The sequence below is a fragment of the Labrus mixtus genome, chromosome 22 (assembly GCF_963584025.1).
Source record: "Labrus mixtus chromosome 22, fLabMix1.1, whole genome shotgun sequence".
NCBI lineage: Eukaryota > Metazoa > Chordata > Actinopteri > Labriformes > Labridae > Labrus > Labrus mixtus.
Window position 1 is genome coordinate 18221699 of NC_083633.1, and position 141229 is coordinate 18362927.

General features: G+C 41.8%; 10 protein-coding genes across 15 annotated transcripts in view; 4 read left to right on the forward strand and 6 right to left on the reverse strand.

The window, feature by feature from the left end:
* Positions 1-9532: 9532 nt before the first annotated feature.
* On the reverse strand, positions 9533-35321 carry nrip2 (nuclear receptor interacting protein 2). The gene is made up of 6 exons (XM_061029548.1): positions 34717-35321; positions 17838-18152; positions 13705-13787; positions 12961-13067; positions 10990-11042; positions 9533-10107 (listed from the first exon to the last, which is right to left on the reverse strand). The coding sequence occupies exons 1-6, from the start codon at positions 34870-34872 to the stop codon at positions 9991-9993; spliced, it is 831 nt and encodes a 276-aa protein (XP_060885531.1). The 5' UTR covers positions 34873-35321; the 3' UTR covers positions 9533-9990.
* A 1890-nt stretch (positions 35322-37211) lies between these two features.
* Positions 37212-44065, reverse strand: klhl42 (kelch-like family, member 42). The gene is made up of 3 exons (XM_061029927.1): positions 42999-44065; positions 41250-41443; positions 37212-39332 (listed from the first exon to the last, which is right to left on the reverse strand). The coding sequence occupies exons 1-3, from the start codon at positions 43760-43762 to the stop codon at positions 38884-38886; spliced, it is 1407 nt and encodes a 468-aa protein (XP_060885910.1). The 5' UTR covers positions 43763-44065; the 3' UTR covers positions 37212-38883.
* A 3796-nt stretch (positions 44066-47861) lies between these two features.
* Positions 47862-60776, forward strand: elapor2b (endosome-lysosome associated apoptosis and autophagy regulator family member 2b). Of its 2 annotated transcripts, XM_061029932.1 has the most exons (22): positions 47862-48093; positions 51135-51255; positions 51413-51602; positions 52189-52336; positions 53212-53301; positions 53403-53508; positions 54081-54230; positions 54354-54442; positions 55111-55291; positions 55743-55871; positions 56282-56372; positions 56499-56601; positions 56744-56881; positions 56950-57222; positions 57355-57528; positions 58419-58608; positions 58684-58780; positions 58860-58961; positions 59226-59352; positions 59486-59664; positions 60158-60326; positions 60657-60776. In XM_061029932.1, the coding sequence occupies exons 1-22, from the start codon at positions 47980-47982 to the stop codon at positions 60726-60728; spliced, it is 3033 nt and encodes a 1010-aa protein (XP_060885915.1). In that variant the 5' UTR covers positions 47862-47979; the 3' UTR covers positions 60729-60776. The 2 variants fall into 2 exon arrangements, with proteins under 2 accessions (XP_060885915.1, XP_060885914.1); XM_061029931.1 differs by lacking the exon at positions 60657-60776 and having other exon boundaries at positions 60158-60625.
* A 1965-nt stretch (positions 60777-62741) lies between these two features.
* Positions 62742-67814, forward strand: LOC132956245 (tetraspanin-9). Its single transcript, XM_061029565.1, has 9 exons — positions 62742-62987; positions 64535-64581; positions 65341-65420; positions 65528-65719; positions 66054-66128; positions 66235-66336; positions 66537-66668; positions 67221-67304; positions 67409-67814. Exons 3-9 carry the CDS (start codon positions 65358-65360, stop codon positions 67478-67480), a joined length of 720 nt encoding a protein of 239 aa, XP_060885548.1. The 5' UTR covers positions 62742-62987; positions 64535-64581; positions 65341-65357; the 3' UTR covers positions 67481-67814.
* Positions 67539-72137, reverse strand: amdhd1 (amidohydrolase domain containing 1). The gene is made up of 9 exons (XM_061029563.1): positions 71939-72137; positions 70697-70803; positions 70531-70595; positions 70169-70446; positions 69857-70082; positions 69634-69758; positions 69336-69429; positions 69087-69247; positions 67539-68612 (listed from the first exon to the last, which is right to left on the reverse strand). Exons 1-9 carry the CDS (start codon positions 72103-72105, stop codon positions 68507-68509), a joined length of 1329 nt encoding a protein of 442 aa, XP_060885546.1. The 5' UTR covers positions 72106-72137; the 3' UTR covers positions 67539-68506.
* A 114-nt stretch (positions 72138-72251) lies between these two features.
* On the reverse strand, positions 72252-75488 carry snrpf (small nuclear ribonucleoprotein polypeptide F). The gene is made up of 4 exons (XM_061029566.1): positions 75332-75488; positions 73794-73919; positions 73050-73114; positions 72252-72552 (listed from the first exon to the last, which is right to left on the reverse strand). The coding sequence occupies exons 1-4, from the start codon at positions 75332-75334 to the stop codon at positions 72486-72488; spliced, it is 261 nt and encodes an 86-aa protein (XP_060885549.1). The 5' UTR covers positions 75335-75488; the 3' UTR covers positions 72252-72485.
* A 3889-nt stretch (positions 75489-79377) lies between these two features.
* On the forward strand, positions 79378-104899 carry ntn4 (netrin 4). The gene is made up of 10 exons (XM_061029206.1): positions 79378-79875; positions 81792-82342; positions 89046-89324; positions 94141-94267; positions 94485-94670; positions 101806-102019; positions 102109-102203; positions 102689-102757; positions 102983-103156; positions 103832-104899. The coding sequence occupies exons 1-10, from the start codon at positions 79830-79832 to the stop codon at positions 103969-103971; spliced, it is 1881 nt and encodes a 626-aa protein (XP_060885189.1). The 5' UTR covers positions 79378-79829; the 3' UTR covers positions 103972-104899.
* Positions 104900-115276: 10377 nt separating this feature from the next.
* On the forward strand, positions 115277-126081 carry usp44 (ubiquitin specific peptidase 44). The gene is made up of 6 exons (XM_061030327.1): positions 115277-115351; positions 117886-119617; positions 121681-121879; positions 123092-123200; positions 123650-123903; positions 124412-126081. The coding sequence occupies exons 2-6, from the start codon at positions 118052-118054 to the stop codon at positions 124534-124536; spliced, it is 2253 nt and encodes a 750-aa protein (XP_060886310.1). The 5' UTR covers positions 115277-115351; positions 117886-118051; the 3' UTR covers positions 124537-126081.
* Positions 126082-126976: 895 nt separating this feature from the next.
* On the reverse strand, positions 126977-132816 carry metap2a (methionyl aminopeptidase 2a). The gene is made up of 11 exons (XM_061030328.1): positions 132627-132816; positions 131368-131463; positions 131214-131276; positions 130931-131033; positions 129954-130115; positions 129377-129558; positions 128406-128500; positions 128219-128315; positions 127631-127734; positions 127426-127541; positions 126977-127334 (listed from the first exon to the last, which is right to left on the reverse strand). The coding sequence occupies exons 1-11, from the start codon at positions 132784-132786 to the stop codon at positions 127082-127084; spliced, it is 1431 nt and encodes a 476-aa protein (XP_060886311.1). The 5' UTR covers positions 132787-132816; the 3' UTR covers positions 126977-127081.
* A 1919-nt stretch (positions 132817-134735) lies between these two features.
* vezt (vezatin, adherens junctions transmembrane protein) overlaps positions 134736-141229 on the reverse strand; it is a 15015-nt gene continuing 8521 nt past the window's right edge. For 3 of the 5 annotated variants that reach the window (XM_061030160.1, XM_061030161.1, XM_061030163.1), the window contains exons 6-12: positions 140333-140491; positions 139931-140078; positions 138447-138826; positions 138078-138271; positions 137441-137547; positions 137098-137305; positions 134736-136780 (exon numbers count right to left, since the gene is read on the reverse strand). In XM_061030160.1, the coding sequence (XP_060886143.1) occupies positions 136215-136780; positions 137098-137305; positions 137441-137547; positions 138078-138271; positions 138447-138826; positions 139931-140078; positions 140333-140491 (1762 nt within the window). In that variant the 3' untranslated portion in view covers positions 134736-136214. The remainder of the gene's footprint in view (positions 136781-137097; positions 137306-137440; positions 137548-138077; positions 138272-138446; positions 138827-139930; positions 140079-140332; positions 140492-141229) is intronic. The other 2 variants (XM_061030162.1, XM_061030165.1) reach the window with 1 other exon arrangement.

Below are 141229 nucleotides of genomic sequence, written 5' to 3' on the forward strand. Positions count from 1 at the left end.
AAACACACAACACAACACATATATACATACAAACACACAACACAACACATATATACATACAAACACACAACATATATATACATACAAACACACAACACATATATACATACACACAACACATATATACATACACACAACACATATATATACATACAAACACACAACACATATATACATACACACAACACATATATACATACAAACACACAACACAACACATATATACATACAAACACACAACACATATATACATACACACAACATATATATACATACAAACACACAACACAACACATATATACATACAAACACACAACACATATATACATACAAATACACAACACATATATACAAACACACAACACATATATACAAACACACAACACAACACATATATACATACAAACAAACACACAACACATATATACATACAAACAAACACACAACACATATATACATACAAACACACAACACAACACATACATACATACAAACACACAACACATATATATACATACATATCCCACCCATACAGAAAACATGAGCCCACAATACATAGCCAGGATAAAAAAGTGGTATGGATGGTCCATGTTCATTATTAGCTGTTACTCATAGATAACAGTACAAAATACTAGCTCTGCCAGTGCATAGTATGATAGATACTTTTTTTTAAAAAGCAGTCAAGTGTGCAAATATACAGGAGCAACATACAGTTTGATATATGCAGCTCAGGCTAAAGTTTAAAAGTTTAAATGTCTTCTGTCCTTACTTAAAGGAGAGTCGTTATAAAGTGCAATTGCAGTAGGTAAAAAAGTATTTTTAAATCTGTCCTTTTTGCAGCTTAGCTGCCGTAGCCTCCCACTAAAAACACTCTTTTGTTCACACATGAGATTATGTAAGCCATTATTGTCCATAATGTTCAACAGTTTCTGTATCATCCTTCTCCCCATCACCACCTCCAGGGGCTCCACAGCGAGTCCCCAGCACAGAGCCAGCCCTCCTAATCAGCTTGTTAAGCTTTTTAGAGTCACAAGCCCTGATGCTGCTGCTCCCCAACAGACGGCTGCAAAGAAAATGACACTTGCCACAACAGTCTGATAAAACATGGATAACATTTTGCTGCACACATTAAAAGACCTAAGCTTCCTCAAGAAGTAGAGTCTGCTCTGACCCTTCTTGTCGACGGCCTCTGTGTGGTGCTTCCAGTCCAGTTTATTGTTCATGTGCACCCCCAAGTATTTATAGCACTCCACCACCTGCACCTCATCCCCAAGGATAGAGATGGTGCTTAGCTCAGGCCCTCCTAACGTCCACCACCATTTCATTGGTCTTTGTTACATTGTTACAGTGAAAGTGTGTACACATCTTGATGTCAAACCATCCAACACTTTTAATATATGATTTTTTTTCATTCATAGGGACGCATCAACCAGCTGACCTTGCCGTCCCTGAAAACCTTTCTGCTTTCAAGCTCCTGTCAAAGATCAACGCCTAACATTTAAGGTATGGCTTTGTTTATGAAAGCAAACAAAAAAAAGGTTAAGATTCAACATATAGGATGTCTATAAAAGACCACCGCCATGAGACATTTAACTGAGGGATGAACCCATCATAAGGACCCCGTCTATAGAACGTGACAGCAAGAAAACTCCCTTTAGGCTGCCCTCAATTATGAGTGTATGCAGCAGCCTTTCTTCATAGCAGATATTATATAAGCTTTGTAAAATGTAACATACACATGTAAGCATCAGCCTGGTAGTTTGTAGCTGTGCCTCATCTAACATGGCAAAATGACACAAGTATTAAACTAATTTGATTTCTGTATGCTTAAGACGTGAATGCAAGACGCACATTTTTCAAAACCTTTAATAAAGTGAAGGGATTATAATGACTTAATCCCACTTTAAAGGGGCTTTTTTTTTCAAAATGTCTTCAATGCTTAATCTGCTAAAATAAATGTAGCTGTTCCAACATTAAGAAAATCTCCTCTGTGAATGTCACTCACCCTTTTCTGAGACCTCCCACTACATCCATGACCTCCAGCATGAGGTCACAGGAGGCTGCAGTCAGGAGGTCACTTTTTGTAAATAAATACGACTGGTGGTGGCGCTGAGACAATCTGTTGTCAAGGTGTTTGTGTGCGACTATTGACAACAAATCAGTGCACGAGAGGTCCTTCTCCCTACAGCTTATACTTTACTCTAAAGTCAACCAATAAATCATTACATCAGTGTGTAATTAACATTCAGATGTAGGTTTGTTGCTATATACCGTCTGTCTTCACACCTTATCTACAGGTTTCTGCAAGACTCCCACAATCCTTTTCACATGACTAGAGAAAGGTAAAGATAGAGTAACAGTTGGCTGAAGTTGTCTTTGTTCACATTTAACAACCAGATCTATTCATGTCTGTCCCTGACGTTAAAACTCAACTTTTGATTATTTTTTTAACAATCAAAAGAACTTCTAAAACCATTCTCTTCTACCTGAAACTGCTGAATATGATTTCAGAGAAAAGCATCTTAGCTATTATGTTTGATTGCACAATCTAACCAGGCTAGTGATTCATCTGTGATCCATTTACTCGTCTCGAACACCGTGAATACACTTCTGATGAATCACAAATGGCAGGGAAGGCTTGAATGTGTGCGAGGATATTTATGTGTGAGGGCTTTGAAACGGCCTGAATCAGGAGTTTTTTGCGGCCTTTGCGGGAGGAGGTGGGAGACATGACGGGAACATTTGATTCAATGCGGCAAATTCTGCTGCAGCTTTGTCAAAACTCATTATGTTCAGCTTGCTTATGCTGGTGCCTTATATCCATACTCTACTTCATTTATACAAAAGTTATAGCACAACACAAAGACTTATCAATGTTGTTTGTCCGAGTCGCTCAAAATCAAAACATGCAACTTTTTCAAAAGCTGGGTGGTCCTTAAGAGTGGAACTTAAGAATGTGGAAAAAAAAAAACCAAAATCCTGATAATACGTCTGTTTTCTGTGAAATAACTTCTTGTAGTGTTTTTATATTTGCTATGATATTTTTGCAAAGGATCTTACAGATTTATAACTGCAACACAATACATCTTTATACTGTATTGTGTAGGCATAACTCATTTTTTCACACAATTCTCAACAGTTTCTACGAGCGTCCCCCTCCTCAGTTTTCGGCTCAGAGCCCATGCAATGCTTGGTCCTGGTGGCACAGTGGGTGGTTGGTGTAGAAATGTCTCTCTGATCCTGACTGACAGACAGCTGCAGCCTCGGCCTCCGACGGGGGAGAGGAGCCTTCACAAGAGCTCCATCACGTTCCATCATCAGCTTGCTGAAGGAACTGACACCGTTGATTAACAGCGGCCAATTTTCTCCCGCGTCGGGCTTAATACTGCGCCGTTTCATCAGGCTGTCGTGCTTGGTATGGGGGACAGATGCAGGAGGAACACCACAACGGGAAGTTTAAATAGCCGGTTGTTTATCTCAGCTGACGCAGAGATGATTTTAATCCAACTGGCTGCTTGATTATACCGAGTTGTGTGAAAGTGTGTGGTTATATGAAGTCCATTGGATGCAAACCCTGCACCAGCATGCTTTGCTGCTGAATGCTAACATGCTCAGTTGAGCATACCAGCATGTGTGCATGTTTTTGTACTTTTTGAACCCATCGCTTATTATCATTTCCAGTCGTAATTATGACTCTGGCGCTGATGTGAATGCTTGCTACAATTGAGGAAATTGTGCAGCGATTATGCAAACTCTTGACATGCCATGAACATTGCTTCCATCTTTTTTCTGCACCGTTCCCTTCAGACTTGAATAACATTTCTCTATTTGCATATTAATTTCCATGAGATTCTTCACAGGCGAGGGTTTTCAATTTTCTTCACAGTCTTGTTTTCAAAACCCTCTCTGAGGATCTCCCACTCACTCGGTCTGTGTTACATAACAGCTGCCTCACCATAGAGGGTTTGATCAATATTCCCCTCACAGCATCCCCACAGCACTCTCTGGGGTTAAAGCTTGTGGGTCATTCCCACTGAGTCGATCAAGCCTGCTGGGCTGCATTGTGTGTGTGTGTGTCTGTGTGTGTGTTTGTTTGTGTCCGTCTAAACCCTAATGGAAGGAGGAGATGCTATTGTTAGAGATGAAGGACAAAAAGACAAACAGCCATTTCTGATGACAGGCAGAGTTAATAAAAAAAGGTTTAGAAGGAGGCGAGAGCTAAGCTTATATCAAAGGGTTTGAGACAAAATCAAAGTCTTCTGCCCACACAGGCCTTCTGCAGCCTTGCCTTCTGCAGCCTTTAATCAAGTGAAGGAAGCGGAAATCAAGAAGTAAGCTGCATATTAAATGTTTTTTTATGCAGCTGTAAAATCCCACTTGGTTCCAAAATGAGTTTGTCAGTCTGTTGTTTGTTGGCTTTGATGGGTTTTCTTTAGCCGTTTTCACATATGCACCTATTTCAGGAGTTCACAGCTCTACAATGCTATGATGGGAATATCTGCCTTTATATTATTGCTATATGCGTAGTTCAACATAATCACAATGGCAACAGAAAACATAATGCAGCAGTTTAATCACGTGCCAGAGACTGCAGCGGCTGCGTGCATACAGTCTATGTATGACTTCTCCTTTTAATGCCCTTATTGGCCCCCACAACTCAACCGTGTAGACCGAAGGGCAGCGAGAGCCAGGACATAACCGGACCTCCCTTCACTGATGTTTCGCCTCACTACACCTCGGGAAGGCTGGACCGTTTGGCTCTCAGCGCCCACCGCACTTCCTTAATTTGATAGAATCCTTGATGTTCTCTTTCAGATCAGAGACAACAACCCTTTTTTCTCTCAAGCAAAAGTAGAAGTTTTTATGAAACGGCTCAGGTCCTCCAGGATAAAGCACCAAGAGTTCTTGTTTAGGTTTAGAAAAAGATCTTGGTTTAGGCTAAAATAATATGTGGACGCAAACTTTTTGTCACTCACAGGACTCAAACAGCAGTAAAAAAAAACTACTTTTTTATTTTCCTGCTATGTCATCCTTTGCCAATAACATCTCTGTTTACACCTCCATAGGTTTTGTGTTGAGTGCCACTTTGTTGCCGCCTTTTTGTAGGATTTTTGACGTGAAGAAAAATATCGGGTAGCACCAAGTGTAGTCCTTGAAAATGCACAACCTGACACAAACGGACGGCTAAAGATTACATGACTGCGAGTAACTCACGACAGGAGCCACTTTTGGAAGCCGAGGCACGACTGCAATAACTACAGCACAATGTTTAGGTGGCTATGTTGCAATGACATCTCCACACTCTACTCCTACACCCGACCTTCATCACCAATAATTACCCATAAATACAATTTCATGGGTTGTTAAGCACACGGGCAGGTTACTGTATAAGTCTTTGGTGCCTGTGTTGCCTCAGATGATTCATTCCTCATGAGAGCTGAAAGCCTGAAGAGATCACCCCGTGTGCTTTTACTCCTCTTGGTGGAGATTTATATTAGTCATTGCTGCAGATCAGAGAGCCCCCTTTGCTGCAATCCCCCAGATCTGCCCTCTAAATAAGAATAGACATGCCGCTTTATGCAACACCTCCACAGACAGAAAGAAGCCGCCTGATCTGTACTCTAAAGGTCAAAAAGTCAAGATTGAACCTTTTTCTTTTCCCTATCATGACGGTTAAAGTCTCAAGTGATCACTCTGTGGTTTTTAGACTAAACATCGTCCCTGCATCGTCTAAAGACAGCAGAATAGAAAGACACGCTTGACTCAAAGTACTTTCCAAGCAGAGGTGTTACCTGCCGCATAATAACAGGATGTGGTGTGCAAAGTGACTCAAAACGAGGCAGGGGCTGCGCAACAAGAGGGTTCTCCTTGAACAATGTTTGCTGTAAATGTGGTGCTCCTGTTATGCTGTCTTCCTGTAGTCGCTTACTGACGCAGGCAGCTGTCACATTAGCTATAGCAGTAAAAAAAAAAAAAAAAAAACATGGACTGACAGCTCCGACATGATTCATGTAGTGTGTTGTTTTTGTGATGAGACAGCTCTAATGTAGATGTGTCCCCGAAACAACACAACAACAACAACAAAAAATGGAGGGCTTCTTCTGTTGTGACTAACATTGTTAAAGATTCATTGAGGCATTCACTGCTAATGCTACTTTCAAAATCATGTCAATCAATAAGTTATCTAATACAAACAAAAACAGATAATACTTTTTTTCTGTATGGCAAAATTTTAGTTGAACCTGCCATCAAGAACTAAATGTCTAAAAAAAAACTAAAAAAAACACGACGTAAGACGTACTTTGACATTCTTGACTTGGACTGTTTCATCCAAAAAGCACGATGGGAACCTTGTTTGGTCGGAGGGGGTCGACTGTTCAAGCACCCCGGTGCTGTGGGAACATCTGCTGTCTCTCTTCAGACACGACTGGGTTCTTTATTTAGCAGGATGTACCAGTGAAGGGCACAGACAGGAGTGTTCTGGGAGTACAAAACCATGAGAATCCATGCAAGGTCCAAGAACATCCTTAACTGGCTTCTCCGTCTGCCTTCTAGTGAAACCTCCCACAACCAGTCTGGTGATTCACATTATTCAGACAGACGGAGATTAGAGGATTTAAGCCTCTAACCTTTCACACAATGTTGCTCTTCCTTTCCAAATAGGCCTATAACTCCTCCGTGTTGTCACTTATTATTAAGAGAAATGAATGCAAACAGATATAGCCAGAATACATATTTTATTAGGCAGAGAAAATACTGTTCAGAAGAAGAGAAACACCAAAAATAAATTTCTGTCATACATCGACTCCTCTCATACGGCTTAGGAAGGTCACAAGTACACCGAAGAGAAACAAACATTGCCAAAACTTAGCGTGGATTAACTCTCAAAGAGGTAAGACGTATACTGTAGCACGGTCAGAAAGCATGTCGCGGCTCAGGTGTCGTTAAAGCAGAGCATAATGGCCCTTTCTGGTGAGCACATCTTCTTGATTCCCCACGCTTTGAAAACACCATGACGAGAAAAAGGCAGAATGGGGAGTTCATATCGTTCAAATCAACAAACTTGATGCGTCAAAAAGTTAATAACATCAGCCTAAAAAGGTGGTAGATGCACCCAAGAAGACGAGCCCTCTGAATTAAAAAGATGATGATTTGAAGAGAGTGGGGGGTAGCCTCAGCCGATTGATGAAAATCTCCTGAAAGACGCAGAGAGGGAAGGCAGCTGGGGTTGGCTTTTGGCAGCTTGTTCTTCCCAGGGCTTGGTGGTGGACCAGTGTGTTGGGGAAGATATTCCACTTCTTTTTTTTTTTCTCATGTGAAATAAGAGCGAAAAACAAGGCAGACAATCCCGCCTCGACTCCTTACAAGCACATATGACAGCCCCATCAGACTCTCAACGTGACGCAATCAGACTAGTACACAAACATGCAGACTCACACAAAGGCAAAACTTTACAAAGTCATGCAGATGGAATGTTCTGATATTTCTGTAGTCTTGACTGAAATATGTTTCGCTGGCTGGCCTGAAGTCTATTTTTAATCAGAGTGGATAAATAGGGAACTACTCAAATGCGCAGTCTAGGCTGTCGTGACGGACTTTAATAGCACTCCTGGAAAACTTCAACAAATCAGTCTTCTGATGGGGGGGAAGAAAGAGCAAAGGGGCTTTACAAAGCTAAACATAAGAACATCAGTTTCTTAGGTATTTTCCTTAAATTTCTTTTTAAAAAATTCTTCAAAACCCGTTCTTGTTTATTACAGAGGTAGCCTGGCCTTGACTTCATTATACTAGACTTCAAAAAACTTCCTAAAAATGTATTTTCAACCCACTGAAAAAGCACTCTGACACTTTCAGATGAGCCATTGTTAAAGGAATAGTTTTGAGATATCAGCTTATCCGCATTCTTTACCAGAGTCGAGAGAGAGGATCAGTTACACTAATCATTGTCTGATAGGCCTTAAAGGATGGTCCTACCTCCCCAGCTGTCTAAAGCTCAATAATTAACACTTAATCACTTATTTGTTTACTCCAGCAGTTGCTAAAGGTTGTATGACTGTAGGGTAGTGCAGTTACTTTGCAAATATAACTGAGAATCTATAAGAATTTATCCACATTTTGAGTCAGTTTTGCACCTGGATATTGTGGAGGTGAATGTGAAAAGTAGCTAAAAAGCCAACCAAGTAAAAACAAAGAGTAAAAAAATGTAAGCGGTCAATGATTTAACCTTTCAGCGAGAAGTGAAAGGCCAAGAGTAAAACTCCTTCGCTAAAAGTAGGGCGCTTACAGCTACAATTGCTAACTAAAGCTAACAAGCATATGGCTAAAATATTGAGCTAAAAGAATTGGATAAATCTTTGAAAAAGTTAGCTGAAAGTAAGAAGCCAACCGTTGGATTGTTAAGACAGAAGTTATGGAAACATTTTGGAAATGTTCGCTAAAAGTAGTGCTCCAATAGCAGTTGATATTGTTAGCTAAAGATATTGGATGAAATAGTTAGCTAAAGGTTAGCAAAGAGACCAACAGTTAAAATGTTGTTTTTTGAGTGTTTGGCAAACAGTTGAAATATTTAGCTAAAAATAGGGGATACATTGGTTGTATATTTAGCTAACTGCTTGTACTTTGGGGTTAAATTAATGAGCCAACAGTTGAAGTATTGAAATAGAAGTTAGGAGCCCACAGTGCAAAGTGCTAGCTAAATTTATTGACCCAACCGTTGGCCATGTTAGCCTACCGTTGATACTGTTCGCTAAAAGTAGTTAATGGGCTACTGAAATAGTTATCCAAAGGTTTGAGCCAAAATAGTTGAAATTGTTAGCTAAAAGAAATGAGCAAAGTGTGAAATAGTAGCTAACTATTTTAACGGTTTGCTCACTTTTGAGCTAAAATGTTGTGTCAGCAGATGCTCGGGGCAAACTGTAGAAATGGTTAGCTATCTAGAAATAATTAGCTAACAGTTGATTTTCTGTTAGATGACATGATGAACACACTTTAAAATGACTTCAAATCAGCAAAACAGGGTTAAAAGGTTAAAGAAATACATGACTAGCAGACGTAGCCAAAACAATTATGAGCCTACCGTTGATACTGTTCGCTAAAAATAGTTAATAGGCTACTGAAATAGTTATCCAAAGGTTTGAGCCAGCGGTTGTCTTCTTCAAATTTTGGCCAAATAGTTGAAATTGTTAGCTAAAAGAAATTAGCAAAGTATGAAATAGTAGCTAACTATTTTAACGGTTTGCTCACTTTCGAGCTAAAATGTTGCGTCAGCAGATGCTCGGGGCAGAATGTAGAAATGGTTAGCTATCTAGCAATAATTAGCTAACAGTTGATTTTCTGTTAGATAACATGATGGAGAAACTTTAAAACGACTTCAAATCAGCAAAACAGGGTTAAAAGGTTAAAGAAATGTATGACTAGCAGACGTAGCTAAATGTTACAGATGAATTACTGAAAATATAGTAAAAATGGAAATGGATGATTGGGCTTCTCTTGGTGGGAAACTAACCAGTGTATTCCCCAAAATATCAAACTATTCCTTTAACAACATTTAAATTTATTGAATTAAGAAAAACATTTACTTGATGTTTACAGCCTAATCACAAAAAAATATCCACAAAAGTTGACTTTCAAATCATCGTTTTCCCCTTTAACAGACCGTCAGAGTAACAAAGCAGCTGAGAAACTGGATCGACTACACAGTATAATCATCAAGAATGATTATACTCACAGAGATCTGATTGGCTCATAACTGGCGTTCATCCGCTCCGCGAACAAGACTAATTTAATATAAGAGATAATCATAGTGAATGTCTTATTTCTACAAACACAATGATGTAAACTCAAGAACAACCGCGGCGAACGCTCCGCCATGTTCTGGCAGTGTGTGAGACACTGTGATCGGACAGTCCAGACACAGGCGGCATTGCGCCTCGTTTGCTGCAACCGGTCGAGATTTGAGGAAAATTCTTGGTTGCCGCTGTCGCGTCGTGCTCACAGGTTCTTGTTGGTGTCGTGTTGGCACTGGCTGTCGGTCGAAGGGTTGAGGAAGGGCACCTCCTCGCCGCAGCCCTGCAGCTTCAGGACCCGACTGCTCAGGTCCAGGCAGCACTATTAGAAGACAGGAGTGGTGAAATATCATTTTAAACTAAATCAATGGCTCCAGACGAAGCAAAGCTGAGTGGGCTGGGGGAGGCAGCAAAGGAACAAGGTCGGACTCAATCCTGCAGCCGCTGCAACAACAAGGACTTTAGCCTCAGTACATAGGGCGCGCGACATAACCACTAGGCCATCTTGCACCCCAGGCTGTGGGATTAATAAATTAGCAAACAATACAAAATATTCTGCAATGTGTAATATTTCTTGGTCCTACTGTTTTCAAATCTAAAAATAGATCAATTCAACCTAATCTAGTTACCACCGTTATTCATGATGACTTAATTATCCTAAGTTAAAGACATGAGTGAGCTTGCATTACAAAGTCCTTCAGGGCTAATTCACACAATGATGTTCCCCTCATATCCTCAAGTCTTGATTTAATTAGATTATAAAGAAGATATGAACCGGATCATTCTGATACCGACATCAGCGAGAGCGCTGCCTGAAGATTCACAGATAGTCTCTTCAGGGGGTTTAAATTGCATTTTTTTGAAAGTGGAATTTGAAATTCCACCGCAGGATGTTCTCACTTTGCTCCTCGTGGTTTTTTATCCACACAGTGGGCGTCTAACAAATAACTGTGCCGCTAAAATAATCTACCCAGCTTTTCCCCTTAGATAACACCGCGCGCTCTACTTCTGATTTTTGAGATTGCGTTCTTGTTGTGCCGCCATCTCCTCTCCTGAAATGTTTACTTTTTCCCGCTCTCATTCGTGCGTCTCTTTCTTCTCCTTTTGCTTATTCAGTTTGGCAATTTGAGGCAAAGCACACACATGAAAGTAAACCCTACGATAAGGGCGCAGCAAATATTAGCAAAGCAAATGAGGTCCTTACTTTGAGTTCCAACAGAGTCTGAAGACCCAGGCACAGCTCGAACGTCTCATCCTCTGAAAGGAAAGAGAGAAAAATAACGATAAAGGAGAGAGCAGAGGAAAGTGGAGGAATAAGAACTCATCATATTAACATTCATACATTAGCCTGGATCCAGGTGAAATCATCAAGACGGCAGCATTATTCATTCATGTATTCATAATGAGCATGTGTATGAGTGAAGATGGGTGTGATCATGTAGCAGCAAAGTGAGAACTGAATGAACAAAGTGAGCAAGAGTCAGCTGCTGGGTTAAAGGATTTAAAAACAATCATTATTAAATGGTGCAGAGGAACAACGAGGAGTGACAAGAAGCGTAGGATTTTGTTTTTGTTGCAGTTCTGTTCTTGTTATCTTTCTAAGGAGCATGTTGTCCTCCTCATTCAAAGGAAGAGTGAAGATACTGTGGTAGCTGTGACATCTGGACAGAATATGTGTATCATTTTGTGCTTTGCTGCCCCTCAGATAAGACTCTGCTTTAAAGGCTTTATATGCGATGGGAGATGAAGAGTCCAATGAGCTTTTATACATATTATAATATTGTTACAACCGCATTAAAGGCTTTATATGTGATTTTTTGATCCAGCAGATGTCGCCCTTGAGCACCAGCATGAAACCAAAACAACTCGCGCTGCATTGTTGTGTTAGCATGCTAATGCTAGCGATCTTTATCATGCTCGTATCTTCACACTGCATGGAAATTTACCTGAAATGAGCGTGATCTAGAAACACAGTTAAGCAGTGAGTACAGTATGTTATTCTTCTTTTCTCTAGTCCCTCAATTAAACAACTTTTATACGCGAGGGGAGGAGTCAGCCGGCCGTCCTGGCGATGTAAACAAAGTGAAGATAGGACTCTGAAAACTCTGAAAACATCACAGACAGTGGGACTCGGGTGTTACACCCATTGTAGACAGTCATGACTCACAGAGTTATTTTCAGAGGATATACTTCCTTTATAAAATCACATATTAACCCTTTAAAGGAAGAGTTTGACATCTTTGGAAATACATTGTTTCACTTTCATGTCAAGAGCGTGGCTCATGACGAGTTTGATCCTCTTTTATCTACAACGTCTGACTATGAAGCCACAGCTAGCAGCCAGTTGGCTAAGTTTAGCATAATGACTAGTTAGTGGTGGAGGGTGGAGGGAGGAGGGACAGCTTTTACTTGTCAGCTTCAGTTTCTGTTCTTTGGCTTTGGACCTGTGTGTGTGTGGTGACTGTTAAACACAACAAAATATCAGATAATTGTGTCAAAGCAGTCCCCAAAAAATCACGAGCAATCAGGCAAAACTCCAAACTAAATAGTTCCTCTCGTACTTATTCTTCTTTTTTTTTGCAGTTTGGTTTGAGTCTGCAGTGCTCTCTCTTTATCTGCTCTGCTGTGATGACAGTTACTTTCCTTTGTAATTATCTTCCCACTTGCCCTTGTTGTGCAGAGACAGATTTTTCCCCTCCAAAGAAATACTCGACATTCTTAACACAGCCGACGTAAAGGCGTTGGAGTGCATACGTCGTCGTGTTAAACTGGCAGTAGAAAGTTGAAAACATTAGACATTTATCTGCCGGAACATATCGCTAATTACTGCTTAAAACATCTTCTTGTCGACCTTGCTGTCCTTTTATTTCATGCTCATTTCTGCCTGGCTGCTTAAAGAGGACGAGGACGGCTGTTCTGCCTGAATGTAAAGTACAGAGAAGCTCATAATCAACTCAACATCCCTCTTATATCATATGTTATTAACAGAATCTCTTCAGAATGGGGAATATCACCACCACCATTATTGACCACTAGGGCTGTCAAAAAATAACTAAATAATCATGATAAATTGAGGACTGAAATTAAAGCATTCGTTTTTTCTAAATAGCGATTCATCTCATGCTATTTTGTCCCTTGAGTGTCTCCGATTTCCGTTACGTTTTTTGTTTCTTACCTTTGACATAAGCTGAACACTGGACTGTCTGTCGGCCCAGCTGCAGCTGCAGACCCGTCACTGAGGCCTTCACACCACATGGCGAGCTGTCCTGGCTGGGCACCAATCTAATAACACACAGACACACAAATAATACCTTACAATGGAGACGTTTTAAATGTAATATCGTTGCAATCTCCCAGGAATAAATGTCCTTGTCAAATATATCCGCGCAATATACTGCATCAACTTTTTTATTGTTATGTCCATGAAAAGTTTATGCAGCAGGGATTTTATGAGGTAGCATTTTGAAGACAAACAGTGCATCAATTTATCATCTTTTATTGCTCACCTGTTTTCCTTTTGAGTTTATTTGAAGTTCAGATGGGAACAAAAATGTCACGTCCGCTCAACACTCTTAAGCCGGTGCACAGAATCTGATCTTTAGCGCGGCTTTATCCGGCATTTTAATGTCTTTTTTCTTAAATGAGCAGGTGAATATCAGGTCTCCAAGGATGTGGGGGAAAAAAAACTGTCTGAAGAGCTTAAACACTTCCATTATTACGTCTCTCCTCAAAGGTTGTGTTGTAGACAACCTTTTAAATGTTAATTCTTACCTATCTATTTCTAGCCTGTTATTTTTAGACTTCTTTCTTCTTTCAGTTTTTTGCTTTGATTCATTTGATTGTAAAAACACTATAAACTGGGTATAAAAAGGCAGGTCATTCATGTGTTGTTTGTGGATTATAGCACAGTGGTTCTTACCCCAGCCTCTGGCAGCAGGAGGTGGAGATGTGGTTATGTTGGCTGCCGGTGTTGATGAACGCCTTGACTTCAGTCTCGCAGCACTGTGGGGAGGACAGAGGGGGGGGATATTTTGAAGTCTCAGTGTGATTTTCCACTTCGCTCTGGCACCCACACACATCAGGAAACATCCAGTCATAACAGAACATTAACACAACTCTGGGGAGCCGTTGAAAACCGCTAATCTCTCTTTTCTTTTCAACAAATGCTTTTAAGCGCACACATGCTTGAGAAACTTGCCAAACTGGAAAAAAATAAGCCAGAGTTGACTGCTAATCAACTTAGCGCAGACAAAACAAATCACCCATTTGTGGCGTATTTCCAGGCCAGCTTTTGTTTTTAGAGTCAAATGTGATTTTTCTGTGTATTGATTCTGTGTTGGACTCTTAAATCACCACGTTTCTGTTACACGCTCCCGCCCCCCCGCTCCAACAGCCCAACAGTTAATAATCAAGCCAAAGAATAATCCAACAGGAACGCGCTGTGTACCATCAAACATCAGATGTCCAGGTTTTTGATTATTAGCCAATCAGTACCGCTAAAATCGCTGACCCTATTTCCTGACAAGATGCTTAGTCTTCAGTTTGTTGTGAGCGCTTTGATTTTTTCTGACTTGATCGCTCCACGGTATGATATATTAACTGAGCGAGTCATTCATTATATGTGTTTTACTCATTAGCCAACTGAACCACTCCACTCTGAAAGTCAAGTCACAGTATCGCTGACTCATCATTAAAGTCTTTATATGTGATGTTTCACACTTAAATATAGAAATCAAGTATATCCTCTGAAAATAACTCTGTGAGTCATGACTGTCTACAATGGGTGTAACACCCGAGTCCCACTGTCTGTGATGTTTTCAGAGTTTTCAGAGTCCTATCTTCACTTTGTTTACATCGCCCGGACGGCCGGCTGACTCCTCCCCTCGTGTATAAAAGTTGTTTAATTGAGGGACTTCAGAAAAGAAGAATAACATACTGTACTCACTGCTTAACTGTGTTTCTAGATCACGCTCATTTCAGGTAAATTTACATGCAGTGTGAAGATACGAGCATAATAAAGATCGCTAGCATTAGCATGCTAACACAACAATGCAGCGCGAGTTGTTTTGGTTTCACGCTGGTGCTCAAGGGCGACATCTGCTGGATCAAAAAAATCACATATAAAGCCTTTAATGTGGTTGTAACAATATTATAATATGTATAAAAGCTCATTGGACTCTTCATCTCCCATCAGCTCTACAAAACCTTTTCAGTTCAATTCAGCAGAAAAAAAGGAAAATGATTTGAAGTCATTTTCTTTGTTGTGAGTTTTTACAGTAAGCAGTTCTAGCAGGCAGCGTGTCCTAATTCCTTCTGACGTTTCTCCTCTTCTGCATCACACAGTAGTGCTCCGTTGCCTGTAGGGCAGAACGTGTCACAAAGACATGATTCATGGGGAGCAGAGGAAAGTGTATCTCGCTGCAGCTAGTGTAATGGTTTGTTGGGAAATGGGCCTTTTTTCTATTCAACATCCTCTTACTTGACAGAAAGTCTTACTCGTCATGCAACCTGTGCACAACTAAGAACATTTTTTGTTCGGGGGGGGGAAATAAATTGATAATAAATAAATAACTGAAGAGTGTGTAAGTGTTTTGAGAACATATGGTTGCTCTACATGCATGTGAGATAAGCGCCACCCCCGCACTGTTGAATGTGAATCAGGCCATGTATGAATTATTTGTTTTTCCACCATCGAATGCAAAAATATCCCTCTTGTTATTCTTTTATGATTGTGCTTGCTTACATATTAATGAAAGAAGGTAACAGGCCTCGCAGACTGGAGCAGGCCAAAGCGCTGGACCTTGGCATGCAATGAATACTAAAATAATAAGAAAGCCGACACGACCTGAGGGCTGTTTGGAAAATGCAAAGTCATTTTGAATCTTTAAAAAAATGTAATCCCATTGACATTTTTGAAGGAGACTATTTATTTTCATTCAAGTGCAAATTCTTTACAAATCAAAAATTGTGAGGGGAACTGGAGGGTCGCTGGTTCTAGTATGGTCGGGTCACTGGCACTCCAAACATGCCTTTGAGCAAGGCTCTGAAACCCTCGACTGCTCGGGCACTCTTCGGTTTGCAGCCTCACTCTGATTCCTCTCCATGAATGTGTGTGTACTAGCATGATGGATAAAATGGCGGTGTTTCTGTTCACAGTGACTTTCAAGAAAACCTGTGTCACATACTTATTTAATGTCTGAAAAGACACACTGGGTGGAGAGAAAATCAAAAAACAAATCATGTCTACGTTTTTATTCTTCGGTGAAGAATGTTTGGGAAATTTCCGACTTAGATTTTTAAAAATCTGTTTGTTTTTTTGTTGTCTCTCCTCTACCAATCTTGGTTCTCTGTGTCTGTATTTTCCTACTCGTCCACATCATCCAGTCGTAAATCAATACCTCCTCCATCTGACCCCCGAGGATATCTCACCCTTTGGAAATAAAACGCGTCCAGTTTCCATGAGCCTTGTTTTGATCCCTCACACTCTGAACAGAGCGAGCCGAGCCCTCTTTTGTCCTCACAGGCGACGCCGGCTTATCAGCGAGCCCACAAAACCTGCTCTTTTGTCTCAGTCCCAGCTCTGCAAAAAAAAAAAAATCCACTCTCTCCTTTCCCCCCCTGAAGTTTAAAAATAGAACGAGCCGAATGAGTAACTGAGGAACACTTTTGAATTTAATAAGTTGATGATAAAACCGAGCGGCGCACAATGAGTAATAGGGGAAAACGCTGAATCGACCAGAAAAGTACTGTTTTTAAAAAACACTCACATACGCAGAAGCAGCACAACATACTTCTAACAGCACAGAGAACAGCAGTGCTTTCATCACTGTATTGATTTCCTTCAAAGCATAATTAATGGCTCTGTCCTTGGTGTCATAAGCTGTCTTTAATCAGGATCCACAAGGTCAAAGAGACTGTCTCTTTAGCCCCTCGATTACAGGCTCAGCATTTATTATACTGTTTGTATTCATATTCAAGAAAATCCTGATCAAAAGAATTCAAGATAATAATTATAACTTTAACAACTCAGGATGTAGAGCAGGGGTGGGCAACTGGCGGCCTGGGGGTCACATGCGGCCCCCATCAACCCTCAACGTGGCCCTCAGGTCAATTTTTACACATCAATTAATTGGAAAAATGAAGAAAACATGACAAAATCTGCCATGAAATCATGAAAACCAGAAATATGTCCATAATAATATTTGATCACTGGTATATGTTGAGTTAAATTTGAGACATAATCGACTGTAATTGTTTTTGTATCCTACAATTTGGCGGTGAGAATTAAATGAATGTGGCCCCTCGCTGTGACCAAAGTTGCCCAATCCCTGATGTAGAGCACACATTACATTTCTCTTCTTTGGTTAAGGGCCTTCCTAACTTCAATAGCCTCACATTTGTCTGCATCCTGAGTTGTATTTCTTTCTTAAATCCTTTGAATGAGCCACAATATTTCAAGAAAAAGTCCTTCCTGCTCCCTTTTTGTATCGCCAAGCAGGTGTCGAGATTTTAGTCGTTTTAGGAGAGTCCCTGGAGATTGTTTTTTTATGTCTTGTAAATCTTGGCAAAGAAGACCCTCCGGCTCTCCGTCTTATTCTTGTCCTATGTGTACAGTCGTCCTCAAGGGGATTTAAGAGCCAACCTGTGAAACAACTGAACCAAACTGAACCCCACATGAGAGGATTGTCATTTGGTTCCTGCACATAAGCTGCTGCAGATGTTTGAATACCACTTATTCATTGCCTTCCATTTTCTCCATGCCGAGCCCATGTGCGCTTGTTATCTCTCTAACCTACTTTTTATATCACTGTTACACCAAGACCTGTTGACCAGGGTCACTGTGACTCAGATTTCTGTTGTCCTCACAGACAGCTGCTGAGATCTGCAGAGCTTTTAATGAGTTTAAGAGAGAGAAAATGAAGAGCAGGCTTTAAGTGATGAGTCATCAGAGAGGAATAGTGCAGTCTTTGTCTCTTTTCTTAATTCCAGTTTTTGTGCAGGGCTAGAGTGTGTCATATTGAATATGAAAGAGGCGAGACATTGTGAGGGTACCTTGCATTGAACGAGCAGAGCTGCGAGGAGGGTCGAGCTCTCCGTGCCCTCGCTCCTTTCAGCCGTCTGCCTGGCTCCGGCCTCGCTGCTGTCGTCCTCCTCGTCCGACCGCAGGCTCCTCTCGCTCTCCTCCAGAGACTCCCTCTCCTCCGTGGAGTCGTCCGCTGTGCTCTCGCTCCTCTCCTCGGCGTCCGCGGCTCCGTCCTTGTTGTCGGCCAGCGGGGAGCGGACTCTGCCGCTGAGGTCTTTGGCCTCCCCGCGAAGCCGCGTGATGTTTCCCTCCATCAGGCGGCGCTGGACGATGCTGTGAGGTTGCTAGAGGAAGAAGAAGAGAAGGAAGAGAAATGTAGGAATTAGTGGGAAGCTCATATTGTTCCAGTTTACACCAATAAGATCTGTACAATTAAGTATTTTTGTGTGTCTATTTTCAACAAAATGCTGAGATATTGATTGGGTAAATCAACTCTTTCCTGTTCTCCTTAACATCACAGTTCAGTAAACTGAATGTCTTTGGTTTTTGTTCTGTTTTTGAGCAACACACAACATTCACACACTTCCCTTTGGAGTCTGAGACACTGGAGTTATATATTTTACGGTATATATATTTATTTTTTTTATTAAGAAAGAGACCTGCAAATTCATCAATAATTCATATAATCATTAGTTGCAGCCATAAACATATACATTAAGTCTATACAGTGAGAAAAATCTTAAAACCACGGAGTCAAAAATTGTGAAAAATGAAAAACAGTTGAGCTGTGCGATGGTGCAAACTGTTGACGAGGGAGTCGTGTGTGTGTATATCAGTGGACAGGTGTCATCTTCTGGTGTTACCCCCCTCTCTGCAATGTGAAAAGATAAATATTTATACTTTTACTATCTCACAGAGTACGTCAGAGACAGCGTGTGACGCATGATACACTTTTAATCTAAGAGGAGAAAAAACATATGTAGGTCATTGTGTTAAAGAAACATGTCAGTGTAACTCAAGTGGCTGCAGATCATCGGCACATTCAGACAAAGTGATATTGTTCTCAAACACCATTAAGATTGTGTTTATTCGTGCATTTGCAGAAACGGATGTTAATACAATTAGTCTTAACTGCATTAAATAAAAGATGGATTCTACTTTAAATGAAATGTTGGCTTTATATTCTAAACTTTAGTAAAAGTCTGTCCCTCTAAGTACCTTCATATTTTTCTTGTAAGTGCTTGTTTCTAATGATTGAAGGTAAACTTGTTACGTCTTTTTATTCAGGTGTCAGACAAATTAGTCCTTTTTTTTTTTTTTTTTTGCAACTCAAACAAGCCATGAACAGAAGCGTAAATGAGCAGCTGCTGTCTGCATGAATTATTAAAAAGGAGATTGTGACACAAATGACTAATTTAAAAGCTTCACTTGATGGTTCTTACACACAATTTTCTCCCTCTCATACTGCATGCAGATGGCTCATTTTCAGTCCTTTTATGCAAACCAAGAACTGGCCTTGAAAACTAGAGTAGTCAGACTTTTATCAAACACACACACACACACACACACACACACACACACACACACACACACACACACACACACACACAAACTGGCTTTAGACCATGGCCTGCAATGACAATGTTATCCTTGATTAATAACAGTCAAGCGGCAACCTCCCGTGCTGAAAAATGAAGCTAATGTGGAAGCCTGCAGTACATCAAGTGTCCACTTGAGGCTGGCTGCAGAAGTCCCAGAAGTCACATACACACCCATTCAAAAATGGCCGTTTTAACAGCAGAAATAAACAGCCCGAGTCAAAGAACAAAATTGGTCTGACTAGCTCATTTCTTTATCAGCACACACTGTCAGGGGTAAAGGGGAAACAATGTAAGAAAAATGCAATTTCTGGAGCTGTTCTTAGAATAAATTTGAGAACTAGTGGCCTGTAGTTTCCACGTCTGGTCTACTTCAGCAGAAATTGTGTCAATGTAATCAAAAACTATTTTTTTTTTAGAGTCACCACAATCTATTTTTTGATCCAAAACTTATCACACTGAAGGAAGCTGAGGCCATTTAAACCATAGATTCTGCAGATTCAAGCAAGCACCAGCCGTAGCATTTCACATCGTCTTTCCCTTCCACCGAAATCTCCTCCTGTCCACCCACGCACACAAAACAACACACGTCCATTTAAACAGCTAGCTTTAGCTTCAGTGAAATAAATTACCTTTCCAAACATCCATGGAAGAAGGTCACATTATCATGTCAAGACAGCCAATTCGAGAGATAGGTCGGCGTGTGCGGGTCATCCCTGTCAGCAGACATTAAAGACTTTCTGGTGTCATTTTGAACAACCTTTTTTTTTTGTCACCTGCAGTCTGTCAGTAGACAAAAGCACCCTGCAGGGTCCACGTGTAAAGCACTTTACAAATACAACAAAATGTTCTTTATGGAGACAGACACATTATTCAAGTTATAATCAAACCAACAGCTGGTTTTCATTCTGTCAGAAACGTCTTCTGAATCGATATAATGCTCGTATGTTCTTCTCGATTAACGGCATGTTTCCACTATTTCAAAGCAACATGTGGTCAGTCGCTGGCTGTTCTTTCTGCTTCACAGAAAAAAGTAAATTATATTTTAAGCTGCCTGTTCCTCTATAATCACATTTCTGTTCAGGAGTGCAGAGTCTGGGTACAGCCTGTCAGACAGCTTCCTTTGAAAAGAGCGGGTCACCAAACACCAGCACAGACGCTGCATTAATAAAACACAAAGCATGAGCTCTGCTTTCAAGGTGGGTTTTGAAAACTACAACATCAAGAACTTTGCAGCATCCATCGTAATGAACTTTTAGCTCTGAACATAAACAAATCAAGCCTTTATGTTACCTTAAGAAAAATGAACTCCCAGCTTGTTCTTTTAATGGCAACGTCTTGGAATAGATCAAAAGGTAAAATGCAAACTAAAAAGGACAGATTAGACTAAATTTACCAATCTCCAGGCATGCTTAGGAGGAAAGACAGCCTTTATATTTGTTCCATTTGAGCTGCTTCCAATCCCAAATTAGCATCTGAAAAAGCTTTAAATAGCTACGAACATATCAAGGAACCTGGTCCTGAGCGTTTCATTTAGACAGGAAGTTGAAAGAGTATAGTCTGTGGATGCTGACGATTTTAAAGAAGCCGCTCTTCTCGGTATCATCTTTGTTACGGAAACATTGTTTAAGTAAGTCAAGGGGAAAATGTCACAAATGGCAATTCCTGAGGCTGATATTTTAGAGTGCCGATAATTCATGATGTGAAGCACCAAATGTGTGAGAAACAGTTTGAAGTTGGCGGAGACCAAAACAGAGCAAAAAGGAGAATTAATAGTGGACACAAACATGACATCAAATGGAGTGAAATTAATTTTTCTCCTCAAAGAGATAAGCAACTGCTGGCTTACTAGTTTGCAATTGTTAACTTAAAGCTGAATATATGTGAGGGTTGCGCTACAGCTACTATCAAAAGGTTAAAAAAAAGTTGAAGAATGTTTATAAAAGTGGATTCATTCTGTTGAATCATTTGCATTTCTTCAGCAAACAAAGTGTGTCTGCATAGAATACTTTATCAATTAGCTTGTTCAAAATAAACTCAACATGCTTCCAAGACAGGAGGAAGTGTTTGTCTACAAAGGATCACTATAGTTGATGTGATTGGTATCGTATTAAATCTCATTCACTGGTCCAAAGACAGCCGGCCTGCCTGGAATAATCGTCGTCTGCAGAGCCATTAAGACGCGGTTTTAGTATCTTGGTTGATTGCCAATCTCACAGAGGGACATCCCCATCTGCCTACCTGTTGTTTTTCCATGAGCATTATATTACTATTCCAAACAGCCCTTCATTTCTACACACGACTGCCTCCCTCTATCGCCATCTCTCTGCTCCCTCTCAAAATGCAATCAACTCTCCTGCAGTCACACTTTTATATAAAAACTGGTTTGTGTCCACTTCACTTTGTTCTATTTGAGCCAACAACCCCTTAAACGTCACTGCTGAAGCTTCTGTCGTTGTGCGTGGTGGAGAGCTCTTTCTGGTGTCGATTGATTTGGACCCATCAGATGTGCTGAATTCACGGGGGCCATGATGATGGAGATTCCTCGAGTCTTAGGGGGTAATAGTTTAGTGTGAAAGCTCTGTGAAATAGGCTGTATGTGTGACGTAGACGTACTCATACTTGGATGACAGAATGGGTCGATGGCCAATAGCTCCCAACACAATATAGGCTTGTTCTCCAAAAAGGACATATATGACTGTTGGAGAGTACTGTGCAGAGGTGTTCAATAGATCCATTCATGGTGTTATCAAGAACCACATGGTGGCAACAAAAGAAAACAAAAGAAATGTGAAAAAAAAGCACACAACATGGAGGATGAGAAATAGAAAATAACATACGAGTCAGTGACAACTTCAGGGCTACAACCTTAAAGGCTTTATATGCAATTTTTTAATCCAGCAGATGTTGCCCCCTTGAGCACCAGCATGAAACCAAAACAACTCGCGCTGCATTGTTGTGTTAGCATGCTAACGCTAGCGATCTTTATTGTGCTCGTATCTTCACACTGCATGTAAATTTACCTGAAATGAGCGTGATCTAGAAACACAGTTAAGCAGTGAGTACAGTATGTTATTCTTCTTTTCTCTAGTCCCTCAATTAAACAACTTTTATACACGAGGGGAGGAGTCAGCCGGCCGGCCGGGCGATGTAAACAAACTGAAGATAGGACTCTGAAAACTCTGAAAACATCACAGACAGTGGGACTCGGGTGTTACACCCATTGTAGACAGTCATGACTCACAGAGTTATTTTCAGAGGATATACTTGATTTATATTTAAGTGTGAAAAATCACATATAAAGCCTTTAACATGGCTGTAATGATGTCATCTCATGTCTGGACATGCGTGTGTATGTGACCTGTCAGTATGATTCAGAGGCTCTCTGTGTCAGACGTCCATCTGTCGATCTGCAGCTCAATCCAACACCTCGACAGGCCTTCCAGGAGACCTCTCTGACAGCCCGTCGCATCAGAAAGAAACCGATTCTCCGTAAAAAAAAAAAAAGAAGAAGTGTTTCTGTTCAAGATTCGTTTCTATTCTTAGAACCTCTCTGTCAGGATTTCTGCCCAAAACAAGCACCCTTACAGCCAGTAATCACCACCTGACACTGATTCTGCCCATTGGTTCCACTCTGAGCTCCAGCTGTGGCCCAGCAGCTGTTAGACTGACGATGGCCTCTCCTCTCCTCCTCTACTCTACTCATCATTACTCGCTCCTTTCCAGCTCTGTGCTCTTTTTCTCTTTTTCTCTGCCACCCTCCTCCTTTCTTTTCCAACACATCCAACATCTTCACATCACTCCTCTCCTCTTCTTTCTCCCCTCCAAACATCCTCTTCCCTCCACCTCTTAATGTCCACACTCTCTTCTCCTTTTTTCTATCTCTCCTCAAGTCTGAAAACATCCCTCCACTCTACTCCTTTTCTTATTCTTCCATCTCTCCCCTGGTCCTCCTTCAATCCCTCCTCTCCTCTCCTCTCCCCTCCTCTCCTCTACTCTCCTCTCCTCTCCTCTCCTCTCCTCTCCTCTCCTCTCCTCTCCCCTCCTCTCCTCTCCTCTCCTCTCCTCTCCTCTCCCCTCCTCTCCTCTCCTCTCCTCTACTCTCTCTTCCCCTCCCCTCCTCTCCCCTCCTCTCCTCTCCCCTCCTCTCCTCTCCCCTCCTCTCCTCTCCTCTCCTCTCCTCTCCTCTCCTCTCCCCTCCTCTCCCCTCCTCTCCTCTCCTCTCCTCTACTCTCTCTTCCCCTCCCCTCCTCTCCCCTCCTCTCCCCTCCTCTCCTCTCCTCTCCCCTCCTCTACTCTCCTCTCCTCTCCTCTCCCCTCCTCTCCTCTCCTCTCCTCTCCTCTCCTCTCCTCTCCCCTCCTCTCCTCTCCTCTCCTCTCCTCTACTCTCTCTTCCCCTCCCCTCCTCTCCCCTCCTCTCCTCTCCTCTCCTCTCCTCTCCTCTCCTCTCCTCTACTCTCCCCTCCTCTCCCCTCCTCTCCTCTCCTCTCTTCTCCCCTCCTCTCCTCTCCTCTCCTCTACTCTACTCTCCCCTCCTCTCCCCTCCTCTCCCCTCCCCTCCTCTCCTCTCCTCTCCTCTCCTCTCCTCTCCTCTACTCTCCCCTCCTCTCCTCTCCTCTCCTCTCCTCTCCCCTCCCCTCCTCTCCCCTCCCCTCCCCTCCCCTCCCCTCCTCTCCTCTCTCATCCCCCACCTCAATTTTCCACCCATCTCCTCGTCTTAACATCACCCTCCATCTCCTTTTTATAGTTATTGTCTCCTCGTTTTCCTCTCCTCTATACATCTCTTCACTCCCCCTCTTCATGTCTCCTTCTCTAGGTCTACGTCTCCTATCTTTCCTTGTTACATAACTCCTATTTTACCCCTCTTTACATTTATCTTTGCTTCGCATCACCCCTCTACTCTCCTCCTCTCCTCCTCTTCACTCCTCTTAATGTCGTCATCTCTCCTTTCCTCATTACATGTCTTGTCTTTTGCTCCTCCTCCTTCCATCTCTCCTCTCTGCTCTCCTTTTCTTTAGGACTACATCGCTTCTAAGATGTACTCTTTTAAATATCTTGTTTTTCTCTCCTCGTCTTTGCGTCTCTATTTCTCTTTCCATCCTCTCCTCCTCTAAACATCTAGCCACTCTGTTCATTTTCTCCCCTAGCCATCATTTATACACCAAAAATCCCTTCTCTCCTTTCCTCCCCTTTCCCCTCTTTCTCTCTCCACCTGTATTTATCTCTTCACATCTCTGTGACTAAGATCCTCATTTACATTCTCCACTCAAATGTCCAAACCCTTTTTTTTCTTAATGCCTCCCTTTTTGTCTCTCCTTCTCTCCTTCATCTCACTTTCCCTTCTCCTTTTTAGATCCCCCATCTTCTATTCTCATCTCCCCTCTCTAGTCCTCCTTACATTTCTCTCCTTCTTCCATCTATTATCCTTTCCTCTTTTAAGTCTCTCCCAAACCTCTCCTCTCCCGATTCCTCCTTTCCTCACCTTCTCTTCTTCTGCTCTTTTCACATCCTCTCCTCACACCCCCCTTCACCCCTCATCACAATCAATAGAAATCAACACCATATTACTTCCTTCCAACTCCAAACCCTGAGCTCTAACATTAAAGTAATCCTAATCCTCAGAGGAAATCTTCTCCTCTCTGCAGGAGACGTTTTCACTCCTCGACATCTGAGCTAATCAGAATCAACGACGAGGCCCACTTCATACCGGACCGAGTGTTTTTCTCTTTTGTTGTTCTCAGTATATCCTCCACTTAAAAGTGTCCTTCTCTCTCTCTTTGTGTTTCAATTGACCTCTCTTTCACCTGTTTCACTCACCGGCTAAATCACTCAGTTATGAATTCCTTTAATAAGATAATTAGTAATGATCTACTTTTGTGAGTAAAGAACATCTTGTACAAACAGTAATAGATATATGCATCTGCAAGCATGTAAATCAGCAAATGCATGCACATTAGCTGAGTGAAATTAGTCACAACATCTGACTTAAAGCCTCCTTTTTTTAAAAAACAGGGAAAAGAAGAAAGGATCATGCAAATTTGAATTCCTGTTCAGAGATTTTTTTTTTTATCTCTCCTCTTTTCTCCCGATACCGCAGGGTAGCAAACATTACATCTGAGCGTGTAATTTCAGCCATTTTTTTCTCACAGAGCCTCATCTCTGATGTTCGCCGTCTGCTTTTCCTCGAGCCTCGTTTGCTCCTCGGTCAGCTCCCGTCGAGCAAATTGGTTTAGCAGCATCCGAGTCTGCGTTCAGTTGTTGCTGCAACATGCCCCTGTTCTGCTCTGCAGCTCGAAGGGTGAATAGAGAAGCTCACACTCTCTATAATTTGTACACAATCTTATTTACATACCGCAGATGGTACTAGAGCGTAAAAACAGTTGAGTTGAAGAGGGGGCGCCAAGCGAGAGAGCTGACTTTAGGTGTTATGCATTTTCAAAAACACGTTACTAAGTTCTTTACAAAGGCATTAAAAGCTTTCTATGTGATGTTTCACTCTTAAATATAGAAATCAAGTATATCCTCTGAAAATAACTCTGTGAGTCATGACTGTCTACAATGGGTGTAACACCCGAGTCCCACTGTCTGTGATGTTTTCAGAGTCCTATCTTCACTTTGTTTACATCGCCCGGCCGGCCGGCTGACTCCTCCCCTCGCGTATAAAAGTTGTTTAATTGAGGGACTAGAGAAAAGAAGAATAACATACTGTACTCACTGCTTAACTGTGTTTCTAGATCACGCTCATTTCAGGTAAATTTACATGCAGTGTGAAGATACGAGCATAATAAAGATCACTAGCATTAGCATGCTAACACAACAATGCAGCGCGAGTTGTTTTGGTTTCATGCTGGTGCTCAAGGGCGACATCTGCTGGATCAAAAAATCACATATAAAGCCTTTAACAATTAATTTAGCACATCTTAGAAACTCAACTCTTTTTTGGGCCCTTTTTGCTTTTCGTGGATATGACGGCTGAAGAGAGACAGGAAACATCTGGAGCAGAGAGTATAGGGCGACGACATGCAGCAAAGGGCTGAGGTCAGATTCAAACCCACAACTGCTGCACAAAGGACTGCAACCTCTGTACATGGTAAATGCGACATAACTTCTAGGCTATCAGACAGCCCTAAAACCTCAGTTTCTAAAAACTCATATCATGCATGTTCCTCATACTACACCTGTGAGTATAGTCAGATACTGTAGAAAATAAGATCTGTCATAAATCGCACGCCGTCCTCGTGGATTTACCGTCAAGACGACAGCAGCAGCAGCATCCCATTCAGACTTTACATGCTGAACGAGGTACATCCTGCTGCTACACTTCATTCCACAGTGAATTGTTTTATTGTTGAAGCAGCGGAGGGGAAATTGGCATCGCTGCGATCTAATCTGTTTGTTCATTTTTCCCAGCAGGCAGAGTGATTTTTGGCTGATGAAAAATCATTGCACCTCATTGTAAGATGTGTTATTAGATATTTATTTTCTATTACGCTTCAAATGAAATAAATTAAATTGATGTACTACTGAAGAAAAACAGACAGTCGCCTCCCTTTAACAATTGTAATTTTTGCAACAGGTTAAATTAAACTGAAGTCTGTTTTGCAAATTTGGCACAATTAAACAAGTCGTGTGTGTGTGTTCCCTCTTTGCTCACATTGTCTGCTGCTGATGTGAGTCCTGTCCTGACCTCTGAACACAAACCAGTCCAAACCGGTCCTCTGCCAGTGTGACGGAAGGACAACTGCCAAACGTTTGACGCCAGCACTCGTCCTCCTCTTTTGTCTCATTTTCTTCTTCTCTGTATTTCTCCCTCTGCGAGACTGATTACAGGCTAATTGCCATGTGGACTAATTATCTGACTGCAACAGGCTCTGACTCGCTCTCTCATCCAAGCCGCGGTCACGTGACCTTTCTAATGCCCCCTTTCTCATTCTGACGGAGGTCCCCGGCGGTTCACTTCCTGTCGCGCCGAGCAGGAGGCCTCCAGCAGCTCCACATCTGCCGCCAGCACTTCCTGCCTTCACCTCCTCTCCTCTTTCACTTGATTACGTCACCTTCTGTCACTTCACTAAATCTTTTACATTTCAAAGCTTTTTTTTTTTTTTTTGAGTTACACTACAACAATATTCTAAAAGCACGTTTTGGTTGACATGAGTTAGTTCAATCGGAGGTTACTCGCTGTCAGCAGCTATTTTAATAATCAATAGGCGGTTCATTTGATGCTCGACTGAAGGTTGTCTGCCTGTCACGTTTTCCAGTGTGTTTCCTCATGCTCCAATCAAATTACATTTGCGCTAAATGAATCAGTCGATTAGTGTAATTGATTAGTCCATCAAGAAGTCATTTTCCCCTTCAAGGTCAATTATAGAGTAAATAATATTTGTTAAGATTGGGACATGTGACGAGAAAGCCGTTCTCTTCATTGTGTGTTTGTTTTTGAATCTGTCATTTCATTATTATTTTTGTCGGCTAAGAATTCTGCGCACAATACTTTGAAGAGCTTTTAAAGTCCAAAGTTTGATCCCCTGAGGACATTTCATCCACAGATTTAAAGATAAAGTAAAGACTGAAATGCTTGAAGGGTCGCTTTTTACAAGACTAGATTATTATGAAGTGTCTATGACCACAGTCTGTTGACAACGGTCGCTTAATGCTATTTTTTTACTGCCTGTTTTTTTCTATTTTGGATCGTTTAGTTCCCAAATCAGACACGCAGCAAAGACGATGTTGGTACAAGACACAAAACTACGAGCAATATCATAATGGCATTTAAACGGGTGAGCCAGTTAGCTTAGCTTAGCATTAAGACCTGATGCTGGGGGACACAGTTTGCCGAGCTATCTTTCACAGACCGCCTCAGCAAGAAAGCCATTCATTCATCTTGAGTAATCCATTCCCATAAAAATATGAAATATCGTCGCTATTTTAAGACACCGTACTTTACCAAATGCACGTTTTTCTCTTCTCAATTCCGATAATTTAGAGCCGCTTTTTGAAGTGTTTGTGTGACGCCTTATGACACACAACAAATTAGCAGCTACTACTTCCTTGTGCTTCCTGTCTCAGTACTGCTCGTTCTCTCCCCCCTCTGTTGTCAGGGCTTGTTTTCTTGTTTTCGTCGGGTATTTTTATCTCTACACGGCGCCGAGGGAGCAGCTGAGGGAGGGTCTGTTCCTGCCCATCCTCGGCTCCAGATGACACAGAGGGAGACAGATTCACACCAGCATCTCTGCAGCTCCCCTAATTGTCCAAGAGCTAATAACAAAGCTGCATCTGAAGCAGTTTGTGTCCCACAAGCCCGACAATAACACCGACTGACATTGTCACTGCTGCCCTTTACTTTGAAGTGCTAGACTGCCTTTTTGGAGAAATTCATAAACAGTTGCATTACTCTGTAGTCTATCTCAGGGTTTTCATTCATAAAACATTTGCATCAGGATTTATAGACTAAATTTCAATATACACTATCTCACTCTTTCTCGTTTCTTTGTTCCTTCCGTGCCACATTTCTGCACCGAGGAGCAGCGCTGTAGCTTGTGATCATCCTCAGAATTACCTGGAGATTGTGACGTCTCAATTTGACAGGCCTTCACACCAAAAGGCAACACACAACCACACAAGTCTCAGACTCCCTCGTCTGTTAGAGAGGGACTTCAGCAAACAGACAGCTGAGCTGCAGGGAGAGGAGGAAACGAGGCTCCAAAGCAGAGGACCAGGGTGTGTGCAGCAAAATAAGACAATGCATCCTGTTCTTGATTTTTACCTTCCATCAAACAAACAACTATTTTCGTCTCAATTTGACTTTTTGTTTTTTACTAATTTTATTACATTTATTGTGTTTTTTGAAAAACAGGGACACTGAAAGCTCCTCAGTATAAAAAAAGATAGCCTTTGTCGTTATGAAAAGGATTGTTCAACGTACTTGAAAGTGAAAATGCTTGTTTCAGATTTTAGTGCATACATCACATCGCTAGTTTTGTATTTGGTGTGTTTTTGCACTGGACCTTTGGAGACAGCATTAAGCTCGAGCTTTGTTGAGAGCAGCGCGCATGAATCATTGAATTTGTAAAAGTTTCATGACCTCATCGTTTAGTAGAAGACTTTTCTAAGCCAATGAAAATGTTATTCTGGGGTAAAATGATTCAACGTTCAATGTTTTGGATGAACTTTGTAAAGCTCTTAAAGAATAAATAAATTAACATGTGTTTGGAGCAACTCAGAAAAATTACGATATTGCCCTTTAAGACATATGATCGGTGTATTTTTTTCTCCAAATGGCAACGTCGCTGCTTTTCAGCGATCTTGCATTTTCTTGCATCGAGTGTGTGCACTATAGAAAACATCGAGGTTACATAGCAGTTACACAATAACTGAGTACATGCTGAGCTCAGGTGTTAATGCAACTGGCCTTTTTCCAACCCAATTCCCCAAACACACACACACACACACGTACATACACATATAGTCTGCTCAGTTTACGCTTTGTGCTTTTTTTTTCGCACATGTACAAAAAGCTCTCCATTGTGTTACGTAAAACATCCACACTAGACCGAGCGTCCTCCTTGACCTTACATGTCTCCAGCCGTCTCTTCCCTTCCTCTTCATCGCTCTTGCGTTCGCGCTGTAGATTTTGCCCTTTTCATGCTCACTGCTCCCCTTACCCAACAACACAACATGGCTGGAGTGATGCTGCTGCTGCTGCTGCTGCTGCTGCTGCGAGTGAGAGGACCTCGGGCTAAAGAGCAGCAAAACAAATTCACTCTTACATAACCGCCTCTGCTGCTGAATTACACACTGGACAGGACAGGACAGCAAGCACAAATTAAGAGGAAGGATGGCAGGGATGAAGATAACTAACCCTTACCCTCCTCTGATTTGGCTTGGTCACCCTTTAAAGCGTTTAAAAAAAGGAGGAAGAGATGATGTAGCACATAATTGTGCATAGACAGATTTACAATTAACTTAAAATTAAGAGATCATCGCCGCTGAAAAATTCATTAATTCATTAATTTATCGTTAATTATCAAAAAGAAGTTCATATACTTTCAGCTATGAGCTTTGGTAATGACATCCAGAAGACAAAGGGTAGAAAATATTTATATATTTTTTTTAATTCCACCACAAAGACATAAAAACAGACGATGTTTTGTAGCCTACTGACAAACAAACTGATCTGACAGTCTCATCCCGACAGCATCATCTTTTGTCTCTGAGGGTTTGGCACGCGAGCCTTCTCAGAAGTACACGCTTTCTTTTCATTTTCTGCATCCGTGTCTATTCCCAGCCTGAACCATGTCTCCGGCTGTCTGCAGAGGGGAGATTACTGGCACAACGGAGTCCGCCTCGCAATTTGCATTCCTCCCTCAAGTTCCCGAAGCTCTTCTGATGAAAATCACTTTGTTTCAAACGCTGAGCAAAATCATGTCGGTGCTCCCTGTGGCCACATCTGCACCGCAGATAGGATTTTAGATAACCGCTGAGATGAGCTTCATTCTGTCTTGCAGGATAAGATAATTGGTGGGTTATGATAAGAGGGCTTTCAGGACCCTGCAGGAGATGTCGACTCACAGTACGCTTTTTGAATTTAATGGAGTTTTAGGGATTTGTAGATAACTTTTTTATTCTCTCTTTAATAATATGTAGATGTGCAAAATGGGACTGATCAAAGAAACTCTGGCTGCCATTACGTTACAGAAATAAGAATCCACACTACAGGACAGTCACGCTAGGGGCTCTGTGAGCTAAATGCTAATATCAGCAAGCTAACTCACTCACAATTTCAAAGCTAGGAGGTTTAAGCTAGCAGGCACAGTTTATTATGTTAGGATCCACTGAAGCTCTAAAAGGGATGTATCCCTTGTATGCATCTCCAGTTCAACAGTTTCCTTAATAAATCAAATAAATTGTTTGAATAATGTTTAAATAGTTGCCAATTAAACTTCGATGAAATGACAATGACACGCTAGTTGCGTCAGACCAAAGGAAAGTTGGCCTGATGATGACGCTCTAAGAAAAGCTAAGGGTTAACAAACGTTACTTAGTTTCATCCTGTGAGGTTGTGAATGTCTTTCACAAGATGTTACACTCAGAACTATCACTCTTGTGAAATTCCCCTGTTAAAAAACGGTAAACAACTGGCAGTAAGGTTGCCAGGACGTTGCTGTAAAATTAACGGTATATTGCTGTTGCTGAAATTTACAGTTTTCTACCATTTTTGTAAATACAAAAATGTATTGTTAATGTTATTGTTTAAACAAAGAAAATACACTTTAAGAACATGAAGGTTCAATAGGCAAAAATTCTCGCACAAATATTTACATTAAGGCATTTAGCAAAGGCTATTTCCAATGTATATAAAGTGCATAAAAGAGTTTTGGTAGTTACATTTTAAACAGAGAAGTGAAAAATATTCTGTTATAGTTTCATAACTGAATAAACAACATGTCCACTGTCCTTTTAACCATGTGGTCTCAACTTCTTTTTCACGAAATGCATTGCAAAAATTACGGTAAATTACCGTTTTGTTTCCTTCAAGCAATAATACAGTAAAATATTATTATAAACCGTTATAATGCAATAATGTCCTGTATTTAAACATAACAGGATCATACTGTTGACATTTCCTTGTAAATTTACAGCAATTTCTTAGAGTGATGAGTATTCACTTGTTGGTGACACATTTTCAAAGGCCATTTACTGAACAGCTGTTAGGATATTTCAGTCTAGACAAATGTGAAGGACTGACTGTTGCTGAGTATTCTGAAGCTAGCATGGCTTTAAACGCATGTGAGATAACATCTACTTCAAAATGCCACACTTGGAGTTTTAAATGAAATGTTTCCCCAGGAGCTCAGAGCCGATAAGGAAGGAAAGAGAGAGACATTTTTCTACCAGCGGATCGTGAAATGATTTGAAAAATGTGACTGAGTCAAAGAAGACGAAGAAAGGAGAAGGAGGGAGGAATGTTTATCTAAAGCAGCAAATGTTTGGTATTAAAATCTGGCAGACGTGTAAATGCATCACAGTTGGAGATGTGCAGAGCGCACAGAGCAGCGATATTGCAGATTCCCAGTGCCAGAGCGTTTGTGTCGGGGTTCTTGAAGAGCTCTGGGGAATCTGGGAAGCCGCCATCAAAGCAGAAACTGTGTCAGCGGAGAGGTGGAGTAATAAATTAGAAAGATTATTACAGGGAGTTCCTCCTGAGCGAGAGGTCGCACGTAGCATGCAGGACTGGGTTTCGTTGTGTACGTCAGCCCTTGCATGTGTGAGTGTGTGTGTTCCCTGAATGTGTGACGACATGTCTGTGTGTTTGAGAAGCCCTGCATAGTGTACTGTAACATGCTTTGACTAAACCAGCCCTCCTATGGTATGCAGAGCGCAGGATTCTGAATCTTTCATGACCCTTTCTGTGATGCATTTACATTTCAAGGCTGCACTTTAGGGGCTTTCAGCACCACGAGGTATACTGTAGTTCTGCAGAGAATGATGGCTGTGCACATTTATCAGGAGTAAAATAGATCCTCATGCATGACTTTGTCAGTAAATTGACAACTGAGCTATTATGCAGCCATTTTCTTTAGCCTTTAAAACAATTAATCAATTAAATAATTATCGAACTGCCATCAACATTTAAAGTCTTTATATGTGATGTTTCACACTTAAATATAATATAAATCAAGTATATCCTCTGAAAATAACTCTGTGAGTCATGACTGTCTACAATGGGTGTAACACCCGAGTCCCACTGTCTGTGATGTTTTCAGAGTTTTCAGAGTCCTATCTTCAGTTTGTTTACATCGTCAGGACGGCCGGCTGACTCCTCCCCTCGTGTATAAAAGTTGTTTAATTGAGGGACTAGAGAAAAGAAGAATAACATACTGTACTCACTGCTTAACTGTGTTTCTAGATCACGCTCATTTCAGGTAAATTTACATGCAGTGTGAAGATACGAGCTTAATAAAGATTGCTAGCATTAGCATGCTAACACAACAATGCAGCGCGAGTTGTTTTGGTTTCATGCTGGTGCTCAAGGGCGACATCTGCTGGATCAAAAAATCACATATAAGTGTGTTTACTGTGAATACCTGTTGTTCTTTTTTGTCTTTAACTGTAAACTTAATATATTGTTTGTTTTGGTCTGTTAGTCGGACTAGTTTTGTAGCGTTGTCTTTGGACCACTTTTTGAAGGTCTCGGTCTTGTCTCAGAATCGAAAGCATGTTATTTTGTTCTTGTCTCGGTCTGAGACTGGGCGGACTCTGGATAAAGAGTCTTTAAATCAAGACTGTTATCAGACTTCTGTATTCCCCTCATTATCTCTGCAGCTGAAAACAATTAGCCACTACTAGCATAGCATTGTCCTCCCCCCCTCTACGCTCTGCCAATGAAAGGCGTCTGATCCAACCTTCACAACAGGGTCCTAAGTCTCTGACTAGACTCTTCTCCTCTGTCGCCCCCCGGTGGTGGAATGAGTCCCTCTGCACCTTTAAGAAAAAGCTAAAGACCCAGCTCTTTCATGAATACCTACTAACTTAATGATGATGGTCTCCATATTATTGATGATGATGATGATGATGACGATGGTTTTTGTTTGATAACGACGACTTATAAGATGGTTTCTATACTGATTAGAGCTCTCAAGAACTGCCCTCAATGTTGTGCTTTGCCTCTGGTCACTTCCTGTCAGCACCTGTGTGTCCAATCAGACTCAAAGCTGATCGTTTGCTCTTACTGACATTGTTCCCTTTTTTCTAGATCCTTGCTTGTGTTGTTCTTACTCTCTGATGTACGTCGCTTTGGATAAAAGCGTCTGCTAAGTGAAGTGTAGAATTGTAGTAGCATTGCCAAATTCTCTCTCTCTGTCTCTCTGGGCTGTCAACAGTTGAGTTGCATTGTGGGTAATGTCGTCTAAATGTTTAAACGAGGGGAAAAGAACATTAACACTATTATTAAATAGTTGACATTGTTGTACAGAACAACTGAATCTCAACGAGTGTGTTGCATTGTGGGTAATGTTTCAAAAAGCAAAATGTTTTTGAGACAATATTTAAAAAAAAAAATATCTGTGATTTTGCAGCAAATTTGAATCATTTTATATTTGAACTATTTATCACGGCTTCAACATTTTTGCAGAATTTTGTTGCCTATTTAGTTGTGTTCTCTTTAAGGCATGACTCGACACTTTGCACACCCCTTTGAGATGTTATTAGACACTTCCACCCTCAACGTTTCACATCCCTACCAAAACCAGCCTCTCCAATCAAGTGATTTATGCACCGATTATCTCGAGTACTTATTTGTGATTCCACTCACCAGGTCTTTGGACGTGCCCAGTCTCTTCAGCCCGTCCAGGGGCAGGAGGTCAGCCGAGTCCTTGTGTGAGAACTGGGTGGCCTGCTTCAGACGCCTCTGCTGGTGCAGGATGGCTTTATCCCGGATGGCTAGCTCACCTTTCTTCGCCTCGCTCATGGTGTCGGGTCCGTTAAGAAGTCCTTGTTTTCTGGTACCACAGAGACTGTAACCTCACAGCAGCAGCAGCAGCAAGAGACAGAGTAGAAGTCGTGTGCAAAGAGGATGAGAAAATCCCAAATGCAGCTTTTTTAAGAATTGCTCTTCAGATCCCTTAAAAGGCAACAGAAGATGTTACCTCTTCCTCTCCTGTTTCGCCCTCTCTGTAGATAAGCTTGTCCTTCCCTCTAGGCACACTCACTCTCTCTTTTTTCCCCCTGTTAGTTTGTAGTCCTTGGCATGTATTTGTCTCTTTGCTTTTGGGGCTATTCTCCTGTCCTGGATGCTCTTCTGATGTGAACATGCATCTTCCTCACAATGTCAAGATGTGCTCTGTCTCTCTCTCAGAGGCTGTGTGAGGATGTGAGGAAGGTGTGACAGAGAGTGAGTGTGTGTGTTTTTTTCCCCTCCCCTCAGTGCTGTCTGTCCTTGGTTCTCTCTCTCTCTCTCTCTCTCTCTCTCTCTCTCTCTCTCTCTCTCTCTCTCTCTCTGTTACACTCTATCTCTGCTGTCATGAGTCTATTCTCTCTCTCTCTCTCTCGTCTCTGAACCCTCCTCTTTTCCGTCACACACTCGACACAGACACATGCTCACCTCTGGCTTCAAACCACATTTTCTCACTTGACTCTTTATCAGAAAGAAAAATCTTTACTCTGCAATCATATTCACTCTAATTAACCGCCAAAATAACTACCTTCTCCCCATGAGATAATCAAGTCACTCCATCTCATCTGTAAAGCCTGACGCCGTTTGAAGTCCTCTGTGGAGGTGTGAGAGAGATCACACCGATCTGACCCCCGCACACTGGAGATCAATCTCCACCACTGATGGTCACAATTGATTTTTACTCTGGCTCCGCTGTGACCGCCCTGAATCAGAAAACACCATTTCTACCCATCCATCCATCCATTTGTCTGCCCTAACAAAAGCCAAAAATATCCCGTCCGTCAGCGTTCATGACCTTCCACATGGTGACACAAGCCTTCATCTTTCAGCCTACAGGTGTTTCTATAAAACAAGTCAAGTGTTGCTTCATTGTGTGTTAATCAGAAAAACTCGTTCATATCAAAAGGCAGCGCAAAAAAAAAGATTTTATTAGGAAATATGTGATTTTGTTTTAGGGTTAAGTCCTTGTGAAGGTGAAGTGAATAATAATGAAAAGAATGCTGAGATGGTTAATTTTCTAAAAGCACTGTGCTGCCACCTGCTGGTCGTTTTCTTTCTGTAATTACTTGCTGTCTTTTTTTTCCCCCATGGGATTTCAATTCCTCTCAAAAAAAAATCCTGAATTGGGGCTAAAATTTTCTACATTTGCAAGTTTTCAAATCAGAGACATTACTTTAAAGCAGACGTAGATGTGTGTGAGGAAAACGACGAGTGATGCAGCATCGTTGAAGGATTTTAATAGATGACATAACTTTAACTTCAAAAGTCCTAAATGTACTATAAGCATACATAAAGAGGACTGTAATAAAGCAGCATTAGAGCTTTCAGGTGAGTTCAAGGTTATATATATTTGACTTAATGTTTCTGTAAACATCTGTGGTGGAAGGTAGTTTACTTCAGTACTGGAATATTTTCACTATTTAAGTTGAATACTTTACTTACTCTGCAGTCCTACATTACAGAGCAACACTTTATATTTCTTCCTCCAGTTCATTTGTCTGAAAGCTTAAGATAAAATACATTTTTGAGGAGTTTATGAAATACGTATTATTTTTGGAATAAATTAATCTGCAACTACTTTGATAATCTCTCTGGAACGTTTGGAGAGAAGGCAGCCATCATTAATGTCATTACTGTAGTTAACACCTGAGCTTCACCTGCTGTGACAGGTCACACTGTCAGCGGTGCAAAGGGGGAAATCAGTAATGAGGATGTCTCTGTCACTTGTCCCGCCCCCCTACAGGGAGAGAGATGTCAATCACAGAGATCTGAAGTGAGATCACCTGTGTAGCTGCTTTTCAACTTATCTTCATGGATAGACTACGATAAAGGTAAGTTACAGATTTATTTGTCTTTTTTGCTTTTAATTAAGTGAAGCAAATCTTAAAACATATTCAAACCTTCTACATATACTTATTTAGATTTCATGAAAACAGCAGAAAAAACTTCCTTACTTGGAAAACTGGACTTTCCTTGGAATACATCAATCGATCTTTTCTCAAGGGTCCAAAAACCGGCAAGATGTTGTTGAAAGATTTTAAATATTTGCCCAAAAATTGAACACATTTAACACAGAGAAAATGAAGAAATAAGACACTAAAAAAATTGTAAATTAAAGGACAAACATCAGAACAGACCCCTGAACATCATCTTTATTATTATGACTAAATCCAAAACTGTCAAACAAATAAGTACCGTTGTACAGAGAGAATCTGAAATCCACCAAACCAAAGATTTTCACTGCTGCATTTCACCAAAAACAATAAAGAGTTCAGGGATAAAATCTGCTTTGAGGCTCGTTTCCCACACACTCCCAATATGTAATCAAGGAACTGAGAAGAACCTCAACAAACACAAAATCTGCTTCAGCAGAGAGAAGAAAATAAAACAGCAGTTTTGGTCAGTCGCTGGCAATGTAACAAAGTCTTGCATTTTGTGCTTTTTTTTTTTATAAAGTTAGGAGAGGTTGCAGAAGGCACATGTGCTGCGTTCATTTCATGGAGTTGCGCTTTAAGCTTTGCTTAGTGTTTCTCTGGGAGAAAAAAAATAAGACAAGTGCAAGAGTATAAAGAACACATGAAGCTCCCTCTGAGCCTCGTCATCCCAAACAGTCACTTTCATCAAATCTCAAAAAACTGGCAGTGTAAAACCAAAGCCGTAATCAGGAGTATCTGCTATGTACAGTACATAAGGACATAACGTTTCTGAGATATTTTAAGGTTTGTAGTGAATTTGATTCAACATGTACGCCAATGCCACATCTGGAGTGTAAACATGGAGAATATTGTAGCCCCAGAGGTTTTAAAGCATGCTGTTATGCAGCTTCAGTTTGTGGCCCTCAAGTGTTAAAGGTAAACATCTGTTTCTCTAAGAGGTCATAACCCAACAATGATCATTAAATAACACTTAGTGCTGCTCTGAAGATAAATACAGAATCCTAAAGACGTATTGGACCACCTGAAAGGAAACTATTACGTCTGCTACAGTGTAAAAAAAAAGAGAAGAATCTTCAGAAGCATGTTGGAAAACAAGTTTCAAATGATTTTTAAGAGGCGGTTTGTAGTATTCAACTTGAATGATAATAAAGACTCCTTCCATGCATGGAGGAGAACCTATGGTGGACACTAAACCCCGTGATAAACCTTCATGGTCTGCTCTGGGCTTCTGCAGAAACACGGCTGGAACCGGCTTCCCCTGTAGAAATAAAGATGTCATTCTAAGATGAGGAGAACACAACATTCCTGGTGTTCTTGTGACTTTACACTAATGAAAATAAACGTTATAATATAGCTATGATACATAATATCTCTCCCTACACACACTCGTCCTTTAATTGTGCATCAGACAAAGTCTTTTTTTTTCACCTAAGTTGTAAAGAGAGTCTTGGTTGTATCCTCAGACCAGCAGAAGGTTTTTGTTGGAATGACACGTTTCTGGATTTTTCAAACTTTCCAGGTTCATTTCGATCAGAGAAACAGATGGTGATCCCGTTACTCGAATGCAATTTTAAACACATGAGAGGCACAAACTGGGGCCGGGCTGCTCTGATGCTGTTGATGGACTACGGTGCTTCATCACTTTCATACTTGTTGTCATTGTAGCTTTTGTATTTGCATCCACAGCAGTATGTACAATGTAGTGCTTTTTTTTTTTTTTTTTTTATAGGCACAGAGGTCACGAGGCGTCCAACCTGGCAACCAGACAGTGTTCCCACTAATGCAACAGAAACCTACTCTGTGCAAGAACAACCGACTGGCCTGTGTTAAAGCTGCAGCACCCCCCCACCCCTCGATGTTCATGTCACCATCAGAGCAGGTTGGGGAGGTACAGCGAGCACAGCAGCATGTTCTGTCCCAGAGCCGGGAAGCGCCTGAAGGCCTCCCAGGCGTCCGAGAAGATGTTGTACTTGAGGAAGACGCGGTGCTCCAGGCTGGTGGGCAGGCTGACGTCCCGGCTCATGATGTAGATGCCGTCGTTGTGCAGCGTGCACGTCAGGTTCAGGCCCGACTTGGACGTGTTGTCCTTCAGATGGAGCCACTCCCCCGTGGCGACGTTGTACGACTGCACCGTCAGCACGTCCTCCGTTTGGCTGGGGCGCCGCTGCCGCTGGGCCAGCTCGTGGGTGTAGCCGCCCACCAGGAAGATGGTGTCCTCCACCGAGAGCATCTGCTGCTTGCGGATGTGCGCCGAACAGGAGCGGAAAACGGTCCACGTGTCCGAGATGGGGCAGTAGCGGAGGACGCTTGTGTTCCTGTCTGACGTACACAGAACAAAAATAGATTACATTTTGCAAAAAGGTCTTTACTCAAAATCAAAAAGGTGTTTCAACCAAAACTCAGCAGGGGACTCAACCTCCTGGAAAAAACATGGCTAAGAAAACAAAACGCCATCAAGTGAGGCAGCAGAACAGATCCTGTAGATGGCTTTGTATGAAAACAAAAGCGAGCTGCGTAAGTGCTTCTGGGACTTCAGCCAGAGTTGAATCAAGCCTGTGTGAAGGTGCATAATGTCAAGAGACCTGAAACACCCACCACTGGTGATTCAACCTAATGCATGCAGAGATGCATGTGGAAAAATGGGAGCAAAATAAAGACTATTTTAATTTGTGTTTTCTAAATTAATTGGTTAAAATGTCAAATTTTGTGTATGTGCTCAGCACCTGCAAAAAAAATCTCCAATGACAATCACTAAAGACAAAGAAAATCATTCAATGTGATGGAAGCCGCCAATGTTTGACATTTTGGGATATAAAAAAATACTTAGGAATTAACTTTCTCACTGTAAAGAGACTAATGAAGAGAGAGATTACTTCAAACCTGACTGCAGTCTTCCTCCTTACATAAAACAACCTCTGATAAATATGTATCCTGGGTGATGAAGCCCAGAGCAAAGTAACAAAAACAAAACCCATCGCTTACTACTGATAAAAACAAAATGAACCTTTTTTTTTTTGCTTTGGAAAAGTCAATGTTTTTGTTTCTTATCCCTCTAATCATCTTCCTCTCGGTCTTCTTGAAGGCTTTCAACCCCCCCCCCATCTCATAAACCGCTGAGTCAGAGGATAAAAAGAGATGAACGGGAGTTATTTTACACTCATCCCGTCCTCCATGTGACGCTCAGTTTTCAGGAGTAAAAAAGAAAAAAAGAAAAGGGGAATATGATAATAATAATGTGTGTATATGGTCGGCACATGTGTATGTAAGTATATACTGTATATGTGCACTTTGAGTATGTGTATTCATGTATGTGTGAGGATGGGTATATGTATGTATTTAGAGACATATATAAACAGGCAGGAATTTATAAAATACTGTATTCTATAACTAAAAATGTATACAGGTAAAACAATCGCTCTTTAAAATGTGGAACAATTACAACATATCATGTCACAAGGAGGTTTACACCAGACCAACCCTTTTAAATATCTGTGAATATTTTGCATGTGGTCCTGTTATCTATGGCACCAATAAGGGGCTTGTCAGTCCAACATGAAAATATTTTAGGACAACATGGATGCATGAATTGTATTCTTCATTTTTGTTGTTGTTTTTTATTTGATTTATTATTTTTATTAATCAATTATTCTTGATTGATATGTATGTATGTATAGGTTTGTGTGGATATATGTATGTAAGAAACTGGGAACATGCATGGGGGGGGGGTGAGGGGGGGTTCCCTTGTTTTTTTTTCCCATTGCCTGTTTCTGTTTTAATTTAAAAACCCTTCAATAAAAATAAAAAAGGAGTAAAAATAAGAATTAAAAATTAAGAAAACTAAAAAGAAAATAACTTCAGATCTTCAGTCATGTTTTTAACCCAAAGCTGCCTTACCACTGCATTTGGTTGGAATTCTCTTTCAGTTTTTATTCATTATAAAACAGAAATTAGATTCTACTGGGTGCCTCGGACTTCTTTATTTTTTGCTGTTGCATCAGAACAGGTTTCAATATTGTTTATTATTCACTAGTACAATATCAAAGTGTAAAATTCTGGTATCATGACTTAATAAAAAAAAAAATTCCACTAAAAATAGACAACTAAAATAGATAAATTAGGAGGTTTGGGATGTCTGACAAAACTTTTATTGGTGCAGTTTCTGTTGAAAGTGTCGCACGTTGTTCACTCTTTAGAAACACTCTTTTGGTATTTTGATGCTTTTGGAGTTCTACCGACCTCTTGCAGTGTATCCACCCATGACGTAGATCATCCCCTGGCACTCGCAGGCAGAGAACTCAGCCAAAGGGTCGGGCATGGAGGACACGCAGGTCCACCAGTCCTGCTCCGGGCTGTAACACTCCACTGTGCCCAGACACTGACCCCCTACAGCGTACAGCTTCCCGTTCACCGCCAGCAGCTTGAAGTTGGACCTGATGGATGCGGGACGCAGTGAGTGGAACAAGGGCTGGGCGATATATCGAGTTTTTAAGATATATCGACATATTTTATATCCAGATATAGGTTAGGACAATAATATTAATATATTTATATATAATATATATTATATATATATAATATTAATATATATATCTATATAATATATATAATATATTAATATTGATATAGTTCATGTTGCATTAAAATAACGTTAAACGTTTCTTCTGTAGAGCTGCTAGTTCACCTATTTCTCACTCTCACTCTCTCTCTCTCACTCTCTGTGTGTCTCTCTCTCTCTCTCCCTCTTCACGCTGCTCCTCTCTCTCTCTCCCTCTTCACGCTGCTCCTCTCTCTCTCTCTTCACGCTGCTCCTCTCTCTCTCTCCCTCTTCACGCTGCTCCTCTCTCTCTCTCTCTCTCTTCACGCTGCTCCTCTCTCTCTCTCTCTCTCCCTCTTCACGCTGCTCCTCTCTCTCTCTCTTCACGCTGCTCCTCTCTCTCTCTCTCTCTCTCCCTCTCCCTCTTCACGCTGCTCCTCTCTCTCTCTCTCTCTCTCTCTCTCTCCCTCTCCCTCTTCACGCTGCTCCTCTCTCTCTCTCTCTCTCTTGACGCTGCTCCTCTCTCTCTCTCTCTCTCCCTCTTCACGCTGCTCCTCTCTCTCTCCCTCTTCACGCTGCTCCTCTCTCTCTCTCTTCACGCTGCTCCTCTCTCTCTCTCTTCACGCTGCTCCTCTCTCTCTCTCTCCCTCTTCACGCTGCTCCTCTCTCTCTCTCTCTCTCTCTTCACGCTGCTCCTCTCTCTCTCTCTCTCTCTTCACGCTGCTCCTCTCTCTCTCTCTCTCTCTCTCTCTCTTCACGCTGCTCCTCTCTCTCTCTCTCTCTCTCTCTCCCTCTTCACGCTGCTCCTCTCTCTCTCTCTCTCCCTCTCCCTCTTCACGCTGCTCCTCTCTCTCTCTATCTCTCTCTCTCTCCCTCTTCACGCTGCTCCTCTCTCTCTCTATCTCTCTCACTCTCTTGCTGCTCCTCTCTATCTCTCTATATCTCTCTCTCTCTCTCTGTCTCTCTCTTCACGCTGCTCCTCTCTCTCTCTCTATCTCTCTCTCACTCTCTCTTGCTGCTCCTCTCTCTTTCTCTCTCTCTCTCTCTCTTCACGCTGCTTCTCTCTCTCTCTCTCTCTTCATGCTGCTCCTCTCTCTCTCTTTCTCTCTCTCTCTCTCTCTTGCTGCTCCTCTCTCTCTCTTTCTCTCTCTCTCTCCCTCTTCACGCTGCTCCTCTCTCTCTCTCTCTCTCTCTCTCTCTTCATGCTGCTCCTCTCTCTCTCTTTCTCTCTTTCTCTCTCTCAAACCCAAGAAACTAAATGGATAACAAAACACACTTTGTGTTTATTTTGATGAATTAACTTCACAAACAGGAAGTTTGTTTTCATGAACACGTTGAACTCAACGGACTGTTAATAAAAGACACATCGATAAATATCGAGATATGAGTTTTGGTCCACATCGCTCAGCCCTAAGTGGAACTTAAAAGATAAACTGGTTTGTTTTATGTACCTCTTCTGGTTGAGCGGGGCTACCTGGTTCCACTCGTTCCTGCAGGGGTTGTAGCAGTGCACCGCGGAGATCTCCTGACTCGTCATCCTGTACCCCCCCACTATGAACAGGTAGTTATCCAGCACAGCTGACCCGTACCCTCTGACGTTGATCATATCCGGGGGCAGGTTGTTCGCCAGCGGCTTCCACCTCTGCTCCACCTCCCCGTACCTCAACATGGACCAGGGTTCATCCTGATCCGGCACATCCAGAGACAGGCAGGTGAAGTCCCCGATGGCGACCAGGGTGGCGGTGCCTTTCATCCGCATGTCTCTGACCTGGTCTCTGACAGCCGGAGGGAGGCTGCAGAACTCGGGCCTCCTCAGCATGGGGTGGTAGTAGCAGCTCATGTACTTGAGGCAGGCGTGGCGCAGATCGTGGGTCCCGTACACTTCCGAGAGGCTGTACAGCTCCACGCAGTTGTCCAGCCGGATCTCCGAGGTGAGCAGCTTCAGGATGGAGGTGACCTGCAGGAAGGAGGCGGTCTCAATCAGATCCTCCAGAGTCTCATTCACGACCTGCACTTTAGAGGTGTTGATGAACTCCAGGACCAGCTCCAGACCGGGCACACTGAGTCCCTGCAGCTGCACAGAGTCCTCCGTGGACTCCCTCATCCCGGAGCTGTACAGAGCCCGGAAGTAGTCGCTCTTCTCTATCAGCTTCTTTTTATTCACCTCGAAGATTTTATCATCCATGACGATGGCGATAATCTGCTCAGATGACATGTTGAAGCTGTGTTTTGTTTTCTTTTGTGCAAGCTTGCGGGCTCGTCAGCCTCCCCGGAGAGGGAGCTCTGCTGTCGGTCTATATATGGTAATGCTCAGCCCATAGACCGCCATGGAGCAAGAAGATAAACTACCCAAAACAACCTTTTCCTCTGCTTGGCATCCCTCCACAGTCCGTTTAAAAAGTCCACGCAGTGCACGGAGCCGTTTGCTAAATAGTCTGGCTTTGTTTTCACATTGGCAGTAACATTTCCCATCGCATTTTATGAACGTATTTGTGATGCTGTGACCAAGCTGTCAAATTTTTTTTAACTGTTTTGATTCCGCACGTTACGTCACGTCCTGGTTCTTCTTCGTGTGTTATATTTTTGTACGGACGTTTGCTGCCACCTACCGGCCAGTTTAACACACTGCTAATTTAAAACAGCAACAGTACTCCCTCTCTCCCTCTTTCTCTCTCTCTCTCTTTCTCTCTCTCTCTCTCTCTTTCTCTCTCTCTCTCTCTCTCCCTCTTTCTCTCCCTCTCTCTCTCCCTCTTTCTCTCTCTCTCTTTCTCTCTCTCTGTCTTTCTCTCTCTCTCTTTCTCTCTCTCCCTCTCTGTCTCTCTTTCGCTCTCTCTCTCTTTCTCTAGCTCCCTCTCTCTCTCTCTCTCTTTCGCTCTCTCTCTCTCTTTCGCTCTCTCTCTCTCTCTCTGTCTCTCTTTCTCTCTCTCTCTCTCTCTCTCTCCCTCTCGCTCTCTCTCTCTCTCTCTCTCTTTCTCTCTCTCCCTCTCTCTCTCTTGCTCTCTCTCTTTTTCTGTGTGTCTCTCTCTCTCTTCACGCTGCTCCTCTCTCTCTCTCTCTCCCTCTTCATGCTGCTCCTCTCTCTCTCTCTCTCTCTCTCTCTCTTTCGCTCTCTCTCTCCCTCTCTCTCTGTCTCTCTTTCTCTCTCTCTCTTTCTCTCTCTCTCTCTCTCCCTCTTTCTCTATCTCTCTTTCTCTCTCTCTCCCTCTCTCCCTCTCTCTCTCTTTCTCTCTCTTTTTCTGTGTCTCTCTCTCTCTCTCCCTCTTCACGCTGCTCCTCTCCCTCTCTCTCTCTCTTTCTCTCTCTTTTTCTGTGTCTCTCTCTCTCTCCCTCGTCATGCTGCTCCTCTCTCTCTCTCTTTCTCTCTCTTTTTCTGTGTCTCTCTCTCTCTCCCTCGTCATGCTGCTCCTCTCTCTCTCTCTTTCTCGCTCTCTCTTTCTCTCTCTTTTTCTGTGTCTCTCTCTCTCTCCCTCTCTCTCTCTCTTTCTCTCTCTTTTTCTGTGTCTCTCTCTCTCTCGTCATGCTGCTCCTCTCTCTCTCTCTTTCTCTCTCTTTTTCTGTGTTTCTCTCTCTCTCTCCCTCTTCACGCTGCTCCTCTCCCTCTCTCCCTCTCTCTCTCTCTTTCTCTCTCTTTTTCTGTGTCTCTCTCTCTCTCTCCCTCGTCATGCTGCTCCTCTCTCTCTCTCTTTCTCTCTCTATCTCTCCCTCTCTCTCTTCACGCTGCTCCTCTCTCTCTCTCTCTCCCTCTTCACGCTGCTCCTCTCTCTCTCTCTCTCTCTCTCTCTCCCTCTTCACGCTGCTCCCCCCTCTCTCTCTCTCTCTCTCTCTTTCTCTCTTTCTCTCTCTCTCTCTCTCTCCCTCTTCACGCTGCTCCCCTCTCTCTCTCTCTCTCGCTCTCTCTCTCTCTCTCTCTCCAGCAAGAATCAGGAAGCTAGATTCTGCTTTAGGGGCCAGCTTGTTTTCTTTGTCTTGCGTATTAATTTCATGTAGAATGTTTCATGTAGGGAAGTTTCTGGACTCTTCTTAGCACATCAAATCTTAATCATTCAAAAGTCATACTTGTGCATATATACAATAGTAGAACTCATTTCATTTCATTTCAAACCTTTATTTAAGCCTCGAAAATCATTGAGGTTTCCCTCATTTACAAGGATGTTGAGATACAAAGACAGGTCAGCAGAACCTCGTCTAGAAATAGTCACACAACCAAAATAAGATAAATCAGTGTCGAATGGAAGATTGACACTTAAACATGAAAACAAGTGTAAGTAATAGTGTGTAATAAGTGTGCAATATTAACCTTTAAAACAAAAAACAGTGCAATTATATAATGTGAAAAATATGTGTGCAATAACCTCAGGTGCAATAAGAGATGTAGAAAGTTAGAGACATAGAACAGTGTTCCCCTTTGTTATTATATCTTTGCTTTAATACAGAGTATAACTTCTGTACAGTTTATTTTTAAATCACTTAGCTGTTACTACAACTTCTTTATTTTTTGTACTTTTCTACTCTTTTTTTCTTATAATTCTATTTTATATATAATTTTAACTTTTTTTGTAGAAGCTGACTCAGGGAGAAACGCACAAGAATTCTAATGTACCTGTACCGTCCTGTACCTGTGCAAATGGCAATAAACATCTATTCCATACTAAACAGAAATAAGAAAAAAAATATTGCATTTATAAAACTTAAAATTAAAACTCCTAAAGTTACACAAATCCTTTCCACTGGTCCCTTGTGAAATGCAACCATATCAAGGTTGATACTGAGTCATATGGAAAATGCATTAAGCTTAATTTCTTGCAAAATTCCTTTTTAAATTATCTAGAATAATTCTTACATAAATTTACCAATCTTCATTTTTTTTCATTTCCTCTTACATAAAAAAATGTTCTATACCATTTTTTCATGCTCAAGGACAGAAAAAAAATAATAATAATACGTTTTATTTATAAGCGCCTTTCAAGACACACAAGGACACTGTACAACAATCAACATTTAAAAAACAACGATGGATAAAAACAGCATACAATAAAAGAAATGAAATGTAGGACAGTGTAATTGCAGTTAAGATGTTAGAGTGAGTAGGTGATCTTGAACAGATATGTTTTGAGTAGATAGATAAATAAATACATTAGATTAGAGATACACATACAAAAAGAGAGTAAATAAATAAATAATCTCTCTGTCTGAAATGTAAATCATCTTGCATCCTAAACTTCACTCGACTTTAGCCTTCCTCTTTTAAAAACATCTGAGCTCTGAGAGAGTTGGCACACTCAGGCTAAATTAGTTTTTTTTAACTAATATATAGACTATAGTCAGTTGCTTTAAACACATTAAATGAACTATTTGAACATAGGTAAGACCTGGAGGTTTTATCATTCTCCACAGTTCACTCTCTGCTGCCAGGTGAAGAGGAGTAGGAGTTATAAAAAGCTCTGCAGGCCTGTTGTCCATCATCAGCTGTCAATCCAGATAACGTGTTATCACTCTGGTGGCGTCACTGTCTGAGTAAAAGCTCAGCACTGAGAGAAGTAAAGGAGCCAACAAGATTTATAGAATACTGAGAGAGCGGTGCTTTCAAAATAAAAGCATGTTGAAGACACAGTCATCTGTCTTGACTGTCTGCAGGCCTATTATTCATCCCTTTAATGACAGAGTTCTCCAAAAACAGCTAATGCAGGGAAAGTTTTCATTATTTTATCTAAATTATGTCTTTATTTACACTCGAAAATCATTGAGAGCATAGCCCTCATTTACAATTATGTCGAGCAGGATAAACAATGAAAAAATAACAAACATACATATACATATATATGTACACATACACACATAAGCATATGCATATACTGTATACATACACACATATATATATATACACATCATAGATAAACAAAATCAGTTAAAAACCAACAAACAGATAATAAAAAGTATTAAAAAACAAAATCAATTAAAACATGTGCAATCAGAAGTAAAGGAGTTAATAATTAAAGATCTAAAATGGCCAGTGCCATATATCACTTCTGCTATATATTAATTAAAGAAAATCATAAAATACTAATTTGAAAGATTTTATGTTGTACTTTTGAAATTACTTGACTTTGCTCATACTCCTTCATTTGTAACCTTAAACAGATGCACGCTTCATCAATGTGTACAAATACAATAAAATATTTATTCAGGAATAATAGCACTTAAAATGATTTGAGCTGTTCATTTAAATTTAGTTTCTTCTGAGGATGACAGGACTTTTATTTTGAAAGGAAGAACCGGAAGTATCGTTTGTGAATTGACGGTGGGGGGGGTTAATGAAAGACATGCAGGCAGGCAGGCAGGCGACATCAACGACAGGGGACATCAGCAGATAGACAGGTTCTTGTTGGAGGCTCCAGGCAGCGGACAGCCGGCTGTTTGTGATCCGAGCTGAGGATGCGGGCGCAGGCGTGGGTCTCCTGGTTCCCCCGCTGCCTTTTACTCTTCATCGCCGCTCACTCATCATCATCATCAGTGTCCGCAGTCAGAGAGCTGCGGCCGTGCGACGAGGTGAGCACTTTAAAAAAAAAAAAAACACCTCATTATTAGACAATTGTCCTTTAATATCATGATTGTATTTCAGGACACTGGTGTGCACAACATGAGGATGCCAACATCAGGATCCTCACTGTTATTTCTCTTAGATTGTTTTTGTTTATCGCCTCTTTGATCCAAGTGAAGAAAAATGGCCATGCGCGCAGAAAAAAAAAAAACATCCTCAAATGCTTCTCTATGTGAATAATGAAAATGTGTAAGAGTCGTTCTCCAGTGTTTATTATTGGTTTCAGTGCGAGAACACGCGCTCCTCTTGGTGCCACTGATCGGCTTAAAAATGACTATAAACACGCTCCATAACAAGATGACGCTGTCTGCTGGCCTCCATCCCTCCTCTGGGCAGCCACCTGCCGGCCAGACGGGGCCCACAGTGACCCGCTGAGGAGGAGGAGGAGAGAGTACCCCCGGGCTGTGAGGACAGGACAGCATCCTGAGTCCAGTCTCTGGATGAGCAGCCTAAAACCTAACACATTCATCAATTATCTAAAGTCAATTCAGCCACTTGACGGGCTCCTTGAGGGGAAAGTGTGAGGATATTAAGGGATGTGTCAGACCACGCTGTCGGTCCTCTAAATCAGTTGTTCTCGATAATACATCCTGGTCAGCGAGACACTAAAACACCTGCTCAATCTGAACACCTGTAACCCTCTGCATTCATTCAGAACATTTGGGAGTCATCCTGAGAAGTCTGCGTTACCAGTGATTGGACGGTCATGAGAGTTGTAAAGATCTTCTCGTTCAACCGCTTTATTTACAATCTCCTGATTCAGAGGACGGCTGAATCGTATCCCCTTGCCCCCCCCCCCCCCCCGTCTCCTCTCCTCTCTTCTCATCAGTCCATGACAACCAGCATGAGTCACCCTGGAGACCAGAGGGACGGATTGGCACCTGTCCTTTTTTTTTTTTTTTTTTATCACAGTCCCCTTTTCCTCGATGTACCGACACATCAGCGCGCCCGGCATCAGCCCTGTTATTTGTCTATTTACAGATACGAGTCAGCAGGTGAATCTCAGAGCAGGTTGCCATGCTTACATGTTAATGAAGAGGTCGGCTTGTTGGGGGGAGGGCAGCGTGCTTGGACTTTTATTGTTGCAGAGGTGGTTAGTAATTTGAGAGCGGAAAAGCGTATCTATGTACCGCACACAAACACACACACACACACCGCATCCCAAACCATCTCTCTCCACCCCTGATTGATTCCTCTGTACACACACAGCTCAGGTCGGTTTCTGTGATTGTTCCCGTTTAATTAGCTGCTTCTTAGATGTCAGTGCTCGGCTGCTCGCTCTGACAGTAAAGTCTGCCCAGATGAACAGCAGGTTCGGGGGAGGAGATGGAGATCTGCCAGAGCGAGGCTTTGGATTCCTCGGAAGATGCTTTCAAAGAAAACATGCAGTGACCTTTTTTTTTTTAATTAACTCAATTCTGCAAGACTTGCATAAAGTATAAAGTAAGTTTAGACTGAGATAGAAGAAGGAAAAACTGAGTGTAGAAGACATTAATTAACAATTTTAAATCTCCTGGCTGACTAATATTGCTAAAGTTATCTGGACACAGGCTTTCTCTACCTGTTTCTAATCTTTATGCTTTATGCTGCAGGGCTTAGCTTCATATCCAACAGTGGTGCCAATCTTTCCTTACAACCCAATTATGTAAGATTATTACACAACTACAGTAAATATAAATTGTAATTAGACACCAGTTTTCTTAAAAGAATCAAAATACGTATTCCTGATGTGTCAAAAAGCTGCAAAACTGAAATAATCCTGCACATTTTCTCATTATCACAGTTAAAAAAATAATTATTCAATGCTTTGTAATGTAATGAAAGGGCAAAAAGAAGTACAGGAAGTGCCTAAAACCAAGAGAGAGAGTAGAATATATTATTAATGCAAAAACAATCCAGGCACACATTAAAAGTCAGAGCCAGCAAATCAATCGTCTCTAATGTATTCATTTAACAAGGTTTTTTTTTTTTTAACTCGTACTTTCGCTGTATTTGTCATCACTCGCTCTCAACGATGACATCTGAATCTGAAAAAGCGTCTCATTATGTGTACCTTTGGACAAAATGTTCCTCTGAATGATGAGTGCATTTCAATGATGAGCATAACGTCGTCCTTGGAAAGAAGCGGTCGCACAGATGACCTGCTGCCGTGCTCTTAATGGACCATTAGTGTTCCAGCGGTTTGTTTGTCGAGCTGATCGGGGTCAGAGCCAATGTTCCCTTTTGTGTGCTCAGCTTTCGTTTCCATGTGAATCCAGCTTCATGCTGACAACCTGTCGTGTGTGTTTAATGCTGTTTCAGGGAGACTGAGGATGCAGTTACTATGTGTTTCTATTTGTTGTGATAATTAAGTGATAAACATAAAAACGTCCATTAAGATTTTATTTGTCCTGGAAAGGTATCAAGACTAAAAGTTTGACATCTTTTTAAAAAAAAATTCTATTTATTTCTATTTTATTTTATTATTATTATTATTATTATTTTTATTTTTATTATTATTATTTTTGTTAAGTTTTTTAAGTTTGACATCTTTTTTTATTTTTTATTTTTTTATTTATATTTTATTTTATTTTTTTATTATTATTTATTTTATTTTTTTAAGTTTTTTAAGTTTGACATCTTTTTTTATTTTTTATTTATTTATTTATATTTTATTTTATTATTATTATTTATTTTATTTTTTAAAGTTTTTTAAGTTTGACATCTTTTTTGAAATGTTTTTAATTTATTTATATTTTATTTCATATTATTATTGTTATTATTATTATTTTATTTTTTTAAGTTTTTAAGTTTTTTAAGTTTGACATCTATGTTAGCATCTTTGAGAGACGTAGGCTAATGCTAACACCAGGATGCTAACACCAGGATGCTAACACCAGGACAGTCCTTACATGTTGATATTTACATGCTTACATGTTTACGTCTAGTGTAGCATGTTAGCTCTGTGTTGATTCTGTGTGTGTGTGTGTGTGTGTGTGTGTTTCTGCAGACAGACTACTACTTCCAGTACACCGAGTGTGACAGCACAGGGTCGAGATGGAGAGTCGCCATCCCTCTGAGTCCAGGCTCCTGCTCAGACCTTCCTGCTCCGACCAGAGGAACAGACTGCTGTAAGAGCTGCCAGTGTGTGTGTGTGTGTGTCTGTGTGTGTGTGTGTCTGTGTGTGTGTGTGTGTGTGTGTGTGTGTGTGTGTGTGTGTGTGTGTGTACGATATGTGTTTGTCTTCACATGGCAGCATGTAGAACACTGTTCCTTTCTGTGTCACAGCTTTCTCCTGTCCAGCTGGGATGTATTTAGAGATGACCACGCAGCAGTGCACGCCGTGTGCGGCCGGCTCCTATTCGCTGGGAAGCAGCCTCCGTTTTGACCAATGGGACGCCATCCCTGCAGGCTTCACCAGCATGGCCAGCTTTTTAGATTCTGGCCCAAATGGAGAGGACATTCAGGCCTGTAACAGGTGACACACACACACACACACACACACACAGACACACACAGACACACAGACACACACAGACACACACACACACACACACACACACACACAGACACACACAGACACACAGACACACACAGACACACACACACACACACACACACACAGACACACACACACACACACACAGACACACACACACACACACACACACACACACACACACACACACACACACACAGACACACACAGACACACACAGACACACACACACACACACACACACACACAGACACACACACACACACACACACACACACACACACAGACACACACACAGACACACACACACACACACAGACACACACACACACACACACACACACACACACACACACACACACACACACACACACACAGACACACACACACACACACACACACACACACACACACACAGACACACACACACACACACACACACACACACACACACACACACAGACACACACAGACACACACACACACACACACACACACACAGAGACAGGCGCTGTTATTCTTCCCTTTTTCTTTTTGCTGATGTGTGTTTTTGTCTGTGCTGCAGCTCATCGTGGACGCCGCAGGGTGTGTATCTGGAATCAAACCGAGACGAGTGCACCGTCTCTTTAGTTTACGCCGTCCACCTGGAGAAACAAGGCTCTGTCTCCTTCACCTACCAGTATCCAGACAACAACATCTTCTTTGAGTTCTATGTAAGCACGTCTACCTGCTTCATACTATTCAGTATATTCTGATGAATACATCTTACTAAAATAAGATCTATAAACAGAAGCCGACCAGGATCTTTCTTAAAGGTCTCTTAAAGAAGATGACTCCAACTTTTATTTATTTATTCTACAATCCTACAATTCACTGAGCAGACGCTTTTATCCAAAGCGACGTACATCAGAGAGTAAGAACAACACAAGAGAGGATCTAGAAAAAAAAGGGAACAATGTCAGTAAGAGCAAACGATCAGCTTTGAGTCTGATTGGACACACAGGTGCTGACAGGAAGTGACCAGAGGCAAAGCACAACATTGAGGGCAGTTCTTGAGAGCTCTAATCAGTATAGAAACCATCTTATAAGTCGTCGTTATCAAACAAAAACCATCGTCATTACCATCATCATCATCAATAATATGGAGACCATCATCATTAAGTTAGTAGGTATTCATGAAAGAGCTGGGTCTTTAGCTTTTTCTTAAAGGTGCAGAGGGACTCTGCAGATCACATGGAGTTTGGAAGTTCATTCAGTATTTATTGAATTAGGAAAGTGCACATTAATCAACAGATCAGCAGATAGCATCCGTGTAAATATGCGGGAATTAGCACAAAAGCTATATTTCATCCATAGTCCTCAGGCAGGTAGTAACAAAAACCATCAGATAAATGTAAGATTACAGGAAAGCTGAAGGAAAGAATAAAACTAAAGCGTAAATATGACAAGTTGTGTCCTTAATCTCTCTCTCTATATGTTGATACAGTTTCACACTAATATGAAATTATTTAGTCGAGGTTTATGGTAGTTGAAATAAAAGCAGAAGTTGTTTGATAATCAGTTATTTTGTGACTAATTGTTCTCTTAGGTCCAAAACGAGCAGTGTCAGGAGATGGCTCAGACCGATGACCAGAAGTGGATTAAAGTCACCAACAATGGAGAATGGGAGACGCACACAGTGAGTGGAACTATCTGGATGATGTAGGACAGATTTATTGTTTGTTAGTGCTCGATCATGTGTCTCTCTCTTTGTTTTCTTTTTTCTTTTTCTTTTTTTAGGTGAATCTGAAGTCGGGGATGAACATCCTGTACTGGAGAACGACCGGCATCCTGGTGGGAGGGAAGATGTTCAAACCTGTGCTGCTCAAGAACATCCAGATAGAGGGTACAGCTTCAAACCAACACCCAACCATGAACTTAACAATCCTATTTTACATTTCCAAAAGATGTGTTTTTTTATGATTCATTCCAACCCTCCAAATTATTAAGTTTAAAGTCTTAATATAAATCAAGTATCTCCTCTGAAAATAACTCTGTGAGTCATGACTGTCTACAATGGGTGTAACACCCGAGTCCCACTGTCTGTGATGCTTTCAGAGTTTTCAGAGTCCTATCTTCACTTTGTTTACATCGCCTTGACAGCCGGCTGACTCCTCCCCTCACATATAAAAGTTGTTTAATTGAGGGACTAGAGAAAAGAAGAATAACATACTGTACTCACTGCTTAACTGTGTTTCTAGATCACGCTCATTTCAGGTAAATTTACATGCAGTGTGAAGATACGAGCATAATAAAGATCACTAGCATTAGCATGCTAACACAACAATGCAGCGCGAGTTGTTTTGGTTTCATGCTGGTGCTCAAGGGCGACATCTGCTGGATCAAAAAAATCACATATAAAGCCTTTAAAGAATCACCCTTTAATAGTTTGTGTTTCTGTTATTTATTGTTACACAGGTGTTGCCTACACATCCGAGTGTTTCCCGTGTCGGCCCGGCTGGTTCAGCTCAAGCCCCGGCTCCTCGTCCTGTCAGCCCTGTCCCAGCAACACCTTCTCCATAAAGGACGCGTCCTCCTGTACGCCCTGCCCCGAACACCACTACTCACGTATGTGTCCCGCAAACAACGACAACATTAAACCTCAAAAGTAGTGACCTCCATAGTCATATAATAAACGGGAATTGATTTCAAACGATCTCTCCTCTCTCTCTCTCCCTCTCTCTCTCTCAGAGGAGGGATGGGCGGAGTGTAAGACGAGGCCGCCGTGCTCAGAGGAGGATTACTTTCAGATCCACGCGGCCTGCGACAGCGAGGGGAAGGTCTGCAGCATCTACACTCCACTCATTCACACACACACACCCTCAACGTTTTTAAATCACGATTCTCTTTCTGAAGGGGTGTGAATGTAGCTCAGTGTAGGGACTTGGGTTGACGATCGGATCGTCGTAGGTTGGGAAAAACATCGATGCAGGCCAAAATTTGGATGTTGGTCTGGTAGCTGGAGTGGTTCCCACTCTGACATCTCCCCACTAATGCATGTCCACACGTCCTGTTTGTGTATTTCTGTGTGAGAAGAGAAGCACGTCTCTCAATGAGAGTGTAAAACCAGCCTGCTGCTCATCTCTACAGGACGATCCAGCTTACTTTGTTGAAAGTGTTTTTCTGCAGTCATTTCATTGATTATTAGACGTGCTGTCAGCTCTGTCAGGACATTTACATGAAACCAGAGAACTCGCACAATGTGATGAGAAGGAAAACGAAGAAGAGCTTTGTGTGCACTTTGCATGTCACCTGATCTGAAGTCAACCTTCTTGACGACCTCGGCCCGTTCTGATTTGTATTTCTATAAACCCCGAGTTAGACTGATGATTGCTTCATTGTGAATTGCACACCGCCCAGGATCACTACCTTTTTTTTTTTACTCTCTAATGTGAGCAACACAAAGCTCTTCTGTTGGATTACTTACATAAACACGTGTTGTTTCCAGACTCAGGTGTTGCATCGTTGGGTGGAGCCGAAAATCTGCGTGGAGAACGTCACGGGGGCGGTGGAGCTTCCTGCGACGGGACGGAGGGAGCCCTGCCCTCCCTGCAACCCCGGCTACTACAACAGTGACGACTCCACCTGTTTGCCCTGCCCACCGGGAAGCCACTCAGACGGCACCTACGGTAAACCTCCGCTCACACCTGAGTAGACTCTGTCGCTGTTTTGATATAAAAGGAGCTTTTTGAATCTGTTTTTAATTCAAGAAAAATCAACTCAACACCTTGATTTGTTTCTACTGATTCATACTCACACTGTGCAAATCATACAAATCTATTCTGTGACACACAAAGCCTTGACATCCTGTGACACTCCCTCCCCAGTATCTTCTCATTCATAGACAATAAAAGCTCTCCGATTGGTCAAATGAGCTGCCATGTTTGTCCTAAGGATCTGAAAGAGGAGAGGCAAGCAGGATAATCCACTCCTGAAAACATGGTTCCTTTTGCAAACACATTCTTTTATCAACATTATTGTGATCGTCTAAATGAAGCTTGTGTGTGTGTGTGTGTGTGTGTGTGTGTGTGTGTGTGTGTGTGTGTGTGTGTGTGTGTGTTTGAATGTTTTTCCACCCAGTGTGCACTCAGTGCCCTGCAGGTACGGAGCCAGTGTTGGGTTACGAGTACAAATGGTGGAACGTGCTGCCCTCCAACATGAAGACTTCATGTTTTAACGTGGGCAACGCCAACTGTGACGACATGAACGGTGAGAGCGATCAAACCAATAAGGGGAGGGGGAGGGGGAGGGGGGCTAGAAGGACATTTTGACAGCTCAAAAAATAATAGTGTATGGATTGAAGTCGGTGAAAAGTGTCAGATTTTATTGTCCCAAAGCAAAAAAAAACATCCCACTGTTACTGCATTAGAAACATCTGGACAGAACATCCACCCAGAGAAACACATTTCAACACATCCATGTAACACCGTGCAGACAGTATACACATTGCTTTCACACACACATTTTATATATCCATAAAAAATAGGCAATGTAACCGTGTTGATTTTAAATTCTCAGGTTTTTATTTACTTTGAAATCTTTTTCTGGAACTCTCTTGTCTGACACGAGAGCTCATTTTGGACAGTGCAGTAAAAACGATGATGTCTTTGGTCCATCAGGGTGGGAGGTGGCGGGGGACCACATTCGCAGCGGAGTGGGCAGTTCAGACAACGACTATCTCATCCTCAGCCTGCACGTGCCCGGCTTCAAGTAAGCGTGCAAGAAGAAGAAGGAGGAGGAGGAGGAGGAGGAGGAGGTTTGATTAAATGTGTTTCTCTGACAGCACAGTGAAAATGTTTATCATAAAAGTGTTGTGTTTGGTTTTTTTCCCGGCAGGGTCCCAGCCTCGCTCTCAGGGATGACAGGCAGCGAGTTCGGCCAGATAACCTTTGTGTTTGAGACGATCTGCTCGGCCGACTGTGAGCTCTACTTCATGACGGTGTGTTGGTTTTTGCATGTTTGGAGTAATTAGGTGACAAATATTTAAAAAAAGAGAAGAGTGACACTTGTGTTCCAGCTGTGGTCTTACATTTCTGTCTGGTAGTCAAACCTCGTCTGTTTCACTCTATCGCCCCCTGCAGGATGTGAACAGGAAGAGCACCACAGTGGTGGAGTCCTGGGAGGGCAGTAAGGGGAAACAGTCGTACTCCCACAGCATGACCAGGAACGCCTCTGTCACATACACGTGGGCCTTTCAGAGGACTAACCACGCTCTGGATGTAAGTAAACACGATGAATCTATTCTTTAAAAACACACATTAAGTCATTAACACTTGTCTGTTCATAGGTGCGTCGTTATGTGAGCGACATGGTGAAGCTGTACTCCATCACCGTCACAAACGTCCTGGACGGCGTGGCGTCATCGTGCCGGGCCTGCGCTCTGATTTCTCAGAACTCCCAGCAGGCCGGCTCCTCCTGCGTCCCCTGCCCTGCTGGTTTTTACATCCACAGGGAAACCAACCGGTGTCAGGAGTGTCCGCCAAACACGCACCTGGCAGGACGCCACACCTACGGCCAGGACGCGTGTGTCGCCTGTGGACCGGGAAGTATCAGCAACAAGGTGAGAGGACCTCCTCCATTTTTGTTTTCTCTCCTACAGATATAATTTTTCTTCAGCATTATAAAGTATTGTCCTTTGTACATCTTCTATGTTATTTATTCAGAGTTCATGTTTTATTTTTTCTTCTTTCAGGAACACTCTCGTTGCTATAGCGACTGCTCCTTCTCACACACCGAGAACAACCGGACGCTGACCTTTGACCTTAGCCCCCTGCGTGACGTGGCCTCTGTGATCATCGGGCCGAGTTTCACCTCTAAAGGGACCAAATACCTTCACCTCTTCAACATCAGCCTGTGTGGCCATGAGGTGAGTCACACATACTTTAAGATCTGTAGAAACAGTATACAAAACTATTCTCCAGTTCTATGTTTCTAAACCTTTGAATAGATATTTTTTTTTGTATGGCTCATTTTTCAAATATTTCAGGGAACATTACCAAAACTTTTAGAGATTTTTTTCTGAAAATTACTTGGAGCATTTCTGAAGAGTCCTTGGAAAAAATTATTTAGAATTCGCAGGAAAGTTTCAGAAAATTCCTGGAAAGATTCTGAATTAGTTTTTGTTTCTGAAAATTCCCACGATAATTCCTGGGAAAGTTTCTTAAAAATCCACATGGAAGGGGCGCTGGTGGCGCAGTGGTTAGTGCGCGCGCCCCATGTATGGAGGCCATCGTCTCAAGCAGGCGGCCCAGGTTCGCTTCCCACCTGTGGCCTTTTTCCCACATGTCATTCCCCTCTCTCTCTCCCTGATTTCCAACTCTATCCACTGTCCTATCTATCCATTAAAGGCACAAAAAGCCCAGAAATAAATCTTTAAAAAAAAGAAATAAATAAATCCACATGGAAATTTACAAAAAAAAACCATGAAAGATCCCTTAAATTTCGGGTAAAAATTCCAAAACCCAGATAAATTCCTGAAAATGCCAGGGAAAGATTCCTAGGAAAATCCCTGAAAAAGATCCTGAAATTTTTCCGGGGAAGGTTTTGTGAAATTCCAGAGGATGTTCCTGTGAAAGTTTGGAGGGAAAAAAACCTGTGAAAATGTTCAAAATGTTTTAGGAAATTTCTCTGTTAATTCATTTTAAATTCCAAATATTCTTGGGAAAATTCCCAGGAGAATTTCCAGAAAGTTCGGTAGTAAATGTGTTGGACTGAAGGTGTTGTGAAGTGACAGATCATGTGCATGTGTTGCTGCAGGGGAATCGAGCTGCTGTCTGCACAGATAACGTCACCGACGTGTCCAACAAGGACGATCAGAGCGACTCGGCTCGATTCGTCACCTCGGTTGACAGTTTCATCTGTCAATCAACAATCATCCCAGCGGATGGGCGGGGCTTCAGGATGGCCATTTCCTCCCAGTCCATCAGCCTTGCAGAAACGTTCATTGGTAAGATTCTTGTTAAACAGCAGCTCGCGTCTCTCTGACCATTAGTTAACGTTTTTTTTTTTTCCCCGTCTCCAGGAGCGACAGTGGACACTGTGCTGGACGGTGTGAACGCCAAACCAGATTTTTTCCCTGAAAGCTTAAAGGACGTTCCAGACATCAACTTCTTCTACAGGTACAACACGAAAGACAGAGTGTGTGTGAGTTTTGTCGTACTTAAACCTTGACCGTGACCGTTTTTCTTTTCTTTTAAGGTCAAAGCAGCCGACAGCCTCGTGTGATCAGGGTCGCAGCTCAGTCATCACTGTGCGCTGTAACCCCGAGAAGTCTGAACGAGGAGAAGTCTCTGTGCCCAGGTCGGCGATACAACCCTAGATTTTTAATTTTCACAGCCATGCACAACAAGAATGTTACTGATTATTAATTTGTTGGAATAGAGAGCGATAGAGAGTGTGAACATGTTACAACCAAGTTCATAAAAATAATGAAAATATACACCGGGTTTCAAAGATGTCGAGAGGAGGTCAAATATAATGTGCCAGTAATGTTTGAAATCAAAATCCAGAGGAAACTTTATAAGAAACATAATCTGTTAGATGATGTGTTTGTTTCTGTTGCAGCCCCTGTCCTGCAGGAACATGTGATGGATGCACATTTCACTTCCTGTGGGAGAGCGCCAGCGCCTGTCCACGCTGCTCTGAGGAAGACTACCACAAGATAGAGGGAGCGTGCAAGGGAGGCGCACAGGTAACACACACACACACACACACACTGAGACTCGCACACACACACAGATCAAACCTCTCAGAAAGTGAATCAATATGACCCATAAAATAATGACTGTGTGAATTCTCTGTCTTTCTTTCTTTCTTTCTTCTAGGAAACTCTGTATGTGTGGAATGAGCCCAGGCTGTGCACCAAAGGCGTCGCCTTACCCGCCAGAAGCTCGTCTCCGTGTGAGGCCGTCGCTCTGTGGCTGAAGGTCGGGGTCTGCGGCGGAGCCTTGGTGGCCGTGCTGCTCATCTCTCTCACCTGCTATTTCTGGAAGAAAAACAAGAGGTCAGAGACGCCCGCTTATCTGACACTGCAGACTATCTGAGGCAGGGCCAACGTGCTCATTAGGATCAGCTTGAGGTGTTATTAAAGGAAGAGACATCAGCTTTTTGTTTGTGTGTGGAAGCAGAGACTAAAGAAATACACCATGGGTATATTGTTCTTTACTAGAGATTGCTTGTTTGTTTTTGTGTTTTTTTGGTGTTCACCTCATTCAAACCAGAAAAAGTCCTCAGTCCTAAAACCGAAGTTAACCTCGATACGTTTCTAATTTTCTAAATCACTGAAGAAATAAAAAGAATTCCAAAACTTTAAGAAAACACAATTTTCTGCAACAGATTTGCTTTTTTGTTCTTCTTCTTTTTCTGCTGTTGCGATGAACTAACATTCAACAGGAGACGTCATAAATGTGGTCACAGCATGTCGGTTTAAAAAAAATTGGTATTTGCTGCACGTTGTCGTGTCATGATGTATCTGCGTCTGTGGTTTGTGTGTTCAGGCTGGAATACAAGTACTCTCGTCTGGTGATGTCTGCCAACAGAGAGTGCGAGCTGCCGGCCGCAGACAGCTGTGCTCTGGCTGAGGGGGAGGAGCCTGAAGACGACGTGGTTTACAGCCAGAAACCCTCGCTGCTGGGGAAACTGCGGGCCGTCGCTAACAAGATGTGTGTGACTGACAGCAATGTGATCCGAACTCAACAGCAGCGTTGATTCTAACAAAAAAGGCTAACATTAACGAACACTTTACATTCAGTATTAGGGAACGTAGAAGTTAATGACCTGTCCTCTCAGACGTAATGGCTGTCCATAGCGATCCTGACGAGCAGAACGTTTTTGATCAGACACACGTGTCAGGAGACGACTACAGTGAATGTCTGTGCCAAATGTTTTCAATAGTTGTTGAGATTTTAAGTCAGAAAACTAAATGATGGACCAGGAAACACTTCTTCAGTCGTGACACATCTGCCGATCAACAACTCTGATGTGTTTATGTTTCAGCACGAGGATGGTGACAGCAGCGAGACCGTGCAGCTGAACTCCTCTCGGTCCAGTCGATGGGCGCTCGGATGAACACATGCTAACAGAGAAAGAGAGACGATTAAATGAATGAGGAGAAGTCGGTGACAGTGTCACTGCCCCCCTCCTCCTCCTCCTCCTCCTCCTCCTCCTCCTCCTCATGTGTCCTGGGCCCCTTCATTGTGAGAGGGCCAACACCACCACAGAACTCACTTTTCACTGGAAAATGGGAAACTGGCAGAAACAGGACAAAAGCTTTTACTCCCTTTTGAAAACCCTGGAAACACGTAGCTGCTTTAACGCTATGGATGCTTCCTGGCAGCGACTGAAAGAGAAACAGGCCTTTAATGTTTTTTTTTTGTATGTTTTGTATTTTTATTTGGTATTTTCTGTTCAGAGTTGTGTATTTATATTAATGTTATAATGGGCGGCAGTAGCTCAGTCTGTAGGGACTTGGGTTGGGACCTCTTTGATGCAACCAAACGCTCAAATCTCAAAGTTATTAACCACAAGTTAACCCAAATATGGAAGTTGGTCTGGTAGCTGGAGAGGTGCCAGATCACCTCCTGAGCACTGCCGAGGTGCCCTTGAGCAAGGCACCCTCAGGAGCGCCTGCTATGGGCCGCTCCGTCACTCTGACATCTCTCCCTTAGTGCATGTCTATAGGATCCTGTTTCTGCATGTGTGTGTATACTTCATCCTATGTGTGTGTTGCATGACTACAGAGTGTAAAAACTGATCAATAAAGGTAAATCTTAATCTTAATAACGATGAGCCTTTATTAAAGTCCTATTTGACTTTGGGATTTGTGTTCGTCTGTGTTCAGAGTTAATATACGGAAAAAAAATAAAAGAAAGTGAGACAGGTAACAGTCCGTTTTCACATTTCACGATTAATCAACGTCATTTGAAAGACAATTATTTAGTTACCATTTTGATCGTCGTTATAGAAACGTTCATGCACAAATACAGAGACATTAAGGTAAAGATTAACACATTTTCCTTTATAATGAATTTAACTTGTGGTTAATAACTTTGAGATTTGAGCGTTTGGTTGCATCAAAGAGGTGATGCTAGTGAGGTTTTCATCATAGCTCTGAGTAACTGATGGTTGTTTATCACTATTTTCTAGTTAAAAAAATTAAATAATAAGAAGTGTAGTGGCGATATCTATAGCCTATAAATAACAAAAATTCCAAACAAATTATAAACTTAACACAAACTCATAATAAAGCCACTGAGGCACCTAGAGGGCGAATCTTACACAGGATATATTAATAAGTGTCCACGTGATGATTGAAGGTTTTAGGGTGGTTTATTTTATCAAGCAGGCAACACACAACAAAAAAACGCTGCTGTCTCTCTTGCCCTGTCATCCTTTCCATTGCGTCCTGACTTCCTGGTAAAAAAAAAACATTAACCCATTAGGTGCTTACCTGAGTCTCACCTGGCTACCTGGCTATATAGACACACACCCATGTACAGACTCCACCCTTATGCCCCAAGTAGCAAAATAAACTAATGGAAATAACTCATATGAATGTAAACAATAATAATCAAAATACCCCGAACATAATCTAATATTCAAATGTATCCCCAAAATATCCTAAAGAATATGGACTTTCACTTAATTTAGGAACAGTGAATAGCTGTAATAAGCAGATTAAATCATAAAATCTGTATTTGCAGTCTTATTCATAATACTAAGAGAAACAGTAACCCCCCCCCCCCCCCCCAGCTCAATCCTGATTTTACTTTCTTGCATGAGTAACTGTAGTCTGATGATAAAATATTTGTAAAATAGTAAAAGCAACTTTTTTCCAATATGAGAAAAAAATGATTTAAACTACTTTTAATTGAGTTTTTTCAAAGTGTGGTTTATGTCCTTTTACTTTTGATTAAAAGAATATTTCCTCTTATCATACTTTCTGAGTTTCTGTGGGAATTTGTATTCTGGACTTTTTAGTTGCAGTACCGCAGTTTGACCACTGGGGGGGAAAACAACCAGCAGGATCAATGCCCGGTCGGTCCTCTCTCTCTCTCTCTCTCTCTCTCCCTCCCAGCCCCGAGAGTCACGCCTCCATCCCGGGGTCAGTCCTCCACTGTGCTCCGCCCTCTTTAAAGAAGATATCCTCCTCCTCCTGTTCTCCAACCATCGACACAACTTCAAAGCAGACTTCAGTTTGTCGGTTTTGTCTTTTCACACCGGCTACTGCTTTAAAAAAAAGTAAGCAGAACCGGTCGGTATGTGAAACTTACTGCGGCTGAAACTCGACACGTTACCGGGGAGATGAGCTCCAGGTCATAGCCGACGGTAGGAAACTATTCCCCCCTTTTTTTTCTTTTTTTTTATCCGCATTTCCGAGAGCATGGACATGAAAACAATCACGGCCCGAGTGGTTTGCTCGGATAATCTTGATATTTAACTTGTGTTCTGATTTCTAAACACGAAAAAGGTGCAGGATTAGTTCATTTAGTGATGACGCCGCTTCTCTTTGTTGACCGTTATTTACACAAACTTTAGTTAAACAGCTGAAGTTTAGTGACGTCACGTCGAGTCCACAAAGAGTACGTTTCTGTCTTAAAACAACAATAAAATATTTAATATGTTCTCCGTTAAATACACACAAATTGTAATGACATACAAAATGAGGTTTGGACTGATGAACAGATCTGACTGTGTTTGTTTTTATTATTATTTTTTTTTTTCCTTTACTTTTATTTCTTCTTTTTTAGTTTTCGTACTGTTTTGCTATACACTGTTTATGCTTTACTATAAAAGACAATGGTTTAAAAAAATACAAATAAATCACTCTTTAATGTGTAATTCAGTTAAGATAAGATAATCCTTTATTTATCCCACAATGGGGAAATGTGCAGTGTTACAGCAGCAAAGATTGCAAACAAAAAGTGAACACAGTACAATTTAAATATAAAAAGAAAAATTAAGAATGTACAAAAAATAGATACTAAAAAATAGATTTAAAAAATAGATCAGCTATTTGACAAAAGTGTAGTCCGTAGTATTCAGTGTAACACAGACATGCACATAGAGTGTACCATGTTATTGCACAAAGTGGTTTGATAAACATAATATAACATTAATATAACATTATTATTGCACAGAGTCAGAGTGAATTGTCCGGTTGTGTGTGTGTTTTGTGATCTACTGGGAGCAGGCTTGGTTAAACAGTCTGACTGCAGCAGGAAGGAAGGATCTTGGAAGGAGAGTTGGACTTTTAATAAGAAATTGTAATCCTGTTCTTTAGAAATTCAAAGACTGGCCACATCAAACACTTGACTTTATGCGATGTTGTAATGTAATAAGATTTACTGGATGTAGTTGGCAACATCTGCGATTGCTTATTTCCTCAAACATTTGGGAGTCATTTGCCAGTTGTTTGCCTTTTGATTTGAATGACAGTGATGAGGTTTCTCTGCAGAAGTTCATGAAGAGTACACGGCTGTTTTCTGCTTTAATTTCAGTTTCAACTTGTAGTATAAATAATAATAATACATTTTATTTATAAGCGCTTTTACAAGACACTTTACAATAGTTAAAAACAGAAAGAACAGCACAGTAAGAACAGACTAACAGACATTGCAACATTACAAACAAATCATACAGATAACAACAATAAAGGTAAAACTGCAGAAAACAGGAAATACATCACAGTCATACATTAAAAGCTTGTTTGAAGAGGTGAGTTTTGATCAGTGATTTGAAAGTAGGAGGGCAGTGTTGAATGTGTGTTGGGAGTGAGTTCCGGGGGAGGGGGGGGGCAGCTATGGAGAAGGCTCTGTCCCCCCCAGGTTCTGTGATATAGTATATCATTTACATTTAAATGTTATGTGTTACAGGTTACACCACACGAGCTTCCCTAGTTATTCTACTGTCTGTTGAAGTGGTAAGTTTGTCTCCTTGTTGTTGTTGAAGCCTGAGTCATGCACAGCAAAATGTTGACGGATGTTGTGATGTAACAGGAAACGATGAGTTTGATAACAACAGTTTGTTGACTTTTATTCTTTATAGCTACAGGTTAGGGCTGCATCGTATTCAGAAAACAAACTCACATCGCACTTTTATTTTCTTACTGTGAAATGAAAAATACAGAAAATCAAACCAGGTAGATACAGTGTGTGTTTTTGATGTATGTATTAGGCCTCCAGTAGAAGAAGAAGAAGTATGATCTGTGAAAAGATAAAGATAAACTTTACAGCAGCTCAAGAAAACAGGAAACAGAATATAATTATTAAAAATAAAAATAAAAATAGAAGTTAAAAATCAAACATATTTACATCAGTTAAATAAAATTTCACGCTATCTACACTTCCACTTGTGGAAAGAGTAAACATTTTTGGGCAAAACATGACATTTTAAGGAATAACTTATACAATATGTTTTCTAATATTTGATAGACCAAACACTAACTCTTTCAATCAAGGCAATGAAAATAATTTATTAGCGCTCTAAGTGTACATAAAGCTGATGTTATACACTCAAACATGTTAATACTTCTACAGTAAAATCAGCTCCCATAGTTTAAAGCACTTGAGTATTTTAAAGTTTTAAATATAACAGAATAATCAACTTTGATGGAGATGTATTTTTATGTAACTGGAGTAATATTTTGTTAATATTAAATTGTGTTTTGTTTTTGTTGCAGTGTCTGTAGGTTCAGTCATGGCTCGTGGTTGCATCTGCTGTGTGAAATACATGCTCTTCCTCTTCAACCTGCTCTTCTGGGTAATTATTCCACACACCGAATCAGTCGTTCAGTCGTCGTTACCAGATCAAAGTTTTATATCGTGAAATCAGCAGGAAGTTTCTGAGTTTCCTGTGTGTGTTTTCAGCTGGGCGGGTGTGGACTGTTGGGCGTGGGCGTGTGGCTGTCGGTGTCTCAGGGCAGCTTTGCCACCCTGTCGCCCTCCTTCCCGTCACTCTCAGCCGCCAACCTCATCATCACGCTTGGCACGGTCGTCATGGTGACGGGTTTCCTCGGCTGCCTGGGTGCCATCAAGGAGAACAAGTGCCTGCTGCTGAGTGTGCGTGCACTACATTACCCATAATGCATCACTCTAGCAGTTCTGTGTATTCTATATTATTATTGTAGTCCTGTTGTGTTCATGTATTTTGCTCTGTATTTATTTAAACATAACTGCAGGTTATATTCTGCTGTATTTATGGGAAAGGTCAGAGGTCACCACCGTACCCTGTGTTCATTTTTCATGATTTAAATCTGAAATTTTGTGTATTTTTAACTATGAAGGCCATTAATATTGTTATGCATTGACCCAGAAACAACACAAGTCTGTTCTGTATTTTTCTGCTCATGTTGAGTCGAACACGTTCTCATTTTATTTTGGTTATTTTCTTCAGTTTTTCATCGTTCTGTTGACCATCCTCTTGGCTGAACTCATCCTCCTCATCCTGTTCTTTGTCTACACTGACAAGGTGAGACGACCGTGTCAGAGAAAAAAAAAATCCAAATTCCTCTTAGATCCTCTCTCCTGCTTCCTTTGCCTCCTTTTGTTTAACCTCTTAACCCGTGTCGGCTCAGGTGGGCGAAAATGCCAGACGGGACCTGAAAGAAGGTCTGGTTCTGTACAACACAGAAAACAACGCCGGCCTGAAGGACGCATGGAACACCATACAGGGAGAGGTGAGTTAAAGCCAGACATGGACACTTAAAGTTAAAGAAAGTTTTTGTGCATTTTTATTTGCAAAATCAGACATTTCCTGTTTTTATAGGTACGGTTTCTTTGTTGTGTAACTCTTAGTGTACTGTTAGTTTAAGAACAACCTGGGACTGGGATTTCCTCCAGGATTATAAATCTGTGTCATGTCTGATGTCTCCTCCAGTGGCGATGCTGTGGAGTGACGAACCACAACGACTGGTACAGCGCCCTGCATGGAAACGTGGTTCCTGACCGCTGCTGTCAGCAGTTTTATCAGGGCTGTGGACGCAACTCCTCCAATGTCTTCTGGACACGGGTCAGTGTGGATTTCAAGTCTAGTTAGATTCTATGTTAGTAAAGACTTTGGGTGAGTCCTTTAATTTGCAGGAAATTATGAGATGAAGATCTTACCTTTAAATTACTAGTAGAAACAAACGGCTTCATCTTCAAACATGTTTAAAAAAAAAGTGCTTATGTAGCATTTTTCTGCTCCTTTTCCCCCAGGTTTTGTGATAAATAAAGCTAATTGTCTGCTAGCTTTTCAGAGCTAAGCATGCAGCTCTTGTTGCCAGCTTTGTGACAGACGTTTTAACCGTTTTTCACTTTCTGCATTCCTGAGTGTAACACATGTAATCACAAGAAGAGACACGAGTCAAAGGAAAAAAACATCAAGCTGTGGCGTTTTCATGTTTTTTTTAATTTATTGTTAAACAAGGTTGACATGAGTGATAGGGAAATCAGCCTGTTGCCATGGTTACTTTATATCCTAACCTACAGAGTTGTGTTATTATCTCACCCTTAAACTGGATACCTCATGGTAATTACTGTGTGTGTGTGTGTGTGTGTGTGTGTGTGTGTGTTTTTTCAGGGTTGCTATGAGAAGGTGGAGGAGTGGCTGGATGACAACAAACACCTTCTGGGAACCATCGCCATGTGCGTGTTGGTCATACAGGTATGCAAAAACTCCGCTTGGCGTTTATCTCTTTTGATATAAAAACACGGCTCATCTGTTCATTTTTTTTAACTTTCCTTTTTTTTGTTTTGTTTTTCTTTCAGCTTCTTGGCATGGCTTTCTCAATGACGCTTTACCAACAGATCCACAGAGCGGGGAAAAAGTATGAAGCCTGACCGTTGTTTTTTTTATTTTTTATTTTTTAAATCAACCTCTGCCTTCTTTCACAGTCTGTTACTCTCTCACCTTTTGTTTATAGGAACAATACGATACTGATTTCTGTTTGCCGCTGCAACTTTTTATCTTCACTTAACCACCCAGTTATTGATGTGAATAAGCATTTGTACTACTTTATGTTTAGCGTATAAAATCACACTGTACTGCATGTTTTTATGTTACATATTTGTGAGTTGTAGGATTTGATGTGAAGCCTGTGGGGGAAATATATAAACGATTAGATACAAAAAAGCTCTGTATACTAACATGTTCAATAAAAGCACTCTTCACACATGTGATCGTTCTGTTTCAGGCTGATCTGTACCCACTGATTGACCTCCTAACTGTTGGTTTCTTGACTCCGTAGATTAGTTATCTGCTTTCACCCCTGACAGTCAAACATGCGCTCTTTGGTTTCTCAAGATAGAAGCTTCAGTTCATCAGAATAAGTAGACTGTTCAGTCACTTGACGTGTGGAAGATGTGTTTCTTGTCTGCGTTTATCACAAAGTAACTGAGGGAGTTTATCTGAGTGAAAGAGAATTCCTTCTTCCAGAGAAAGAGGAGCTTTGATTTATCTGGACAGTACGGCTTACGAAGGCTTTAAGAAATAACCAGCTGTGTGTTAGCTTAGCACAAATACAGAAAACAAGTGAGAAATTACTTTTTGATATAGCAGCAATAAGTTGAACAGAGAGATGAAGGTACTCTCTTAAGGTTTCAGTATCACCAAGGTGTGACACTCTTGCTCAGAATAGTTTTCTTTCTTATGAGGAAGTGAAATTGGAGAAAAGACCAAATATCTTGTCCCTTGGATTTGTATTTTTGTGGTTGTGTTATAGAAGCCGGTATCGATGTTGTTCGATTTTTAAAAATCTGGTGTCAAATAAAGTCGATGTTTCCCCTTGAATCAAATCTGAATACATTCTGTAGCTGACTGTTAGAACTTAGTTTATTACCTTCAGTCATCAGAGGACACATTTGTGGTTATAAACCCAGAGTTTTTTCATTATCAACCACCACGCTGCCTTTAATGATGACGTAGCGGATCAGCTCGTGATGTCCTCCCAGCTGGTAGATCAGATGCTCCCACCTGAAATAACACATGGAGGAGAGGGGAGCTTTAACATAAGGAAATATATCAAGTAAATAACCGAGACATGTCGTTACAAAACATTCACTAAAGTGTGTTAAGCCGATGGATGCTGTTGTAAGTTATCTTTGGTGAGCTGAGCCGCTGAAGTGAAAGGAGAGGATTTATCATGACATGTTAATAATGGTTGACGTCGAGATGATATATAGATACAGCCATGTAAGGTCATCCTGACTCGTGATACAATTATCAAATCTCTGGTGCCAAATACAAGATATTAAAAAGTGAATATAAATATTGGGGCCCTGCCACTTTGACTCATCTGGTCACTACTTCATGACTCCAAAAGAAGAAGACAGACTGCTGTTAAAAGAAGCTAAAGGATGAAGCGTGTTAAGAGGTGAAACTAAAACCAACTGGGCAGTGAATCGGCCTAAATACATGAATCCACGTTTGTCGCCGTGTTTTTTTTACCGCGTGGCGTTGAGGATGAGCAGGTCTCCGTGCTTGTTGACCTCCAGGGAGCCGTGCGTGTGGGAGCACCCGAGGGCGTACGCCGCGTTGATGGTGGCAGCAGCCAAAGCTTCAGGCATGGACATTTTCATGTTGACGCAGGCGAGGTGCATGACGATTGGCTGAGGGAGGAGAACACGTGTGAACCCGTGTTAGAAACAGACAAGTGATTGACTTTGTTACCATCACGTCTTCACCCTCGGTACTCACCACGGAGCAGCAGTAGGCGTTAGGGTTGAAGTCGCTGCCGAGAGCAACGACCACGCCGGCATCCAGCATGTCTCTGGCCCGAGGCTGAGGCAGCCTGAACACACACACACACACACACACACACACACACACACACACACACACACACACACACACACACACACACACACACACACACACACACACACACACACACACACACACACACACACACACACACACACACACACACGTTTCCATTTAAAGACTTATTGATGAACGTGTACTTAGTTACACTGACGCGGTGAAGTCACAGCACCTGAGGATGTAAGCCGTAGTAGGCAGAAGTACAGCAGCAGTTTTTGACGTTGCCATGGCAGCGATACCCTCATCAGTGACCTCCTCCAGGTGACTGATGGCCAACGCTCCGAGCTCTGCACCCAGCTGACGCGCGCACACACACACACACGCACACACGCACACACACACGTTAACAAGATCAATTTAATATCGATGCAAACAGCATCAGCAGTGAGAGCTACCTGAGCAGAGTTCATGGGATGCAGCTCGTCTCCGTGGAAGTTGATGTTGAGGCCCATGTCTTTGCCCGCCTGCAGGATGGAGCGAGTGGAGCCGAGGTCAAACACGCCGCGCTCACAGAACACGTCGATGTTGTCGACTCTGAGGCTCCCTGCGGAAATCTTCTCCTTCAGCCGAGGCAGCTGAACCTGCAGGATGTCGTCCGTGGCCTCTGCGACCGTCTTCCCTCTAAAAAAAAAAAGAAAAGAAAGGAAACTAAAATAAAGAACTTTTTTTTTTTTTAAATGTGGTGTGGCACTGAGGATGCTCCGTACTTGGGCACTGCGTGGGCTCCGCAGTAGGTGGAGGAGATGTTGATGGGCAGGGAGCGCCGGGCCTCCTCGATCACCTCCAGCATCTTGAGTTCGGTCTGCAGCTCCAGGCCGTAGCCGCTCTTGCACTCCACCAGGGTGGTGCCCGCTCGCTGCATCCTGACCAGCCTGCTGCTGAGAGACGCCAGCAGCTCCAGGGACCCCGCCGCTCGAGTGTGCTCCACTGTGAAGTGGATCCCTCCGCCCGCCCGGTGCACGTCCATGTAGGAGGCCCCGGCCAGCTGCAGAAGGTAACATTCATGCAATCATTATTTTTTGCTACAGCTGAGGAAGCAAGGTTGAAAAAATGGACAAAACATTCTGACCTTCATTGAAAATTCATGCACTCTGTCTCCAGCCCAGACTGGATGTGTGTGAGCATCAACGAGCCCTGAAACAAGAAGGTTGTAGAAATGATCATCACAGAGATTAGGATGTTATATAGCCCATAGAACTCCATTTATAACAATACAAATAATAACTAATACTCACCAGGTAAGACACACATTCCTGCAGCATCAATCACTTTCTCAAAGGATGACTCAGCAAACTGAGATCTGATGGTTTCAGCAGGACCCACAGCTTTAATCAGACCATCGCTGCATGAGGAAATGAGTGACTTTAAGGTTATGATGAGCATGGAATGACCCCAAAGTTTAGCTGGAAAAAGTGCATGTTGAACTAATGATGGTAGAGCCTGAGAAGTTTTTTTAAAACGACAAAGAAAGACGATTTTTAAACACAAATGTTATTTTATAGTATAATCTGATATAAGAGAGAACCAGTTAAAAAACTCCCAACATCCAGAGGTGGAATATAACTATGTGCAATGACTAAGGTACATAAATAAAATATATATTCCACATATTAGCACTGAACTAGATTAGTTACAATTATTGCAACTACTTCTACAAATATAACAATTTACTCTTCTGCATGTTTGACAGCTTTAGTTACTTTTCAGATTATCATTTCTGAAGCCCGGCCTGCAGGAAAGAATTATCTTGATTTAAAATGTTCCTTTTATAAACTGAAGGATTGTGTTGCATTATGCATCGACACAACTCTTTTTATGCTAAATTACATAAAGAATCCTCCCTTGCATAACGTATAAATCATATTTTTTTAAAGGATTACAAATTTAAAAGTAGGATTTAAAATGCTGAAGGAGTGATATTAATCCAAAAACATATTTTGTAGTATATGCCTAAAACATAGTGAAATATTTAGTTTAGAACTTTAAAATATGTTTATCTAAGAATGGTTTTAATGCAGTTGTATCAAAATACTTTACTGTGGTATTATTTCTTCCACCTCTGCAAATATTAAACCAACATTTTTTACATATATTTTACCAACGTAAGCAATATTGTTTGCCAAACTCAAAAAAAGTTATATAAATATACACACAATCAGAAAAGATGTCTAAATTCTCGTTAATATTCTTATCTGGTGTAATGAACTCCTGCAGCCAGTAGGGGGCGCCAGATTGTTTTATTTTAGACGAGTCTTTTGCCGCTTCAGAGTTCATTCCTTATGTTTCATTGTAACAAGTCAAGACTAAAATTATTTTTTTTTAAAACCTGCTGACATTCAGTGCACAGATATAAATGCAGAAACATCTGAGGAGTCAAATTTCATTCTTCACTTGTTTTTATATCGACTAACAGAGTGCACAGTTAACTCTCGAGCCTCATCACTACCACTTTCATGAAACACAATAATTAAACTTACCTTCCTATCACCACACTCCCATTTTCAATCACACACAGGTTTTGCATCCCATGTTTGGTCAGGTATTTCTCTCCGTTGTTGCAGATCAGAACCACCTGCTTGGCGTTCTTCACCAGCAGTTTGTAATTACTCGACATGTTTGATTCATCCAGAGCGCAGACACTCATCACCGTGACTGAGCTTCAACTAGTTCAGGAGCCAGGGTAAATATTTGTCATGGGGAGCAGAGTTTAAAGTGCATAGGGGGGGGGCGGAGCTTCACACTTTTTAACCAAACACTGATGTAAGATAATAAATACAAAAAGGCACAACGTTTAAGAAAGGAGGGGGAATCATTTATTGTGTCTGTATCACAACGTCACAACATAAAATTGGTCTCGCATACAGTAAAAAAAAGTTATTTTCAAAACTGCTTGAAAAAAAGAAAAAAAAGAAACCCGAAGCATTCATCTGTTTCACATGGTGAAAACACAAACACACATCAGCTCAACTACAACGTACAATCACACTCAAGACAGTAGACCGGGACGAGTCCTCTTCTCCGACTTCACTCCCTCATCTCTCCGTCCTCTTCCTCTTCTTCTACACCTCTGATGTACAAAACGTTATTGCACCTGCGGGTATCAAACACACGACACGTCAGTGACAGAAACAGAAAGGGTCGAATACATGCGGCGCTCTTCTGCCTCCACTATTGATTTGTTTAAAACGGTGAATTATTAACACAGGTTAGTTATGGTAGTTTAGGATTCTGAAGGTCACTGATGTGTGTTCACATGACCACTCTGTAAAAACATCTTTATTTTAGTTTGGTAAACTGATACTCTCATTTTAATCCTGTGAGGGGAAATTCAATTTTATTTCTCAGATATTGAGACATGCTACACACACACGCACTTATGGAGAGATGTCAGAGTGAGGGGGATGCACAAAGCGAGCGCCCCTGAGCTGGGGCATTTTCAGACTTGTGGTCTGCACTGGGACTTAACCCAACTCTTATTCCTACAGACCGCCGCCCTGGTTAAACTGGATTAATTGGATAAACTGGAATAATACGGCAAATTACCAACAAAGACTTTATACAGTTAGTTAGATGTTTATAAATACAAACCTGATAAGCACTTCACCAAGATGACCCGCCAACGCTCCGTCCACAAACTCTTCTGTGTTGGCCAGCTGTCGGGAAAACATGGGAATAGAAAAATGTCACATGGAATAATCCCATCCGGTTATCATAGAAGTGAGGATTCTAGTTTGGATTTATTTCAGCAAGACAACTCTGGACAATAAAGTCATTTTATTATGAAACATAAGATGAAAAGATTTCTGCACAACGTATACTGCATTAGAGGAGAGGCTGCAAACTGTGAGATGGAATAATGAATCACAAATTTCACTTTTTTTTAATGGAGAAATACCAAAAACTTAACATATAATTACAGTTTTTTGTACTTTGAAAAGATAACGTTTTTTATGCAAACTTGAGGGTAAAAGAGGCTTCTATGTAGTTTTCTCTGATGGACGATTAATGATCTATATCTCTCATAACCCGTATTAGTCGATACATATCTTGAATCACTGCAACAATCACTTGGGATCTTTCTCAGTTGGTGCAGAAAGGTTCTACTGGTTTGTATTTTGGTGGTTTCAGTAAAATGTTTATTCATGAACCCATCATGTTATTGTTGGAAAGCTGCTTAAAGAATTTCCAATCGGACTGCCAACAGTGATAAACATAATTCAACAGATTTTATGATGCCAAACAATGTCCCAAAAGACTTTTGTGCAAGCAAGGATCTCAAGGATGGGAGGGGTGTAGGAAAAAAACACTTAAAATGCGTGCATGAGCTCTTACCTGCATATTCATGTAGCCATCCACAGACACCAGGTAGCCCTTATACTCCATACCCCACTTCAGCTTCACCATCACTGGTTTGCCCGTCAGGCCGTTCAGGAACGGCTTCGGGTTCAGAGGTAAACTCTGTTTGGAAAGAAAGGTGTGGTTGGTTATTACTCACACACAGACATATAAACCAGTTTTTGATTCAAGGCTACATGTATATACAGAAATGACAAACATTTAGATTATATTTTTGACTTGTTCAAAGTTTTTATTTATAACCCATAATTGGCTTAAAAAGTGTGACAAATAAAGTAAAAGTAGAAACAAAAAGAGGGGAGAAAAAAAGAGGGGAGAAAAAGTTGTTGTTTTTTTTACTATAAAAGGAGACAGTGGACAAACAAAACACAAATATGTCTGCATGTGTTGTCTGAATCAGAACCGTATAGCTGCAACATATTTATGTTTCAATGACCAACGAACGGCTTTGTTTTCTTTCTTTTTTAAATGATGTTGTCCATGAAGGATGTCAAATCAAAGTCAACTTTATTGTCAATTTCAAAATATGCCAGACATACAGTGGAATCGAAATTGCGTTTGTCTCCGTCCCACGGTGCAATACAACCAAAATAAGGTAAAATAGATCACATAAAATAAGGTAAAATAAAATAAGATACGGTAAAATAGATCAAATAAAATAAGGTAAAAGATAAAATAAGATAAAATAAAATAAGGTGAAATACGATAAAATAAAATAAGGTAAAAAAATAAATAAGGTAAAATAGATCAAATAAGATAAAATAAAATAAAAAAATAAATAAGGTAAAATAGATAAAATAAAATAAGGTAAAATAAAATAAAAGATAAAATAAGGTAAAATAGATCAAATAAAATAAGGTAAAATAAAATGAGGTAAAATAGATAAAATAAAATAAGGTAAAATAAGATAAAATAAAGTAAAATAATAAATAAATAATATTTAGAGTAATAAATTCTACGTTGTGCAAAAGGTACAAAACAAAATGGTAAATAAAATAAATTTAAAGAAAAATTAAGAGTGCTATTTTTCAGATATTTAAAGAGGTTTGTTCAACCACAGGCCAAACAAACAAGCAAAAATAAATCTAGATGTTTGTGTAGCGTTTACTATATTAAGTATAAAACCATATATGGTATAATGTGTTTATTATGTTAAGTACAAAACTATATATTGTATAATGTGTTTAATGTAGTGAAATAAGAATGTTTAAGAAAAGAAAGTTCTCTGCTACTTTTCTCTTTAGAAAACGGAAACAATCCAACAAAGAGACATTACTTAAATCTTGAATGTAGGAGATAATATATGAAGGCTGCAGCTGTATTTTATTTTCAATTTAACCGAGTAAATGTTTCATATTCTTGTGTTTGTGTGCATGCGAGAGATTCATTCATTCATCTTTTAACATGAATGAGAAGCTAACGAAGCTAAAGCTAACTAACAAAAAGCGCTTCTATCTCTACATTAATCAAAACATCAAATTAAAAGAAAGCAAACACAAATAAAACATACTCACCATTTCTGTGGTAGTTAATAAGGTCTACAAATTATTTAGTGGAGTATTTTTCTTTCGCCAAAACGTTTGTACTTCGTCAACCAGCAAACACGCTTTACCGCCGAACAGGAAGTAGAAACCTGCGACCCCCGAGGAGTCTTCATGTTTTTACACAGCGCCCCCTTCTGGCGGAGTGTGCACACTACAACCTCAGTCTGTCAGTCTCCTTTAGCGGATGGTCTGCTCTACTACAGTTTTAATTATTGTGTTTTAATCTTTCTTGAGTGCACTATTTAAGCACTGAACTCAACATAAACTCGTCCAGGGATAAATCATTATTATAAATTATGATGAATTTGATTTAAATTCAAAATGTGTTATTCACAAGTAGCATCTTATGGTTTCAAACAGTTTATTACACGAGATTAAAACATCAAATACCATATAACTTTAGTAAATAGCCAGGCTTTTATTTACTTCAGTCAATGACATCGACTGAACTTTGGACAGGCGTCAATACAAGATTTTAATTATTCAAACAAAACAAAAAAACTTAAAAAAGACTATAACACTGTACATGTACACCATAAAGAATATTTAACTGTGTACCAAACTGCATATTATTTCAACACTAATGCATAGAGGCCTCTATGCCCTTTGTGAAAAGAAAGGGCTCTTAAAGGAACAGGCCCTTAAATTTTTAGTGCAACAACTAAAAGTGTTTATATGATCCTCTGAAGTGACTTTAACATGAACTTTTTTTACTCTACCGTGTGTTATTCCCTCTTTAATCAAAATGACTTTTTTTTAGTACAAAGCAAATAAAATCCTGTTTCTTCTGAAGTGTCCCCAGCATCTTTGTCCATCTTTCTATATCTGCCCTCAGCTGAACTGTACCAACATACAGAGTGCCAACGACATGTTCCCTGTGTGAAGAATCTGACCTGTTTAGGAGTAAAGAGTGAGATGACTGTCATATCTGGGTCGGGCCGGCTCTCTGTCTGGGCAGCTTTTCTCTCCAGGCACAAACAGTCTGAATATTTCTCTCATTTTCATGCGTTGAAGCGTTCGACTGTTACTAAAGCATGAAACAAGTTCCAACCTGATACTGTGAATAAAACTAACATCTGACTTCCTACAGTGAAGGGTTTGGTTCTGTCAGAATTCCTCTGAAATTGCTCCGAAGCTTTTCTCTGCGTGTTTGAAATACTCATGCACTTACATCATTTAGCCTATTTTTCTTCCCTCCTGTTGAGCTGCTCTCCGTGTAATTAACCAATCCGTCAGTCAGGCACCATGTCACCTATGGCATGATAACAATGTGTGTGTGTGTGAGAGTGGGTTTGGATGTGAAAGTGTGTGTGTTATGGGTGGGGTATGGCACTGGACTTTTCCCCAGATCTAACCTTTTGGTTCCCCCGATGTACCAAAAGTCAGAGATACTGGGTGGGTGAGTCGACTGTTGACACTTTTTGACTAAGAATGTTAGAAAAACTTTCACAGAGACAACAAAAGTGATCACAAGTTTACAGAAACAACCAAAAAGAGACAAAATTGTCAAAAAAAAAAAGAGGGACCACAAGTAGATGTAAAGATCAGTGAGGTGTTCAAAATGTCCAAAACAGCAAAAAAAGAGAATCAGGGACGATGAAATCAAGCAAAAACAAATGATGAACTTATAACAAAGCGACACAAAAAGACCACAAGCAGATGTAAAGAGACCAGAAAGATGCAACACTACCACAAAGACACACACAAATTAACTACAAAGACCACAAACACACCAGAAGAACAATCAGACAAAAAACACTGAAAGAGACATGAGGCCAAAAATATCACAAACCAAAAAATAGTCTCACAAAAAAAGACCAAAAAGCGAGAAAAAAAATGACACAAAAGTCAAAATGAACAAAGAGACAGAAGAAGAAACGTCATGAAATGTACACAAAGAGGCAAACACTTTCCATGAAATGCAAATTAATAACCATTAAAGAAACAAACCAAGACTAAAAAGTGATGCAACTTCAGCCTATACAAAAGCTCCTTTGATTTAATCAGTCCTTTACTGCTATTTAAAACCTTAAATATCAATTTAATGACATTGAATCAAATGTTCATATCCAAAGTTGTTGATTTCCCAATAAGTGTGCGACTTCAGATGAGTCGCACATTTTTTAAATCTGTTACAAACTCCTACAAATCTTCAACTTTCTGCTGCAGCTTTCTGTGAGTTGGAATCATCATTTTGGAGGAAGCTGGACGGTCGGATCATTCCAGTCTGATGCCAAACGGCTCTTTGAAGTCTGCGCTAAAGTTAAAACTGAATGGATGAACTGCAGGAAGTGTAAAGCATGGGACTCACAAATGTGTGCAAAAGTCCAGACAACTTTTTCCAGTCATGTCTGTGTAGTATTCAGGTCACAGCATTTTTTTTTTTTTTGCCTGTAAATGTCTTTGACCAAAATCTTGACTGTGTTGCATAAAAAAACTCGGAGGTTCAAAGAGTTTAGACCTCCGAGAAAGATTGCACAAAGGAGTCCAGGAGCAGCACGGACAGAACAAAGCGGACAGGTGAGATAGTTTCATTTGGCTCGCTGCTTGTTTGACTCGGGTCAGATGCACAGAAAGCAGGTCATGCTCCGATTACACAGCAGACAGAGGAGCCAAAGCCATGCTGTGTTCACTGGAGCTGCACAGAAAACGGGCAAGAGAGGAAAGAAAAAGTTATCAGACATTCATTTTTTCCCCCTGAAATGTTTTTTTGTTTGGTACCATCAGTGACCACAAGGGGGCGCCCTGCAGCCTAAACCCAAACACAAGCAGATCTCATCTTTGATTTTGGAGCTCTAAATCAATAATTTGAGTATCTTTTTTGTTGGGCTTTGAAGCAGCTTTTGATGCAAGTAAAAAAAAAAAAAAAAAAGGCATGTGGGAAGCAGAACTGGGATTAAAAAGCTCCCAGTTTATTGGCCTGCACATTTCACTGGTTCTTGTTTGAGCACCAACAATTGTTGTCAACAAAAGCTGAGGCCGAGTTCAGCCGAGCAACCAATCGGTGTAATTCGAGGTGCGTCATTCAGCATCAGTGTGAGGTTGTGTGTGTGTGTGTGTGTGTGTGTGTGTGTGTGTGTGTGTGTGTGTGTGTGTGTGTGTGTGTGTGCACTCTCTCCATCCAAAGCCAATTAGTCAGAAATGTGGACATGAGCACATCAGCTTTTCATCAGACTCCACGTGGTTCAGTGCAGGGGGTCCCAAACTTTTTAATAACATGGACCACTGATCTTAAAGTGAGTGTGTGTGTGGGGGAGGAAAGTGTTTGAATAAGCCAATGCTAAGGTGCCCCCCAAAAAAACTGCAGTTCCTTGAGTGTCCACTAGAGGCTGGCTCCAAAAGACCCGCAAGTCACATACACACCCCATATTAAAATGTCTTTTTGACAGCAGAGATTAACATGTTGGTACAAAAAAAAAAGATTTTGGTCTTTAATATCTTTATCGGCACACGCTTGAATTTCTTTATAACCGATTTGTTTTGGTTTTATGAAGGATATAGACTCATGTATTAATAGGAGAGTTATCAATCTGACTGTAAGCGGCTGTGTTGTAGCAGTTTGTCAGGAGGTTTAAGGCTCTTTGCCCGTCGTTAGGTCGACTAAAGTTAGAGCCAGCAAATATGGCGACCGCCACGGATAGACTTCCAAAACGGCCCTTCAGAAACCAAGGGACGACGTCACTCAGGCTTCATCCAATTGGCTCTTATTTACAGTGTGTGGGTTTTATATATTCACATCATAAATAATATAATCTGTAAAACAATAAGGCTAAATATTTACACCTGAAGGTACATTTATTTTAAATTTTAAGCACAGTTATGCTTGACAGAGAATCCTTTAGGCCGCCTGGTGGTCCGGGCACCTCATGTTGGAGCCCCCCTGGTGTGAGCAGCAGGTTGTGGAGAAACTGTAAATGTTCCTTTAAGCCAGAGAAAAATGCGGAGGAGAGGCGGAGCTGCTGCTACTGTCACTACACCTCCTCCTCCTCCTCCTCCTCCTCCTCCTCCTCCTCCTCCTCTCCGGACTCTCTCACTCATATCTGTGCGGAGCAGAGAGCGGGGCAGCAGCGGGCTCTCACTGCGGGGAAATGAAACACGCTGCGGGTCCCGAAACGGCAACAAACGACGAGCCGGGAACAACTGAACACTTCCTCCTCCTCCTCCTCCTCCTCTTCTTCTTCTTCTTCTACGCTCCCTTTCTGCTCTCTCTGCGGGACGTCACGCACCGTCCGGGATCATGTCGTTTCTCCTTTATCGCCTCTTTGGATCGCAGCTGAGTGAAAGAGAAAGTCCACACTGGATGTGAACCTGCGCACTTGTCTTCTTCTTTGATTAAAAAAAAAATAAAAAAATCTCTGCACACTTGATGTCTGAATAACTCCAAAAAAAAAAAAAAAAAAAGAAGAGACATTTCTGGGACAGTTGTTCTCGCGTGTTTTTGGATTTAATCTCCCTGCCACGAGGAGATATGTTGACTTTATTGGTGATCAGCTTGGCCGTGCTGTCAGATGCAGGTTAGTGTGTTTTATTGTGCACAACACATCTCAGATTTATTGTTACCACAGCAACAGTGTGCATGTTGCCCCTGCTGCAGAACTCCCTTTAAATATTTAGTCATTTAAGCTCCGTTTAGAATATTCTTCTGAATTGATTTCTGACACATGAATCCTAATTTATTCAAACGTTTGAGATGATTCAAGATTATACTCAAGTGTGTTAAACTCCTGCTTCCATATTAAACTCATGAATGCAGGGAACAGCAGCAGGCATGACTCAGCCCTTGTTGTTGTTAATTTGCACAAATTTGAATGGAAGTTTTGTATGAGAAACATAAAAGTCGTGATTTGTTTTTGATTTTACTTTGAAATCAGTATTTTTCAAATTAAAAGCTCCTGTCAAACCAAATAAAATGGGATAGTTAGTCCCATTTTTTTAACTGCTCATTATGTGAAACACTAGAGTTGAATTAAATGATTATGTTTCCTCCCCTGACCTCCACATACACACAGTTATGTCATTCAGCAGGAACTCCTGTCTCACAAAAACATGCTCCTTGAGAAGGCTCCTCAAAGCAAAGGTTCATTAATTCAGGCTCTGAGGGTGTAACATGATAGCATCTGTGAGGTGTTTTGATATGAAATACAAAGACATGTTGTCGAGGTCTGGATGATAAATCCTTATTGGAAGATGACACTGTGGCCCTCGGGGAGAGTTTTTTTCTTTCTTCTTCTCTTTCTTACAAAGCGTCTGGGAGGCGTCTGAATGCCGCTCATCCTCCCCGAGCTGCCAAACATTATCTGTGTTAGAGTCCACGCTGGCTGCAGTCTGCAGCAGGCAGGTGCACAATGCCTCTATTATCCCCTTTGCATAACATTTCCGATCGAGGTAAATCACTTGACTTGTGTACACACTCACGTCGCCCACTCGTTCTTACACTAAAACTCAGAGTCCTGACAATTCAAGAAATCTCCTAACCTGCTTAAAATAAACTAATAGGTTACTCCAAGGGTCACCGAGGAAGAAGGCGAGACATTTTTATGGTTTAATATAGTCAATTATTAGACTTAGATTGCACAATAATCAGCCATATTGCAAAACATTATTTGTCTTCCATTCTCGTGTTTGTTCAGGTGAGGCCTTGCATTATTATTATTTCATCATTATGACATCTTGTCATCATGCAAAGAGTTTCATTTGTTTTGGTTTTTAATAGAATATATATATAGACTATGCTTCCTTCCTTGATCCTGCAACAATTTGCTTTCCAGTCAACAACATGTGCAGTCAATAAGAATCTCCTTTAAAGGCTTTATATGTGATTTTTTTTGATCCAGCAGATGTCGCCCTTGAGCACCAGCATGAAACCAAAACAACTCGCGCTGCATTGTTGTGTTAGCATGCTAATGCTAGCGATCTTTATTATGCTCGTATCTTCACACTGCATGTAAATTTACCTGAAATGAGCGTGATCTAGAAACACAGTTAAGCAGTGAGTACAGTATGTTATTCTTCTTTTCTCTAGTCCCTCAGTTAAACAACTTTTATACGCGAGGGGAGGAGTCAGCCGGCCGTCCTGGCGATGTAAACAAAGTGAAGATAGGACTCTGAAAACTCTGAAAACATCACAGACAGTGGGACTCGGGTGTTACACCCATTGTAGACAGTCATGACTCACAGAGTTATTTTCAGAGGATATACTTGATTTATATTATATTTAAGTGTGAAACATCACATATAAAGACTTTAAAGCAGCTTTTATTTGTCAATCAAATGTTCAAAAGTTGGATACTGAAAACTATTTTTGTGTGAACTGTCCCTTTAAACTCAGGTGTGCAGAGTGCCACACCTCACTGCTCTGCAAAGCTGTTTTGTCGCCTCAGCTCTTATTTGTTTGCACATGTGTAAACTCTTTATTATTATTTGTTTTCAGGTCTGTCGGAGGTGTTCCGTGCAGGTGTGGCCCCTCGCTGCGAGAGCCGCGCCTGCAACCCTCGCATGGGTAACCTGGCCCTGGGTCGCCGAGTCCTCACGCAGACCGTCTGCGGCAACAACGGCACCGAGCTCTACTGCTCGTACTCCGACCCGAACGTCAACCTGGCCTGCGACGCCGCCACGTGTGCCAAGTGCAACGCGGGCCTGCCCCACCTCTCCCACCTGGCGGGCGCCATGTCCGACTCCTCCTTCCGACACCCGAACACCTGGTGGCAGTCGGCGGAGGGGGTGGAGTCCGAGACGGTGCAGCTGGACCTGGAGGCGGAGTTTTACTTCACGCATCTCATCCTGGTGTTTCGCTCGCCGAGGCCTGCCGCCATGACGCTGGAGCGGTCGCAGGACTTCGGGAGGACGTGGAAGATGCTGCAGTACTTCGCCGGCAACTGCAGCGCCACCTTCGGGCTGGAGGAGGGGAAGGCGGGAGAGGGATGGGATGGCGCCACCTGCACGTCTAAATACTCCGGGGCTTATCCCTGCAACCGTGGAGAGGTGAGAAGGAAGCTGTTGACCTTTAACCTTTAACGTCGGGCTTTAAATCTGTTTCTGAAGTCTAGTTTCAGCTTTTCTTCTACGTTTTGTTGATTGAATGACCGTTTTCCTCACAGAGAATTTTCACGTTCATACCTGCAATCGTTTTGTTTTCCCATCCTGTAACTTTACTGTTTGCATCGTTACTTTCTCTTCACGTTTTCTGCCCAGCAGCATGTACCACGTGCATCACCGCTTGACGCCCTGGAGAGTGGCAATGCTTGTTGTAATCTATATAGCGCCCTCTGCTGGTGAAAGAGAACTGCTAGTTTAATACACTGAAACTCACATGAAATTCTTTTTGACTGGTGAAAAAAAATCTTGTAATATCGGCGCATATCTGCGATACCAATAGTCGCTTGATGTGCCAATATCGGCCGATATTATCGGTTTAATTAATCGGGCTCTAGACTCTAGAATTTGATCCCCAAATTGTTCACCACAACATCTTCATGAAATGAATGCACATGGTGTATGCTGCCCTCTTCAGGGAAACTGAACGAGAGAAATCATAGGAGTAAAACGATGTTCATGCTTTTGTCCTGTCCTGAAGTTCATTGTTGTTTATCATCAGTTTTTTTTGTTGTCGTCCTTAAAGTCGGTGAATTCTTGTGTGAAGTTTGTGTTGAAGTCTCTGAAGGCATTTTTCATGGTTTCAAGTGTTCATGGGTAATTTCAGCCAAATCTTTGTGTACTGCCTTGGCGGTCGTCACTGTTGATTTTCCACGCTCATTACCTGGTTAACTTGATGTGGAGTTACAATTTTTGGTTCACCAGGGGTTAACTTTTGACTTTGGCTGGTATGAGTTCTTTCTTAAGCTGCCACCTGCCACTCTAACTGGAACATAAATGACTTTGTTTATTCCCATTAATCAGCCAGCGGTTCTTTGGATGAGCAGATTAGCATCAGGTCTTGGTTGATTTCTTAATATCACTCTTTGTCCAAACACAGTCAGATACGTCAGAAAGCAGGTTAACACAGGTGGGGAAGGAGGGCGGATACACACCTGCAGTGAAGCGCTGGAGGGGGGTTCCAGAAAGTTTCCTGTTCAGCCTCTTTCTGCCTCCATGAGTTAATGACCGATAATGTCATATCGACACACAGACACAGTGTCTTTGTGCGGCAGGTAAATCGCCCTGGAGACCGATTACATTTCTGAACGAATTATATTAAAGTGTGACCTCTCCATCGGTACCTGCCCTCCTGGAACAAATTCACTTCTTTCTGCAGTAGCTCACGCAACATGCTAAAGTCACACGATGCTAGTAGAAAGCAGAGCACATCCAGGTGTGCGTGTGTGCGTGCGTGCTTGAGTGAGTGTTTAATGGCCGTACTTTAACCGTAGCACGAGAGGGCTTCCTGAAGTCCCTTGATGTTTTAATTGAAGCAGTGTGTGTCAGGAGCCGCTCTGCAGATGTGTGTGGAGGCGCATGCCGAGCGTGTTGCTGCTCTGGACTGCCTGCTGAGCTCTCGTGTGTAATGTGTGTTTACGCCCTCTTTGATATTCCAAGTATTCCCCACAGCTGGTTTGGCCTTACTCTGCAGCCCGATCATAAATCTTTCTCTTATCTGCTCCCGCTGTGCAACTTGTGCATGTGTGAAAAAATACGTTTATGGGCTTGTGCATTCAAGACAAAAAAAAAAAACGGTAAAATTCTCTTTTTCTCTCCATGTTTTATGGAGAAAAAAATAAGGTGTGAAAAAGGCAAAACATATTTCCCTCTCTGTCTCCTCGTGCTTCTCTTATTGGTTTCCGTTCGTCTCAGCCACCTGTGCTAGAAGTACAACCTCTGCTCTCTAACCCCCTCAACTCCTGACCCGGAGGTCAACAGAGGTCAAGTAGCTCCTGACAGGCCAGCTGCTGCTCACACCGTTTCTGTTCCTGTGTGGTTTTGTTGTGATTGTGTGTCACCTGCGCTGACAGTTAAACACACTGTGGCCTGTGTACGGTGACGACAGAGCGCTACACTGTGCGGTGTGTGTGAACCTGTTTTTAGTGAGTGTAGAACCTCACTTCTATGGATTTTGTTTTAAGGATTGATTTGCACACAGTTTAGCTCAGACCACATGAGGAGTCAGATCAACTTGGGGAGTCTTGCAGAAGGACACATCGGACAAGTGGCTTCGGGAGCTCGGGATCGAACCCACGACCTTCCAGTTGTGGGACGATTGGCTCTTCCAACCGAGCCACAGCCGCCCCTAAACGCACTATTTGAATCTGCATTTTTACGCATTTTTAAATGACCAAATACTGCGAGCTAGCATTTTGGTCTCACACATCATGAGAGTGAGAGTGGGACATTCAAATATGATAAATATCACAGATTATCCCCCCAATATGAGAAAATAGGCAATTTTTAAGACACTGTACTGCATGTTTTTTAAATTTGTTATAGACTAATTTTCATAACCCACTCAAATTAAACAGCCATGCACACTAAATATTTGCAAATGCTTCAAAATACTGCAACATTTCTCTGCTAGAGCGTGCAATATTGCAGACTACATTTTTGCGGGATGTGATCTTCTAAATCCTCGCTCATTTATCTCATTTGCCCCTGCGGATATTGCCATTAATTTATGCTATTATTAACTTAATAATTGATTGATTAATTGAAGAAGCGGTTTACATGCTGATCCACACTGACATCACTTTCACTTTAATATTAAAGTCATGTCGCCTCATCAAGGTTTACTTCACCTGCTGCAGAGTAACTTTTAAACCCTGCGCAAACAATTTGTGTTGCAATCATGAAACAAGCTAAATGAGACATAAATGACTCGATTCAAGATCTCCCGCATGCACGTGTCGACTCTGGTTATCAGATGGCAGCGAAGGCTCTCTGGGTGTTGTTCTATGGCTGGGAGCAATTTCAGGGAGCTGGTAGGCTCAGCTTTCCTCCATGGAAGCATGTCATCTCTTGCGCTGAAAGCTTTTTCTTGTTCACCTGTAATGTGGGGGAATAGGTGGCGTGTGAGTGTGTGTGTGTGTGTGTGTGTGTGTGTGTGTGTGTGTGTGTGTGTGTGTGTGTGTGTGTGTGTGTGTGTGTGTGTGTGTGTGTGTGTGTGTGTGTGTGTGTGTGTGTGTGTGTGTGTGTGTGTGTGTGCGTGCGTGCGTGCGTGCGTGCGTGCGTGCGTGCGTGCGTGCGTGCGTGCGTGCGTGCGTGTGTGTGGAGTATGCAGAGCTCCTTGTCTTATTTATGAGGTCAGCCGGGCTGGAAGAATGTGAGTGTTTGTTGTAGAGACTGACCTCCTTAGGGAAGAGAGCGAGGCCTACAGTACGCACACGCACACACACACACACACACACACACACACACACACACACACACACACACACACTCAGATAAACACATATAGTCAGCTCTCCGTCTGTCTGCTGGGAAGGAAGTGCCGTTGCTCTGATGGATGTTGGTACTGTTGGCTAGACGTCCTCCTCCCCTCCCCTCCCCCCCCACCCCCTCCCCCCCCCAGCTCACCCCTTCACCCGCTCTGTTTCCCTCTCCGTCTCTCTGCTTCCATCAATGCCCATTGTGCCTGTTTACCAGATTACAGCGCACAGTGCTTTGATGGAATTACGCCTGTTTAAGCCAGACTTACTTTTATTTTCCAGCCTCAAGTGGACACATGGACCACAGAGAGCCAAACGCCTTTAAGAACTTCGAGACAGAAATTAAAACGTGGCTCATTTAGCAATAAATGTCTGCAATATTTTTCATTGCTGGGTTATAAAACTTTATCGTCTCTAGTTTTTAATTCAGCCACAGTCGTCAGATTCCACATAAGACACACTGCAGTAGAAAAGTGAAAGTTCAAGAAGGCAGATGTTTTCCATTCTGCACTTGTTGCACTTCTGTTTCTGTGGATTCGATCACAGTTAAAGGTTCCCTGCGGAGGTTTCAGTCAGTAAAAATCTTTACAGTCAGCATTTCTTACCAACACACCTTGTGTGTGTCCTTGAAACCCCACGGACCCGAGGAATTCAGGTAAAGCATATGCAAAGTCGATTATTGCACTTGATCTTGAAGACGTTTTTTTTTTGTGTCATGTCAACGTCTTCTATCTACTGCAGCAGTCGTTTTATACCCTCCAAGGAGAATGTTTGCACTTTGTCAGTAGGATAATGGAATAACTATTGCACTGATTTTTATGAACTTGGTAGAATTTGAATATTCTTTGTAGAGGAAGAAGCCATTAAACTCAAACCACACTCAGTATTGAGAAGATTGCTCTCTAAGTGCACTTCTACGCCTTTTCTGCTTAGTTTTTTTTCATGTTACTGTTCCTTTATCTTTACATAAATGTAAGTCGATGTGTGAAAATCAAAGCTCCATAGATTTGAATCTTGATCCAAAGGCATCTGGACTGGTTCTACTGGTCTGGTTCAAACAGTTGCATTTGGATCAATCTTCAAATTTACCATGACCTGGATGACTGAGAACCTACACAGACATAGCTCCATAGCATAAGAAAACCTCGACAAGGTACCTTAACAAGCCATCTGAAATGTTTTATCCAGACCCTAGTTTTAGTTTCCTACTTGGCTTTTCTGGTTGCTTATTTGTGTGCAGACTCGGAATGATATAAAACGATGAACAATAAATAAAAGCAGGCTGTTTCCGTCCTGGATAATCCTCATGGAGTCCTCTTGGAAACTTTATTTTTTTCCATAAATTCCATTTTGCCTGTGGAAGAAAGTTTTGTCTATACTGCTGTAATGTTTTTTTTTTGTTTTTTTTAAGATTTATTTTGGGCTTTTTATGCCTTTTAATGGAGAGATAGGACAGTGGATAGAGTCGGAAATCATGGAGAGAGAGAGAGAGTGGGGAACGACATGCGGGAAGGAGGCCACAGGCGCCCCCTTGAGACTGCAGCCTCCATACATGGGGCGCGCGCACTAACCACTGTGCCACCAGCGCCCCAAGCTGTAATGGTTTTCAATTGTGTTCTGACAACTATGACGATTGGTCAGTGTAGGTTGGAGCCGGTGGGGATTATGCACCACTCACATCACCACCCAACAGGACGACTAATTAAAGAAGATTTCAGGGGCAGGCCGCCTAAAGTTTTCAACCCATTTTTTTAAGGTTTATTTTTGGGCTTATTTAGAGACAGGACAGTGGATAGAGTCGGAAATTGGGTAGAGAGAGAGAGTGGGGACAGACATGCAGGAAAGGATCCACAGGTGTGATTCGAACCCAGGCCGCCTGCCTGGAGGACTTCAGCCTCTGTACATGGGGCGAGTGCACTAACCACTATGCTACCGGCACGCCCACTTCAAAGAATTTTTAAGAGTGCATGTGTTAAAAACGGCTTTTGAGGCATGTTGTTAAAGCTTAAAAAAGATTCTAGGAAACCCCGACTTTGCTTAACATGTAAACCAACATACACATGAGTATCATCGGCATATGGGCAAACTCTTAATTTCCGTCTGTGCATTCAGAGGGAAACTGTGAGGTGTTATTGTGTCGTAAAAGCTCGAAGATAGACTCTGTGGAATCTGCAACACTGCTGTTTGTGTGCATGCCAGTGTGGATGTGTGTATCCTCTGGTGTTGCTGTGGTATCACTGAGCTGTCGCGGGCCTTTTGTCCGTCCCTGAGTTATGTGAAGCTGCATCTCCATCCCCGTCTTTGTCTGGCCCCGCTCTCTGTGCTCTCCCGTGGACCGGCGCCCCTGGTCCTCTATTTGTCGTGTTCTCTTAATTGTGGACCACAATGCCGTGACCCCGTGACCTCGTCCAACAACAGGGAAATTAATAGTGCTCCTCCCATCGCACTCGGGGCCGGTCATCCAGCCAATGAGGGCACTGCATGGGGTCTCTGCTTGCATCTCAAAGCTTTGGCCAAAGGAAACACACATAAACACACTCCTCATCCAAACGATATCACTGACAGCCAGAGACAACAACACACCCTGCAAACACACACACACACACACACACACACACACACTTCTTTCACAGCGAGAGGAGGGCAGACACCAACTCTCTTCGTGCCCAAAAAAAACAGCAGCGGTGCTCGTTGCTAGCGGCAGCAGTAGCCATGGCGATGGCAGCCCATAAAGGGATCTTCGATTTGAAGGATGTCCAGGGACCAGACAGGGTAAAGAGAGAGAGAGAGAGAAGGGGAGAGAGAGGGGAAAGAGGGGAGAGAAGGGGCGAGAAGGGGCGAAAGGGTTCGAGGCACTTATTTAAGGACACCCAGCGCCCTCATGGTCACGTGAAGACAGAGTCAATGACTACAGGGTTGTAAAGTCGTGATTTATTGCACAAATAAAAAACCAAAACAAACCGCCATTACCATGACAGATGTAGTGACACAGATAGCATCAATGAACCCGATTGTGCAACTTAATGAACCTGTCTAATCCCTGTAAATCATAAAGTGTGGCTGAAAGAGGGAACTTTCCCCCGTTCTGTTTGTCTGTGCTTTTTTGATTGAGTAGAAAACCATAAAACCAAAAACAACTCAACCTGCTGACAAGTGGTTTTCAAGATCAAGTAGGTTGGAAAAAAAACAAGATGTTGTGGGCAGATTGAGACCAGGGATGGATATGGAAATGTGTCTTATTTGGCTGGTGGTAGCGTTGCAAAACCTGCAAGTGCTCCAAACTGTAGATTTTTTTTCTGACTTTGATAGCGTTTCTCTCTCCGGCCCAACAGGTTATCTACCGCACTCTACCAAAGTGGGAGTCATTGGATCCATTTGGGTTGGAGGGCCAGCAGCAGCTGAGGGTGACCAACATCAGGATTCGACTTCTGCAGCGACAGGCGTGTCCGTGCAAGGCCAAAGACCCCGCCTCCGCACAGGAAGACCTCCCCACCAGACACTTTGCCATCTACGACCTGATAGTGAAGGGAAGCTGCTTCTGCAACGGACACGCCGAGCAGTGTGTTCCCGCGCGGGGGTACCAGCCCATCAGAGACAGGACCAACCATGTGGTAAGAGGGGGAGCATAGAGTCAGAGTGTTAAAATGAAATCTTTTAAAGGAATGCAATTACCACATTACCACCAGAGTAGGGTTGTAGGGATTTCGTCGATATTATGAATGTGTCAAACTACACATAGCGGGGCGCTGGTGGTGCAGTGGTTAGTGCGGGCGCCCCATGTATGGAGGCTATAGTCCTCCAAGCGGGCGGCCCAGGATCGAGTCCAACCTGTGGCTCCTTTCCCGCATGTTTAGTTTTAGTTGAGTTTAGTTTATTTGCACATTTTTTTCACAGAAAAATAAAACAAATACAAAATAAAACACATGTGCAGGTGAGGTAAAAACTTAAACAAAGTTCAAATAAAATACAGTAAAAATAACAAAGTAAGAATATTTATCACAAATAAAATTTACCCAATTGAAAATGACATGCAAACATTGAAAACATAAAAATAGAGCAAAACAGGACATACAGTATGTAGACAATATAACAAAATCAGGACAATTCACTACAAATCTTTCTGACATCAACACATTTCTGAGTCTCAATTTGTCTCTAGACTCCACGGTGTCTTATTGAGTACTGTCCTCTAAATGTACGACACATTGGTAGGTAAAGGTTATTGGTTTGTCTAGTTGAGTAATAGTTCACTTGAGAATTAAAAATTTAAAAAATGCTTTAAAGCTTCCCTACTCTCTCTCTCTCTGATTTCCAGCTCCATCCACTGTCCTATCTCTCCATTAAAGGCACAAAAAGCCCCAAAAACAATATTTAAAAAAAAAACCTACACATAGCAACACATAAAGACAGTCTGTTGGATCTGCAGCAAAGATCTGTTTTTGCATCAATACTCCTCGCCAGTGATTACATTTCCAATCTAAATAAATGTTTCCAGTCTTGATGCTGCGATACGAATGCACCGCTCCTGTTTTGACATGCGGGCATTTCCTTCAATTCTTTGTGTTTCACTTGCTCCGTGAAGTAATCACACCCCATGGGCAGGCTTTTCACTTGTTTCTTTGAAATTAAGATTGTTTAAGATTAGAGTACTTACAAACTAAATAGCCTGTTCTCTTTGAGCTGGCAGTCGTCTTAATAACAGACTGAAGGAGGGGTTTCACATTTTTCTTTTACTTCCACTGTTCCCCTGGCTCTCTGTCTGCTCAGATAAACAGCTGCCGTTCTTTCCGGTTCATAACAAACCCGAGAGATGTAGATACTGATCCCTTCTGAGCGAGGGCTAATGGTGGTGTTGATGTATGTGTGTGTGTGTGCTGATGAAAGTGTGATTCTGTGTTTTTTCCTGGAGATCAACAGTGAAGTGTTTCAGAGCGGCGCTCCTATCACGGCCATCTCCACAAACAGAAACGCCGGGTGACTTTGAAGCCGAGCGTCCGCTCTGCTGCAATCAGTGAAGCTCGACAGGGAAAGTGAGAGTCAACAAGGAGAACTTCTATAAGCAAAGAGATGCACACTGATAAACAGCTGCATGACAACATTACATTATATACACTCGTGAAGTCTGGATTGATAATCAACATTTCAAGACTGATAAAAATATAAACAACCCGCCTACAGAGCTCAACCTCGAACCTAATAATGCAAATGTTTGCATGACTCTGTATGAACAAAGATATTAACTAAAGAGACCTAAAATCATTACTCTGCTTAAAAAACATGGGCTCTAAAGGAGATTCCTTTGCTTTTCAGCAGGCCTCTAGTGGACACTTGAGGAACTGCATGTTTTTTTTTTACACTTATTGCGTTGCCTTTAATTTTTAACACAGGAGGTGACCATTTCTTGTGCAAGCTAATCTTTCCATTCAGAGCAATTTAAAATACATAACTGTAGACCAGTTGTTCTATTTTTGCATTAATTAATGGAAAATGTTTTAATTGTTTGTTTTTTTAAACACAGTTACAACTTAAAACTAGTCTGTGTACTTCTCATACAAACTCATTTAAAGCTTACAACATTTTTGCAAGACCATAAAAAAATTCCATCAAAACACGAGCTGCTGTTTAATATGATATGCACAATAAATGAACAAGACCATTCATGTGTTTTCTTTGCTGATAACGGCGTGTTTGCACCAAAGCTCGCTGATAACCGATTTATTGAAAACAGTCCTTAAATCTTTGAATCTGACTTTTTTCATGCCAAGAAATTCCAAGTAGCTGTACTGAGTGTTTTCATGAGGATTTCCTTTCTTCTGAGGGTAGAAAATCCTCTGAAACAGTCTTTAGACCACGGGGGGATGTAAAACCCTCCTCTGCACGCCAGGGTCAGTATAAAAAAAACAGACATGCCTGCAAAATGACGTTTGAGTGCGTTGATATAAGTCCGTCTTTACCCCAGACTTGAACCTAAATCCTCCTTAGCTTTCCCCATAACATTACCTCAGGTCATAGGAACGTCGCTTTGCCATGCAGGAGCGTTTTGTAAACACACACAAAAGTTATATAAGTGTTTTTTGTTTTTTTTCCCTGCCTATCAGCAGTTTTGTTTTGTGTCTCTGTTTCAACCTGGCAAAACCCAAACAAGCAGAGCAGAGCAAGATGGGAGATGAAGGCAGAGATAGCTGAACACTCAGAGTAAGGGAAGGGCGAGTGCCGTGCTGAAGAAGTTCAGTAAGTAGTAGTCAATGAACGCACTGGAAAAAAACTCCACTGCAAGAACAAATGATCTGCGTTTAACGGAGAAATGTGGTTTAAAAGACTTGTGTAAATCAGTGAACTTCTTGTGATGAAAGATACGACAGAAAACTCAAAGTGTTTGGTCTTTTTCGATTCTCTGATTTTCTGAAATGTTCAAAATCCAAAACAAGAAACACCAACCAGAATTTACATTTTTAGACACTTCAAATCCATTATCATCCCTTTACCTTTTCTGAAGATTATTTCCTTTTTAATGTAGATGGAAATGGAAACAACAGGAGCAAAATGTGCTGTTTCATAATGAAACATTTAGAAGTGACACAAAATACAGCAACCGCGTATTGCCAGGATAAAGTGCAATAAAAAAGGAGACGAGACATTTTAGGAGAGCGTTGCTCGGCAGGATCACTCAAGTAAAAGTTACAGTCAAGTAAATTGTACTTAAAGTTGTCAAAGAAAAAACAGCAATGATGAAGAGGAGGGGAACCAAAAAGGCAAAAACATGCACAAGTACAAGTATCTTACTCTCCACACAGCAGGCGTTGTTTGTTTGTTTGGTCTGCTCTGCGTTAAGGTGTGTGTGCTTAAGCATGCAATGTTTTGTCTGCTCAAAGTGTGTGTGTGTGTGTGTGTGTGTGTGTGTGTGTGTGTGTGTGTGTGTGTGTGTGTGTGTGTGTGTGTGTGTGTGTGTGTGTGTGTGTGTGTGTGTGTGTGTGTGTGTGTGTGTGTGTGTGTGTGTGTGTGTGCGCAGTAATCAGCAGTGAAAGTGATCTGTGTTGTGTGTGTGTGTGTGCGTGTGTGTGCACTGATAAGTCGAGTCATTACCCTCCAGACTCTGTACAGATGTAAGGACCAGATTGTGTGTTTGTTGTTTGTTTATTTGTGCTCCTGTGCGCCCCCCCCCCCCCGCACATGGGATTGTTTTTTTTTTTTTTGGTGGTTCAGGGTGATTTCACTGTCTGCTAGTTAGCCACAAAGACAACAAACACGTGCAGACGTAATGACATCCAGAGACGGCTACAGGAGCTTTTTTAGCAGCAGTCAGTCCAGGCAGTGTTTTTTTGTTTCTCTCTCTCTCTCTCTCTCTCTATGAGCCTCTCTCGCCCTCTTTCTTCTTATTTCTTTGGGGTACAATCAATTCTACCTGAACCAGTTCCCTTGCCCGCTTCAATCTCTGCTGCAACACCTGTTGCCTGGCAAACAGAGGGGCGTCCAAAACGGCCGTGTTTGGGTAGCCTTTAAAACCGCCTACCTTCTCTGGTCCAAACAAATCCAGACCATTCAGGACCGGAACCCTTCAGCACCGCAGTATGTTAGCACAACTTCCTACGGCGATCTTTTTGATTATTAAACACACTGACGGCGACCTCAACACTGCAGTATAATACTTAAGGTACACTCATATCTAATACTTGGACTTGTAGTGTAATGTTTCCACAGTGTTTCTAACTTTACATAAACGTAACCATCTGAATTCTTCTCTTACCGTGGGAAACAAATGCAAGAATTTGTGTGTGTGTGTGTGTATGTGTGTGTGTGTGTGTTTGTGCATTAGCAGGACTTGCATGTGCATTTGCGTTGATCATTGTGTGTACCTCTGTAATGGTTGTATAATTACGTGTGTGTGTGTGTGTGTGTGTGTGTGTGTGTGTGTGTGTCCTACATTACAGTTGCACGGTGTAACGCCGCAAACAAATAAAGAGCTTCCTCAGATGCCTTGCACCCCCCTTCAATCATTATCCAGCATGCATGGCATTCCAGCTCACAGGAATGACAAGGAGATTGTTATTGTGCTCTCAGCGCTGCATACTTGCACTCTTCTCATACACACATGCACACTAACAAACACACACACACACACACACACACACACACACACACACACAGGCTTTTCAGACCAGAGGCCCGTTCTTGTTTCCAGTGATGAAGCCAAACAATCAATCTCCATTCACTAATTTCAGGCAAAGGGAACGACTGAGGGAGAGATGGAGGGGAGGAAACTGAGGAATCTGGTAGAAGCAGAGGGAAAGTAGAGAGTTCTAAAAGAGGAAAGAGAAGAAGTGAACTTTTCTCTCCATCTGACCTCCTCCCATCCCTCCATCTTTTACCTCTGTCTCTCATTTCTGTCGGTGCTAATGAGCTCTCCTCCTCCTCCTCTCCTTATCTCAGGTCCATGGGAAGTGTGTGTGCAGACACAACACTGCAGGTGATCACTGCGAGCACTGCGCCCCTCTCTACAACGACCGGCCCTGGCAGCCCGCTGACGGACTGACGGGAGCGCCGCACGAATGTCGGAGTGAGTTGAACAAACACAGCTGCGGCTTTTTTTCCAAATACAAAAAAAAAAATGATGAAATTTGTACCAAACATCGGCGCTGGAGTCAGACCGTTCTGAGGAGAAGGAACGGGAAAAACAGAATTGTCTTCAGCTGAAAGCGAGGGGCTCCAGCATGCTGTAACTCCATTTCAGCCTCTCTTGTTTCTGATTGGTCTATCTCCTCCCGCTTCCCCAGAGTGCAAATGTAACGGCCACGCTCAGAGCTGCCGGTTCGATTGGACGGCATGGCGCGAGTCCGGCCAGCGCAGCGGAGGCGTGTGCGACTGTCTGCACAACACTGAAGGAGGTCAATGTGAGAAATGCAAAGCCGGTTTCTACAGAGACCCTCAGCGACCACAAACTGCCCCCGACTCCTGTAAAGGTAAGATACACAGCTAACTAAACCAAACCAAGATGTGCCCGTCATGGAAATATAAAGTCTTGATTATTTAAACGTAGGGAGAAAGTGATGAGTATAAAGCGGACTGAAAGTGCAGCACGGTGAAAAACAAAGACCCAAGGTTCAAGTTCACTTGGAAATTTGTCACCTTGCATTTCCCCAAATTTAGTGACGCTCATTGTCCCCAGAGGATAAATCCTGAAAAGATAGAATAGATCTGTAATTTTCTACTTTTGAAGAATAAGCAGCTTAGTTCAAACTGTGTCTCTCACAAGGAGCAGAATTGATTTTGTAAATGTAAATTATATGTATGGAAAGTTCATCTAGTTCCATAGCGGGCATTTCTAAACGGCATTGTTTTGAGGATTACCTTAAATGGACTTGAGCTTGTATAGCGTTTTTCTAGTCTTCTGACTACTCAAAGTGTTTTTACACCGCAGGTCACACCTACACATTCACACACTGATGGAAGAGGCTGCTATCAGAAGTAACTAATCCCATTCATACACCTTCATACAACGCTGATGAAGCAGCAGGAGTAAATCAGGGTTAAGTGTGTTGCCCAAGGACACATCGGACATGTAGCTGCAGGAGCTGGGGATCGAACCAACTGAGCCACAGCCGCCCCCTTAAAGTCTTTATATGTGATTTTTCACTTAAATATAATATAAATCAAGTATCTCCTCTGAAAATACCTCTGTGAGTCATGACTGTCTACAATGGGTGTAACACCCGAGTCCCACTGTCTGTGATGTTTTCAGAGTTTTCAGAGTCCTATCTTCACTTTGTTTACATCGCCAGGACGGCCGGCTGACTCCTCCCCTCGTGTATAAAAGTTGTTTAATTGAGGGACTAGAGAAAAGAAGAATAACATACTGTACTCACTGCTTAACTGTGTTTCTAGATCACGCTCATTTCAGGTAAATTTACATGCAGTGTGAAGATACGAGCATAATAAAGATCGCTAGCATTAGCATGCTAACACAACAATGCAGCGCGAGTTGTTTTGGTTTCATGCTGGAGCTCAAGGGCGACATCTGCTGGATCAAAAAATCACATATAAAGTCATATATGACACATTTGATAATCGTAGTTAGGAGCGAAGTGAATCAAAAGGAGACAAATCTGAACAAAAAAACACTCTTGAATAAGGTTAAATGTTATTCAAAGTGACCACATGATGTGACCTCAGTGGCTTCATTTGGCACCTAAAGGAATTTCACTTGTAAATATCTGATGGGTTTTTTTCTGATTCAGTGTTTTTTTATCAAACTGACAGTAAAACCCCTCAACGTGACATGTAGAACACGCTGTGAAATGTCATAAATCATAATTAATCATACCGGTGTTGACAAAAATGTAGCTGGTGTGAATCCAAACATGAACCTCACGGACCACACTGGCACGGTGCTCTCAGTCTCCGAAAGGAATGCTGAGGACGGGGATCACAAGCCGGGACGTGCAGGTTGGATAACACTGATTCCTGATGGGCACCTGGCTCTATGAGTGTGCGTGTGTGTGTGTGTGTGTGTGTGTGTGTGAGGCGGCAGACGGCACCACGCTCCATCCGAGGTTTACACCGTAGTTAATCATCAGATGGTGGCATTCCTTCGTCTTGACTCAAATCTCAACACACAAACCCCTCCTTGTCCCAGCTTTGGCTTGTTTTGCAAGTTTTCATGTGTGACTCAGAGCTCGAGTTGCTTCAGGGTAATCATTGGAAGTACATATGTGTGGGTCTTTGTGTGTGTGTGTGTGTGTGTGTGTGTGTGTGTGTGTGTGCCTGGGGTTGATGCGGCGTGCTGCCCCCTCCGGTGATGAGACGAGTCTTAAGTAAACACGCGATAGTCATCCGTAAACACAGAGCGGCTACATTCTCCCTCTGATTATCTGTCAGATGTGACTCAGTGAGCTCAGTCCTGCAGGTATGCTGGACGCGCACATGATTACAAGAATGTAAATTGCACCAGATCTTATAAACACGTCGAGCTGGGGAGTCCATGTGTAGCGCCAGATTCAGATTTTTTTGGGGGTGTATTATTTATGGAAAACTTTGGAGCACCGTCCCGCTAGAACTTAGTCTCCCCTTTGTCGACCAATCAAAATCAAGAAGTGGCAGGACTTCTAACATCAACTTTGCCAACAACTAGAAACTAGTTTACATGATAGTAGTAGTCTACAATTCACTTAGCAGACGCTTTTATCCAAAGCGACGTACATCAGAGAGTAAGAACAACACAAGCAAGGATCTAGAAAAAAGGGAACAATGTCAGTAAGAGCAAACGATCAGCTTTGAGTCTGATTGGACACACAGGTGCTGACAGGAAGTGACCAGAGGCAAAGCACAACATTGAGGGCAGTTCTTGAGAGCTCTAATCAGTATAGAAACCATCTTATAAGTCGTCGTTATCAAACAAAAACCATCGTCACAACCATCATCATCATCAATAATATGGAGACCATCATCATTAAGTTAGTAGGTATTCATGAAAGAGCTGGGTCTTTAGCTTTTTCTTAAAGGTGCAGAGGGACTCTGCAGATCACATGGAGTTTGGAAGTTCATTCCACCACCGGGGGGCGACAGAGGACACGGACACAGTTACAAGGTGTAGAGCTGCTTCCTATGCCGGGACACGATTCCTTTACATTACTTTTTTTTTTTACATCATACAGTCACTACTGAGGAAAGCGGATCTGCAGTGGGACGTGTTGTGAGTGCTGCCAATGCAATAAGAAAAAAAAGTTGTTAAAGGCTTTATATGTGATTTTTTGATCCAGCAGATGTCGCCCTTGAGCACCAGCATGAAACCAAAACAACTCGCGCTGCATTGTTGTGTTAGCATGCTAATGCTAGCGATCTTTATTATGCTCGTCTCTTCACACTGCATGTAAATTTACCTGAAATGAGCGTGATCTAGAAACACAGTTAAGCAGTGAGTACAGTATGTTATTCTTCTTTTCTCTAGTCCCTCAATTAAACAACTTTTATACTCGAGGGGAGGAGTCAGCCGGCCGTCCGGACGATGTAAACAAAGTGAAGATAGGACTCTGAAAACTCTGAAAACATCACAGACAGTGGGACTCGGGTGTTACACCCATTGTAGACAGTCATGACTCACAGAGTTATTTTCAGAGGATATACTTGATTTATATTATATTTAAGTGTGAAACATCATATACAGACTTTAATGGTCAGAGGCCCAAAAGCTGCTCCCACTGCTGTAGACTCTTAGTCTTGTTTGTGCCTAAACATCTTTAACCTTCTTACAGTTAAACATTTATACCAAACTCTTATGACAGTACCAACCAGTAACCAAAAGGTTTGAATGATTGAGCAACAATTTGGAGCTCTGATAGTTGATGAATTGCGTTTAGACTTCTTCCAGCGCAGAGGTATGCTAGCATGACACGGCAATACGTTTCAGCATGCTTGTGTCTCTTGTAATGAAAAATTGGCACATCATCTTTTTTTGGAAAACAGACGTAATGTGAGGTTTGAATATCAGAGACCCGGGGTAAGGTGTCATGCTTGTTTTTATTTGCTTTGGTGTTATTACGAAGGCTGTGATGGCTGATTGATGGAAAGTTAAGAGCAATGGCATGCTCATGGAGAAACCCCCCCCCCCGAGACGACGACGGTACAGGTTGTGAAATCCCTCGCTGTAGCCACTCGCTGACAATGGAGGAATTTCCCTCCATCGTGAGGAACATTTTTTTCATACCATCGGCTCCGAGGGGCCCGGGAAAGAAAACACTCTTGTCAGGCTCCGCGCAAGCTCATACACACAGAAAACACTTAAAGCCAGGGGGGAAAGTTACAGTGTTTGTTTACATGTGTGTGCGTGGGGGGGCGGGGGGGGGGTTATTGTCTGCTCAGGCAGGTGTCTTGTCATGTCGCGCCACACGCTCTTTTAGGTTTTCATTGTTGGAGCTCCTTCAGCTATCTAACACACACATATTTACACACAGGAGTCCTTGTCTGTGGACCCCTTAGAGAGCTCATAAATTCTCACACCGTTATGTAAACACACACACTTACTGAACACACAGTCACATGTGTTTTGGATTTACATGGAACCAAAGTGGTGCTATAATCCCGGTTGATTATCGACATGTGCGGGCCGCTCAAACAATAGTGTAGATACAGACACAATTAAAATCTAAAGTCTTGTTTTTGCCAGGATGTGTCCCAGTGTTTATGTGTCTTGTGTGTGTGTGTCCTCCTGCCTGCACGTTTCACATCTCTGGAGTCGATAAATCTGATATTGTTTATGATTTTATTGATACTTTTCTTGCTCACTCGGGTCGTTTGATAAGGCGTTATCTTATTTTGTCTGATTAGCTGTCTGGTTTTGAGCTCAGGAGAGTTGATGTGACATCGTTTCAGCAGGAAGAAGACAAAGAAGCTCCTTCATTTGTTTTTTGTTACTTTTTGTTGTCATCATGTCTTGACATTTTTATAAGTGGTGTGGTGTCAAAAAGGTTGTGTCCCCCCAATGTGGAAATACTAAAAATAACACGTACAATACAGGAACATGTATTACAGTTTGTTTAAAGAAGTAAAACTGAGGTAGCTTGGATCTGCGTTACATAAATTCATAAATTTTTCCCTCCATCAAGGTTTCCCTTTCTCTACGATATTTTACATCTTTAGGAAGGGCAAACAAACAAGTTAGTTATATAAAATGAAAGAATAAAATTAAAATTAAAAGAAAGAGAAGAAGAGTCAAAGGAGAAAGAAGAGAGAAAGAAAACAAAAAACACACAAAAAACACAAAAAAACACAAAAAACACAAAAAAACACAAAAACACAAAAAAAACACAAAAAAACACAAACACAAAAAACACACAAAAAACACAAAAAACACAAAAAAACACAAAAAAACACAAAAAACACAAAAAACACAAAAAAACACAAAAAAACACAAAAAAAAACACAAAAAACACAAAAAAACACAAAAAAACACACAAAAACACACAAAAACCACAAAAACAAGTTACTGTCATTGTTTTTTTGAGAAGGCCAATGAAGGAAACAGGGTCACTCCTCACCCCCGATAAAAGCAATATAAGCATCAACTACAAACCTTAATCAGATCTGTATTCAGGAAAGAAGAAGGGGAATATTCTGTTTTCTTATTCAAGATGATTTCAGCAACACTGCAGCGAATTGGAGCAAAAATTGTTTTCATAGTAGTTAGTACAACTTCACAGTCGGGTGTGGCTTTTGTATGTGTCATATTGTCCAAGAAACGATGACATACCCAATCTACTAATAAGCTGAGATACTCCATAGAGAAGAGAAGTATGCAGTATGTCACCTTAAAAATATCAGTTTCAAGAAGAAGGGGGAAGAGTGCAGCGAGTCAGGCCTCAGGGTGTACAGTAAGTCTTTAGAGTCATTTACTGCTGGTTGAGCTTCAAGCCCCATTAAACAGCAGAGAAACGGCTCCAAACAACACCCCCTTTCTTTGTCGCTCTCCCCTCGTCTTCTGCCTCTCCTCCAACTCGCCCTCGCCCCTCGCCGCCCCCCCCTCTCCATCCCCTCCAGCTCCGTCTGCCCCCAAGATAGGGACAGATTTATGGGGGAGGCCTGACATCTCCTCCTGCAGGGCTCCTGGTCTGCAGCGTTGATAACAGTAGAAAGACTTGCAGACAGAAGTTTTCTCAGACTGCCGGTGGAAACTTAGTGTGTGTGTGTGTGTGTGTGTGTGTGTGTGTGTGTGTGTGTGTGTGTGTGTGTGTGTGTGTGTGTGTGTGTGTGTGTGTGTGTGTGTGTGTGTGAGCATATTGTTTTTGGAGGTTGTTTAAAGAACACACTATCAGCACACAATTAAGAGGGGACAGGAGGGAGGGAGAGAGCTGGAGTGTGTGTGTGTGTGTGTGTGTGTGTGTGTGTGTGTGTGTGTGTGTGATAAGAAAAAGAGAGAGTCCTTTGTGTTACAAGCTCGAGCAACAATATCACTCAGACAAATAGAACAACTGTTGAATGATGAACTACTTAAGTCCTGGTAATAAATTGTTGTTTGCAGGTCAGCAGACAGTCAACTGGAAGACCTTTAGACTCCATGTTTTCTGAAGGGATGTTTCCTTGTTTTTATAAATGATATATGTTATTTATTTTAATGACTGTTTACTCTTTCATATGAAAAACTGTGTTTACAATGTTGTTGGTCTGTCAGTCACTTTGTTTCAGTTTGAAATATTCAACAGATTGGATTGAAATGTGGTGCGAGCCTTCATAGTGACCAGAAGTTTGAATCCCTCTCATTTGGTGATTCTCTGACTTTTACGTTGGGTAGAAATTTTGAAGACAAAACTTCTCGACCAAAAGCCTGCAAAAACCAAAATCATCCAACATTTGTTGGGTCGAGTTGTTTGCAGCAGCCGTGCAAATCAGAAACAAAAAAATCAGCATAAACATTACAGAAAACAGGGATTATGAAAACATAAACTGCTGAAGTTTTCAACACATTAACATGTTAAGCAGCGGCGGGATTAGAAAGCATTAGGAAGAGTATAAATGACTGAAATTCTAGGAATTTTCTAAGGCGGATCCAAGACTTCTTTATTGATTGTTTCAGTCAAAATACAATCATCAACTTCAGCTCAAGTAAGTTTTTGTTTAAGCTAAAGAAGTTGAATGCTAAGCCATTTTCCCCCTGGTTGCTTTTTAGTTTCTTTAGACTGTATTTCACCAAATATTATTTCAATATTTCTCCTACAATTTACTTTAATATGTCAGAAATCAAATGCCAAATTCCCGTTTTCTAAAATTCATATTTCTCTGAGTTACTAAGCATCTCTCAATCATTTCTCACACCTGTATAACTGCACACAGTTTACCTTTAGTGTAACAAAGAAACACGTCCAAATTTTCCAGTATGTATCAAAGCTGTAAAGCTGGGGCTGATGGGAAAATCATTGGATTTGCAATTGTAAAGTACAAGAACATTATGGTGATGCAGGAATAAATAAATAAAGTCAGAGTATCATTCAAACCAGTAAAATTTATCCTCTGAGGACCAAGAATTTGACAGAAAGTTAAATTAACAAATGTGCAAAAAGCTGCTTTAAGTGCCTTCAAATCCTCATCCTCACTCCTTCTCTCTCACAGCGTGCAGCTGCCACCCGTTGGGTTCGATGCCCTTCCACCTGGCCGACGGCTCTCTCTGCGACCCCTCCAACGGAAACTGCATCTGTAAACCCGGAGTCGGAGGAACCCATTGTGACAGGTGCATGGTGGGATATTGGGGCTTCCATGAATACGGCTGCCGTCCATGTGACTGTGCTGGAGACTGCGATCCGTTCACAGGAGACTGTATGTTGGGGTAAGTAAAGATTTTAAAAAAATCTAATAAGTACATTTTAAAGTTCTCCTGATATGTTTACATTCTTGTGTGTTTGTGTTTTTTTGCAGGTCTGATCTCGACCTGTACAATTTAGAGGGAAACTCAAGTGAACCGGTCAGGATCTTCAGAGTCGATGAACTCTTCTCTGCCCTCCACTACTCAGGTGAGGTACAGTGTGTGTGTGTGTGTGTGTGTGTGTGTGTGTGTGTGTGTGTGTTTTTCACCCTCCTCCACAGTCTGGTGACCAAGCATTAATGGTTAAGTAATGAAAGTCTTGACTTGCCTTACAAGGACATGGAACAAAGATGAATGTGTGCGTTAGTGATTTTTGTGTGTGTGTGTGTGTGTGTGTGTGTGTGTGTGTGTGTGTGTGTGTGTGTGTGTGTGTGTGTGTGTGTGTGTGTGTGTGTGTGTGTGTGTGTGTGTGTGTGTGTGTGTGTCTTCTCTTAGACCCCCCAGCACCATGTAACTGCAGCTTTCATTGGCACATTCCTCACTGGACACACACACACACACCTGATTGCATTCTTAAGACGTCGTGCACAGCATCTGAGACCACACACTCAAACACACACACACACACACGCACACACACACACACATCGGTTATGTTAAAAATATTAATCCGTTCCTGTTTGCCTCCTGCAGAGAAGTGTGAGTGCAAAGAGCAAGCCCTGACCAACAGTAAACTCTTCTGCACCATGAATTATGCATACGGTAAGATCCTCATCTCATTCAAAGATTTTCTTTTTCCCTCTACAATACCTTGTGCTTTTTTTTGTCCTGGAAACACAGAAACAATTTGTCACATTCTTAATTTTTGTTTGAAAGTTCCTCCGAGTTTCAAACACGTCGAATTGTAGCACCGTTAGCGCCTTTCTTAAAACAACCGACATGTTTACAGAAGATGTTATGACGCTCATGTCCCGTCTTGTCTTTTAGTCCTGAAGGTGAAGGTGCTGTCAGCCCATGATAAAGGTTCCCACGCCGAGGTGGAAGTCAAAGTTCAGAAGGTGCTCAGCCAGAACACCAAGGTGAAGATACAGCGAGGTCGGGTCACTCTTTACCCCGAGTCCTGGACCGCACGGGGATGCACCTGTCCAATCCTCAACCCAGGTCAGACAAACACTCTGCTTTGAATGTGTCATCTTGTGCAGGTTAAAGCTGCTGGTTTTAACAGGCAGATACCAAAAGTGCCTGGATTAAAAAAACACCTTGAGACTTTTCACATAAACCTGTAATAACAGATTTTTTTGAACCGAATCAAGATATAAATAGTGAAGAAAAATCATCATGTTGTCATCAAACAATATTAAAAACAACATTTTGATTCAGGAAAAAAATCCTTGAGAAGCTTTTTAGTCATTGTCAAGTGTGTTTAATGTATTGTGTCTGCTGTTGAAGTAAAATATGAAAGGATTTAGATCTTCTAGACTTTCTCTAGTTTGAAACCAAAGTTTCATTTAAAATATAGGCAAGTGAAAAAAAGTCTGTTTCTGACTTATTTTTTATCAACGGGTGAGCGAAAGACTCTGATAGTTTGAGAGATGGAACGGTCTTCTTCATGAGAGTATCTTACTGAAAATGTGTAAAATGTTATGAAGTAATCGAGGTAACAAACATGAATGCAAGCCAGTTAGATAATTATGTGTATGCTGAGCTATGAAGAGCAAGTTTCTGTGCGTCTAAGCAGTTTTTAAGAATAAGTCATACAGCCACAAAGTTTCATTGGAAAACTGAAATTGTCTTTCAAAAACATAAGCGACTCTGACCATTGTCCTCATTTCTCAGGGGTTGAGTACCTCGTGGCGGGCCACTCGGACCGTAAGCAGGGCCGCCTCCTGGTCAACATGAAGAGCTTCGTCAAGCCCTGGAAAGCCAGCTTGGGTCGCAAAGTCCTCACACTACTCAAAAAAGACTGCAACTGGTAGATTGACCAGTAAAAACACTGGAGGACAGGTTGGACCTCGATGGACAGAAAAGACTGTTATTTTAAGGAACTCAAACGCAGAAATGTGTGTTTTTCTTGTCCTCCAGTTGTGAAATACTGAAATGCAAAAGGTTTGGGAGCAAGTTTGAGGGGCTGAATTGCGATGATTGAAGCCTGTTTGATATTTCTGCTGTCGTCCAATAAGAGCTAGCGACGGACTCCTGCGGGATAAAAGCACACAAGACAAATTTTTTTTATACAAAAAGACTGAATCTCTTCCTCTCTGCAGCACTTTAGCCCTAGATGGACTGAGGGAATTTGGACACACAAAGAGAGAAAGACTTAACACACACACTCTAAATGACCCCCTGACATGGACTGTGGACGGAGCACGTCCAATCCCTGATACGCTCCATACACACATTTACACACAAAGACAGCAGTTTGTGTGTGTGTGTGTGTGTGTGTGTGTACTGCAGATGTAATGTGCAAAGCACGCGGAGAGCGACGCTGAACAAGCCATACAAGCCACTACAGGTGGTTAAACCTTAGCCAGTCCAGGTGTGCCTGTGTTGAAATCAGAGTGAATGGGATTTACCCTGAACGTGAATGTATTTGCCTGTTTTTCAAATGTGTGTGTGTGTTTGTGTGCGAGTGTGTGTGTGTGTGTGTGTGTGTGTGGGACAGAGAGAGAAAGTGGATGAATGCGGAAGTTTATTACGAGCACAGTCCAGATTCAGTCCGGCTCTTTCTGTAGATTTTGTGTAAGCTTTCAAATACAACCGTTCCAATGTTTATAATGCAGCATGTTGTGTATTGATTCATCTCATATCACAGATAAATCCAGAACATTCTTTGTTATTGCTTCCTTTTGTGCTCTTGTACAGTATTATTTGTATATATCTATATAAATATAATGTTCTTCTTTCTCCCTCTGTTTAATTTGTTTTTTGTGCGAGGAAATATGGAAGAAATAATTCCAGATTATTATCAATCAATCTTTACTTGTGTAGCGCCAATTCATAACAAATGTTATCTCGAGACACTTTACAAAAAAGCAGGTAAAAGACCTTACTCTTTGATATATTACAAAGACGGTACGGACCAATCAGGTACCAAAATATGCCAGACAATTATAAAATGATGGTTGAAGTAGCTAGCTCATCTAGCTACTTAGTCGAGACGGTAAAACCGACAATGAGGACATTTTTTAAGGAAAGGGATTCATCTGGAACCTCTCTGAGTGAATTTCTGACATTTTTTTTTTTTTATCAACTTGTGTGTACCAAAATGCTTCGTTATTATCAGCGCAAGAAAATGTTTGACTGAGCAGCTAGGCTAGTTAGCTAGTTCTAACATCTGAATGCATTGGCTTCTAGATTCACATAATACACAGACTTTTTGTCAGAACATAATTTAGGATACCTAAAGTAAACATTTAAAGGTGTCAACTGGAAAGCATTCTCACAGAAGTTTGTAAAGCCGGTGGTTGTCAGCTGGGAAGCATACTCGCAGATTAGCATTCTAGCTAGCTGCTACTTGACTATTCATATCGTTCACTTTGTTTTTGCTTCTCAGTTCGTAGTGGTCCATCAGGATTCTATTAGTTTTGTCTTATAGTTATTAAAGGCTTTATATGTGATTTTTTTCATCCAGCAGATGTCGCCCTTGAGCACCAGCATGAAACCAAAATAACCCGCGCTGCATTGTTGTGTTAGCATGCTAATTCTAGCGATCTTTATTATGCTCGTATCTTCACACTGCATGTAAATTTACCTGAAATGAGCGTGATCTAGAAACACAGTTAAGCAGTGAGTACAGTATGTTATTCTTCTTTTCTCTAGTCCCTCAATTAAACAACTTTTATACGTGAGGGGAGGAGTCAGCCGGCCGTCCGGGCGATGTAAACAAAGTGAAGATAGGACTCTGAAAACTCTGAAAACATCACAGACAGTGGGACTCGGGTGTTACACCCATTGTAGACAGTCATGACTCACAGAGTTATTTTCAGAGGATATACTTGATTTCTATATTTAAGTGTGAAGAATCACATAGAAAGACTTTAACAAACTGTGCAACGTTTTTACGGTTAATCTTGGTGTTCCTCTTCAGAACAAGTTGTTTCTTGTCCTGTTGTTGTTAGCCTTCTTAGCGTTGTTGCTACATACGCTCTGATAAGACTTTAATAAACTCAGTTGGAGAAAGACGTTACATAACTCAAACAAACATCGCCCAAACTATAAATATCTGAACAAAGTTGTACAAAACCTAACTTTGCAGCAGTCTGTCTTCGTCTTTGAAACCTTGTTACCAGACACACTCACATGAACTCTGAACAACAGTTGATATAACCGCCCAGGCCTTGAAATACTTCCCATAATTTGGACAAAAATATCCTTATCACCCTGCTCTCTTTCTCATGCACACACACCTCCTGTTCCTTTCTCCTTGTCCCTTCAGATTAAGTCATCCATCACTCTTGCTCCCAAAACACTCTCCCGCACATTCACACCGTGCCACAGAATGTAGACCATAACAGAGAGGCCGAGCGAGCACACACACTCTGTTTGGGTTTGGGCGCTCTGCGTCTTCTTCACCGACTCCTCGCCTGCTTGCAGTGACGTGGTTGGCTGAGAGGTGTGGACGCATTCCTGGCACGTCAAGCAGGGCTCCGCGGCAGGCCGGGTTAAAGGTCCCTCACCTGTCTGCCGGCCGCACCCTCCCGAAGGAGCGGTGAGCGGGAGTGGATGTTTTTATCACAGCTGACTCCGGATAGCCTCTTGTACCCACATTTCCTCGTTCGTGGCCCCATTCACAGATACGGGGCAGAGGGGTCACGGCTCCTCCTGGTTTCTGCCAGGCTGTTTCCAGACAGCAGGGGAGGGTGAACGAGTGCATACAGGAAGAGGAATCTGACTTCAAGGAATGCCTCAGTCAGTGCAAAGGGGGGGAACAGTAAAGTCCTCAAGTACTGTACATGAGGCATTTCTACTGTACTTCTACTGTTCTTCTACTCCTACACATTTCAAAAGGAAAAAATATATATTTATTCATTACTTCACAGAAAGTAATTTCATATTTTAAAAGCACATTATGGGGGACGCCATTGGCCTAGTGGTTGGTTTGTGCGCCCCATGTACAGAAACAGTGGTCTTCCGGCCGGGCAGCCATGGGGTCTGGCGGCGCATGTCCTTCCCCTTTCTCTCTCTCTCTCCCTGATTTCCGACGATATCCACTCTCATGTCTCTCGAATAAAGTCATAAAAACAAACTTTGAACAAAGGACTTTTAATCTTTCAATGCCAACAAGTTATTACTTTGGCATTGCGGCATCGAACAGCACTTTCTCCAGTCATAAAAAAGGACGGATCCGACGAGTGTCACTCTTGTTGTCGAGGAATAACAACAAAAGTGGGATCACATTCAGGAGGATATGTCGGCCTCAGTTCATTGGGTTGGAGAGGACGAAGGCCATGTCAGACTGACGATAGAATCAAGGGTAACAATTCTGGGTGACATCAACACAAAAAAATGTGCATAGCAAGACACATTTTTTTCCATCTTCCCTGTCCCATTAATCATCTTTGACATCTCAGACTTACATTGTGGGGGGGGCTTAACCCTTGGGTTGGGAACCACTGGATTAACTGTATTAAAAAATAATTAAAAATAACTCCACCAGCGATACAATAAAGCATCAGTATAATCGTATAATAATTCATATATGGGGACATTTTTCTGATTTAGCATGCAGGGTTTTAAGTTGTGCCGGAGGGAAATTTTCATCATTGCATTGGTTCTTTTACTTGATTCTAACTTAATTCTTCTCATACTGTAACGTGGTGCAGGTCAGCCGGGGAAGGAGGTGCTTTCTGTGGTGGGAACCGGCCTTGAAGCGAAGACGCAACAGGGAGCCACAAACACATGAACTGCTGCAGCTGAACCCTGTATCTCTCCTCCCTCTCTCTCTCTCTCTCTCTCTCTCTCTTACTGTGTCTCTTGCTCGCTCGCTCGCTCGCTCATTGTCCCTAGATTGACTGGCCTTTCTCAGCCTGTGATGGAGATGTCCTGTGGGGGGTTGCATGGTGTGGGAAACTAGTTGATGAATGAGCGTTTGGCATGCTTACACACATGCATAGTTTGCTCCTGTATAGTTAATGTGTGACTATGTTATTGTAGTAATGACAAAATGCATGCATGTGTGTGTATACGTGTGTGTGAGTCCCTGTATGAACACAATGCTCCGCTTGTGTTGCTATAGAATGGAGTTATGGCCTTTGTCCTGTCAGCATTCTTGTGTTGCTATTGGCCTCGGAGTGCATGGCAGCTCCCGCAGGCTTCGGGGACAATAGCCCCCCCCCCCCCTCCCTGACACCCCCTTTTCTGCTCGCCGGGAGCACCCAGCACCCTGAGACAGACGCCCTGAAAACGGTGCTAGTATGGGTGTCACACAAGTATCAGCACCCAAAAGGTCTTGAGGAGGAGAAAATGAAGCAAGAGGGTTTTTCTCTTGGGGAGGGAGTGTGTTCCGGATAAGTGAGTCATGTGGTCAGTATTATTCCATCAGCTGTGATTCACTTACAGAGGAAATGAGAAGATTATTGGCAAAGGAACCCAGACTAAAGCTCCTTTAGTGGTTTTGTAAGGATGGCCCGGATAAGGCACAAACTAAGGACAAACCTAGTGTGAGGTGATTTCTGAAAAAAAAATCTGATGAATCATTATTTTTGAAACAGGAGGAAAATCTGACAAACAAAACATTTAATATTGTTAATCTGCAAAAGACTAAAGCTAACGTTAGCATTCAGCCACTAATACGCTGAGATGCAGAAGTGTGATATGATCATAGACTGTAAATATTAACGGACATAACCTGAGTGACGTCACTCATCTGTTCCTGAAGGTGGCGGTCACGATGCTGCAAACGCTGTCTCACCCGAACTTTCAGTCAACCATAACCTCCTTCATGAAATTAGACGAGACATTGCAGTGAATTCCTCTTTTCCTACATTACTTCTTAATGATTATTAGCAGAAAAATCAACGAGCAGCTGAAATATGGAGGGAAAATGGTTATATTTAAAACATCATATTTGATAACCTCATAGCAACGGTCAAAAAAAAAAGAACAACATTAGCATTAGTGGCTAGCATTATAGTTAGCTAGGCGGTAACTGGAAGCTAATATAACTATTTTGTAGTGTGACATATACAGTGTTAGCATGGCCGCTGAATGTAATACTAGCTTTGATGAGGTCGAATGCTAACGTTAGCTGTTGATAAGCGGTAGCTAAGGGCCTATAATATGGTGTGATCAGGGCCGGGCCGTGGCATAGGCAGTATAGGCAAATGCTAGGGGCGCCTGCCGTCCATAGGGGGCATCCTGGTACCCGAAATGAGCGAGGAAGAACAGTTGACGAAAATAAGAAGAAAAAGAAGGAAACGTGTGTTTAAGTATTACTTAAAGGCTTTATATGTGATTTTTTTGATCCAGCAGGTGTCGCCCTTGAGCACCAGCATGAAACCAAAACAACTCGCACTGCATTGTTGTGTTAGCATGCTAATGCTAGCGATCTTTATTACGCTCGTATCTTCACACTGCATGTAAATTTACCTGAAATGAGCGTGATCTAGAAACACAGTTAAGCAGTGAGTACAGTATGTTATTCTTCTTTTCTCTAGTCCCTCAATTAAACAACTTTTATACACGAGGGGAGGAGTCAGCCGGCCGTCCAGGCGATGTAAACAAACTGAAGATAGGACTCTGAAAGCATCACAGACAGTGGGACTCGGGTGTTACACCCATTGTAGACAGTCATGACTCACAGAGTTATTTTCAGAGGATATACTTGATTTATATAACATGTAAGTGTGAAACATCACATATAAAGACTTTAATGTTATTTTATCTGCATCACCTATTTAAAAAGGTCCTATTTTTGTTATCAGACGTGATTGACACTGATCGTAAGAAAAGCTGTAAAACATAAAGCTGTATGAATATTGTGATTGGTGGTGGAATTGGTCGCAATACAAGGGGTACCAGCTAAAATCTTGCCTAGGGCACCAAGTGGGTTAGGGCCGGCTCTCTCTTAAAATAGGTCCTTATGTCCCACCTGGTGAACTGATAATTGATCCACCTAAAGCCTCGAACACAGAATCATAACAGCTTTCGGGGTTCCAACTTTGAGTTTACCATCAGAGGGAAATAGCTGCCATGTATAGACTTCAGTTTGGGTTGACAGAATCTGTTTTTAAATATCGAAGCACGAGTAAGCTATAGCAAACACCTGTTGTATTTTACATAATCAGTGATTGTGTATTCTTTTTTTTTTTTTAAACAGTCTGTTTGCTTTTATTACACTCAATATGTAAACATTGGCTATTTTCGGGTAAAGGCCACTCATGCTGCTGACTCATGCTTCTCTATCAACACCACAGACCTTCCATCCTCGATGTTATTAATTAAGAGAGAGGCTGTGCAGCATGTTTGTGTTGAGAGTTCACCTTGTACTTTAGGGCACAAGATTACCCCGTGGCAGACTTTACTTACTCCTTCACCTTAAAATATCCAGCTCTGTCCTTAGAAACCATCTTCTTTAAACAAAAACACACACACACACGCATCAGGAATGTTTCTCTATCGGATGAGCATCACAGCACGCCAGAACAGGAAGGGTGATGTTGACGGAGCAAGAGTGAATCAGACGCTACTACTGATTAGTATATAGCCGTGCAAACAAGGGGCCTGATGTCATCGAGTCATTATGGACGATCCCATGCATCAACGTGACAGGACAGAGAGAAAACAGGCACTTGTGACGAGCTCAGAAGCTGTCGAGCTGCCAACGGTAACATAAAGGCGATTTAACCAGGGTAGAAATTACAGGAGACGTTCTTGTTTACAGGCTGTAAAGCGTTTCTCCCGGGCTTCACCTGTGTTTTCACCTGCCACAAAACCAACAGCGTATCCAGCTGTATTCACACCACCATGAAACCACCGGAATGGCTTCCTTTCACTGAAATGATCAAGCATCTTTAAAATGTAAGAAGTTTTTTAAAGCTGCATACTTCTGGGTTGTTATTCTTAAGAGGTCCAGGTTGTCAGTCAGTTTTTGTTAGTCCGTGCTAAAAATCCCTTTCTATTGCATTACCTGGTAAGGCATCATGCCTACACACTAGACGATGGGGAAGGACCCTAACCCAGTTTTAACATTATAATCCTCCAAACGCACAGACCATACAGCAAAGACCACGTGACCACACATGGACTGTTTGTATTAACGATTTCACAGACACAAGAGATCTCACTGGAACTCAGGGCATGTTCAGGCGAAAAAAACAAATATGGAGGACGAGCAACATCGTCATCGGGCCGGCCTGGCATTGCATTCTGTTTTGGTTTTGGTTAAGGCTTTATATGTGATTTTTTTGATCCAGCACATGTCGCCCTTGAGCACCAGCATGAAACCAAAACAACTCGCGCTGCATTGTTGTGTTAGCATGCTAATGCTAGCGATCTTTATTATGCTCGTATCTTCACACTGCATGTAAATTTACCTGAAATGAGCGTGATCTAGAAACACAGTTAAGCAGTGAGTACAGTATGTTATTCTTCTTTTCTCTAGTCCCTCAATTAAACAACTTTTATACACGAGGGGAGGAGTCAGCCGGCCGTCCTGGCGATGTAAACAAACTGAAGATAGGACTCTGAAAACTCTGAAAAAGTTTTCAAATAAGATGGAGCTAATTTGAATTATTTTGAGTTTTTGAAGCCCCAACGATGGCGGTCACCATATTGGAAATGCTGTCTCAAACTGCCTTTCGATAAGAGTAGAAACAGACAAAAAAGGGGAGCTGAGGCGGGACTTTAGCGTCCTGACCAAACGCCCTCCTTTCAGTCAACTCAGCCACGCCTCTAAGTTAGGTCAAGCATAACTCTGAGCCTTAAAATAATTAAAACAGATGAGTTATAAAAGAAAGTCAAACCTGTAAAGTGTGATCCAATAAAAAAATTAGTTAAAGAGATAAAAAAATTCCTTATAGTAGGCTGTAAACATTTTTATTTCTGCTGTAAAGATCTGCACTTTAACATGAGATCTATGAGGATTCCTTGACTTTTGCGGTGAGCCTCAAGTGGACACTGAAGGAACTGCAGTTTATTCACACTTTAGGCTTTGGCTTCTTTTTTAACACTGGAGGTTGCTGCTTGGTAAAAATATGATTAAGAGGAAAATAGATGTATTAAAAGTTAAGTACAAGTATTACACTTCATCAGTGAATATGAATTATAGTTGTATCCACCTGATAATGTACAATTAATTTTAATTCTATTTATGTCAGTTTCAACTCCACAAATGTAATTATTTTAGCATGAAGATAACTTGATCTGCTTACTGTTTCGTGTGGGGTCGGTATTGTACCCTGAGGTAATACCTAGTTAAAGTTAGAGTCATAAACCAAAACAACAAGCTGAAAGAGTTGTGATAAATCTCTGAGATATATGATTTGAATTACACCACAAAATACCCTCTAAGTGAGTCAACACAAGGTCCTCAGATGAACAGTAACAGAAAAATATGTGTTTATAAGAGAGAGAGAGAGAGTACAGATGAAAAGAGGACAGGGAGGGAGAGGGGGGAGGGAGGGAGGGAGAGTTAGCATGTGTGGACATGAAGGAGGTGAAGGCCCGGGGACATAGAGGCAGAAAAACATTAGAGGTGATTCGCAGGCATCGCATGGCACATCAACACATACCTCTTTCTCTAAGTCACTCAAAAACGCTCCTTAATCTCTCTCAAACACACACACACACACACCTCAGGTCCACTGACAGACACACACGTATAAAAACACACATACACCCATTACCAAACACACCCACACACTCTTTTAAGGAGAGATTTAAAAGAAGGCTCAGGAGATGAAAAGTCCTGCTTCAGAGACAATTATCAGAATGAAAATCAACACCTTTATTTACCTAAAATGGAAAACGCTTACCTGATATAAAATACCATATTATTTATACGGGGATTCATAACAGTAGCACTACTATTCTCTGTTAGTTGATCTTTTTCTCGGACAGTAGACAGTACAGTTGTTGTCGTCTTCAACTGATAGGATCTCCTCACTGAGTGCCACCAGCCCCCATTAACCAGCATGCAGTGCTACACCTGCAGGACACAGCACTTTAACATACCTGCTGAAGGTAAACCACAGGGCCAGAGGGCAGAGGAAAACATACACACCATGAAAGAAAGGCTTTTCAGTTAGTTCAATCATTTATCCAAGTAAAACAAGAAAACATGCATAATATTGACTTTAGCACGAATGGACGTACAAAACTTAAATTGACACACAGGTGTGAATCTTTATGTGTAAAGGACATTAGACATTGATGCTGACATGTGCAAACTTACATTTTAAGGATTTTTACACATTCAATTAATTTTTCTTCCACTTAATTGAAGTACTTTTTGTACCTATTTTTGCAATAATGGGTAAAATATATATTTTATTATTATTTCAAATTTGTATTCGTTTTTTGAAAGGCATTTTATAAAATCTTATATTTCAACATACAAGAGGCTTATCTGCATAATGAGTGGGTTATTTAAGCGTGTCTTGCTAAAGGAACATCTGTACTTTAAATAAACTTGTCGTGCATCAGTCCCAGTTGTACATGCTTCTTTTCTTACAGTGTTTTTGCTGCTGCATGATGATGACTGATTATAACTCAGCTCAACATGGAATTGGTATGATGACAAAAAAATGTTAACCTTTTTTTAAACAATAAAACAGCCAAACTAATTATTTGAATGTGTGAACCTTTAACTTATAGTATCACTGATTGCACATCTCCCTATGTCAATACTGTCCATTTACAACTCTGTTTTTGCACATTTACATTTAATCTTTCATATTTAAGACTAGTAATGTTAAATTAAATCCTGGTTGTATATATTCTCATTCTTAGTTTTGATATTTTTAGTGCTTATTTACTTTGTATTTAATATTATATTATGTTTAGATTTGCTAATATTGTGTTTTTTACTCATATTGTGTGTTTGGATAACCTGCTGCTGTAAAGCCACAATTTCCCAGTTTGGGATCAATAAAGTTATTCTATTATATTCTATTCTAACCTACTTGGCAGTAAACCTGACTCTGATAATAAAATGATGCAACACTTCCCTCTAGCGGTGTAAACATGTATTACCCATATTTTAATTGTCAGTGACCAGCAGTGATGTTTTTTTGTCAAGTCCTTGTTTGGCTTGTTGATTGTTTATATGAAAACTTACATATTGACACATGGCACAATAAACACAAGTATGTACACCAAAAGTAACACAATTCAAAAACTGACAGGAAAACTAAACACACATTATGAAAACACTCCTAAACCCAAAATCTGACAGTCTTATTAGCATGAGATACAAACACTTATTTGAATATAACAAATATTAAAAAAAAATAGTTTTAAAAGAAAGTAAGTCATATTTTCACTATTACAATCATCATCATGGTGACACTAAGAGACTGGACAAACTCATTAAGAAGGCCTGCTCTGTGATAGGCTGCAAGCTGGACTCTTCCGTAGTGGTGACAGAGAGGAGAACAAACTGTTATCCATTATGGATAATCCTGATCACCCTCTGCACACCCTACTGGACAAACAGCGGAGCAGCTTCTCCAACAGACTGATACAACGCCGCTGTCACAAGGACAGATACAAGAAATCTTTCTTACCGAAGGCCATAACTCTGTACAACAGCTCACCTCATGAGAGCAGAGAACTGTCATCATGATAATATCTGTCTCTCCATACTGTCATCTGTTCTGCACATGTTACATTTACAAATTATCCCTGCACTCATGTTCACTTCATTTGTCTGTCTACTCGCCGTTATATAGTATAGTTTCTGCTTATAATATGACTACACTCTGCACCTTAACGTCAATACTAATAATAATGTCAATACTGTCCATTTACGACTCTGTTTTTTGCACATTTACATTTAATCTTTCATATTTAAGACTAGTAATGTTTAGTTAAATCCTGGTTGTATATATTCACATTCTTAGTTTTGATATTTTTAGTGCTTATTTACTTTGTAGTTAATATTATATTATGTTTATTTTCTAACATTGTGTTTTTTACTCATATTGTGTGTTTGATAACCTGCTGCTGTAACGCCACAATTTCCCAGTTTAGGATCAATAATAATAATTCTATTCTATTCATCATCATCACCAACAACAACAACAACAATGACGTCACGGATCGGGGACGCGCTCGAGTCCACACCACGCGACAGGGACTGACAAGATGGCGATCATTTTAGAAACAGAGGAGTTACTGCCGTGAAGGAGAGGCTCGGTATGCTGCTTTCTTTACCCATACAGTCATTATTTAATAATGTGAAACAGCGGAGTAGATGCTACACGTGTTGACGTTAAAACACGTGTGACATGTCGGCGTTTTAACGCGAGAGCACGAAACTTGTTGTGATTATCAAAGATAGCCTGCTAGGTAGCTATGTAGCATGCTAGGCTAACGTTAGCAGGAGAGCTAGTCCTCACTAAACTGTTGAGTAAACACAAAATATAATCTGCAGAGCTGATAGGAGGGCGCGTATTTGTCTGGACTCTCTTGTGTGTTTAATTCTATTTTTGCATAATTACTTTGCAAGGGTTTCCTTTTGGTATTAATTGTATTTTCGTTTAATTCAGTGTTTTAATCTCCTCTTGGTTGCACCGCTTTGCACGCTAACTAGTCCGCTAACCTTTCCCCCGGAGAGGTAATTAAAGTTGTCCTCATTGTGCTGCTGTTATTCGGTGAGTTTTGTTTCAGGGCCAAACAAGCTGGTGGTATTTTATCCTGACTGATTAAAGCTGTGTATTAGCATCAGGTTGTGTTTGTGTGCAGACTCTCTGCAGCATGCTGCAACAAGGACAAACCAGGCAAAGCGCGCTAACTCACTCAGACACTTCAGACACTTCAGAGACTTTTAGAAACTTCTCAAAGAGTCATGTCACTATTTATCCTGCTAGACGCCACACTTTCCCCACACTAAAACATTAGTTTAGTTGCGAAATAGATGTAGTAAAGTAGTGTTTACTGTCAGGTACAATGTGTTTATTAATCCGTTGCAGATTTATGAAAGTGTGTTTAAGTTTGTGGGAAATTCAAGATTCAAGATTTGTGTTTGTCACATGAAATGTAAAAGATTGTTCTGCAAGGCCATGCAATAACACTCAATTACTAATACACATATATACAGTATGTAAAATTTAAAAAATAAATATTTGAAAATATAGAGTAATGTAAACAGTGTAAAGTGTGCAGATTGTAATGTGTGGTGTGTAAATATATATAAAACAAATATGCATGGCTGTAAATTGCTGTTAAAGTAAATTTGTTGCAATTAATCAACCCTGCATCCTGACATTTTGTCATGGACTCAAATAATAATAATCATCTTGCATTATAACAAATAATCAAACGCTGTGCTTTGAGCATTTTTTGCTTTTATAAGTGTTTTAAAAAAGAATGTGATTATAGCTAGGGCTGGGAAATATATCGAGTTTTTAAGATATATCGATATATTTTCAAACATGATATAGGGTAAGACAATATCGTTAATATGGATATAGTTTATGTTGCATTAAAATAACGTTACAGAGGTGCCAGGTCACTTTTTTCTCATCTCACTGATGATGACTGACTGTCTGTCCCTCTTAACCCTGCTCCTCCTCTCTCTCTCTTTTATTGTATTTTTATTTTATAATATTACTTTTTAAATTCACAAACAGGTAGTTTATTTTTCCATGTGTTTTCACCGTTAATAAAATACATATCGATATATATCGAGTATCGCCATTCAGCTAAACAATATCGAGATATGAGTTTTGGTCCATATCTCCCAGCCCTAATTATAGCAAGACAGTATGTTGAAACATGATGTTTTCTTGCAATCCAGCTTTTGTTTTGTTCCATTATTTTTCCTCTCTGTTACCCAACTCCGGTAGTCAATGTTTCTTCACTTGGTTGGTTTCCCCTCTCTCTTTCTTTTTCCCCAGGCAAAGGTAGTCCTGTAACCAGACAAAAGGTTGCACCTCTTTGAAAGCTCATTCCCCTTTTGTTGGATAATCTTACTTCTTTTAACTCGATGGGGGTGTTGAAAGTGCTCTGCCCACTCGAGGATCCCCAACTTTCTGAGTTGAGCCCCCATAGGGGTGGTGAAAAGATGCCAGAGTAGGCCAAGTGGAGACTGGTTGTTGGGTTCTTGTGTCTTGAAACTGACGTCAGATATTTTCTTCAATCACTTTTTTGCAGTGTGATGCTTCAAAAAACTAAGACCGGCAGTTTCCCTATCCTCTTATCCATCACCTAACAAGTTTTGATAGAGGTCACCTCTGCTGTTACATTTGCTCCGTCTGAGTTTTTATTTCTTATTCACATCCTCTGGAAAAGCTCCAAGGTTTGTCATGTTGATCCTTCCTTTTACATCCTGGTTCAACAGTCCATGATAAGTTACACACCTTTCTGTCTTTCTGTGGATGTGCCTGGCAGCACTCACTGCAGTCATGTTTATCAACCAGACATTTGACTGTCGGCCCGGGTGTGTATGTTAAATCCTGCGCAGCATCTGGCTGTTTGCCACAGTTTTATGTGTGTGTACCCATGGCCTCATAAAACTCAGTCATTGCAGGTTAGATGAAGTGCCTTTGAGACAATAATTACTTTGTGTTGCAATGTATTTATCCAATTTATTTTGCGCAATTTTTTCTGGCCTGTAAATGGATAACAAGATAATCAAATAAATGTTTAATCACCTAGCTCTCTAAGATCTTAAATCCAGGATTTGAAATTCATTTTGACTCACTACATATGTTCTCTCTCCCCTTCAGACACTGCCATGCCTTGGGAGGGTCCCATTTCTCTGCTCACCATGGTAACCATGGTGATATGAAGCCGGTGTGAAGCTTTGACACACACACTACTCAGACTTACACATAGACGGTCAGCTACTGACTGACACAGCCAGCCAGCCAGCTCGGTTGGCCGGCGTGTGTAATGGACAGGTGTAAGCATGTGGGGCGGCTGCGGCTTGCCCCCGACCACTCCATCCTCAACCCCCAGAAGTGGCACTGTGTGGACTGCAACACCTCCGAGTCCATCTGGGCCTGCCTGGGCTGTGCTCATGTGGCGTGCGGGCGCTACATTGAGGAACATGCTCTGCAGCATTTCCAGCAGCAGCGCCACCCGTTGGCTATGGAGGTTAATGAACTTTACGTATTTTGCTATTTGTGCGATGACTATGTCTTGAATGATAACGCCACAGGAGACCTGAAGCTACTTCGCAGTACGCTCAGCGCCATCCAGAGCCAGCGCTACGAGGTCACCACCCGCAGTGGGCGTACCCTCCGCTCTACAAGTGCTGCTCCTGACGCCGTCATCCCGTGCGGCGCCAGCGAGCTGCAGCTTAGAGACGAGGACAGGATGTTTACTGCACTTTGGCATCGTCGCAGGGCGCTGATGGGACGCATTTTTCGCTTCTGGTTTGCGCTTACCGAATGTGGAAAGAAGAGGGAGGAAGAGGAGAGAAAGAGGGAAGAGGAGGAGGAGCAGAAAAGGGAGGCGAGGGAGAGGAGGCGGGCTCAAAAGAGGCAGCTACAGGAGGACCTGGAGAACGCTCCGCTCAGGAAGAGTCGCCGTTTGCGCCGGAGGAGCCAGAAAGTTGCAGAGGCTGCGGTCACGCCGCCGTTAAGGAGGACGCCATCTAGGAGGGCACGCAAGAAGACAAAAACCCCCGAGCCTCCGTCTGTTACCCGCAGGCTGAGGACTCGAAGCCCCGCTACACCCAAGAAAGCTGTGCGGACTAAAACGGTCCAACCTACTCCCAGAACACGAAGCCGTTCTTCTGCCACCAAATCTAAGCCCAAAACTCCCACAGTGACCCCCCGTGCTGCCCAGACTCCTGTTCGCCGCAAGCAGAGTACCAAACAGGGGGGTTCCCCCTTCAAACGGCGCCCCACTGTCACGCCTGGAGTGACGGGCCTCAGAAATTTAGGCAACACCTGTTATATGAACTCTATCCTGCAGGTTCTGAGCCACCTGCACGTTTTCAGGGAGTGCTTCCTGCGCCTGGATCTGACCCAGGCGCTGGAGCTGCTGGCCTCTGCTGTCCACGGCCAGCTGACGGGGAAGGTCACATCCCATTCCCCCCTGACCCAAAGGAAGGGACCCCAGGCTAGCTCGGGCTCGGGAGCCGGGCTGAGCGGCGGGGCCTCGAGGTCCCGCAGCATGGAGCTGATTCAACCCAAAGAGCCCAGCTCGAAGCACATCTCCCTCTGCCACGAGCTGCACACCTTGTTCCAGGTCATGTGGTCGGGCAAGTGGGCGCTGGTCTCGCCTTTCGCCATGCTGCACTCGGTGTGGCAGCTGATCCCGGCGTTCAGGGGCTACGCTCAGCAGGACGCTCAGGAGTTCCTGTGTGAGCTGCTGGACAAAGTGCAGCACGAGCTGGAGAGCACAGGCCAACACACGACCAGCGCAGGAGTCCCACAGATCCAGAAACGACTCATCAAACAGGTGCTCAGTGTGGTCAACACCATCTTCCATGGCCAGCTGCTTAGCCAGGTATGACACACACACACACACACACACACACACACACACAGAGAACTGCTGTAACCTGTATTTAATTTTTGACTCACTCAGCAAATTCATCTGTTTTACTTACTGCACACATCTCTTCTACCCACACACTCTGTCTGCATTGATGATTCAGCAGCCATGATTCATCATCACTAATTCATATTTCAGATTTAATTGGCCATGTGTCAAATATTCATGAACTACTTAAAATGCTAAAGTGGAGGTTAAGCTTCCAGATGTGACATGAGCCTAAAAGTTTGACTTAATTTTAATAACTTTTGATTTCACATCACACTTAACATCTCTTTGGATGTGGATGTTGTGGAGCGAGAGCTCTTAAACACTCACACACAGAGGCGTGTGTCTTGTGAATGGAGGATCTGTTTAATGCACTTGGAGCAGTTGAGAAATGTATTATGTTAGGATAAGCCCCTTGAGGTGTATCACCTCGTTTTCAAGGGGGTCCCAAACATATATTTACAAAGACACAGGTACAACACAGCAGTACAAAACCAAAACATAACACACTACAGACCAAACAAACAAAGTAATACATAGAGCAAAAAAACAACAGCAACAACAACAAAACACACAAAAAACTAAACAGAGAACAGATACAATAATAAGCTACAACAATTACAACTCTAGATTAGACACCTTAGAGGAGAGCGATTCAGTCTATACATAAAGAGAAATAAATAAACAGTGTTGACGCTACTGAAAACATACACAATCAGTTTGAAGATGAGAAAACAAAACATGTTTAAATAAGTGGAACGGAGATTTAACTTATTCCAATCAGAAGGAGCACAAAACATAAAAGCTTTTTTACCAACTTCCTTTGAAACAAAGGGAACAGTTCTTTTATACCATCATCATCTTGTTGCTGCCCCGAACTGTGTGTCTGTTACGTTTCAATCTTTCAAACTACAACATGGACTGCTGTTCTGTAAAAACATGACATTTAAAGAAAGTCATCCTGAGCTGAGTTTGAGAGTAAGGCTATTTGATTAAATGTTCTTACTGGGGGGGTTGCAATTAAATTAACATCGATAATGAAGATCAACTCTGGACGGTTTTTACTCCATGAATAGATCTTACAGCGGAAATAAAGAAAGTAGTAAATAAGACTAGAGGCCTTTGTCTTTTCTATTTATTGACATTTTATAGGATAGGATAATACTTTATTGATCCCCAGAGGGGAAATTCGGGCGTTGCAGCAGCACAGACAAGTCAGGTCAAAATACAAAATACACATTAAACAGAATAGATAAGATAAATAAAAATAGGGGGTATATACAAGTAAGTTTATGCACTAAAAGAAAAATCACAAATAGAGCTTTGAGTAGCGGCTTTAAATCCAATTGCACCTTGAGTGGAAAGAAATCCCTGAAATCACAGCTAAAGAACATTTTACACTTTAACAAATCAAGTTATTCCTCCCCATTATGTACTGAGAACAATATTTTTTTGTATTTTAGGTGTAAGCATATTTTTTACTAGTGTTATTTTCTCTGTGATAGATAGATGATGGATAGAGTTCGGCTCCTTCTTATTTTAAAAATGATGTGTATCGTGTGCTTGTGTGACCCGATTTAAAGCTTGCAGTCCTATAAGTAGGTGATGTATATAGATGCATCTGTACCACCATTTAAACGTATATAACTCTAAGCTAAGCATCAGGTCGAGCAGCTGACATGAGAGCGACACGGGGGGTGTGAGAGAGATTAGAGGCTACTTGTAGAGGCTGAGCACACACTGAGACACCTGCTCTTTCTGAACAGAGAGGCCTGTGTGTCTGTGAAGGGGACTTCTAGCTTTTAACCAAAGCAGTGACTCAGATTGTATATATGCACTCTGACGAAGGAAGTTATCATTATACATAAACTGTCACATTAAGTTAGAAATTTATATGAAATTGAAGTAGATCACTTGTAAGTATTTCCATGTTTGAAGTTTCGAGACATGAAACAGCACACATCATCATCATGGCCAGAACAGATTTTTATATTCTTGTGTTTAGTGAACCACTTCCTCCGTTGCAGGTGACGTGTCTGGCCTGCGACCATCGCTCCAACACGGTGGAGCCGTTCTGGGATCTGTCTCTGGAGTTCCCGGAGCGCTATCACAGCAATAGCAGGGAGTCGGCCGCCCAGGCGTCGTGCCACCTGACTGAAATGCTCGCCAAGTTCACAGAGACTGAAGCGCTGGAGGGAAACATCTACGCCTGTGACCAGTGTAACTGTGAGTTCAGTGTCTACACACACACACACACACACACACACACACACACACACACACGCACACACACTTGTTAATTCAGAGACTTGACACCGAGGCTGTGGTATGTCTCCCTTTCTTATTATTTAGCCGGCTCAAACATGCACAGGACCTTTTTCTTGGAGGGGGGAATTGATAAAGATCTTCTTAATAAAGTTGTTTTCTCAATATGTTTGATGTTTGAGTTCAAGTGTTTGTATTGATTTGTCTAAGAGGTTTTTCTCAGCTGCATAGTTTTACAGTCGAAGGCAAAGATCAATAAGAGCGCTGCAGGACAAACCGTGGGGAGTGTGGTTTCTCAGAGGACTAAACACTTAGTGCAGATCAAATGTAATGATCTCGAGGTAAAAGTCTTATCTATAAAAGTCCCCTCTTTGTTATTTCTGGAAAGGAATTTAATTATTTATGAGTAGAGACAGGAGAGATTAGAAAAGAAGGAAGAAAGAGGGATGATGTGCAACAAGTTAAATTTGGTCGTAGAGTGGGAACTCTGAACGCTAAAAGAAGGAATTTCCAGCCATTTTAACATTTCATGCCGCTTTGAGACAAAATAAAAGGTTTTTCTAAATACAAAGAACACTGATGAACACTTATCTCCTCTCTCTTTTTTGATTAGCACTGAGAATTGTGCACAACATCAAAGTAACTGCTTCTTGTTTTTAGCCAAAGGTTAAACGTTGCCAGCGGTAATTTATATCTCCTGTCACTGTGATAAGTCTGCTGTGAGAAACTTGATAAGAGGCTAACCTTAAACTAATGGGTTGCCTGATTTAAAAGGCTCTCTGCAAGATGTTACCTGTCTGAGCTGTCAGCGCTCAAAGATTGTTTACGAGGACAGAGCCTCCACTCCTAAACGCATCTTAAAAATAGAGTTTGTAGTTATGTTTTCTGTAGTCCCGGGGTGAAACTGTTTCTCTGCAGCAGAGAGAAGACTCACTGGCTGTGCCAAACTCATTTCATGATTCACCTTCTCCCAGTTAAACTTTACATTTTATTTACAATTTAGGCTTATAAACCTAAATACATTGGAACTGGAACCTTTAATTTTGGGACTTAAAAAAGAAGGTGTGGTTCAGTGGTTATTTGTGGATTTCAGATTTAGATTTAATCAACATTTAGGGAACTAGAAGTTGAATAAAATTGATATCTTGAATTGTTTTTCTCTTTTATTTATAGCCGCTCGAAGGCGGAGCTCCTCCAAACCAGTCATCCTGACCGAAGCACAAAAACAGCTGATGGTCCACAAACTGCCTCAGGTCCTGCGACTTCACCTCAAACGCTTCAGGTAGGAAAACTATCTCTGGAGCCAATTCTATTTAAGTTCATTCACCCTTGCGAGGCTAGTTCACCCCGGCAGCCTCGGATTAACAGAAAGAGAAGAAAAAGTGAAGAGGTCATTTTTAAAGGACAGTGAATGCTGGATGAGAAAGTTGTGCCTTGTTTGTTTATGCTGAAACCAAAACATAAACGGCATGATTAATACTTGATGTGTTTGTTTTATTTGAGATATCTCTGCCTCTAAATCGACTCCCTTGCACTCCCTGCGAGCTACAGGAAGGCCAACAGCCGGGTTGCTCTTAAAATAAGTGCCAAGTGTTCAGTTCAATCAACTGACAGATGGCATGTCATGAATGTTTCCAGTCGTAGAAATGCAGTCTAATGTTGTCAAATGATGTGATACTGACTAGTATCTAACTTGCCGACTGGTTTCCCGTCTCCTCATTGGTCCCTCAGGTGGTCTGGGCGGAACCACCGGGAGAAGATCGGAGTCCACGTCAGCTTCGATCAGCTGCTCAACATGGAGCCGTACTGCTGCAGAGACCCCTCACCCAAAGTCCCGCCCACCTGCTCCAGTCCCGGCAGCCCCAGCTCCGCGGGCTCACCGCGTCCCAAGCACTTCCTCTACGACCTCTCCGCTGTGGTGATGCATCATGGGAAGGGCTTCGGTTCTGGCCACTACACTTCCTACTGCTACAACACAGAAGGACGTGAGTAAAGAAAGCTTTTACTCCTACTGATTTTATTGTTTCGGTTATCGTTAACAGCTGGCTGCGGAGATAAATCCATAACCAATAGCTGCTTTGAAGCCGTCTCTAATGGTGTGTTCAAGGACATTCCTGCATGAAACACCTTTTTGTTTTTGTATATGCTGTTTTAGTTGATTTTTTTGGGACTTTCTCTCTGATTGTTTTAGTTCTGCTTTTAAATTTTCGATTTGCATGTGTCCTTTTTCCGCTGCCATGATGCTTTTGATGTCACGTGTGAAGCAAATTCACCTGACTTGACTTGACTTAGGAGCTTTTTGGCAGCTGACTCTGACACCAAAGTGGAACTGGTGCAATCTAATAGTCCAGGTCCATAAACAAAGGGGGACCTGACTATTCAAATTCTCGTTTTTTTTTCCAGTATCAAATTGACTTCTGGAGCTGGATTTGCCCGATCATTAAGACTGATTTGTTTCTCACATGAACACTTTTTCTTTGTTTTCTCCTGCAGGCTTTTGGGTTCACTGTAATGACTCTAAACTGAATGTGTGTTCAGTAGACGAGGTATGCCGCGCTCAGGCCTACATCCTCTTCTACACGCAGCGAGTAACTCAGGACAAAGACCGGCCGCTATAGGACCACAATCCCCCTCTTCCTCCTCCTCCTCCTCCTTCTCGAGACGATATCAGCACAGCCCCACCTATCGCTCTTTCTCTCCCCCCTCCCCTCCTTTCCTTTGGGCATTTTTTATATCCGAGGAGGACGGGTGTGTGTGTGTTTTGTTTTTTTTAGTCTATTTTTCTAAATAAGGAAAACAAGAGAGGAAGGACTCCTTTTTAAAAACCTGGTTCTGCTTTGTGAACTTCTTGTATATGCTGTTTATATGTAGGTATTTTTTAAAAGATGGTGATGTTTGTGATTTGTGTACAGTTGTATTTTATATTAAAAAAAAAAAAAGAGAGAGAGAGTATCAGCCAAGTGTCTCAGTAGCAGCCAACAGACTGTGACGACACGACTTTAAGTGTCCTCTTCAGGTCGTACAGGTGCATCCACGTGTGCCTACCGGCATACAGTGGATTGTTGATTGTAAATGCTGTTTGTTTGAATCAGTCACTTTAGATAGCTGTCATAGAACTGGATGTAGGGTGGTTAAATGTCATTCACTCACTAGTTTTGGCCTCCCTGTTTTCTACACAAGTCAAGTTTTGATAGATATAAACAACAGTTTCCTGCCAGAAATGCACTAACTCCTACAAAATAGGTCGTCAGCGTAGCATTTTTACTCAGTTTCGGTTCATATTTGTGTAACTACGAGGGCATGAAATCTATGTTTCCCTCTGAAGGTCTCCTGTCAGGCAGACCTCAAGCCAAAGCCTCGGGGGGGAAGAGTATGAAAAACTTCTCAGTGTTTCTTAAACGTTTGCTGGGTTTATATTTTCTTTCCTCTTCAACTCGGCGGGGAAAGTTTCCAATGGGATTTTTTTTTTTTTTTTAGCTAAATGCTGCCACCTCTCTGCACCAGAATGTAATTTTCTTCAGTGTGAACCATCCCAAACCGGACACATACTAGTGTACTAGAAAAAGTGCCCTTTTGTTGACAAAGTATATATATTTTTATAGTCGATATTGATTCAGCGTAGTGGTATCTGCACAGCCGCAGTCCCACCCACACCAGCATTTAGATTATGAATGTATTTTTATACATACTGTCTCAGAGGCTGTAGGAAAAAAAAGAGGCCATTGACTGTTTTTAAAGGTTTTCTTCAACCCTGATTGTTTGAACCACCAGCAGATATGACAGATTTTACTGTTCTCCCACCATTCAGTAGGTGTGTGTACATACTGTATTTACATCCTGTTCAGTACAATATCCAGTGTATACAGATTGTGATATTTATCTCCATACTGGAGAATTTGTAAAAAAGAAAATTTTATTTTCCGCCTCAACCATGATTCCTCCACAAGAGGTTAATTTAAAGCACACTTCATACTGTTTTTTTTTTTCTCCATTGTCCATTTTGTGACACATTGTTGGCATTTTGGTAACTACTCCATGGATGTGTGTTTTTGTGTGTGTGTGTAAATTTATGAAAGTTATACTATGCAAATTGTTACCTCAATTTTTTTCTAGAGAAAATTACCTCAATAAACGAGAATATTTTTTCATTTTTCTACAAAAGATGCAAGTGTCTTGTCTTTTATTTTTATGAAGGGTGCTAGTAAAAGAAAAGCAGATGAATGTGAAGTAATCTCAATATGCAGATGAGACATTACACCGTTAATTATTGAGACACCAGAAGATGACACCTTCTAATGAGCAAAACCATTTTAATCTTTTTTTCTTACAAAAACATTTTCAGGGGTTTTTCAAAATGAAGCTTTTTTTTTTTTCCAATCGGGAACATACAGTGGCAGCAACCCATTTCGAAGATATTTTACAAATATCACAGAAACGATGACTAGAGGGCCAAAGTGCCGCGTTCCCTCCTGTAGCAACAGAAGCCAAACATACAGCTGCAGATGCACGGCGCCTGTATGTAGTCGGCTCGTATTCCAAGACATCCCAAAAGCTTTAGATTTTTAGGAATCGTCCTTTGCAGAGATTTTTTTTGGCCATGCATCGGCATAACCACTTCTTCAACTCGTCAGTAGCAGTTGTGCTTAACTTAACTCGAGCACTAAAGCACTGGAGGCTCAGAGTGGAGCCATAGAAACTTTGAAAATTAAGGGGGAGGGTAATAAAGGGGTTTCCCACGCTCACCATTGTATGAATACTGGGGGGTGCATTAGATTGAGCAGCAGTTTAATTAACTCTTTAACTGTCAGACAGTTAACTTGATGTTTTTGGAAAATGAGGTCCGCAGGATGTTGAAGGAAACTATAATCTTTCCTCCCACAGAAAGAGGTCGAGGCTTTTTTTTTTTTTTTTTTTTTTTTTTAAAGGTGATGACAGAAAACTCAAGAAAGCCAGTCCTTCTTCCGTGCAAGCTGAGAGTGGTGCATTGTGGGTAGAATACAGTAGCATTTGGCATCCCTCAAGAACTGCTCTCAGACAACGACATCCTGTTAAAGGAGCTTATTTTTTTTTGTTTCTCTGAAGAAGAAGGAGTTGCTAACAGGGTCTTGGAGGTGCTGTGTGGAGGTGAAGGGGGGGGGGGGGCGTTGTGGTGCTGTGGGGTTGTCAGTAGTCGTCTCCCCGGCTCACCACCTCCTTGCAGGTGGGCCTGAGCAGGATGGTGTGCTCGAACTGAGCCGTGTAGCAGCCCTTGGTGTCGCAGAGGGGCGGGTAGGGGTCCACGATGCCCAAGTCGCACAGGTTCTTCAGGGCCATCAGGTACTTGCTCTCGCCCAGGCGGTCCAGCCAGCGGCGGCAGAACGCCAACGTGCCGAAGTTCTCGTTGACGACGTTCAGGAGGTGTTTCGCTCTGGGAAGCCTGAAGGTCACGGAGGGACGTTTATAAGTATCCAGCAGCGGTCACAACAGACATACAAGTGCAGACATCATGAAAACAGAGAAGTTCTTACCTGATGGGGACGTGGCCGATGTCAAAGTTCTTCATGTAGTGAGAGCACTCCATGTCATCGTGCACCACACCTTTACCTGTGCTGCCGAACGTCTCGATGGCATACACCTCTCCCTCCTTTCAAAAATAAAGGCGGTGCAAAAATAAAAAATCAGAGCGTGTTCATTATTTCAGACGGATCAGAGTGATGGATGTAATGAACTCACCTCCATCCTCGTTGCTTCTCCCCCTTTAACGATGGGCACAGTCTTTCCTGCGTGTATTCTGTACTGACCGATTGAATGACCGTTCAGGTTTCGGATCGGCTTCACTGGAAGGAGAAAAAAAAAAAAGGTTTTAGAAACAAACAGATAATTTCTTTAAAGTATCGTTCATGTAGATAACACTGGTTAAAACATCCACATTTCATGACATTTTCAGGCTCTGCAGTGTCATAAATGTAACTTCAAATGTAGTTTTTAACGATCTTACTCACTCCCAAAAAACATCAGAGACTCCCCCACACTCACCTCCTTCAAGAAATCCCTCAAAACTCACCTCTTCATCACTGCCTACAACCACTAACCCCCCCCCACATTACTTCTTTGTTGTACTGTCCTCGTCGTTTTATGTTTTTGTCAAAGCGTCTTTGAGTTTTCAGAACAGCGCTTTATAAAACTAATGTATTATTATTATTATTATTATTATTATTATTACTACATTTAGATCAAGCTCTGAAAACACAAAAACTAAATCTGTTGTTTCAATGTCATCATATGTTATAAACACACAAGTAAATATCAATAGAGTTCAACCTTGATATGTTTTGCCGTCGAGCTCGACCTCATAGGACTCCATCACTTCTTGAATCGCTTCTCCGACATCACACAGACGCACATCGATGCCGGCGTTCTGCAACAAAAACAGGAAATCATCAGCTCCGGGGACCAATCAGAAAAAAAACTCTGGGATGTTTTGTGTGTGTGTGTGTGTTAGTCATACTTTGATTCCAGTATTGGTGGCGTCTCTCACAGCCTCCAGCAGCTTGTCGTACTTTGGATTAAATGTGACGGTGAAGGCACAGTCAATGATTCGCCCTGCAAACAGACAAGGAGCAGAAAACAACATTTAGCTGATGTTTTAGTCGCCTCATTTGAGGTTTCTTTTATTTACTTTTTTTTAGAGGTTTTGCATTTTGTATTTTGATTTGCAGATATTCTGTAAAGCATTTTTTTTATATTTATGTATGTTCAACATTTAGGTCACATTCAGTGCTTCCATGAGTAGTTAAAGTAAAAAGATTAAGACTGAAATTGGAATAAGATAAAAAGCTTTTTGATGTGAAGTGAATCTAACATTTTTTTGAGGGTTTTAGATTTTACTCTAAGCTCTTTGAAACACTCACAAGCGTAAGTTTTTCTTTTTTGTGAGCTTTATTCTACTGTTTTTTTCTTCTAAAGCTCTCTCTCTTCAAAAAGAGATTTTGATCTCAATGATTTTAACCCGTCTAAAAGGATTAAATAAAAAATACAGAGAATGTAGTCTACAGTTTGTAACAGCACAAAACACCTTTAGTATAAACTCCTCATGTACTCATGTAAGGAGAACAGTTTAATTATCACCCTCTGTGTTTTTTAGGTCGCTGTTTGTTTCTGTTTTTATCCCCACCCTGACATAAAAGAGGAGAAACCATCCTACTTGATTTAACGTCTGCATTTTAGTTTCATTACAGTTAAAGAAAGCTGTAACTTTATTACAGACTCAAGCTGTTCCACGAGAGCAGAGTCTTAAAGAGTCTGACGATTGATTTCCATTTCCTCCTCTAATCACTGTAACCCACTCGCTCCTGAGAGTAAATCTCCTTCGCGGCCGCTTCTCCATCGACCCCATTATGTGTGCAGAGCTCGCCCCGAATGCATCATTAAAGATCAGCACAAATCAACCGCTGAAGCAGCAGGAAGTGCCCGGCGTACCGTTGATGTGCGTGCCGAAGTCGATCTTGCAGACGTCGTCGTACTGCAGGACGGTGGTGTCTCCGGCGTTGGGAGTGTAGTGGGCAGCGCAGTGGTTGAGGGAGCAGCCGGTGGGGAAGGCCAGGCCGGCGTTCAGCTTGTTCTCCTTGATCAGCTTACGAGAGCAGTCCTCCAACCGCTCGCTGGGGAGGCGGGACAAGAGATCAACAAAATGAGAAGACGAAAGAAGAAATGAAAAACTCTGATTCAAACACTTATTATTTTATTTTTTCATACTTTAATGTGAATCATTGAGTTGTGAGACTATGGTTTACACATTTTAAGGACTTTTAAGAGTGAGTAATTCTGCCGGGGAGTCAGCCCCTGTTTTTAAGATTTTATTTGCTGACACTAGATTATTATTATTTATTTTTTTTACAGCTCTGATGGACGACTGTTTTTGATGAGTCAGCAAATCTCTCCTCCTCACAACAATCTATACAACTCTCTTCATGTTGTAACTGCAACCTCAAACTGTTCCTATCAAGTGAAAAGTGTGACCGATGAAGTGGACGACGGCGACAAAGGAAGCCCTCACCAGATTTCAATCATGGTCATGCCGGGTTTCATGAAGCCGCGGACGTGCTGGCGGACTTGTCTGTGGGCCTCGGCTGCCTGTCTGAAGTCGCTCCACACCTCCTCGTTGGCTTTATCCATCACCCGCCTCTCCTCGATTGTCGTACGCCACACTGCGCTGCGGCTGGAGGCGGAACACAACAACAACAACACAGAGTTCATTTCCTGGACATTAAGGTCGGAATTCAGAAAGTAACATAATACTGATTTCATTTCATATTTGATTTATTTGCTCGTTTCAGTGAATCGTTTCAACACAACAAGAAATCTTTTCTTCTAATACTGAAACGCTGTTCACGAGCAGATAGTGAGCATGTTGAAACTGCAGGAAGGACCTGGTTTTACGACATAACAACACACAGTCCTGACTCATCCACGGGCCTCAATCAGCTGTTCAGGGTCAATGACTTCACCACCAACCTGAGTATAAAAACTCTGACCATCTGCGAGTAACATTCCTTCAAACTGAAAGAAAGTTGTTCCTTCAACGTTTGCAGTTTTTAAATTTTTGACTAAAAAAAAAGAAGAGTTTTAACGCTCAGAAAAACACTGAACTGGTTAAATTTATAACACTTTAAAATTTCAAATTACACAAATGATTGCAGGCAAGACACTTTCAACTGAGAGACTTTAAATATAATTTATAAAAAATATTATCTTCCTGAGTAGTGAGAGGTCATGTGATGCTTAAGAGGAAGACAATAAAAAAACACATCCTAAAACAGCACCAAGAACGGTGTGCAAAAACTTTAACAGCTACAAAACAAAAAGGTAAACAATAAAGCAAATTCCAAATAACACAAAGTGTTTCGGTCTCAAGAGTCGAGGAGCATCAACAGAAGAACAGGAATTAAGAATAATCTCTGAAATTAAGAAAAATATAAACAGGTTTAGATGTGTGTGTGTGTGTGTGTGTGTGTGTGTTTTAACTCGTCTTACCCGTCCTGTACGGTGGGGTATTCACACTCTTGTCCGATGGGAAACACTCCACTTGGGTATAACTCACAGATGGGAACAGACGGGGGATCGGTTTGAGATTTGGCTGAAAGAAAAGAAAAAACTCAATCAGGCCGACTAACAGATGTCGTACAGTGAAGAGCTGAATCAGGACAACACAGTCAACCTTCAGCTGAGGACAGACGCTGCTTTATACGAGATTCTAAAACACTGAACAGCACTGCAGTACGATACAAAGCTTTACTCTGATATGTGCGCAACTTACGTCCTTTCTTCTTCTTTTTCTTCTTCTTCTTCTTCCCTGCAGAGTTCTCTCCATCGTCTCCGTCTGTGCGGGGTAAAGAAAACGTTGTCACACAAGCTACATGTGACGTCAACACGTGCAGCATCAAGACGACGTGTGTTATGATCCCCATCACCTTCCTCTCCATCCTCCTCTTTCTCCTTCTCTTCTATCGCCTGTTTCTCCAGCTGTTTGGCCACTTCGGTCACTCCGTCGGCCTCCGCCTCAGTGCCTGCACGCAAACGGAAAAAAAGATCGTCAAAAAACACACAGAACAGTAAATAACCAAACTGGCAACCGGCAGTCGAGTTCTGCTGAGTCAGCACACGCAGCAGAATGCAGCGGGAGGGGGGGGGGGGGATGTAGGAAGAGTGACAAAGTTTCATCTTATTTTGGCAGCATCCTAAAATTAAAGCATAAAGACGGATCCTCCTGACTGCAGGTGAGCAACTCCATGCAGGTAACTGGCTTCAATATGACACATTAACAGATCAAGCACAGGTGGTAGTTTATTTATAATGGCGATCACTTTGAAAGGTTTGAGTATTTGTGATAAATCCAGGGTGACTTAAGGTGTCCTGATTTTCTACGGGCAAATAAACATCCATCTGCAGCACTTTTCCTGCCTTAATATTCAGAAATATTAACGTTTCAAAACATGTCTGCACACTGTTTGAACTTTAATCGAGTTAATTGAGATGAAAGAGTCATTTGGTTTGTATTAATGTTGTGATTTAATTACAGAGAAATCATCCTTTTGGTCTTTTTTTTTTCTTGCATAATAACTCCACTAGAGGAGGAATTACGAAACAGAAATAAACTTGGCTGAGAGTCAACACAGTGAGCAATCACAACAGTGACTAAAGAGGAGCAGTCAGCTCACCGCGTTGTTGTTGTTTTGATTTAATTAAACATTAAATTATAGATCAGTCAGCTGTGGTTGATGACACTGCTCCTAAACGTGGATCCGAGTAAAGCCCGGCGTGTTTCATAAGGCCTGACAGCTACACCGTCCAAACCGCTCGTAACCCGCATGGCTAATGAGGATCAGCGTCAAGTCAGCGGCATTTAAAGCGCCACACTTCCGGTTCGACTTTCAAAATAAAATGTCACAGTTCGGTTTACTTTCTTGTAGATGAAGCAAAATACTTAACACCTCAGCCATTCTTTCAATGTCGTGTAATTTGTTATTTTCTGATTAAAAAATACATTTTTCAAAAACAATACAAAATTTAAAAACCGTCCCCACAAGTAAATCTCGTACACCTGCTTTTCTGATGGAAACCGGAAACTCTGTGTTCGCGATGGTTAAATGTGGCCAGCTTGACGCATCTCCAATAAGTAACATTAGCTCTGCTAGCCTGGAAGCTAGAAACTAGTCCCGGTCAGCCTCACCTGCCGCTGCGGACTTGTTCTTCTTCTTCTTTTTCTTCTTCTTTTTCGCTGTCTCTGTCTCCACGGGGTCTGCCTCTTCTCTGTCCTCCGCCTCCCCGTTCAGCTCCCGGTCCGGGACTGGTATCTGCTCCGCAACCTGCTCCGCAACCACGTCCGCCATGATCGCAGGCGCTGCTGGAAAAGGAAGCGCGATGGACTGTGGGAGTGCTGTGTGTGGTGCTGCGTTCAGGGACACTCAGTCCTTAAAGAACCCTCATCGACAGTACTCTTTAATTTTCCCTTTTTTTCTATTAAATAAATAAAATAAATAAGGTATGTTATACTATACTTTACAACTCTATACTTATAGTTTATTTTGTAACCAGAGGTCCACATCATCATAAAAAATAAATATACAAGACATCAACAAAGGGATAAAATCACTACAGTTCACAATTGTTCAGTAATAAAAATACTCATCCATCATGGTAATGTGAAAATATTCTAAATGCACCACTATATGCAGGTTATGATGCAAGTGTAATCTTCTTGTCATTTTTTACTTTTGTCTTTGTTTTTTTCATAAAGTTAAATAAGCAATTTATGAAATTACCAGCCTACTACTAGTTTACTTTTTCTTTAAATTTTCTTTTATTTAGCATTTTGTTTTGTACCTGTTGCACTATCTAGAATGTATTACTGTAAACATAATTTATCTTATTTTATCTATTTTACCTTATTTTACCTTATTTTGGTTGTATTGCACCGTGGGACGGAGACAAACGCAATTTCGATTCCACTGTAATGTCTGGCATATTTTGAAATTGACAGTAAAGTTGACTTTGACTAGTTTCATATTTATGGAGCGGAAGGCAATTAAATAAGAAGATTTAGTTTCAGTTAGTGTATCCTTCACCATTCTGTTCTTATGTATTAAGTATTTTATTTTATCTAAAAAATATATATCAATGAGAGGGAAAGTTATATTTAACAATTATGTTCAATTAAAAAATCCTGTAAAACAATTTGCAGCAACCATAACTTCACTTTTCAACACGCGTTGTGAAAAATCGGGAGATTAGCAGGGGCACTGAAGGCAGCACGGAGTAAAACATGCCGAATCAGCTGAAGGGGATCTAAAGCCTAGTGAGGAGAAATAACCTGTAGAGAGGTTTAAGTAACCAATTTGAAATGCACTCATCAAGATATTATAACATACTTTAAATAAGAATGTCTGTGAAAGATTGACTCGGGTAAATACAAATAAAAATAAATACAATAATTTATTAATAATTTAAAGCAGTTCCTGAAAAAAATCACTTTGAAAACATAAAATGATTACTATAATATTGAAATACTGTTTTTTTAAGTTATACAAACATTCTAGTAGTTTATGTTTGAGGTCAAAATCCTGCTGAACTGCAATTATAAAATTGACCACTAGGTGGCAGATAAATTACAGACAACGTCCTAATAAAACAATTACCTGATTAAAGCCAATTGGTGCTTTATATTTACAATGGATGTCACGTGATGCATATTTCCCTGAAAAGGCAGTTTGGGTGATTTACATGGAGAGTCAAACTGGATTTATGTGATGCCAAATTGAAATGTCAAAAAGCTAGAGTTACTGAATTATTGTGTTTCCGGTCTTTAAAGTATTAAATCAAGAGACAGGGGCACTGCTATGTTTAATCTTTAGTCCACTACACCAGGGTTGTGTTTAATGCTCTAAAGGCAGGAATGGCTTTAAAAGGGAGCACCAGCTGCTGTGGGTGAGACTAATGCAAAAATCCTACAAAACATATCAAGTGACTCACCAAACCTGTTTGTAACCCCCAACACCGTGAGAGCGTCTGAAACATGAGCGCCAGAAAAGACTTGAGGATACAACCAACACTTCCAGAATGGTATTTTATTTCACATTTGGAAAATGCAGAGGGGGGGGGGGGGGGTTGGGCTCATCCCAGAGAGAGGGTGCAGGAGGGATCAGGACAAGGCAGACATGGTGACAAGAGAGACTGGGAAGATGTTGGACGGGTTGGAGGGGGGGGGGGGGCATACATCAGGGCTCCTACGGCAACTTCATATGAAACAGGGTTTTAGATTGCCCTCACGAGAGAAAACCTCTTCTTTTTTTTAAACATCTAAACCCGTACAAGTATTTGATTTTTTTAACCTCACAGCAGCACAGTTCAGTGAATTCATGCCACACGATTCATTCAATTTAAGTGTCGAGCAAGTCTTCCTTATCTGTATCCCTCTAATCAAAGACTCTTAAAACAAACAACATTGTTTCACTTTTGATACAGTATTGTTGTATTCCAAATATTATTATGAATGAATGTTCACCTGTATGTCTGCGTGACCCCCGCTGTGTTCAGTCAGACAGCAGAGAGATGGATCGGACAAAAATAAAGCGCTCATAGTAAAAATAGAATCTCACTTCCTCCTCCTCTTGTTTATGTTTCTGTCGGTCTGTAGGGATTACCATCAGCTGAGGACGTCCTTCTACTTGGGATGTGTTCAGACATAATGAACGGCAAATTCCAAAAATATTCAATGAATGCAGCTACAGCAGTGGAAAGAAACAATCATTTATCCAATCAGTGCACCTATGTACAATTTAAGCAAGCTCACTCCTCACAAATCATCATTTTTGGTTTTTAGTTGTGTTTATCAACGCACTTAAATTAGCTTTTCTATATAGGGAGCGTTCCAACAATTCTGCAAATCATTCAAACACAGGACGTTAAATCAAAGACCCTTTGGATAATCGATGTGAGGAATATTCACTGTGTTGATTTTGGCGCCTCCCTGTGGACAAACTGCTCATCTTGTCCTGTTTAAAAATCTCCATTGATGAAAATGTAATCTTGTGTGAATCTTTCTTTACATTTTTCAGGAGTGCTTGTGTAAAAATAGCTGTAAAGAGATTATCAAGCTCTTAGATAGCGAGCTAGCTCAAAACTCAGCAGAAAGTTCTCTCCCCTCACGTCTAACCTCTGTAAGTTTCATTCAGGGAGAGTTTGAATATGTCGCCAAAGACAGCTAATTCAATCTCATGGAGTGTATTTCTTTTCTGTCTGAACACATCTTTGTAAAATCCCTCTAACAATGTATTTCTCCAGCCTAAACCAGAATCAAGTCTTCCTGACAGAAACTAAGGTTGGAGTGTTTTGATCACAGTGATTTATGAGAAAACTGCACTTACGACCACGTCCTTCCTATTTCTCTATGAATACCACTAAATAACCACTTTTGTTTTTGTTTTTTGTCTTACAATCTTTGTTTCCACACCTGTCAAACAACTGTGAACGATAAATACTATGTGGATGTCAACCGAGTACACTGCAGACATTCTGGATCTTCTGACCTCAACACTGTAAAGGTCAGATGTTGGTTTAGTGGTTCTGGTACCTGAGTTTGAACAGCAAGAGAGCGGTAAGAATGTCGGGTGATGGACAGTAACGTGGACGGACGGACGGACGGACGGATGGGTGACGGAGGTTTTGTGTAAATCTGAGAAACATTTAAGATGTAACACGAGACCCATCGATTAAGACACCCAGACATAAATGCAGTCCCTTCTCAGCGCGAGGTTTCATTTCAGTTTTTCTCAGGGGTTTGTCTGTCCTCCTCCTCCTCCTCCTCCTCCTCCTCCTCTTCTTCATCTCCAAACGTTTGCTCCTCCATCCCGATGAGCGAGTGCGAGCGCGCCGCCACCTGAGCCGCGATGGCCGAGCTGAAGCTGATAGCCGCCGAGCCGTGGATCTCCGTCAGTCTGTCCAGCACAGAGACGGCAGGGACTTTAGGCGTCAGGAAGCAGTCCAAACCGTTCTGCCCCTCCCCCCCCTCCTCCGCGACGCCGTCGTACTGATGCAGCTCAGGCGCTCCTCCCCCTCCCCGCGAACAGACCGACGCTCCTCCCAGCTCCGCTTCCTTCGCCTCGGAGCCGCAGCTGAACTCAGTCAGCGGCTCCGACGCGGGGTCGGGCCTCACCCTGCCGTCCTTTCCTTCCTCTTCCTCTTCCTCCCCTTCGCTTCCTGCGGCGCGCTCTGAAAGGTGGTTTCCTTCATCGTCGCAACTTTCTGCAGATCCCAGAGAAGTCACGGCGTCTGACGGGTTGGTGGCAGGATCTGAAGCCTCACAACGAGCTGAAGGAGTCACAGCAGCTGAAAGAAAAGAAGGAAGAAACAGGACACCTCTCACTTTCCTATTTGTATTTGAATAATGACTGAAAAGAAGCAGTTTCCCCTAGTTCTCAATGGGAGCAGTGAAAAACAGATTCCTGTCATTTAAACCGCTCAGAAGTCTTGCAGATCTTTGTTTTTATTCAGTAAGCTTGCTTAGATGTCGTTCTTACATCGAGCGTGTCTTTGTGTTTATATTTCGACTACACTTAAGTTAAAAACAGCCTCATTCTAAAAAAGTGTCGACTCTACAAGCACGGTCGTCACGTTTGTCCGATGAGATTGGTGTGACTGCAGACCTTGGTCGTTGAAGAGCAGCTGCTTCCTCTTCATCCTCTCCCCCTCTGACGCGCGGAAGCCCAGCACCGCTTTCAGCTCCGACAGGACGCGACGGGACTCCTCCCTCTCTCGCCGCTGACGCTCCCGTTCCTCCGGTGACAGCATGTCCGACCAGGAATCTCTACCTTCTCCGTCAGAGTCTGAGTCGGACACGTAGGCCTCCCACTCCTGGTTCAGATGGAACAGCGAGGGGAAACAAATTAGGCGGACAGAAGTGTAATTGTTGTTAGATGTCAGGCAGTATTAGTGAATAGAGGGAAATGATTCAAGACATCAGGTTAAAGCTGAATAATTTCATCCTACCAGCTCTTCTGGCACAGGATCCTGGTCCAGGATTAACGGGTAAGAAGGAGGAGGAGCGGGAATTTCCGGTAAAGGAAGACCACACTGCTCCAGAGCCTCAGCATTACCTGCAGAGATCAAGTGAACTGATGTTACTGAAACAACCAAAACAAAGCAGACCTCAACAGCTATTGAAGGTCTGAATGGTCCGTTTCTTGTCCTGCATTATTGTGAAGCAGCAACTTCATCCATGACCGGCTAACAGTCTTGAGTCATTGTAAGAAAAGGAGGAAGTCTGAGTTAAAAATAGGTCCTGTGTTAAATGTGGAAAGCTTCATAATAGAGAGAGGTGTCACTGCTCTGTCTTGTGAATATTTTATGGCACACTGAGAAATGCAGTGTGACGTGAAAGCTCTGACCTAGTACTGAACCTGGAGTGTAGGAAGCTTAACTTACTTAACCTGCATGAAAACCTATGAGAAGTCAGACTCTGAAGGAGTTGTGACCTGTTACAAGTTCAGACCAAACTGCAAATATAAGGATTTAAAGGAGTAGTTCAACATTTTAGTTTAGGGCTTACAAAAGGAGATTGATGTCACCCTTTGTGTCCGTATATATGAAACGATAGATCGCTCTGTTAGTGTTTAGTAAAGCTTACCTGGACAGGCGTTGGCTCGCCTCAGCATGCGCTCCACCTGGCAGATGGTGTCCTCCCAGCAGCCGGTGCTGGCCTGCATGTGAGGCTGCAGCTGGTGCAGCCGGTCGCTGAGCTCCTGGTAACCATCAAACGACAACTCTGTCGGCTCTTTGGACACCATGAGTTTCTCCAGGTCGTCCTCCAGGATGATCATCCTGAACATGATCAGAAACAAAAGGAGAGTTGACAATACAAACTGTGATTTCTCTTCTGTGTGGTGATACTGTATGACCCCGTTTCCAACACCGCTCATTAAATTCTCATCTCATTTTATTGTGAAGTGTCGATTGAAGGCGGTCAGGTTTATGTTTGTGTTAGTGTGCGTCTCACTCGCTGAGCATGGCCTTGAGGTGAAGCTGCAGGCTGCGGATGGAGGTGTGCAAGGTGTTGAGCTCTCGGCATTTCTCCCTCGCTCTGCCCGTCCTGTCCAAGCCCGTCGTCCTCGGCTGCGTCTCGAAGTGTCGATGGAAGTCGTAGCTGCGCTGCACCTCGCAGAGGCAGGTGGCCAGGGCGTGGTGGAGGGGCTCGGTCACCGCGGCGACGGACCGATGGAGCGGGGGAGGGCAAGGGGGAGGAGGAGACGACGATGGGAGGGAGGTGTCTCCTTTGGAACCGCCTTCTTCTAAATCCTCTATTCTTTGGGGCGAGAGGAGTAGAGCCAGTCTACGGAAACACTCGGAGCTCTGTCCCACCCACAGCTGAAACAGCATCTGCAGGGGGAGAAAACACAACACTTACTGAACAACGTTTATGTATTTGACACAAGCGTTTCATCATAAAAACATCTTTTTAGCTACTTCAAGAACGTAACTCATCACTCTGCCACAAGCCTTCTCTACTTCACAGTTGGATATGTAACAATCTTTGCAAGCTTAAGAGCTGGCACATGGAACTCAGAGAAGTGGATTTAGTGTTTTGTGATGCAGCACGTTTGATGTTGAGAGTTACATGGTAGGATCATACAGTGTAAGTCTGAACGTTTAGTACAAGACCACCCAAAGTGGCCTGTATGCTTAGCTTAGTCCAGAGGTTAAAAAAAGTGCCTGCTGTTTCTTTTACTTGTACAAAAACTGAGGCATAAAAACAGTTTGTCGTCGTAACATGGGGAGTTTTTGGCTGCAATATGTTTCTGCTCAACACAGTATCTTCCAAAAGTTTCCGCAGGTTGCTCTGCAAAACTGAACTGACAACAAGTCTTGACTGATCCTTTAAGTCAGGGAGGGGCAACTTTGGTCACAGCGAGGGGCCACATTAATTTAATTCTCACTGCCAGGGGGCCAAATTGTAGAATACAAAAACGATTACAGTCAATTATGTCTCAAATTTAACTCAACACATACCAGTGATCAAGTATTATTATGGACATATTTCTGGTTTTTATGATTTCATGGCAGATTTTCTCATGTTTTCCAATTAATTGATATGTAAAAATTGACCTGAGGGCCACGTTTAGGGTTGATGGGGGCCGCATGTGGCCCCCGGGCCGCCAGTTGCCCACCCCTGCTTTAAGTGATAGCATCTTTATTGGTTGAACGGTGCTGATATTTTGGTTCCAGCTAATTATTTATTGTTCAGAGAGAAAGGGCTTTCAATCCTCTCATTCGTACTCCATAAACTTACCAAATATTTGAATAAAGGAAGCTGCTTCTCATAAAGGATAGAGCTTCACGCTTTGGCTGGATTTTGGTACATAAGTACATACTGACCGTAAATGAGGTTGTAAATCTTATTTGCTAATTGTTACCTTCTTATCATCCTTCTTTATTGGGCTCTGACCAGCTACCATCAGCTCCTTGTCTTCTCTCAGCTCTTACCTTTAGGGCAGGAAGACTGTAGTCATCGGTCAGCTCCTGAGCCTGCTCGTCTCCGAGGTGTTCGATACCCAGGCCGAGCCCGAGCTCCTTCAGCGGCACGGCAGAAACATAGTTTGTCACATTATCGATCTCAGAGTTCAGAGGGAACGTTGGGAGGGGTTAAGGACACATCGAATCTGCAACTATAGTTGTCTTATGAATATTACCATCAATTCATCTAAATGGATTCAACTGCATGTTTTACAAACAAGAGGTAAGAACCAACATTTGACTCTTGCCTAGTAACAGCCGTTTAACTCAAACAATAACAACTCTTCCCCCCGACACTCTAAAGATATGAACACACATGTTCTGTCTAAGTGCTGGATCATCTTTCACTGTGTCTCTCCAGGTAAAGGATATGCCTTCAGCATGTGACAGGTTGCTCTGCGTGAGGCTCTGAAGGCCGATCGGAGCGCCCGGTACAGCGTTTTCCTCAGTCCAATCAGCTGCTGGCCCCGTGGCATCCCCCCCGGCCCCGCCCTGCTAAAGGAGCCGGCCGCACTCACCCTGTCGAGCAAACTTGACAAGTGAAATGTGATACAACTGTGGAGAGGTCCCGAAGAGGCAGGGGGGTACATACAACACTGAACACAACATCACTAAAGGTCGACAAAACCGACAAACTGGGACGTGAACACTACACAGGTGTGAAACAATACAAGACATGCTACTGAAGGAACAGCTTGACACTTTGATAAATGTGCTTATTGACTTGTTTAGAGAGAGCTGTATGACGAGATTGATACCGTTCACATGTTTGTGCATTAGATAGGAAACTACAGCTGCTGCTGCTGCTGGTTAGCCTATATTAGCACAAAGACTGGAATCAGTGGGAAACAGCTAGCCTAGCTCTAAAATCAACGTGCGCTAAAGGTCGACGATGAACACGTTATATCAGGTTTTTTTTTTCATGTGTACATAAAAGAAGTGATAAATAAGCTTTACCTCTCTGAACTCCTACACATCAACACACCTACCCACACTCTCAGGTCACTGCACCAACCGCCCGCCTGTCCACCATGAGGTCCAGGGCCTTCAGCCGCTCTGCCCCCCACCTCTGTAACTCCCTCCCACCACAAATCCGTAATATCGACTCTCTCTCCATTTTCAAATCTCATTTCAAAACACATCTTTTTAATCTGGCATATTCAGTCTGATCATTCTCCACCCGCTCTCATAACTCCTCTACATCCAGTACATTTGTGTTTTTAATGTTAATTTTATGGTTGTGTTGTTACTTTGTTGTTTTTATCTCTG

Bases quoted from the DNA above. Each gene is read 5' to 3' on its own strand.
- nrip2 (XM_061029548.1), bottom strand. From the start codon at position 34,872: ATGAGCGAGGCGAAGAAAGGTGAGCTAGCCATCCGGGATAAAGCCATC. The intron at 11,043-12,960 runs GTAAGAAACAAA...CTTTCCTTTCAG, and splicing joins GTGTTCAGCTTATGTCAAAG to AGGATGAGACGTTCGAGCTG. The intron at 10,108-10,989 runs GTAAGGACCTCA...GTCTTCTAATAG, and splicing joins AGACTCTGTTGGAACTCAAA to TGCTGCCTGGACCTGAGCAG.
- klhl42 (XM_061029927.1), bottom strand. From the start codon at position 43,762: ATGTCATCTGAGCAGATTATCGCCATCGTCATGGATGATAAAATCTTC. The intron at 41,444-42,998 runs GTACATAAAACA...CGCATCCATCAG, and splicing joins GCCCCGCTCAACCAGAAGAG to GTCCAACTTCAAGCTGCTGG. The intron at 39,333-41,249 runs GTCGGTAGAACT...TGTGTACGTCAG, and splicing joins GGGTGGATACACTGCAAGAG to ACAGGAACACAAGCGTCCTC.
- elapor2b (XM_061029932.1), top strand. From the start codon at position 47,980: ATGCGGGCGCAGGCGTGGGTCTCCTGGTTCCCCCGCTGCCTTTTACTC. The intron at 48,094-51,134 runs GTGAGCACTTTA...GTGTTTCTGCAG, and splicing joins AGCTGCGGCCGTGCGACGAG to ACAGACTACTACTTCCAGTA. The intron at 51,256-51,412 runs GTAAGAGCTGCC...TCTGTGTCACAG, and splicing joins GACCAGAGGAACAGACTGCT to CTTTCTCCTGTCCAGCTGGG.
- LOC132956245 (XM_061029565.1), top strand. From the start codon at position 65,358: ATGGCTCGTGGTTGCATCTGCTGTGTGAAATACATGCTCTTCCTCTTC. The intron at 65,421-65,527 runs GTAATTATTCCA...GTGTGTTTTCAG, and splicing joins TCTTCAACCTGCTCTTCTGG to CTGGGCGGGTGTGGACTGTT. The intron at 66,337-66,536 runs GTGAGTTAAAGC...TGTCTCCTCCAG, and splicing joins GGAACACCATACAGGGAGAG to TGGCGATGCTGTGGAGTGAC.
- amdhd1 (XM_061029563.1), bottom strand. From the start codon at position 72,105: ATGAGTGTCTGCGCTCTGGATGAATCAAACATGTCGAGTAATTACAAA. The intron at 70,596-70,696 runs GTGAGTATTAGT...TTCTTGTTTCAG, and splicing joins AGGAATGTGTGTCTTACCTG to GGCTCGTTGATGCTCACACA. The intron at 68,613-69,086 runs GTAAAAAAAACA...GTGTTATTTCAG, and splicing joins CTCATCCTCAACGCCACGCG to GTGGGAGCATCTGATCTACC.
- snrpf (XM_061029566.1), bottom strand. The intron at 73,115-73,793 runs GTAAGAGCTCAT...TTTTCCCGACAG, and splicing joins ATGGCTACATGAATATGCAG to CTGGCCAACACAGAAGAGTT. The intron at 72,553-73,049 runs GTTTGTATTTAT...TGATACCCGCAG, and splicing joins CTTGGTGAAGTGCTTATCAG to GTGCAATAACGTTTTGTACA.
- ntn4 (XM_061029206.1), top strand. From the start codon at position 79,830: ATGTTGACTTTATTGGTGATCAGCTTGGCCGTGCTGTCAGATGCAG. The intron at 89,325-94,140 runs GTAAGAGGGGGA...TCCTTATCTCAG, and splicing joins GAGACAGGACCAACCATGTG to GTCCATGGGAAGTGTGTGTG. The intron at 102,758-102,982 runs GTAAGATCCTCA...CTTGTCTTTTAG, and splicing joins CACCATGAATTATGCATACG to TCCTGAAGGTGAAGGTGCTG.
- usp44 (XM_061030327.1), top strand. From the start codon at position 118,052: ATGGACAGGTGTAAGCATGTGGGGCGGCTGCGGCTTGCCCCCGACCAC. The intron at 121,880-123,091 runs GTGAGTTCAGTG...TTTTATTTATAG, and splicing joins CGCCTGTGACCAGTGTAACT to CCGCTCGAAGGCGGAGCTCC. The intron at 123,904-124,411 runs GTGAGTAAAGAA...TTTCTCCTGCAG, and splicing joins CTGCTACAACACAGAAGGAC to GCTTTTGGGTTCACTGTAAT.
- metap2a (XM_061030328.1), bottom strand. From the start codon at position 132,786: ATGGCGGACGTGGTTGCGGAGCAGGTTGCGGAGCAGATACCAGTCCCG. The intron at 129,559-129,953 runs GTGAGGGCTTCC...CCGCCTCCCCAG, and splicing joins ATGACCATGATTGAAATCTG to CGAGCGGTTGGAGGACTGCT. The intron at 128,501-129,376 runs GTACGCCGGGCA...GTCTGTTTGCAG, and splicing joins CTTCGGCACGCACATCAACG to GGCGAATCATTGACTGTGCC.